General features: G+C 44.2%; 5 protein-coding genes across 11 annotated transcripts; 2 read left to right on the top strand and 3 right to left on the bottom strand.

Annotated features, from left to right (window-relative positions):
- Positions 1-923: 923 nt before the first annotated feature.
- Positions 924-35,913, bottom strand: MAP2K7 (mitogen-activated protein kinase kinase 7). Of its 2 annotated transcripts, XM_048488158.1 has the most exons (12): positions 35,157-35,913; positions 25,501-25,548; positions 10,035-10,179; positions 8,826-8,892; positions 8,337-8,450; positions 7,885-8,004; positions 7,667-7,774; positions 6,172-6,351; positions 5,650-5,730; positions 4,415-4,557; positions 3,292-3,337; positions 924-2,005 (listed from the first exon to the last, which is right to left on the bottom strand). In XM_048488158.1, exons 1-12 carry the CDS (start codon positions 35,443-35,445, stop codon positions 1,868-1,870), a joined length of 1,479 nt encoding a protein of 492 aa, XP_048344115.1. In that variant the 5' UTR covers positions 35,446-35,913; the 3' UTR covers positions 924-1,867. The 2 variants fall into 2 exon arrangements, with proteins under 2 accessions (XP_048344115.1, XP_048344116.1); XM_048488159.1 differs by lacking the exon at positions 25,501-25,548.
- A 3,517-nt stretch (positions 35,914-39,430) lies between these two features.
- On the bottom strand, positions 39,431-46,485 carry LOC125429392 (volume-regulated anion channel subunit LRRC8D-like). The gene is made up of 2 exons (XM_048490473.1): positions 46,341-46,485; positions 39,431-42,643 (listed from the first exon to the last, which is right to left on the bottom strand). The coding sequence occupies exon 2, from the start codon at positions 42,639-42,641 to the stop codon at positions 41,502-41,504; it is 1,140 nt and encodes a 379-aa protein (XP_048346430.1). The 5' UTR covers positions 42,642-42,643; positions 46,341-46,485; the 3' UTR covers positions 39,431-41,501.
- A 6,687-nt stretch (positions 46,486-53,172) lies between these two features.
- Positions 53,173-66,816, bottom strand: LOC125430312 (volume-regulated anion channel subunit LRRC8E-like). 3 transcript variants are annotated; one of them, XM_048492240.1, is made up of 3 exons: positions 66,605-66,816; positions 58,187-58,329; positions 53,173-55,808 (listed from the first exon to the last, which is right to left on the bottom strand). In XM_048492240.1, exons 2-3 carry the CDS (start codon positions 58,322-58,324, stop codon positions 53,556-53,558), a joined length of 2,391 nt encoding a protein of 796 aa, XP_048348197.1. In that variant the 5' UTR covers positions 58,325-58,329; positions 66,605-66,816; the 3' UTR covers positions 53,173-53,555. The 3 variants fall into 3 exon arrangements, with proteins under 3 accessions (XP_048348197.1, XP_048348196.1, XP_048348195.1); XM_048492239.1 differs by having other exon boundaries at positions 58,187-58,325; positions 65,743-66,816; XM_048492238.1 differs by having other exon boundaries at positions 65,743-66,816.
- A 29,672-nt stretch (positions 66,817-96,488) lies between these two features.
- LOC125430067 (CCN family member 1-like) lies at positions 96,489-106,032 on the top strand. Its single transcript, XM_048491765.1, has 5 exons — positions 96,489-96,704; positions 97,533-97,746; positions 101,013-101,339; positions 103,503-103,708; positions 104,293-106,032. Exons 1-5 carry the CDS (start codon positions 96,654-96,656, stop codon positions 104,599-104,601), a joined length of 1,107 nt encoding a protein of 368 aa, XP_048347722.1. The 5' UTR covers positions 96,489-96,653; the 3' UTR covers positions 104,602-106,032.
- An 11,673-nt stretch (positions 106,033-117,705) lies between these two features.
- PRR36 (proline rich 36) lies at positions 117,706-135,916 on the top strand. 4 transcript variants are annotated; one of them, XM_048489708.1, is made up of 7 exons: positions 117,706-117,906; positions 122,751-122,844; positions 123,516-123,990; positions 124,539-124,593; positions 127,130-127,287; positions 128,602-131,163; positions 132,980-135,916. In XM_048489708.1, exons 3-7 carry the CDS (start codon positions 123,600-123,602, stop codon positions 133,390-133,392), a joined length of 3,579 nt encoding a protein of 1,192 aa, XP_048345665.1. In that variant the 5' UTR covers positions 117,706-117,906; positions 122,751-122,844; positions 123,516-123,599; the 3' UTR covers positions 133,393-135,916. The 4 variants fall into 4 exon arrangements, with proteins under 4 accessions (XP_048345665.1, XP_048345667.1, XP_048345666.1 ...); XM_048489710.1 differs by having other exon boundaries at positions 123,516-123,864; XM_048489711.1 differs by having other exon boundaries at positions 117,708-117,906; positions 132,939-133,075.
- The last annotated feature ends 255 nt before the right edge of the window (positions 135,917-136,171 follow it).

Raw genomic sequence — 136,171 nt, forward strand, 5'->3', positions numbered from 1 at the left:
AAAGCTGATTTATATACATCTAGTGTCTTAATATGGCTTCTCTGTGTAATGTCTGAAAGCTCGAGGAACCATCAGAGTGAGGTACTGCCTTATGTGGCCCTTACCCATCTGTGCCATGAGGTACAACTCTAATCCTAATATCCAAAGGACTGGGACATGCTACCCAAAACCTTTGCAAGCAGGAGAAAGCAGAAATATGTCTCACCAGCAGGCTAACACACAGATCTTCTGTGCGAGCAATCCCAAAAAGTTGCAATTGTTATAGGAAGAGCAAAACCAGGGCTCGTTTCCCCCAAATCTCTGTGGGTGTCTCATTCTCAAAGCTGAGGGTGGCAATTGCTTCCCCCCGAGAATGGTTTCGAGGACCCAGATACCTGACCCCCCACAGGACACTTTTGCACATGCAGAATAATGCACTTTCAATCCACTTTCAATGGACTTTGCAGCTGGATTTTACTGTGCGAAACAGCAAAATCCACTTGCAAACCATTGTGAAAGTGGATTGAAAGTGCATTATTCTGCATGTGCAAAAGTGCCCACAGAATGTCCTTCTCAATTCAACAGGTACCTCTGAATCAGTACTATCTGGATCCCACCTCTCTTGCCTTCTGCCCTATGAAAACCGCCAGCAGAAAAATAGCCCGATTATGAAACAGAAGATGGTGCAGGAGGGATCTTATCCTCGTTTTCTGAGCCTCACAGTTCAAGCGTCCAGTCAGAACAGATTCTACTCCAGCAAGTTCTTCTACTACCCCTCAACTGGAAATACACTACGGCTACAGGTAAGAATCGGGCACCGGAAGACCATGAGAGGTCTGACAGGGCAAACATATGACCATCTAATTTCTGTTGTTTTAAAGAAGTCCCCAACATGAAGAAGTAAGGGATTATTTTGGGCTAAATCCTGTTTTGTTTTTTTAAAAAAATGGCTTTCTTGATGCCAGGATTATAGTGAAGTTCTGTTTTTCCCTTTCTTAAATACTGGAAGAAAATGAACAAGCATTTATCCTAGCACCAGACACGCTTTGGTAAATAAAATGCCATTGACAAAACTTTGTTCACGCTCAAAACAAAAGAATAGGAACCCCTGAGATCAAAAAGAATTGAAGAAAAAATCACTTAAACTGAGCTACTCTTGAATGAGAATAACCCTCAAACCTTCCCTTTCTGTCTCCCCCCACCCGCCACCCGCCCCACCAGCCCTAGGAAAAAAGGAAACCAATACAACAGCAATAGCTAAGCTCAGATTCTAAAGCAGCAGCTATTCCCAACCCTATTCCCCCTCAGCAAATACAATCCCAAAAACACAAATAAAAAAGGACATATAATAATGCAAGGATTGGCAAAGGGGTGCAGGAGGCAGCCCGCAGCGCCAGAAGTCCAAACTTAATAAATAAGTGGTAAAAAAAATATCTTTTTCTTTTTCCTTTTTGCATGTCTTGTGTCTGTTCACAGTGCATGAGCAACAGTCACTGTTGTGTGGCCTGGAGCCTCCAGTCATGGCGGAGAGAGAAGCAGGGAGCGCGCGCACACTTGTTGACAGCTCTTCATGGCAGGTGGTTGGTTAATCACAGGAAGAGACAAAGGCCCTTTTGCTTAAAGCTTCGTATCTTGGGCTGTCTGGTGCTGAGATGCAAAGAGGGGAAGCAAGACACCTGCATTAGAGACAGACCAGACAACTCCCCCAACTCTTCTGGGCAATACTGATGGAGAAGACAAAACAGACAAGGGTGACTGAGCCCATGTTGCTGAAGAGTTGCTCTGAAGAGAGTAGGTGCCTGTTGTGTTGTGGTGCTCTCTCCTGCCCCTCCTTGTGAGCGATGACTGCCAAGGAGGCCTTCTCTGGCGTGACAGCCACACTGCATGGCTACCTGGTGAAGAACGGCAGATGGTGCTGGCTGAGGATGCTGCTTGTGCGGGGTGACTCTGTCTTAGCCATGACATCTTTGAACCAGGATGCCACATCGACTTCCAGTGTCTCATAACGCTTGATGAAGTTGTGTTCCTGTAAAGGCACAGAAAGAAAAAATAACCTAACCAGGAATCTCACTATCTCCAAAAAGACTACAAAGGATTTATTGCCAGCTATGCCAAATGGAGTGAGATTCACTAAAGGACTGGTCGCTGACAGGAAGGAGAGGTCAAGAAATGAAATAAACACAAATCATGGACAAGGTAGCTGCTGTGCGATGGGGGCGAATGTTCGTCACAGCAAGATTTCTTGTATGAATCTATTTCCTGGAGTCCCACTTTCACTTTCCATTCTTTCTGCAGCAAGCGAGATCACTTCTAGTGCATCTTTTAACTTGCTTCGTTGCCAGAGTGGGCAGATTTGCCAGTGAATACAGCTTTGCCCGAGACATCTTTCCTTCCCTCGTGGCCAGCCTTCCCTCGTGGCTTCACCCTGCTGCCCATCCCTTCCCCCCATGTCCATCCTCCTTGTTGCTGGCTCCTTCCTCCTTCTCTATGTGCTCAATAGAGATATCAATGTATCAATATAATAACGAAGAAGTCTTTCCCTAGGCACAGTGCAAGCAGCAGCTGTTTTTGGCTCCACACCATCTCCCCACTCTCTACTTCCCAATGATCAGGAAGGCTTTTTAAAGAGCTTTATTTTACACAAGCCTCTATTTTAAACCAAGTCTCTCTCTTCCCCAGCAGCAGAGATGGAGAATGTGCACATGGGTGTGGTGGGGAGGAGGGGAGGCAAAGAGAATATCGACTGTAGCAAATTGTCCCCCTCTTCAGCAGAATGTTGTCCAGGGAACTGCTTGGCCTCTTTCATTGGGAGGGGGCGCGTTATTTTTGGGGAGGGCTACAATATCAATATAACTGTGATAATTGATATAGCAATTTAAAGGGCTTTCACAAAGACAGCAATCTTGAGATCTGTGCCTTTAAGGCTGATTTGGTGGATGGAGCTAAGAGAACTAAGGAAAGGAGAGGCTGGACCGACTTCAACAAGCAGCTGGGGGGAAGGCATTGGGCAGTCTCCTCACATGTAAACAGAGAAATGCGAGGAGACCACACTGCAGGTCCACTGCACAGCCAACAGCCTCAAGGTAAGCATTCCATGTATAATGGGCCAAAAGCAAGCAACCAGATTATCTAGTTTGGCTTTAAGAAACAAGGTGTAGGTAAAGAAGAATACCACAAGATTCATTCCAGCCTGCCTGCCAACGGTTACAGGCTAGTTCTGGTTACTTTCTGGAGCGAGCTCTTCAAACATTTGACAGAAGAACCACCCCTGAAATTTTTAATGTTAACAATAGAGTTCTCTCTAATACTCACAAGTAGCTTGTTGTACTTTGGTCTCTTCCTGTGATCTTTAGTAAGGCTGCAAAGACAGAAAATCTACAGTCAATTCTTTCTAGGGAGAGGAGTAAAAAAATTATGGATTCATAAGTATGTCTCCGTTACTTGGAACCCTTTTAACAGAACTTAGATAGTCTATTCTACCATTAGAAGTTCACTGTCCTGCCACAAAAAGCTACAGGGTCTGTCTCCTATGTGCCAAACCCTTCTATCCCATAACAACCTGCACCAACCAACCAGCGGCGGGAGTAAGACATATAAGCCTGAAGCTCTCTAGCATAAAATGATCAACCCCTGTAGAGTTGTTCTCACACCAGCTGATGGTACAGCAGTCTCCCTGATAACAAAAGTGGAAAAGGGAGAGAATGAAAGAACATGGCCAATTTCCATTTCCTCTGCTTCAAGCACCAGCTGTACCAACACTTGCTAGGGATGTTCTAGGCAGATCTTGCATTGAGCAGAGCGCTGGACTAGATGGCCTGCATGGTCCCTTCCCAATTCTATTACAGGCTTTTGGCTAGTTCAAGGACAACAAACAAAATTCCCTGCTCTTCTAGAGCCAGTAGAGAAGCAGGCTGGGATCTAAAGCTTAGTGGACAGAGAGGAGGCAAGGGTGAAGGGCCAACCATGTGCATCAAGCAGATTTAACTGAACATGTCCAGGATTAGCTGCCCAGGATGGGGGTTTGCTTTCTGGAAAAATGTTACCAATTTAGCAAAAACAAGCAGGAATTTTGTTGCACCTTGCGGCTAACAACATTTTACTTTGGCATAAGCTTTTGTGAACTAGAGTTCACATCTTCAGACTCTTGCTGTAACAGACTATCATAGCTATCCCTCTGGGATTGTTACCAATGTACGCTGAACTCAAATCTTTTGCAATGGTGTATTATCAGTTTTACCAAGCACAACTGTTCTAATTCCCTTCAGCACACTGTAAACAGAACCAGAGGCAGAGTTAAACACCAGATAGTGAGCAGGTGCTTAGCAAGGGTGGTAAAAAACCAGCACGGCTCCAGCAATCACAGGCCTAGCTGGCCAATTGCTGACTGACAGCCCTAATGGCAATAACAGCATATTTCACTTGACAGTTCGCTCACCAGTCTTTAACAAAGGACTGAAAGTCTATGGAAAATCCCATGTTGTTTGGGAGAAGTGGAGGATCTTCTTGCAACACCTTGGTGAGGACCTCAAAGTCCGTTTTACAGTTCTTGTAGGGAAACTGACCCGTAGCCAGCTCAACCTGCACAAGGGACACACATTGGGGAGACAGAGAGCAAGATGGAAACAATTGTTATGATTCAGCAGCAGCAGCACTTCATTCACTAATGGGAAGGTTTCCCCCCACTTCCATAAACTGCCTTGGATGTGGACCAGGGGTCTGCAACCTGTGGCTCTCCAGATGTTCATGAACTACAATTCCCATCAGCCCCTGCCAGCATGGCCAACTGTGGTTGTGGTTTTGTGGTTCATGGTTGTGGGAATTGTGGTTCATGAACATCTGAAGAGCCGCAGGTTGCAGACCCCTGATCTAGACTGTTTCCTTGGAGGCAAAGATTTCTGCTTGTGGAGTGTGATTTTCCTGCCTCTCCCTTCCCAAGACAGCCCAAAATACCCCTAGTGTAGAGATCGGGGTGGGGTATCTTCTCAATGAAAAGAATGGGATGTGTGTCTTCAGACTGCTGTGGGAAAAGGCAAAATCATGCTCCATGGGTAGAAATTCTTGTGTCCCTGGAAATGCTAGTCTGAATCTAACCTACTATCAAGTTGTGCTCTCAAAATGCACAATTCCCCATTGTAAGATAATACAAATAACCATAGGCATGCCTCCAGGTTTAAAATCAACATATTTATTTTGATAGGCTATTCCAGCAGCAGTAGATTAAGCTCTGACAAACTAAGTCAGAACTTTTTTCACCTGCAGTCATCTTCACAGAACTGCAAAATGTAATTGAAACCCAACATCAACACCTGAATCTCGACAGACCAGTAACTACCTCATCCCTACCTGGCAATACAGGCAGATCCAAAGAGCAGAAGTTCTTCACCTCCAAAATACAGATTGGGGAAGCCTTCAATAGTGGCACATTACAGAGAGGAAATGTAGAAAGGAGTTGTCATTTGACTTTGCTTAACTCAACAGCTGCAGTCCTCTCTGAATGTGATAGCTCCAGCTTTATTTTCACACCTCACTCTTTTTAAAAACAAACATAAAAGCATCACCTTTTCTACATCTGTTATGTATATTAAAAGCTGAGATATGATCCTAAAAGTTCCCCCCAAATCACAGAGCCAAATTATATTTCATTAAAGAAAGAAAAGAGGCTTCCCTTACCAGAGAAATGCCAAGGCTCCACACATCTGCCCGAATATCATAATCTGGTTTTGAAGGATCAGGGGGATCTATTCTCTCAGGCTAGAAACAGAAAGATTATTACAAATTTAGTCAAAACAGCATCTGACCGTTGCTCATTTCTTACCTGAACCTACCAAGATTCACCTAAGATTACAAAAAGGCAACTGTGTCACACAGGCAAAATGCAACAAGCTTTTCTGCTCAAACAGCAACTGCACAATCAGTTACAGCACAATATCCCAGAATTCAGGTCAAAATTAAATTACAATGTTCTATAACGAAACACAAGAGATGTTACTGTCAGGTTACTGTCAGGCCCAAAGAAGTTTAAAACAGGCCTGATCCAGACGTGCCAAAGAGCTCACCCGGCAACATTATATATAACCTACACTGAACAACCTGAAGGAAGAGCGGTATACTCAGGTAACAAAAGCTAAGAAAACTTTAATTCAGCAAGGCAACAGTGAGACACCTGGTGGCATTTTGCTACTTGCCCCTTACCGCCATATATGCTGCACAACCAGCACTCCGAGTTTTGGCTTTTGAGTCCACCAGTCTCCCACTGATACCAAAGTCACAGAGTTTGATTTGGCCCCTCTCATCTAACAAGATATTGGAAGGTTTCACATCTCTGTGGATGACGCCATGCTTTTCTTTCAGGTAGTAGAGTGCCTTGACAATCTGAAAGCAGTAGAGACACAAATGCTGAAGAAAAACAGGTGTTCTTGATAAACTATGTAACAGCATTAGCACAGCACTGATTACCAGCACTGCATGATAGAGGCATGCTTGAAAAAATGCCATTTTGTTCAGTTGGTTGGAGAACTAACTAAATAACTAAGGTTATTTACACTCTAGACTTTGACTTGGGTCCTCTGCATCACAAATGGAGCAGCGCTGAATCAACAATGACTTCCCTGCTTCCCCCAGGGTCAGTGGATCCCCAAGAAAATCAAGGGAGTCAAATTATAGGGCTGCAATGAAAAAGCACAACTGCCCGATGCACATTGAAAGGGTATGGAGAATCAACAACTTGGAATCCAGGATTTCATGACACTTGGAAAATGGAAAATGTTTTCGACTAAGCCAAATTTCATGTCATGAGCCAGCTTCAACAGCATTCTTTTGGCTCATACAAGTTACGCAACACTTTTAGGACTACAATTAGAGAGAGAAACAAAATATTGATAAAGCTGTGCTCTTACTGTTTCTTCTTGCAACCCTGAGAAGAAATCTACCATCCACTATACACCAGACAATGAATTATCCAACTTTCATCATTTTCAGTAGGATCTGCTATTTTTCAAATTATCCTGCTTTTATGCATGGAGGCTTGACTCCAGCTTACAGTAAAATTTAAAAACACAACAACAAAAATAACAATAAAAAATCAGGTAGGTAGCAGAGCTCCAAACCCAGATATGCCTCAAGGAACAGAAAACGTGTATGACCATCTGTTGAATTACCAATGGCAGTGAACTACACAGCAGGGCTCCTCCTGATTGCCCCTCTTTATGAAGCCCAGCCTACCACTTGGCCTTTGAGGTCAGGAGGGTTCCTAGACTTTCAGAATGTGCTTTCTAAGGTTTCGCAAAGGGTCCACAAAGACGAGAGGAGAATGGAAAGGCCTGATTCTATTAATTATTTCTACTTGCTATGTTCTGTCCCAATTCACTGAATATGGCTATGTGTGGGTACAGGATTCCTCAACATGGCACCTGTGGGTACCATAGTGACTGGTGTCCATTTGAGTTTCCCCCAAAGCAAGGAACCATGTCTGGTTTTCCTCCATCTCACTGCAGCAGGATGTACGTCACAAGAATCCAGGAGGTATCATCTTTGAGTCTGTGTGGGGCACTCGTCTTTAGTCTTTAATTTTTTTTTCTCCTTTGTATTCTTAATTGGATATATTATATTATTTTATACTTGTTTGTTAATTTTGTAAGTCAATTTCATTGCACTGTGTTCAAAGTGTGAAAATGCTTTGACTACTTACCGCTACAGTCATCTTTCCCAAAATCCTCTCAGGGATAGGTCCCTGAATGCGTTTTTTCAGCTTCTCAGCACATGTGCCCATCAGTTCCATGGCTATAAAAACATCCGTCTATATGTAGGAAAATAACAGAAGCAAAAGTTGTAGGTTATTTGGACAAGGCTGTTCAGTTTGCCTTCACACACAGAGAGGATGGATGTGACAGCACTGTTTTTACTTACATTTGTGATGAAAGTCCCAAAGCACTGAACTATGTAGGGACAGTCGTGACTCTTCAGCACTACATCCAAGTCCATCAGGATTCTCTTGTTCTCCTCTTTATTACCAGAACGGCGCATTTGCTAAGCAGAAGGAAATATCAGAGGGCCTATGTGAAGATTATGTACAAAAGTGACAAGATATTGCCTCACAGATCTTGAGGACTGTACTGAAAAGCTTCCTCCCATTCATTTCTCTACTACAGGTGTCAAACTCACAGCTCTCCAGATGTTATGGACTACAGTTCCCATCATCCTCTGCCAGCATGGAGTCCATAACATCTGGAGGGCCGCGAGTTTGACACCTGTGACAGCGCAAACAAATGCCAAACAGCCACCAGTGAATCCTTGTGCAACCCCATCGGCTTTCTTTGCCATTCATTTTGAAACTCCTGCGTTTGAAAGGCCTGTCTCACCTTCACTGCTATGATGTGCCCCGTCTTCTTGAAACGCATTTTCCACACTTGTCCACATGTCCCGCTGCCAATCTCACCCAGGTTTTCTAGGTCATTGATTTCTGCTTGATATCTCTGCAAAGAAACGAGACCATACCAGTTAGAGGGAAAGAGAAGATACCACTCAGCTGCTTACTGAAGATACAGGGACTGGATAACTTTTAGCGCAGTCAACACTTAAGCAGACTTCAAGTTGTTGTATTCCTCTTTTCTGCCTATTAACTTGCTTCATGATGTCATACTGGCATGCCAGCCTTTCCATCTGCAACAATCAAACAGGAATGAAAGGCAGAGATCTCCCAATACTCTATCCAACCTGCAACAAAGATTGCTATCTTATATCCACGTGTTATTACATTCACCACTAAACTCCACCGGTCCTAAGTAAATCAACAGAATCGCTGTGCCAACTGCACCATTGCCCTTATCTGCTAAACCAAGTCAACATACCTGTCCTCCAATGGTCAAATAACCCGTCTGCTTCATAATTTCTTGCAGTTTCTGATCGATCTCTATACTAAAGAGAGAGAAAATAATACTATAGAGAAGCTGCCATCTACAACATGGGACAATCAGCCCCAACTCTCTGCTGAAGCCACTATTGAAATCTAGATGATACTCTAAGCCAGGGGTGTCCAACATGGTGTCTGTGGGCACAACGGTGCCTGCCAGCAGCTTTCAAGGTGCCCACCAAGTGCTTTTAGAAAGTGGGTGAACACACGTGAGGCTTTTGACCAGAAAGGCTTCAGACTGGATGCAATTTTTTAAAATGCTGTTTTGGCAGCAGCTGCCACCACATCACAAGGATCTTTACTTTGTGTCTGAGGGTAAGCTTCCGTAACTTTTGGGGGGCTGGCTCTGCTCCCCACAGCAGCCATTGAGTGGCTGCACCCACCATTCTGTGTCAGAATTCTGAAGGCGCCTGCAGGCTCGAAAAGGTTGGGGACCCCGATCTACACACACAGGTTTTGAAGATGCCACGTGAATTCACAGATTGTAGCTTCAAAAGACAAAAGCTCTTCTTGATACAAGAATATCAAGTATTAACTGAGGTTAAGTAAAGTGCTCCTGTTACATTATGAATTTGAAGTAAGCAATAGTCTTTTGCCATCTGTCAGGGCTCTTATTACCAATATTCCCACTACTGTATACTTATATAAATGTTACAAATTGTTATTTAGTAGGCTAAATGGCATAGTTTATAAATAGAGTGTATAGTTCTGATGGTGAACAGTGATACCGTTAATGAGCATTTGAGAACCAAATATATGAATTTAAAATGGTATGAACCACAAGCCTATTTCCAAAGTCCTATTAATTACATCCAAAGAATGTGGGCCTCTTGGATTCAGGTATCAGAGAAGGCCACTCGTATCAAGTGGCAGATAAGGTACGGCAGCATTTTAAAGCAATCTGATCAAAGTGCCTAATGAGCATCTGGCCTTCAGCAAGCTAATGCTTATGTGGATTATGAGGGCTTTCCGGGTTGTTCACGGACCATTCACTATCACACATGCCAGGGCCACCAATTTAATAGCCCCCAAACAGAAAGGCAACAGAGGACTGTCTCTTGCCCAGCTATTCAGTAGGATGGAAGGTCTGGCAAAGGGGAATAAATTCAACAGTCACACCTGTCCAGTTCAGATGAACTCTGCTTACCTCTCCATGCTCCTGTGCATGAGGAAGGATGGCTGAGGCAGACCCAGCATGTTACGGGGGCGCGATGGATGAGTGGGATGCTGAGGTGAGCTCTCCAACGAGGAGGACCGACTGCTGCCATCATTGGCTAAGGGAAGCTGCAATGCTGAAAGAGAAGAAAAAAGGAAGTCCAACAGAGGCAGGAATTGCTTAGAGGTCTGGTTGGAAGCTTTTGCAGCCTAAATCCCCAGTGCCTGCAGGACTGAACATAGAGTTCTGCAGAACCTCACCACAAGTCTTAAGAAAAAGTCAACTGTATTTCTAACAGCCCATTAGCCTATCACGGTTGTTCTCCTAGCTGCCTTTGACTACCACTGCGTCTAGTTCTAAATACTTTATTTGTGCCTCAAAATGGTTACAATGAGGATACTACCACCAACCACCAAGAAAGGCACTAGTGCACATCTCTGTGTTTGCTCTTATAAGTCCCCTGTACAAGCACGGAGTCATTACTGACCCATGGGGTGACATCAAACTACAACATTTACTAGGCATATTTATGGGGTGGCTTGCCATTGCCTTCTCCAGTCATCTACAAGCTGGCTACTCATTTTACTGACCTCAGAAGGATGGAAGGCTGAGTCAACCTTGAGCCAGCTCCCTGCTCAGGTTGTGAGCAGAGCTTGGACTGCAGTACTGCAGTTTACACTCTGCACCAAGGGCCTCCACATATACTTTGCTCTTATACTTTAAGATTACAGACACTGACTTCCTGTGGGAGGCTCTCTGGAAACACTTCTGGGGATAGGTGGACAATTTAACATTCCTTTAATATCTCACCATGAAGAGATGTGGCCCATTTTAACTTTGGGGACTGACAGAAATTATTAATTCAGGGAACCACACAGCCACATCACAGTCAAACAGGAATCCAGTACTATACATGCAGCATTAACATGTAGGCATCACAGACAGGGTAGATGATGCATTATTGTACTGAATGCTGGATGGGTAGGCACCAGTGATTCAGTTTAGATATTAAGGAGGTTGACACAGATCCTGAATGGACCAAACGTTTACAGCAGGGGTGATGAATGTATTTGTTACAAGGGCGAGATATGATATAAATGTGACTTGGGCTGGGTCCTGCAGGGGGTGGCTGATGAGTCCTCAGCAGGCTTACCAGCCAAGATCAGCACTAGGGGTGGGTGGGGGTGACTACTTCAACTGGTATGCCGGCAGATCCAGCCCCTGAGCCGCATGTTTGACCCCTCTGGATTACAGGCTTTAAACTGATTCTAAACAGAACAAGAGATCAAGGAGGGAGAATGGTTTGGTTTAAAATTAAGCCCATTTAACCATCTCCTAAAAAGACTTCTAATCAAAAGCCTAAGGATGAAGCTGTATTTCCTGCCTACTTTATTGACCAAGACAGCATATTCTGGCAGGGGGCAATGCAAGAGCTCTTCAGGCCAGGGCCAGTAACACTCTTCCAACTTTGTCAGAAGTCTTCACACCTGAGGCCCAGCAGGAACAAACGCTGCAAGGACAACCAGTTACCTTAAAACTAGACATACATCTAAAATGGGAACCTTCAGGACTGGATTAAGAAGCCACATTACAATGGAAGCATTAAAGGCATGCCTAGCAGGAGGCCATGCTTTGTAGGTCTTAGTAACAATGGTTAGCAGCTGAATGGTTAGATCCAGCACAATACATGCAATGATTTCAAAATACTTTATATTTTATCTTTCCTGCTACCCTCTGACATGTTATCCAGGCTGCCCTAAGAAACCTTTAGCCTAAGAGCAGGAGGACGGGGAAAGCAATTGGCAGATGCAAGATGTTGACATGCCGGACTGCACAACTCTGAAGGCCATGTCTTAACCCTAGACAATACGTTCAAGCTAAATACAAACAACAGAGTTGCAGCTCATACTCCTGCCTGCCTGGATCATTTTCAAAATTTACAGCCGCCAAATGCCTCTGTAATCATTCAGTCTGGCAGGATTTGCCTGTATGTAAAACGAAGACACCCCACCCCCATTCTCCATAAACCACAGTAATGTTGAGAACTTGTGCCCATGGCTTCGTTATCATGACTGTTCCTCAATGTAAATCATCAACAAAATCTTTCTATCCCTTCAAAGTTACAGATAAATAATAGCAAATTGCAGCTACGTCATCACTCAGATTTCACACGGACGAAGGTGCCCCGATGCCTCTCCGAGCATCAATACCAGAACAATGCATTCATGTAGCAATCTCGATTCAAAACGGATTGCTCCAAATTTTGCACGGGATACTTAGCAAATGATCCCATTCTCCATGCTTACATCCCCCACCTTCTAACCTCACATGATCAGAAGAGTATGATTAGTTGTGGCAGCCATGCAAAACAGACTACAGTGGCATGCATCATGTGAGCTAAAACCCTGGGCACAGGTATGCTGCAGAGCTACAAGATGTTTGAACCAGCACAGTTGGATTTTTTTTTTTACTTTGAACAACTAATTCTCATGCAGTATTTACAGACCACTTCTGAAACCTCATGTTTAAAAACAGCTTGTCTTGTAGCAAAGGAAAGGGTGTGGTGAGTTCCTATTTGAAAAAGCAGTGTGGAAACTGGATTTTCACATTTAATTTCGCTGGATCCTGGCTGTGAATTTGAAGGAATAAAAAGATGTAAAAATCTGCAGCAAATGAAAAGGTACTGAAAAGCAAAAGCATGACTCCTCCCATTGGGCCAAATGTGGTTTGAACCTGAGCTCCTGAAGAGAAGAAATGTGGGTGCCTGAAACCATATGAGTTTCCAAATCCATTGCTCAGTGCAGGCCCAGAGCCCGGCCTGACGCACAGAGACAAAGTCGTAGTAACTCTGACAGGGGTCCCAATCTGGCACCTGCCAACTGTCTTTAGAAAGTAGATGGGAGTAGGTGAGGGTTTTCACCAGCAAGACTTCTGACTGGCTATGAAAGGTTTGATGGGCATGCAGATTTTAAAAAATGTTGCTTCCACAGCCAATGTCACCACAGCACCAGGATCTTTATCGCAAGACCAAAGGCTAGCCACAGCAGTCAATCTGTGACTGGCTCCACCTCTTCCAGCAGCCATTTTGTGGCTGAGCCCCACCATGCTGAGTCAAAATTTCAAAGGTGCCCGCAGGCTTGGAAAGGCTGGGAACCCCTGCTCTAAGAGATAAGACCCCCCACTTCTACCAAATGCTCCAAAAGCTCCATAGATCATCTATACATCTAATTCTCACATGTGCCCTCTGCCTGTGGATTCTGACATCCTGAGACGGAGGGCAAGCTCAGCCCAACAGGTTTTTCTGCAGACTTGGGCGATGCCCTAGATTTGCACAAAAATCTGAAGTTTGAAACAAACAAAAAAGAAGGGGGGAAGGATTTAAATCCAACTGACTTTTCTGTTGAAATTTTTCTATTTCTCAGTTGAAGTGGTGGGTGGCCACTGCCACAGAGAGTTGGGCTCAGCTGCCCAGACTATGTGGCTAGGCAAGCATTGTGAGGTGAGGGGACCATGAGCCCTCAGGCATCTGCATCAGGCACAGGCCCTGAAATGGCAGCTGTGGACTGGCCTGCCCGGTTCCCACAGCAATACAAGAACTGTGAAGGGAGGTGGCGGCGGCAGCCAGCTCATTCTCTCCAGCTGGTAGCTAATCAGCCTTGGAAAGCCATCAAGGGCTGGAGCATTCGGCCATCAAGGGCCCAGCATTATGGGGCAGGCATGAGGGAGGGAAGTCGGGCCTGTTCTGTCTTGGTCACTGACTGAGGGGCTCTGTCTTATATCTTCCTCCCCCCAGCGGCAGCTCCAACGATGGCGTTGGTGGCTTCCCCAATGCTGCCCCATCTGAGAACAGTGGATGTGGGGCACATTGCAATCAAGTTGAACATGGTGGTGCTGAAGGAACACATCACTTTCTGCAGTGCCAAGATCCAAGCTCTAAAGGAAGAGGTGTGTGTGGGTGTGTGGGGGGGAGGTGAGATTCTCTCTCCTATACAGCAGGACTGGGTGCTTCTAAGGGGTAAAGTGGGGAGATCATCAAGGGTGGGGAATGAGAGGAATGTCAAGAGACGGGACAGAAGGGAAATCAGTGTGGGTGAGAAGAGTGCCCAGAAAGAGGGGAGATGTGAGTTTGGGAAGAATGAGAGGAATGCCAAGGAAGAGGGAAGATTGGGAAATCAGCAAGGGTGGGGGTGAGAAGAGTGTCAAGGAAGGGGGAAGACTGGCGAGGGTGGCGGTGACAGGAATGCCAAGGGAGCGGGTAGGAAGGGAATCAGTAGTATTAATCCCCACATTACAGTTAGGGATTCGGCATGAGAAGTGGCCTACCCAAGACTGTACTAATATCTGAAGCAGGGATGGCTTCAGAAAGGGGAGAAGCAGATGGGATTAGAACCCCAACAGACTTTCAAATCCCACTGAAATCCATATTTCCAGTACCCAGAAGATACCAAGTGAGAAGATGACTGCATCTATTGGAAGTGTCCAAAAATGTCCATGCACAAGTCTAAAGGAAAACACGAAGATCACAACAGATAACAATGGAACATGCAACAGCTGATTTTAACCAACTCCAGAAAAAAGCTTTAGAAAATCTAAAAAGAAGCCATTAAGGAGAGCTGGTTATTTCTGGAGATAAACTAACTTCAGAAGCATAAGAACAGAAAGATTTTCAAAATACCAATGTAAAGTTCTGATAACTTGAAAAGGACCTGAAAGGAGGGGGAACACAAACATACAGGAAATTAACAGAAAAGAATGGAACCAGTGTTTATAAAAATGGTTAAAACAAGAAATGCTAGTAAGAAAACATAATTGATAGTATAAATATGGTGGAGTATGGGCCTTAATTTAAGATGTTATGTTGCAACGGTAAAAAAAACCCAATTCCCAAATGAAAACTATAAAAATATGCAGGATGGGTTGCCAGGCGAAGTTCAGTGGCTAATTCAGCAGGAAAGGATTTCTGTTAAATAATGGAACTGATATAAGTCCTGCCCAGCTAGAAGGGAATTTATTTTAGGAGTAACTGTAACCTAGCACTCATGAACCTAGATCTCATGATCAGGTAGAGAACCTGTGTTTAGGCTCCCATTTTTAACAGCATGCAGCTGCTTGTGTGGTGGAATGCTCCCTCACAAGAGGCTGGTTTTTTATGTTTTGTATGGTAGAGCATTCCAATTATTGGTCAAACTGGCCACTCAGTCATAATAAAGTTGTGGCAGTGATGATGGTCAAGAGAGTTCTGTCACCACTGAGTCAGAGCAATGAAATTCAGCAGATCTCTTCCAGGTTGTGAAGCAGCTCTTACCTCAGGCTCCCAAAAACGTAGATCTAGGAAACATTCAGGCACGCGATGAATCTCACAGATGAAACTCTTGCATCCACTATGACTTAGATTCCGCGGCTGGAGTAGTTCAACCTTGGGGTGTCACTGAAGCGCAGTTTTGTTCTAATTGTACGGATTACTTTCAGTCAGTGAGACCTGATGGACAAGCTGCTCAAAAGGGTGTGGCCCACTATATCTAGATTCAATCCTTGCCCATTCAGGCCACTGGTATTGAGCATGGTCCATGAGGCAATAAATGGTCTCTTTTTATGGCTTATGTTTTTTCGCTGTGCTGCGTCATCATGTAAAATAAAAATATTTTTACATATACCCACACAAACTGCCTCAGATAGATTCCTGGAAAGGTAGCATTTTTTAAAAAATCCAAATAAATCAATGAAGCTGCCCACACAACAAGGTTACATCAGCTGGTTGTGGTGGCCATGGTCTGGTGGATCTTGTTCCTAACGTTTTGCCTGCATCTGTAGCTGGCATCTTCAGAGGTGTATCACAGAGAAGCCACAGATGCAGGCGAAACGTTAGGAACAAGAACCCACCATAACCAGTTGAATCCGGCCATGAAAGCCTTCGACAATAAAAGGTTACATCAGTTTGCCAAAAGCTAGAGCTAATAAAATAACCTTTCAGCAAGATTTCCAACGTTCATCAGAAACATTTTATTTGCTCACTGAGTAAGTGCCTTACGGAGAAGCTCTAGTCTGGCACTATTTTCTTTGTAAGTAAATATATTTCATAGCATAGTTTTTAAGACTGAAAGGAGCTGCCATTGAATTCTAAAAAAGTTCTTCTAGCCATACAATCTTCCTTGTGATATTTTGGATGTTCCAGCCTGCGGAAGAACTCACTCAAGAACAATGCACTACAGTGAAATCCCATTTAGCTAAAAAGATATGATTTTTTCAAAATGTAGGACCAGTAATATACCTAATATTCCCACTGCTTTTAAAATTTTGCCATTTTTCCAACATGAGAGGGGGTGAGATAAAGGAAAAGTCAGTTGATTAGGCTTTACATTTATAATGTATCACTGCAATTAGAGTAATTCCCATTTTTAAAAAGCATTAGTAAAATGTGCACTTGTTTTTAAATCCATGAAGGATATCTGTGGTTGGCTATATAACATTTCACTAAATTCAGACACACTTTACAAGATCACTATTAGTCTGTTTTTGCATTTCAGTATAATAAAAATGAGTCAATTTCAGAGGGTAATTGTGTTGGTCGCAGGAGAACAGAAAGATTCCAGTAACACCTTAGGGACCAAGAAGATTTTTTGGGTATGAATTTTCAAGAATCAAAGCGCCTCTTCATCAGATGGGTCAATCTGATTGATTTGATTTTATAGAAAGGTACAACTTTGAAAGGTATAATTTTGAAATATATATATATATAAATGCCTACAAAACCATGACATAAAAGGCAGCTGGTACGAAACCAGAGATATTTTTCTTAGGTTTTCCGTATGTCAATATAATAGTCATACCATCTCCCCAGACTGATCTTATACAGATCAAAATTTTACCAGAACTTTATCTACAAAGTGAGCCTTAATACCAAAAACATTATTCTGGATGCACTTCAGAAAACGTGATTCCACTTAAAAAGTCCAGAGTTTTGATTCTTAGCTCTTACATGTCACTCTATAGACACACACTACCTAACTGTAGCAGCCTGAGTTGCCCACTATGGGGAGTTGTTTGATTTGCTAGTTTATGCTAGGGCAGACAGGGTTTTGTCTATGACGCAGCACAAGAAATGTCTCAGTTGCTTGAGAACCTCTAACACATCTCTAGAGTCAACAGGCCACTTAAGTGATATGTGTCAACTTCACTTTTAACTGGAGCTACTGCAAATGTTTACCAGCAAAACACACTGAAGGAAGTATTGGGCTCCCAGTGTGGTCTTGTGCACCTGCTTAAGGCACTCTCTTTCTCCATATATGTTCCTATAGAAATAGGAACATTCTTAGGAATAGTTGAAGACAACATGGTAGAACACTTGGTTAAGTAGAAGGACTCTATGAATAGCAACACTTACATAATTTAAAAATCTGTCCTGAAGTCCCTCAAGAACTTGTCACTGTTTTCTCCTACCATGCATTGCTCAGATGTAGACAGTATTTCTTTGAGATGCACTGTTTGAAGTGGGAATAGGATTAAAGGAGCTTTAGAAGGAGCAATTTATTCTGTCTGGAAAAGGTCAAGCTCTGACCTTCAATTGCCTCAATACATACAGGTACACCTAAGGCTGCCAAGCATTTTGTACTTCTATGCAAGGTTGTGGCTAAAGCAGATGACAGGGGCTACCTCCTTGTGGTTGTGCAGAAGATATCAAGGGTCCATAAGAAATGTCTCTGCTGGCTGAAGCAAGAAATTTAAGGTACCATAATTGCAGGATTGGTCTTATGTTACCAAGAGACAAAAAAGAAAAGGCATAACTCCACTTCTATTTTTTCGCTTCAGTTCCACTGTCATGCAGCTCTCAAAGATCTCCCAGAATTGCACAGTATGGCAGAATTGGGAGAATACATGACAACGACTTGCATTTCCCCTTGCAGCCTTCTTTATAACATATGAAACAGTTCTCAGAATCAAAAGCAGAGCCATGTCTTTGAATGGCAAGAAAGATTGCGTTGTGTGAGTATTCACCATTTCATCTGGTTTCACAAGCCTTAACTGAGCTCTGAATGTGCAATAAGTAGCCTCTAATGAGGCACTTCTTCATATACTTCATTTATACTCTGCTTTTCTCTCCAATATGGGTTACAATATTCTCCTCTCCTCCATTACATCCATAGAACCACCTGTGAGGTAAGTCAGGCTGAGAGTGTGTGACTGGTCCATGGTCACCCAGTGAGCCTGCACGGCAGAACGGAGACTCTTCAACCTGGAACTCCCAGATCCTAGTCTGACACTTTAGCCACTACATCAGGTCATGTGTTTTACAACCACAAAGTAGCTCAGATCATCTTTTTGGGTTGAAGCTTGTCCTTTCTTCATGAATCTTACCAGAATCAATGAACATAAGCTTAAAATCATTCCTATTTCTATGCACAGTTAAGCTATTGTATGAATCAGTATTTCAACTGGATTGCCCTGCACTGCATGGTTCCTTGGGTGAAGGCCTCTGGAGAGCAAAGAGGAAATCAGACACATATGCCCACTGTGAAAGCAGCAAATACCCCAAGCATGCTATGTAAACAACAGAAGGAGGGGAGGGTACTAAGCCTTCAATCTGAGACAATACAGAAATTTTAAAATTTGTGAAAACACTGCAGAGCATGTCTAGTGTAGATCCTCCTCACCAATTCCCTACTATCCACCTCTTCCTTCATATTCAAGAAGGATATTGATGTGTGAAGCATACTTGGTCACTCTGTAGCTCTTAGTCCAAAAAGCTTGCATGCTCCCCTACTCCTTGATCATGCAAACTACCAGCCTCTATCTGCAGAGATCCACAACTAAAGAGGCCAGTCACTTTAGCATAGAACTGAAACGGTTAAATTGGAGGAAAAAAATAATACAACGGATAAAAGGACAACAAAAAAGCAAAAACACAAGCCAAGAAAAGCCAAGCAGGAAGTTTCCATTAGCAGGCATAAGCAAGTACTGTACACATAATAGAAATACAGGGGGAAAATAGTTGGCAAAGCTGATGGCATTGGAGTTTCCCCCAGAAATATTCTCTATGAGTGAGCTTTGCTAGTTATTTGGCATACTTACTCCATTTACTTTGAACGACCAAGGACAAGTCTTCTGACAAACAGATCTGCACACTTTGTACCTTCATAGATCAGTTGAGATTATTGCGAAGGTTAATGGTAAAAATAAGAGAACTACCCAGTTCCAGCAGCTGGCACGCCCACACAAGGCTTCTCCTTAAACCAGTAACGTTTAATTAGACTTGAAGCAAGGTTTAATATATGAGTCATATTACTAGGAAAGGTAATGGCAAACCACCCTGTAAACATAATCTGCCTAATAAACATTATGTGACATCCCCCCATGGGTCAGTAATGACCTGGTGCTTGCACAGGGGACTACCTTTACCTTTTATATGTTAATTATTGTAAAAACAGAGTCGACTAGAGGCATCTTTTGCTGTACAGGACTAATTACAATATTATGAATTTAAGAGATGGGAATACTCACTCATCAAACTCAAAAAGCTGAAAGGGTTTATAGAACTAGCTGTTTGTAAGAAAAGCAGAGTGCACTGGAAATCCTGGAACTGTTTGGCATACTCCTGCCTCCTTCCATATAAACTTCCTATACTACAACTTCAAGCTCAGTGACACTAAGCTATTGTCTTGTCTACATGAAAGAAAATAGAAGAATTTCATGTGAAGGAATGATTTCAGAAAGATATACTAGACAGACAAGCACAAAATAAGAGGGTTAAAAATGACTAGAAAAAAAATCAATTCCATGTTGTTTCCAGAAAAAGAGCAACAAAATAAGTGTTGCCAGAATTCTATTGAATGAATAACGTCGGTCTATACAACAGCTGGAACAAAGTTTCAAGGAAATACTGAAATTACTGGGCACTGGATATTGGAAACTGCTGTTCTGCACAGAGACCGCTTAAATAGAATCAAAATCTATGGAATTTGATCAGTCTGTGAATAGGATTGCCTAATGATGCTAAGAGTCCTTAAAGATCTAAGGCCCGGGGCATAAGGATTTGAGGTGCTCAAAATGGATAGACCCTTTTAAAAGCTCTCAATTAAAAAAAGACTGGAAAAAAAGTTGAAAATATGGATAGCAAAAATTATTTCTTACTTCTAGAAGAACAAAGGGGCTCTGGACACAAATAAGATTATATATGAACAACAATATATTAAAATTTAGTACGACATTAGATCCTAAGCTCTGTCTGTTGACATATCTGAGAAAAATGCTTCCAACAAATAAAGGAATATTACCACTTAACATGTTAGTAACTGCTAAACCAGTCTGTGTCAAATACTGGATGACTAAGATAAGAGACAGCATTCAGTAATTTGTGTTTTAGACCCTTATTTTTATTTGGCTTGTTTTAATAAAAATTTTAAAAAGAGAGTGTCAGCACTGAAAGATTTTATGTATTCATTTGAAACACCCCCCCCCCTCCTTTCTTCAAGTTCAGGGCAGCACACACAGCCCTCTTCTCCCATTTATTTTGACATCACTGAGGTTCTCCCCTGCAAAAAAACTGAACCAAGCCCCTTTGGTCCAAGTTAGCCACTAATAATTGCTTCTCATTCTCCATTAGGATTCAGTAGGGGACTGAAAAGTGCCCTCCTACTCGCAAAAGCAGGACCCACAGTTTCCTCTTTAAGCTGCATCCTACCCTACTCCTGGTGGCCCACTGACCTTAAGGAGCAGCTTTTGCACAGGGGGCTACAAGAGAGGGAGGTAGGAAAGATGAGCCAGTCTGGTGTAGTGGTTAGAGTACAAGACTAGACCTGACAGACCCAGGTTCAAATTTTCACTCTGCTAGGCAAACTTCCTGGATAATTTTAGGCTAGTCAGACACCCACACCCTAACCTACTTACAGTGTTTTTGCAAAGATAAAAATGGAGGAGAGGACAATGCTTTAAGCTTCTTTAGGTCATCACTGGGGAGAAAGGTGCTGTATAAATGTAGTAAGTAAATAAGGAACAGTTCAATGAGAGAATTCTGCTTGAAGTTCTTTGGATCCAACCATGAGATTCAGCTGTGAAATATTCACGCTCTTTTTGAGCAAAACTAAAATGGGCAATAGAGACCCACAAAGAGTATTTCAGCAGTCAACTCAAACTGACAACTCTTTCAATCACTAGCCCTTGAGAATTCAATCGGGAGCCTGAAAATGCATGTATTTGCTGCTTTTTAAGGAATGCAATTTGGCAACATAAGCTTGCCGCCTAATCCTTCATGACACATACAATATTGCTATAGTGCCAGGAAAAGATGTCAGGCAGATAAATGTCCACTGCTTCATTTTTTATTGTTTTCCCAATTTTAAATATTCATTGTTTTATAAACAATGAAGGAATACTATTGGTTGATTCTGCACAGCATAACAAAAACAGGTTAAATCTTTTATTTTTGAATCCAGGTCTATTTTATTCCATTTTTGTCCTTCACATGGGTGCCCCTTTTCTGTGAAATAATCTGTTTTCTTTCAGGCCCTTTGAATGAACCCGCTATTTTTTTTTTTACAATGCAAATGTGCAGGCACGAACATCTTGTTTTTTTCTGCATTCTGATTGGCTGTTGCACCATCACAGTCTCTGTTGCACCCTCTGCTAAGGGAACTGGTGGAGAATCTACAGCAAACCCAGGAGCCCAAGCAGGACCCACCCACCCACCCACCCACCCCGCAAATTTCTCCAGCGTGGAAAAAGGTGTGGTGCTTTGAAACGACAAATGAAAATATGAAGCGTGTAACACCTCCCCACAACATTGTGATATACAAAATAATAAAATTTGTCCAAAAAGGGAGCAAAGAAATATGTCCCATCCACATCCAAAGGTGTGCATCTGACTACCTACGTGCTCTGAGCACTCAGAATACAAGAGAAAAGGAAACAAGGTCATTGCTCGAAACGGTACCGTTTGTTGTGAATCCACTGCTATACACATTTGGGTGAAATTGTGCTCACAGTCGATGCCAAGGGGAGAAAACTTACTTGGGGGATGTTTCTGAAATGGCTGGCTACCACACCAGTCAGGAGCTCAGGATAAATTAAACTGACATGATGTAAAGTGAGAGAAAGGGTGGCAGGGAAGGAAAAATAAAGCAATTTGGTGCCCACGCTGTTCCCACAGAAGCGGGTTCAACCTGGGATTTTTCAAAAAGATTGCGATTTTGGCGGTTTTTTAAAAACCCGAGTTGAGGGAAATATCACAGGTCAATCCTGCTTTGAGTAAGGGGCCCATGCGAAGTTCTTGCCCAAACCAGGATATTTCTCTTTGTCAACCTAACGTATTTGTACCATGCAGAATCAACCATTGTGAACACAATGTTAGGCAGGTTTCACAGTAGTAATTAATGTTTTCCAGGTTCACTAAGAATTAAGTGAGTTGGGGTATGTTTTACTGCTTTATAAACTGGGGGGTTATAAAATGCAACTACAAATACATACAATATCCAAATTTTAAAAATCACCTGAACTCACCGGATGGGCTTTGCAAAATCATAGCAAAACCTCTTATTAATGTCTCCTCTTGAACGACAGAAGAAATTTTGTTGTTACCAATTTGTTATAGAACTGATCAGTGATGAGGCGCTCCAATGGCCTCCGTAGATGAGTTAAATTTTGTTAAATTATGTCCATGCCATACTATATAGAGGTCTCTGGGAGGGCCAAAATTAATATAATGGCAGTTTTCTGTGGATCTGAGGTTTTCTCCCCTTGGAGGATATGTGCTTCCCTTATTATTTAAGCGTTTACAAGTATTATTCCACTAAAACAATTTCCAGTAAAGCTTTGAATTTGCTTGAATGTAACATTTAAGATATGCTTGATTAATTTTTTTCTCCTTATGAAATATAACAGTTCAAGTAATTGTTGCTATTGAAACTTCATAAATTTCCTTATTAAACACAAGTCAAAATAAACATACTAAATCAGTTTATGCTCTATTTAGGAATTTGATAATTTTCCAGAAAAAAAAATCAACCTTTATTTTTTTAGAAAATCTGTACAACTTATAACAACTAGTCCTGACAACAAAATTTTAAAAAGAGTAGAGTCAAAGAACATTCAAGAACCAGAACAAAGAGGCTACAGCTAGAGTTCATGTTCTCCTTTTATATTTCTTTTTGACCACTATTTTGAACTATTTCAAACCAGGGGGGAGATGAACACCAAAACAAGAGGAAGACAGTGTCTTATCTAAGGGTTACCCTTTCAATTTGTAATAACTGAAATAAAGACAATATGGAAATTCCTAAAACATCTGGGCCTCAGGTAACTTAGTATCTGGTTTACATCTCCCATTAGCAGCTATAGGTCTTTTATCTCAGCCAATAGCGTCTCATGGTATCACACCACAGAATACGGTGCTGGGGCACGCAATTTCTGCTCTGGGATGCTTTAGGTTGTTCCTGGGTTGAGCAGAAGTTGGATTAGATGGTCTGTATGGCCCTTACCACTAATGGTTCTGTTATTCTATCTTCCCATTCATTCAAAACCAGGGGAAACTAAAAGTAAGTTATGCAATGAAGAGCAAATGTATTGAACCTATGGGATTAAAAAAACTGGCCCCATCTGGTGCTCTCAAGCTACAGAACAATCTCCTCCATGAGCAGTTCTTTTACCATCACAGAGCTTGGAGCTTCAGTTTGCGGCACCAGGTGCATTTCAGATGGATGCACTAGCTTCAGAAAGTGAAGACCAAATATATATTCAAATCTTACAGTTGTTCAAACAGTTTCCTGCTTGTTTCCAGGGTAGCACTTAAAATGGACATGCTGACACCTTTCCTAACCTACTGTGGTATCTAATTTTTCAGGGCCTAGTTTGCACATTACCTGACTAATTCAGGACCAGTAGTGGAATGTTGTTAAGAACACAGACTCAATCTAATCAAAGAGATCAGGTGCAGTTCTCTGTAACAGAGAGGATTCTAGGACTTTGGGGGATAGGCACCAGTTTTTAATCTCTGCAGCAGAAACTAACAACAAAGACAAATATGGCACAAGATCTGCACTATGGTTCTTTTGCCAATTTTTAAATTAGAAATTCAACTCTAAGATAAAGCTAAAACTTCCTCAGCTGAAGTTTTTAATCTGCAAGAGCTTTAGGTAGCTATTAAGTTGTATTTCATGCATGAGCAAAAGCCAATAAACCATCGTTTTAAATCTTTAATTACAAAACTGCAGTTTAAGGTTGTTCCCAGCATTCCCAAGTTGTTACAGCCTCTTCCAAAGATTTGCTAATGTGAGAAATGGATGAATGTTGTCCTCTGCACCAGAACACACCAGTTTATTACTCCCTAGAAACGCATACAATAAAAGCACTAATGAGTGATATATGTTCAGAGAATTACCTGAAAGAGTCTCATTTAATTCTATCTCTGAAGCCAAGCAGGTTTCAGACCAAGTCATACCTAGATAGGAACCTGCCTGGAACTTTTAAGAATATTGCTCTGAGTTTGTATGAAGAAGACAGGTTAAGTAGCAAATACATATGAATTTGTTCACTGCTAAGATGATGTCTCTCCCTCCTTCCTCCCAAATGTTTTAACTGTTGTTTTTATCTTTTGTGCTTATTTTAAATGTTGGTTTCACTTCTTGTAATGACATATTTGTGAGTTGGCTTAATGGCTTTTAATGTGCACGTTTTAATTTGTTAGCTGCCTTGATGGGTTTAGAAAGGAGAATAAAAATCTTGTTAATAAATAAGAATACTCATATCAGATGCTGAAGATGGTTAATTTTACGATGGTCTACACCAACTCCCTCTATCGGAAACTCCACAGTAATTTGAGTTCTGCCTACTTCTAAGGAGAATGACTATACTTGTTAAAATTTCTGTAATGGCTAATACCATTAACTAAGATGACATTCTTGTTCTTCTGCCCTAAAATAAAAAGGAATTCAACAGCCTCAACTGTTTGCTATTGGATTCTATTTCAGAGGCAATTTCTCTTTACACGTAAGAGATATTACTTAGTTTTGTTATATGCAGTTCACTATTTCTAAATTGCCTTTCTGCCCAAAAGCATCTACTAAAACATACAGTATAAATAAGCTTCTTCAACATTCCACAAGAGACGTATGCACACAGTGGGGGGAGGATGCAGCTATTCAAGGTGCTACAGAAGCATGATCAATTCATGGTTACCGATCTTCATCAAGTGCTTTGACACAATCAGAAAAGAAAGGTGCTAAGCAACTACAGCAGCTGTGGACAATCAGAACATGTTCTGGTCATGCAAGGCCTTACATTCTGCATTACCTAGCCAGCCTTGTTGAGTTAGGCTAGATCAATAGTAAAGGAGAATACCAAGGTGGGAAAAGAAGCAAGGTCAGACACACACTTGGAGGAGAGCAATCAAGTGGCAGTGCTATGCAGTTGAAGGAAGCATTAAATAAATGATGCAAGAAATCCAAGCTGCGATGATAAAAAGTTCTGGTACCTGCACGTTGGGATGGAGCGGGAGCAGGGCTTAGAGTGATCACAATAACTGGATTGGGAAAAGGAAGAAAAAAACACACAATAAATCACAACAGAAGCAATCAAGTCATCAAAATGAAAATAAATCATATTCAAATCAATTCCAGGGCAAGGAGTGGAGGTGGTGAGAAACCAACAAAGGGGACAGACAAGGTGAAAATGAGATGCATCAAACAGTGGGATCAATTCCACAGAAGTCATGTCCTTACTGCGCCTAATGTGACAGATGCCACTGTGGCCCTCCTCTCCATGCAAATTCTAGGGAACCTGCTCCATTATGCTCTGGATGGAAAAATTCATGTGGATGGCAGTGCCAATTCTCTAGCACCTCACCAACACACTGGTTCACCACTTCATAGCCATAGTCAAGGACTAAAAACATTTAAAATACTTGGAGGCCAGTTCCAGTTTTTGGGAGTCAGCACCAAATTTTTAAGCACCCAGATTGTAGATTCCATATTTTACATTCTAACGTTCGATTTTATGCGCGCCGCTAATTTGCACAAAGACGAAGTAAGCATTTCCAAACTGGTGTCTAGGAAACCTGTTAGCTGCTGCGCTGATCTTCTTATGCAGTCTCCAACATAAAACTCATAGCCCGGACAGGCCATTCAGAACTTACTTAACAGCAATGTCAAAGAATTTATGCTCCATTTCAAAATGTTGTCTTAGGTTCCATATGCCTAACCACAGATTGCTCAGACCTGTGACACTCACCTAATAGCTTAAGACCCACATGTGACTGACATGCCACCTATGGCTTGTCTGAACACCACAAACATGGTGCCCACCCACATTTCAGGAAAGCAGGCAAGGTCACTGCCCAGTAAGGTTTGAAGTTTGCATCATGGAACAGCCATTGCTGTCGAAACAAGAAGATGAGTAAGTTGTGAGGCTCCTTGAGGGAAGGGTCTTGTGCCCACCCTTCCCTGCAGCCTCTGCACTCTCATCCCAACATCCCTAGGCATGCTGGCTACAGAGAAGACAAAATAAAACCACCATACAGGAAAAGAGCAAGATGGCCACAGTAGGGGGTAGTGGTTTTACTCTTGCTTATCCATGGCCAGCTGCCTCTCCTCATGGCACTTTGGCAATCTCATCCTTTTACCTGAGCTGCTGTGCCCCGTGCCAGCAAAAGAGCAACACAACAGAGGAAGTACAGGGTGCCTAGGTTCAGCAGTGGTATCACAAGATGCCACTGGGTTCTCAGGGTGCTATGGTGATTTAAAACATTAGTTACATATTGCGTATTAATGGTTATATTATGTGTGTGATTGGTGCGGCAGTGCACAGGACACACAGTATCATACAACTCTTTTGGTTGATGGCAATTATAAATGTGGCTCTCAGTGATCCACAGAATAGGCACCACTGGCTCAGACAGTTTTTCTCCTTCTCAAAAACTTATCCACATTTATCCAACTTCCAGTTAATCAACATTTCTACCTTTGTGGGGATCAATGCTTGTTACCCTAGGAAAGTGCTTGTTTGGGAATAATCTCTCCATTTGGGTGCTGTGTGGTTTCCAGGCTGTATGGCCGTGTTCTAGCAGCATTCTCTCCTGACGTTTCGCCTGCATCTGTGGCTGGCATCTTCAGAGGATCCTCTGAAGATGCCAGCCACAGACACAGGCGAAACGTCAGGCATGCTTTCACTAGAACTGCTCCTCCCCAACCCGGAGCTCTACAACTTCACCCAAGTGATTCCGGCCATGAAAGCCTTCGACAATACAATCTCTCCATTTTCTCTCTTTGAAAACCTCTCCATAAAACAGGCTTCTGACCCTTTAAGTCACGCTCATAACTCATTCTGTTGAATTTTCACACTGCCAAGTTCCTTTTGAAAACTGGTATCAACAATGGTTTAATCTACATATACTAATTTTCTGACTATTTTTAATTTACCCACCTAGCTTAAGCTTTCACAGAAGTATGAGTGAATGGCATGAAGGCAAACTGGCAAGATTACCGACCCCCAGAAACATCATACTCTGATACAGCGCTTGAGGGAAACGTTGCAAATGGCATGTCGTTCAGACCAGCATATCAGTAAAGCGCCAGTATCTCTTCAGAATAAGTCAGCATTGGGGGCATAATATTGCCAGTGAACCTGTGTGCAAGATCTTAGCCCACGGAACAGCCGGTTTTTTGAAAGTCCACTGCTATCACTAATTTTTCTCTTACCTGGTCCCCTGAGTGATCTATTTCCACTATCATTACACTCTTGTGATTTAAAACTACAACACATGGAGAACAGAGAGGAAAGAATCCCTTTAAACTAATGGTATTTTAATTTCACTAATATGGCTAACAGCAAAACTAGGAACAACAATTTTCTAAGCATTTTTTTCTCACGACATCATTTTATACACCAGTCATATCTTATTATCACTCTCCCCTTAATTGTCTTGGAAAGATGAACATGTTGCTATTTTTGAAGTTACCTCTGGTTATTTTCTGCCACCAGCCTATCACACTGGAACTTCTGTCATAACAAATTTATTTTAAAAAAAATGTAACTGATTTTGGTGCAACAAGCTTCCAAAAAAGTGTCCGCAGGCCCAGAATCTAGCATACTACTTAAGAATTCTAAAGCAACGAGACAATAAACAAAACAGATGTAGTAAAGCATGGAAATATGCAAGAAAATGGAAATCCTCACTCTTGAGGATTAAACAGAATCCCAAGAGACTAAGTAGTATCTTCTGTTAGGCAAGCCTTTTAAAGACGAGCTGTCTCTTATACACCAGCTTTACCTATTCCGTTTCTTTTGTTAGTGGGATCACTGTAGCTACCACATCCCAATAGAAGGCATAATCTAAAACACAACATTAATTCTTTGCCTTCATTCATTTTGTAACATTTGAAAAACTGACAAAGCAGGTGACAGTTTTATCTGATACACTTTTATGGACTATCAGAGCAGCTCACCAAAGCAGCTGCAAATCAGTGACCACCAATGTGGACTCATTTAAGGGAATCGGTTACAATGTTTCTTCTAGATGGATCCCTAAGAATATTAAGCTAGATTTTTGCCCCAACGCAAGAGGTCCTACCCTATTCTACCTTAGCACATGTATCTCAGTATGAAAAATAAAAATTAAAAATAGGCAACGCAACAATGCAGTAAACAAAAGGAAGTGTATTACTTGAACTTCTCAGGCAGTTGCCACAGAACTAGAGGCATGCTTGGACAGCCATTTTAAACTCCAGCACTGGAAACTGTACTATTAAATACTGCAACAGACATGATAGCAAACTTTTGGATAAGATTAGCAACATCTAAATAAACATATCCTTGAAAATATGTTGTGACTACTACTGTCTGTACAGAAATCATTACCTAAGAATATTGATCACTTTATGTGAAAATATTCATGCTATACATTCCAAGTAAAAACTGGTCTTGTAAGCATTTCTCTTATTCTAAAAAGGAACAAATTTCATGGGAGTTTTCAGTGCTTCCCAAAAGTTTTCAGTGCTTCCCATAAGATCCATCTTTTCCACTTAGTTTTTGCCATGTGAGAAATTTACAGAATTTGAGCCAATGAGAAATATCATTATCCTCATAATCAGCATGAAAAATTAGCATATCTTCTTGACAACTTCCCCTCTACCCCCACAAATAGAGTTTTCTCTCTTTATATACAGATTCAGCAATTACTGCCTCTGGTCAAATATGCTTTCTTGGAACCGGATTTCAGAATCTCTAAAATCTAAGCAATTCCATAGTGTTGTTCTCAAGGTGCCTAATTTTATTGGAAAATACTTTAAATGACTAGTTTTAAATGACTGGTTTAAGACTAATGAATACGTATCAATGTTAAACTTCTACTTGACTCACATTATTCATTATTAAAGTAGCTTTCATCATCATAACATTGACAGTGATGCTTTAGTAATAGAACTGTATAAGCTGTGAATTTCAACCAGACAATTCCACAAACATGACATTTTCATTTGCTTTTCCAAGATACACCCAGTACTGAGTGACAATTGCAGAAAAATACCATAAGGAGACAGTCAACAACACATTTAAACTCTTTTACAGCACTCTCTTAGTCAAGCAAATATCAGCTTTGTGATTGGATTCTTTTCTTCCTCCAAAAACTATCACTTGCCATGCAACTGCCAAAAGTAATTCCTCATCCCTTACATAGCTTTTAAAAGTAAAGAAATGGACCTCCAAAGTCATATTATCAACTTTCAGATGCTGGAAAGGAACACAAACGTGATGTGTGAGGGACACAGTGAGGACATAGGTGTTCTTTATCAACAGCTGCACAGTCAAGACAAATACACCACTGACATGTTACTTTAGGCACAATAAAGCAGGGATGTGCCTCTCCCATGCATCTCACTTGTCCACTACCCCTTCTCATTTGGAAAATACCAGACACACACAAATGCTGGTTACCACAAGAGCACATGGGAGAGCCAGAGGTGGTATTCAGCTCATAAAGCCAAATTCTAAACCGGGACTTAACCCAAGCTCAGAATCCCAGTGTGCAGGAAGAAACCTAACTCTTGATTAACCCATGTGCCTAAATTCATACATCATGGGGAATCAGAGTCTTTGCCCTGTTTTGCTAAAGCTAGCAATGGTGTGTTAGTTGGGTGCTGTGTGGTTTCCGGGCTGTATGGCCGTGTTCTAGCAGCATTCTCTCCTGACGTTTCGCCTGCATCTGTGGCTGGCATCTTCAGAGGATCTGAATTTGTGTTAGTTGTTTCCCTGGTAAATTATTAGAGAGCTGTACAGCAGCTCCAAGACAGAAAGATTGTCTAAACCTCTGGTTTAATTTGATACACAAAGGCCCAATATTTGAGGCTTGCCTTAATAACCATCCCAAAACTAAGGGAAGAAGTATTTAGAAACAAATACCTCCAAAGCACCAGTCCACCAGCTCCAAACTCAGGAAATGAGTGGGAGATGGAACTATCAATGTTGCTATTAGAGAGGCTGTCGGGGAAATGCCACTGAAGTTCTTGCCCCTTCTCCAGAGCCTGATGCCAGGAAAGAACAGCCACTTATGCCACTTTCATTTCTGTTGTATCTTTGCAGCTGCTACAGCTCCCTTCCCAGCCAGCAATGGTGATGAACACTCATCTGTCTCACTTACATTCTTCCCAACCAGCACCTTCTGGTAGTCAATGACAGAAATGTTCCTGTCTACCAGATGATGCTTCTGCTCTGATATGCCTGGGTTAGAAAGGGCAGAGGTACAGCTGGAGCAGAAAGGTGCTGGAAAGGAGATGAAAAGGTGGGAACCACAAACATGGGCATGCTTTTAGAAGTAGAAAGATCCATAGCATGGTGGGTTGATATGTTAACCTTTCATTATACCTATTTTAGGAATTATTTGGTTTTAATACAGTAGCATATATTTGTTGTCTAAAAAACACCTTTAGATTAAAAGGTATGTACAAATATGTGTATTGGGGGAAGAAATATGTTAGTGCTTCCGGTGATGTCTATGTAAAGAAAGCCCTTAGCAGAAATCTTACATAACTCTGGAATAGGGTATCATTAATATGCTGATAACACCCATCTCTGTATCTCGCTATCCAAATCTCCTGGAGATGCAGTAGAGATGCTGAACCACTGCCTGGTCACTATGATTAAATGGTTAAAGGAGACTTAATCTCGTAAACTTAATCTTGATACAGAAGCAATGCCAGCTGCAAAGACCTAAACAAACATTGTGTTTCCTATTTTTGAGGGAATTCAGCTGACCCTTGCTGATTTGCTTAAGAGTTATACTGGTTATATTGGAACAAGCACTACTGCTGTAGATGCAATTTAGGGCAGCTTCAAAAATGCTTTCTTCCAACTTTGTCAAGCCTGAAAGATAGCCTCTAGCTTTGACTCAACTGATTTAGCTACCAGGAATCTATACCATTTTAGCACAAAGATTAGATTATTGTAATGCGTTGTAATGTATCCTGACCTGGACAGCCTCAGGCTAACCTGAACTCATCAGATTTCAGAAGCTTAGCCGAATCAGCCCTGGTTAGAATTTGGATGGGCCTTCTCCAAGGAATACTAGGGTTGTAATATGGAGGAAGGCAATGGCAAGTCACCTCCAAATGTCTCTTGCCCTGAAAACCCTATGGGGTCACCCTAAGTCAGCTGTGATTTGGTGGCACACTCATACACATAATGCATTCTAAATGGGACTACCCTTGAAACGAACCCCAGTATCTCCAGCTGGTACAAAATGTCACAGCTTGGTTATTATCAGGAGCCAGATGGGACATGCACATTACAACCATTCCACTGGCTGCCCATCAATTCAATTCAGGATACTATCACGTTCAAAGCCCTGCATGGCATTAGACACTCAAGTTTTTTGCAGGGGCCACCCATGCAAACATGCAAGATTGACAACTGCACATAGCCCCCACCTAGTGCAATGGCCTTCCTGAGATGGTCAGGAAGATTCTAAGCCTTCTGCAAACTATGTTAAATGGAGTTGTTCAGGAGAGCTGTCCTATGAAGATAATAGAGCTAAACTTTATCAAAATGATTTAAAAATGTGCTTTGGAAAGGGGCTGTGGATTATGCCATAGTGTATAGAATAGGTTAACATATCACTGCACATATTAATCTGTTGTAATTCCATTATTTTCTACTGATGTAATAACATTTTTTCATTTTATCACACTCTATATCATGCCTAATAAGCTATTCAGATTCCATTCATCCTAATAAATTGCTCATTTGATGTCCCCTTATACTGCTTGTATTGACCAACACTGTGCTTATTAGACGTCTCTTTGTATAAACTGTTACTAATTTATGCTGTATAATCTGCTTCAGGTTTCAGAAAGGTGGATTATAAATACAGTTTTTAAAAAAGTAATTCCTGAATTTAAATTCCTACATATCCTTCGGTCAATGTGCAATAAGGATACAAGATTCCAGATTAGAAACAGGATCTAAAGATAAACAACACAAACAATTCTTTTAACCCAATAGTTTAGGACACTGGCTGTTTCAAAAGCACATTTTTCCTTACCTACCTGTGTACCCGTGTCAGCACCAAAACACTGAGCAACAAATATATAAAATATTAATATCACTGGCAGCACACTTTCATTTTGTAACCCGTGGTGCAATCTACACTGCAATTTCAACATCTGCCTCCCATACTCATAATCCAAAACAAGTTAACCAAAAACAAAACACAACCCAAAGTGAATCCAGAATACAGCACATCAACATATATACAACCCACCACTATGAGAGATTAATCTTACCTTTGCCCATGCTTATCTGAAACCATAAGAACTGAAACAGGCAGTGCAGAACCTGATCTTTGTTCTACACAAGTTACTCAGCATGAACTCAAATATCAACTTTACTGCATGTGAATGGCTTCTGAATAACCTGGTCCCACATCACACTGGTAATGTGTGTAAAGAAGACGAATGAGGACGCAAGGTGGTGTAGCTATTTACCAGTACACTGGAATAAGAAGCAAGCACTATCATCCCATCTACTTATATGGGTCCTATTGACATAAATTACTGGAAGAGTGTAGGGCCAAACTATGTTGAAATGTCTCCACGCTTCAGATGTCATGCCTCAATTATTATTATTTTTTAAACAGCAAGGAATTGATGAGCTGTATGTTTTCATTCTATTAGCTGCCACTAAGAATGAAACCTTCGCCTTTTCTGGTAATGTCACAGATCCCTCTAAATACCACCCTGGCAACACAGGTGTGCATACAAGCAGGATTTGCTTGTTCACATTAAAGGAATATACACAAGTAATAAGGTTCCCTTGACCCCAAAGTAAACAAGTAAACACTGTCTGCATAGAGTCCAGTGTGTATACAGAACTTTGTGTTGTGTCTAAATGCCAATTACCATAGTCTGAGATTTGTCATAACTGAAGAATTATGGTAAACTATAATCAACATGTCAGATTACTGATTTGTGAGAAAGTATGTCAATTTTAAATTCAGTTTTTATTTAAATAAATCACAATTCTATCCCCCATGAGTCCTGTAAATTACTGATCCACCACCACTTTGTTGACGTATGAGCAGTTACATCATCCCAAGGAATGCCTGAAGAACATACATGGATTACCTTACATGAGCTGCATTATAGCTAACAGGTGCATGGAAATCTCAGAAAACAATAAGTACAGGGGAGAAATGTATGCCAGGAGGCAGTGTCAGCTAGATTACCCTGCAGATGCAAGAAACATGTCAGCCCTTTGTTTTGAAAACAGGTCAAGAAAATAATTATTTTAAGCGTGCTGCAAATTCAATGACCAAAAAATAGTATTCTCAGTAAGAGGTTGCCTGATATGTGCACACAGTGGATCTTCCTTGTATTTAGGTTAGAAACTAGCTCACTGACAACCTCCACAAAATATACTATGCACCCTCTCCAAGGGTGACCAACCTATGGTGCTCCAGATGTTCATGGATTATTCATGATGTTCATGTTTGTTTATCTATTTATCTATCTATCTAGTTATTTATTTATGTATACATTATATTTATTAGCTGCCCTCCCCCAGAGGGTTTAAGGCAGCATACAGCACAGTAAGTACACAATTACAATAATACGATATTAAAACCCACAACAAAACAACAATACAACATTTTAATATTCCAATTGGCCATGCTGGCAGGGGCTGATGGGAATTGTAGTCCATGAACATCTGAAGCGCCATAGGTTGGCCACCCCTATGACTCTGATCCAAAGATGCATTTGGGGAAACTTCTAAGCACACAAGCAAGAATGCTCACACCTTTCCTCTCCACTTAATGACAACTACAACCCAAATGTGATGCAGAAGTAGAACAGTACACAATGGGGAAAAACGGCACACTTCAAGTTGCTGAACGTGGTGGGACTTACACTGGGAGAACAGTGCCAAATCCACCATTTCTTTAGTACAAATGCATCACAGCCATATTTGTATACAAACAAAGCTCCCCTTTCGCCTGCTAAAACATACAGCAACTATGAGCTAGATAATTCCGTCATTAAAAACAAAATAAACGCCACTCTCTCCAAGAATTTTAGAATGAGAAGCAGGGTCCAAGAATGTCATCAGTTTGTAATCTCAACACACGCAGTTTTTCAGGATAGTCCATACACAGTATCCCCAGGTTTTCAAGGTTCTTATGGCCGCGTCCTCTGTTGTACCCCATTCATTCCACACTCAATCTTTAAATCTCCTCGTAAAAACCTCAGACATCCTATTTCACTACTGATTGCAACTCATCCTATACCATTCTGTCTCCTACAAATCCTGCCTTTTCAACGTCTCCCTTGTTCCAACCTCTTTCCCTTCGGTGGTCTTTTTTTTTAACCTCTCTCGAGTCCTCTCCTTATACCAATGTACAGTCGCCAGCTTCCACTATTCTAGGACCCTTCCAAAACAAGCATTTCTTAATCCTCCTCCTGGAATTTCCTGCTCTCTATTATCAGCCCACCTCAACCCCTCACTTTCCTAGAAATGCTTCACTTTCCACCTTCTCGGCCCCTTCTACGGCATCTCCCCTCCCCCAAGCCCGCTGGTTTCAGGGCACCTTCCCAGACAGGCCCTTGTCATCCAAGCAGGAATCGCTTCCCCGTCACCCTCCCTTACTAGGTCGCGCCCGGGCTGGACTGATCTCCAAGTTGAGGTCGATGCGCCTCCGGGCCTCTCTGTTCTCCTGTTTCAGTTTGGCCTCCAAGCGGGATAGTTTCTGCTCCAACGAGGACGCCGCCATCTTCCCCCGCCCCCCCGGAGCCGCTGACGCCGCAGCGCAGCCAGAATACACAAACACTTCAGTGCGCAGGCGCTGCATGAACCGTTCAGGCCACCGTATTTCCTCCTCCGTCCTGTTTATCCAATATTGTACTTCTCTCGCCTCACCGCTTTTTCTCTCACGCATGCGCAGCGTTCTGCAACGTTGCCCTCGTAGGATCTACGCCGCAACTGTTCACTACTGCGAGTGCAGCCTGGAGTCTTATCAGTACGCATGCGCGTATTGCTGGCAAGCCGCGTCCTGAAGTGGTTCACATGAGTCTCTGCGCGGGGTTTGCAGCTGGGCTAGTCCCTGTCTCTGCCTGTGCCGGGAGGGAGATCGTTGTGCGCCACAGGTGGTGCGCGGGTTCCCTTGCGGCTCCAGACATTCACGCGGCACTCATTCATTCGAGCCCTTCCTTCCCCGCGGGTTTGGAGCAGGCAGATCGTTCTTTAGAGGCCAGATTAGGAGCGCCTTTTGCCAGCCTTGGGAAAGTTCTTTGTGCAGCCACTCATGGGAGGCGGCGAGCCCCGCCCCACCCGGCTGCGATTCCCTGGCACGGAGAGCTCGGGCTTTCCCACCAAGCGGAGGTTCTACAGCGTTGGCCTCGTAGGATCTACGCCGCAGCTGTTCACTACTGTGAACACAGCCTGGATTCTTACCAGTACGCATGCGCGCATTTACTAACGCGTGATAGGTGAGACGGTGGGGCGTGGCCGTGGTTAGCAGATACTGAAACTGAAATATTCCATAACGCCGGATAAACCTCTCAAGAGCGAATAAACCGGCTTGTCACGGGAGCCATCCAAAATGAATCCGCTTCCACGAAAGGAGCTAGTCGGCAGTCAAATCGTCTGAACGCTCCACCACGGCAGAAGAAGCCGAACTTTTTAAACCCTTTGTACAATTAAAACTGGACAGGTTGTTCAGCTCCTCCCCAATACACTTTATGGAAGGTGGAGCCAGAAAAAATATTTTATGGTGTAGATCAGTGTTTCCCAACCTTTTCGAGGTCAGGGTACCCTTGACCTCACTCTTCATATCTCACGGTACCCCTGCCACCACCCTCCACCTTCCCCTCCCATTGCCCCTGCTTGCCACACACCCCACCTTCCCCTCCCAGGGTGAAGGGTAGAACTGGGGGGGGGGGGGTGGCTGCTGACCTTGTGGCAGGCTTTGCCCCATGCTCCATGTCCTTGCTGGCACCGGTGGGAGACACCACAAAAATGAGGGGGGTGGTGGTAGTGTTGCCATGGTACCCCTGGGACATTCTCACGGCACCCCAGGGTACCAGGGAACCCTGGTTGAGAATGGCTGGTGTAGATGTTGTTTATTAATTATATGGATCGGAATTGTTGGCGTCAAGAATGTAGTAGATCCTTGGCTGAATTTTTGTGTAAGGTATCTGCCAATTTTCCTGGACTTTGTTTTTAATCTCTTAATAAAAGTTAAATAAATAACTTCAATTTTAAAACAAAATTCTCCACCTCTATATTGATCAATTCCAGATATGCCTACCTTCTAAAATGCTTGCTGCACTTTCAAATAACAGCAGAGTGTTTTCACACATTTGACAGATTTACAGAGCACCAAGTCACCTCAATTGACAGATAGAGAAATTCCCACCCCACCCCCACTGGGATTTCTCTGCAGCCTGAAGCTATTTATTTCGTCTTTCTCTTTAAACTACCCCACCCCCACTTTGCAGCTTGTAGGGGAATACTCGAAAAGGTACTCACACACCCCCTCCAACTGATAGTGGGAACGTGGGAATCAACCAGGGATAGTGAATTATCCTTGAGGTAGACAAGCAACTTTTTATTTGCTACCTGAGGAGTAGTCTGACTCAGCTGGAAAATCAGAGTTCAGTGTCTCAAACACTCAAAAATGAAAAGGTGTACAGTATAATGGTGAGAGCATGAGACCAGGTTTGAATTCAAATCATCACTTGGCCATGAAGCTCCTGCCTGTCTCACTAGGCTTTTATGAGAATGGAGTGCATTACAGACATTCAGTTCACACATACAAGGGGAGCCCAGCTCCTCCATTGTGGAAAGGTGCAGTCAGCAGCAACCTCCTTGCTTGGAAAGGATGCATTCTGGTTTGTCAAGAGCCGGCTTCACTGTTGCTCAGTTCTGTGCAGTTGGAGGAGTGTGGTGAGCAGGCTCAGTCCAAGAGATCTTGGAGTTAAAGGATGCAAAGGAAGACTTTGCCTGCCGGTCCTTCTGATCAGAAGGTGCTTTAGCACCCTCCTGCACTGCTTCTGGGTCCTTCTGGACTTTGGAGGCCCCCAGAAGCTGGCCTTGCGCTATTACTGCTGCAGAGAGCTGGGTCCAAATGAGGGATCCATCCCCCAGATGGAGAGGTGGCCCCTCCCCGGAGTTTCACAGGCCTCCAGTTGTTGCCTTGTCCACCTTCTGGGCCATGAAATTGTCTGCAAGGCAAGTGAGGAATTTGTTGGCCCCTATAGCCTTGGCAGAGCTTGACTTCCAACAAATATCAGACAATTAAAATCTCTCATTACTACTATATAAGAACATAAGAAAGAGCCTTGCTGGATCAGACCAGATTCCATCTAGTCCAGCACTCTGCCACTCACAGTGGCCCACCAGATGCCCCCCGGGAGCTCACATGCAGGATGTGAAAGCAATGGTCCTCTGCTGCTGCTGCTCCTGAGCACCTGGTCTGCTAAGGCATTTGCAATCTCAGATCAAGAAGGATCAAGATTGGTAGCCATAGATCTACTTCTCCTCCATAAATCTGTCCAAGTCCATTTTAAAGCTCACATCACTCCTTTGTGAAGGTTTGGTCATCTGTTCCAGGAAGGACCCTATGCTAAAAGAGTATAGAATGCTTACTAAGCCAATTCACTCAGCTCTGGCCCCTACCGTGGGAATGTTGTATCAGCAGCAGGGTTATACTTACATGGCATCAACCAGCACAATCTCAGTGTTACATCAGTGTACCTCCAAGGTACACCAAATAAGCAGTTACTTGCCATGTCACTAGCAGACCCTTAGGACTATGCTTCAACTATGATAACTTTTGATAAAATAGTCAATGACATCCTTTAGATCAGTGGTTCTCAACCTGGGGGGCGGGACCCCTTTGGGGGTCGAACAACCCTTTCACAGGGGTCGCCTAAGACTCTTTGCATCAGTGTTCTCCATCTGTAAAACGGATAAATATTAGGGTTGGGGGTCACCACAACATGAGGAACTGTATTTAAGGGTCGCGCATCAGGAAAGTTGAGAACCACTGCTTTAGATTATTGTAGGTACTTGGGACAAGACAGTCAGGCTGAACAAAAATCTCATAGCAACAGCAGCCAGATATATTAGAAAAGAACTTCAGTTATGCAGATACATGGAACTTTACCCATAAAAGTATTTCCAGTAATTAATCAGAATACAATCTGTATAGAGGAAGATCAGTTTTCCCAGTTTGAAGATGGCTGTAATGTTGCAGCCAGTCATGCAATACCTGTTACTGATGATGCTGATATAGTAATACATTTTAATGCTTTTTCTGCATCAGGCTGTAGGGAACCCCTGTAATGTATGCTTTAAAAAGAACCGGAAGGCCTCAGATTTCATGCATGTCATAAACCTCTCTAGGCTGTGTCTATATGGATGTGCCATTTACATGCACATGCATGATATATGCAGTCATAAAAAGCCAAGATGTATGCAGACATGAAGAAGAAGAAGGAGGAGGAGGAGGAGGAGGAGGAGGAGGAGGAGGGAGGAGTTTTGGTTACCCCCTTTCTCTCCTGCAGGAGGCTCAAGGGGCTTACAATCTCCTTGCCCTTCCCCCCTCACAACAAACACCCTGTGAGGTAGGTGGGGCTGAGAGAGCTCCGAGAAGCTGTGACTAACCCAAGGTCACCCAGCTGGCGTGTGTGGGAGTGTACAGGCTAATCCTGAATTCCTCACGCGGCAGAGCTGGGAATCAAACCTGGTTCCTCCAGATTAGATACAGGAGCTCTTAACCTCCTACGCTACGAGGTATCAGAGCATAAGAAGAGCCCCGCTACATCAGATCAGTGGTCCATATACTCCAGTATCTTGCTTAGCACAATGGCAAAGCAGTTGTCCTACAGGGCCAACAAACATACCATGGAGGCTATATCCTTCTCCTGGTGCAGCCTCCTGGCACTGGAATTGAGGTTTGCTGCCTCTGGAAGTTCTCTTTACTCACTAAGGTTAGTAGACATTTATATAGGAACATTTTTCAAATATTTCATTTGGTTTTTGAACATATTCTCCATGAACTGTCTAATCCCTTTGTAAAGCTATTTGTTCTTGTGGCCATCACTATATGCATTGGCAGTGAATTCTAACGTTTCATCACTCATTGAGTAAGGGAATGTTTTCTTATGTCTGGAACCTACTGCTCATCAACTTCAATAGGTTCCCCCAAGTTCTAGTATTAGGGGATAAAGAGAAAAAGGTCTCTCTTTTTACTTTCTTCATCCTATGAATAATTTTATAAACGTCTATAGTTCCCTTTAGTTGCCATTTTTCTTTTTAAAAACTGTTAATAATTTTATAATTCCATCACATAACCATACATTAACAAAGTATAATAGGGAAAAAATCAACTAAAACCTCATGGGTAAAAAACAAACCTCTGGGTATGGGTGAATAATCATTTTAAAAACATACAACTTTATCCTCTGGGACAGTGGGCAGGTGAAGCTATTTAACTTTGAACTCGTTATTGAATTCTTACATATGCAGCCTAGGAACGTTTTTCAAATGTTTTGTTTGGGTTTGAAAAGTGGATTATTTTGATGTGTTTCCAGTACTTGAAGAGCTACCTGAGATCCAAAGATGAAAGGGCAAAGATCTGGCAGTTTTTAACTGAAAACTTGGCCTGGAGAAAATGTTATATTTTACATCATTTTATTGGTAAATTGCTTGTGTATATACTTTGAAAAGGGGGCAAAAAAAGTTAAGTTATTGGTTGATATTTCTGCTAAACCATAGTCACAATCACAATCTGTTAGCTGAAGTTTGAAGCGGGACCCCAATGGTTATATTAGCTTCTGTGCCGTATACAAAATGGCAGTCTTTTACAGCTAAGGCTGCAAACTCTGGGTTGAGACATTCCTGGAGGTTTGATGGGGAGGAGGGGATTGAGGAAGAGAGGGACGTCAGCAGGGTAGAATTCTATGGAGTCCACCCTCCAAAGCAGCCATTTTCTCCAGAGAAACTAACCTTAATTGTAATCTAGAAATGAATTGTAAATTCAAGGACATCCCCAAGCCTCACCTGGAGGCAGACAACCTTACAGCTCATGTGATTTGCAAATGAGTCTCTAAGATACATGATTAAAATGTCTCAGTGTCTCAGTTACTCTGTCTCCTAGTGAGAGAAGTGAAAGTTTTACACACAGCTGACATCAGAGGGAATGTTTTTCATGTGAGATGGCTGTGTGTATAACAGTCTTCTCAGCAATTAGTCTACTCATCTTCAATAGAGTGCACAGGCCTTTTCTGTAAGAGGGGAGGGGGACCTGTTGGTTTTCTTGTGCCCCAGACAGATGAATCGAAGTCTTGATTACTGGTGGAACAGCAATCTAACAATTGCCCTTAGCAACAAGAGTTTTTCTCCAATCAATCAAGGATCTGTGGAGTGAGCCACAGGTGCTATTGTTTTGCTCACAGAACCACATAGACACTTTAATTGTCCAGATGGTAGAGGGATAAAGTACAGGAAATTAAGATGCGGATAGGGATTTTATAATTTCCTTAAGGTGAAAAAAGCATTGAGAAGGATTTGCATCTTGCTGTGAAATAAAAGAGGACCTAAGGACCAAGTCAGCTGATTATCTCCTCAGGACTCAGTGCTGTGCTAGAAATTTGGTGACTTCATTTTGATCTGAGACTGCCAGTTCTAAAAGCATCAAGAATCTTGTCTAAGGGGCTGAAGACTACTATTTGTGCAGGATCTCTGGTCTTTCATCTTGCAGGAGTTGCCAGAGAGATTCAGCTAGTAATGTTAGAAAATGTGATATGGCACATACTGGACCCTTTTCTGAAAGCATAGCTGGTTAATAGGCTCCACCTTGACCAATGAACATTGCTAAAGGTGTTGCTTAGTTAGTGCTCTCATATCACTGGTAGCTTTCATTCTGGGATCATTTCAAGCTTCGATACTTCTACTTTCAGAAGAAGCTCTCTTACCATAGAGGTACAACTATGTCTGCTGCTGCAACTTATCGTCAAGACTACAATTCAGCAGGCCACTCTCTCTTATAGCAGAGAGAAAGATAGTAAACCGCCATGAATACAATTGGTCACACTGATCAGCCATATGAAGCAAGAAAGCAAAATCATTATACACATCTGGAATGTTACAAATATCTCTCTTCTCTTGCACTTGTTTAAAGGAATACTTCTGCAGTGGCTGCAACATTAGCCACAAAAGTGGGCAAGTTCCCACCACTCCATAGAGGACTACCAAGAATAGGTAAGTAGCCATCAGCTTTTGCAGAATAAAAGCCAAGCTGTGGGTACAGAGAAAAGTAGAGTAGCCAGTGAGGTTTTCTGTTTCTGGCCAGCAAATATGCTTGAATGAGACGGCACCTACAAAGATGGAGGTATAGCACAGCACAGTTAGGATCTCTGCAACTTTGAAAATTGTCTGTCCAGTATAGACCATGTAAATCAAGTTAGCACTTTCAGTATGTGTCCTAAATCTGCATATTTTTTCAAAGAGTGCCCGTGCCTGTTCTCTGTCCTTCCAGTCTAGAATAGGAGAGAATGAAGGAGAAATGAATTGTTCTTGACACATCCCAATATCAAAGGGTTTCGACAGGCCAAGGAATTGCTGGCTGGCCATTTCTGAGAGAGCTTTAGTAGTCCAAGGTGACTCAAAGCATTTCCTGAGGATGGACAAGAAGTGTTCAATCTTTGATGAGGTTTTAGGATACCTGAACCAGAAGTTATTACTTGCCATTAAGAGCAGTGAGTTGATAAGTGTCAGGTAAGGAAAATACTTGGAGAACCAAGGCAATGCTTTCTGATAGCAGATATGACTAATGTACAAATACTGCTGGTAGTCAAGGTTGACTGAGCGGCCACTGTTTACGGCAGAAAATTCACCACTGGTAGCATGATCTGTAGTTTCAGGGATAGTCAGAGGAGCGATGGTTTCATTTGGCTTGTTATTCAGTGGCAAGCAGGTCATCTGATCAACAGATATTAACAGAGTGCCTGAGAGAAGAGAGACCATCAACATCAGTAGCACAAAGAAGTCCATTAGGACATCCCACCAAGGCTTTAGAGTCTGGAACCGGCTGACATTGAAGAAGGTCACTTCTGTCAAGGTAAACATAGCTAGGAAAAAAAGAAAAAATAGAGGTCAGTAAAATCATTGGCTGTTGCATGGTGAAGCTAATGGAATAATTGGTGGTTCTACCTTTGAACCTGAGAGTTGTTCAGAGAGAGAGGTCTGCAGCAAATAAAAAACCAGAATTCTAAAACATTGTTCAGAGTCTTAGGAATAAGTTGAGCAGATACTAGAAAGGCGTTTTTTCCCCTCAACTTTCTCGTTACAAATGAATACATGCTCCATTCTTTCAGGAGAATAGTTGAGGAAAATAGATGAAGAGGAACAGGAGAGATCCACTTTCTTATTCATACGCAAAGGCTCATTCAGGAGGTCTGACTGTTGGTTGTGTAGTCATGACCGCGAGGTCAGCGCAAGAACGAGACGAGACGCGGTGATAACATCTGGTGGAGAGCGCCAGCAGCGGGAGCGCGGGTGTCCGTGTTCCTAGCGACTCTGCCGCGTGCTGGTTCCTGGCACCTTTTATTATGATTCTAGCGGGGGCGTGTAGAAGGGCGGAACGGGGGGGAAATCCGGGAGAGCGGGAGACTGAGAGATCATCATGTGATGCATGATCTCACCTGGCTGCTACGTGCGGAGAGGAGCATCAGCGTCTGGGCCTAATCCTCACCTGGGGGCAAGACCATTGTCCCTTTGTCTGGGACGCCCGGTGGTTGTGAGCCAGGTGGTTCATGACCCGTGACTCATCGGGGGGTGAGGAGTGGGGGAGCGGCGCGACCAGAAGACCGTAGGAGCACCGGTGTGCCAGCGCTCTACTTACGGCGCTGCTGGGTCAGCAGCTCATCCCTACAGGTTGTCCAACAGAAAACCTGTCCCATCCAGTTTTGGGAGAACAAGTGTCATTTCCAGCTTTTGTTATCACAGAATGAGGATACAGAATATCTTTATTCACTGAGCTGCAAGGTTCTATTTATTTGGATAGGGTTGTCATGGAATCTAATGAAAATCAGGCAGAGTATGTAGAATGTATGCATTGTTATAGGTCTTGTTTCCTTATTTTACATAAATCAGCTTGCATTAGTTATGTCATATTAAGTCTCCTTATAATTTTCTGCAACAAATCCAGTCAGGCGTTTTTCCATCTCACTCTCCTAATTTGCAGTTAGTGTCCTTGAGAAATGTATTCAGCTAGCATAAACTCAAAGATACACAAGTCACACTGGCATATGTAAAAACTATTTTCTAAACTGAAATCTGAACAAACTATTACTGTCAATCCTTGACCTGTTCCAGAATTTTGTCTGTGTGATGGACATTGCATGCAGTTTTGCTCCATTCTAAGCTTATTGATTTTAGTGGGTTTTGACAGGAGAAAATCCAGCGTAAGCTTTTGTGAACGGAAGCCCACTTAGGTAAAGCAAACATTCAGTCTATAGACTCAAAATGGATTGATGTAATTGTGTGAAGAAGCCATATCTGAAGAGGGGGCAGTTTGTTCCTCCAATTCTATTTATATCATGCTCCCAGGGTCCCCAATACATCTAAAACGTATTTGTCCAGTTAGCAATAGAAAGACAAAATATACTTTAAAAGTTGTACTTCTGTCTTAAAGTTACATCACAGAGATGCTAACCAAGTCCAAGTTGATCAGGACATGTATATTTGTCTCAATGGAGCAAACAACATTTAATAAGGGCCATTGCAGATCAGGGAAAGAGCAAAGTTCTTGTGCAACAGTTATGATCCAATTGGGGCTTTGCATAACTTTTTAAAAATTTGCAAGGAGCTCATTCAAAAATTCCCAGTTTCTGGAGTATTTTATTCTTGTGCTAGGAGTGTTTAGATGACTATAAAAACACTCCCATATCTCATAGGCTTTTCTTATAAGATCCCTATAGTGAAAGGAGGCAGAGAGATAAAAAATGGCCCAGTTCCAGATCGAACATAATATACTGGGGCAGATATAAACTGAGAGTGGGGAAAAGTCTTGTTGCCATGAGCTTCCACTGAGTAGATAAATGCCCAGATGAACAGTGGAGAAATGGATAGATTAAGTTATTTGTTCCTCCTTCCTGTTATGAGAGGAGTTGAATCCCAGTCATTGTAATGGCAGCCTAAAGCTTTAGTCCCAGTTCTCTTTCTGCCATGGCCAACTTCAGAACACAAGTCTAACTCAGCTACTGGTATATAAGTAGAGATATGCTTTTTTCCCTTGTTTGCCATCAACTAGCTCAGTGGTGGGATTCAGCAGTGTAGTCGTACCCACGAGGTCCCAGGGAAGAGACAACACGCGGAGATTTCATCTGGTGGAGAGAGCCAGCGAGCAGGAAGTGTGGGATCCCGTGATCCTGGCAACTCTGCCGTGCGCTCGCCCCTCACACCTTTTATTAGGGTTTCAACGGGGGCGTGTAAAGGGGTCGGGCAGGCGGGAGAACGGGAGGTCGGGAGATCAGGAGATCATCATGTGATGCATGATCTCATCGGGCTGCTACGTGCGGGAGGAAGCATCCGTGTCTGGGTCTAATCTTCACCTGAGGGCAGGAGCCCTTTTGTCCTTTTGTATGGGACACCTGGTGACCGCGAGTCAGGCAGTTCATGACCCGTGACTCATGGGGGAGCGGGGGTTGGGGGAGCGTATGCGCCCGGAAGGCCGTAGCTGGCACCGGCATGCCTGGCGCTCCTTCTACGGTTCTGCCGGGTTCGCGGGCTCACCCCTACAAGCAGGTTCGCACCACTTCGGCAGAACTGGTTGTTAAAATGGTGCTTGTAAACAACCAGTTGTTAAATTATTTGAATCCCACCACTGAACTAGCCCACAGGTTATTATTTATTTATTTATTAGATTTCTATGTCACCTTCCCCTTTTCGGATTCAGGATGGCTTCCATCAGATAAGTATAACAACAATTCACAAAATTCTACATAAACACGGTTTCCATAATTTAAAACTTTAAAACAATGACATATAAAATTCCCAAACAAATGGCAATACCAATTCCCAGTGGTGGGATTCATATAATTTAACAACTGGTTCCACTGGTGGGATTCAAATAATTTAACAACTGGTTGTTTACAAGCACCATTTTAACAACCGGTTCTGCCGGAGTGGTGCGGACCTGCTGAATCCCACCACTGCCAATTCCCAATGGAGACGTTAATTGTGGCAGAGGAGGGGGAAAGGGCAAGAGTGAGGCCAAAACATTTTACAGCTCTTGCCTCTGCCTCAAGCTAGAACAACCCCATCTTGCAGGCCCTGAGGAATTGCATCAAATCCAGCAGGGCACTGACAGAGCATTGCACCAGGCTTGGACCAGGGCCGGAAATGCCCTGGGTGCGGCTAATTGGACCTCTTTCAGGCTATGGATCACCAGTAAGTTACTACTCGCAGATCGAAGTGCTCTTTGGGGGGTGTAATGGGAGAAATAGTCCCTCAGAATCTGTTGCTACAGTCATCCCTTTGCCAGAAAGCAGAAGTAGAAAGAAACACTTTTCTCAGCCAAGTAATGCTGCTGTTTGCTAATGAATTAATCTGCTTCACTTGGTAATTGTTCTGAGACAAAACTGATCTCTCCCACACTTCACCCTATTCTTAAATATTCATTAGAAGGAAGGAAAGGATGTACTGTTGCACAACTCGGTTTTGATGAGATTAAATGGCTTGGGCCTAGTTTGTGCACCAGGCCAGCTTCCTTCCCGGACATTTCTTCCCCCTCCCCCATATCATGCTTTATCTCTCATACGTCACCTCTGATATCCTCTTTTTTTTGTAGTCTCTCTGTTCTGCTGTCGATAGTCTATAAAGATCCTTCTCTCTCAGGCTGTTTCTCCTTTGGTTGTGCTTTGAGTCTGCAAACAACTCTTCCTACAGTTTTCAAAGCAAGTGGCTTTGTCCCATCTCCATGGCAGCCGAATGCTGGAGAAAAGGATTGGAGTAAAAAACAACGCTAGTTGTCCAAGACACTAAGTCATTTCCTTACAAAATTCCTTTCTTACAGTACCAAATACATTTTACTCCCCCTCTTCAATTGCCTGATCCATAATGCACATAGGATATATGAAGTTAGAAAGGAAAGAGATTGACTAAAATCAATAAACAAACAGAGTTATTATGAAAACATTTACTTTACTTTTTAATTTCCAAAGGGCTCAAGCAGCATATATAGTTCCCTACCCACCCCTAATTTTGTTTTTAATGTCTATATTGCTTTATAATTAAACTCTAAAACTGATCATAACACAGTAATAAAAAACATCATAAAACAAATAATTTTAAAATCACAATCAGCAGCAAAAAGAAATAAACAGAAAAATCCAGTTTAAATTTTACTCTCCAATGTGAGATGTCAAATGCTCAGCATAAAAAAAACTATTGGCTCCACCTGTTCAAGGAGGAGGCAAGTAAGGGGCACAAATGAACATCTCAGGAGACAATGCTCCATTTCTAGTAGATACTAATTTTGCATCCACTTAAGATAGAATCTTGAGCAGAGCTTCATTTATTTTAAAAAACGGGATTTATATAGAAGAAAGATATATTCATTTGGCTTTGAGCTTATAGAAGGGAAAGAGAATACTATTATATACATCCTTTGAAGCTACACTCCCTGATTAAGATCATGTGAAACATGTAGGGAATTAGAGACAATCAATACATTCCCTCAAGAACCCCCCCCCCCCCCCGCCTTCTCTTCTGATTGTGACCATCAGGAAATTGGCAGCAACATTTTGACCAGGTGAAGTTTCCAGACAGTTTCAAAGGCAGCCTTTTGTGGAGTATATTACAACCTAATTCAGTCTCTAGAGGATACCAACTCATGAATGACAGTGATGGGATCAGTTGTGTTTTGATTGGCCTAAACTGGTAAAAGATTATTCCAGTCACAACTGTTATCTGGGGTTGCAGAAGCAAAGCCCATTAAAAGAAGAACCTACAGACTGTGAGCCATACCTTTTGAGAAGGTTGTAATACCATCTGAAATAGCCATTTCCCCAACTAACTGATTTTCTGCTGTACAGTCCTAAATATATATACCAACTCCCAGTAATAGGTGTGCTTAACATTACAGTCTAAGCTTGTTAATTTCAAAGGATTTCAGCTGGAGCAACTCCTTTTAGGATTGCTCTTAGGAATCTATTATTGATATAGGTTAGGGTTGGATCCTAAAAGCATAGGTCATAGGAGATATAATGGAAGCTGAATGGATGAGTTGCATAGAGAAGAATAGTCTTTCAGCCCCACCATATGGGATCTTTCCCAGAGGAAGGATTAGAAATACTTTTAAGTAGCATGTCTGTGGTGGTCATGTGGACCCACCTATGAGAGGGTATTACTTTAAAGATCTGCATGGATATTAAAACTTTTTGCTTTAATTAAAGCAATGTGTTAACCACTAAATAACAGTGCTGCTTTATAACTGAATTCTCTCTTAAAACACTGTTTACTGGGCAATGAGGTTTGTTTATTTGTTTATCACAGGCTCAAATTACTGCGGTTTGTTTGTTTATTCCAGGTTCAAATTAAAATCCTGTATTTCCCAACCAAAAAAAGTGAATATATTAATAATACTTTTATTTACAAATAATATGATAATTCAAGATCTGATTAAACATTATTAAATAGAAACAGAGAATACTGGCAAACTCCACAGAACTCAATCCTATATAAGTATACATATCATTCCTAGTCTACCTAAATTGACTGTAAGAAACAAGATTACCCAGAGCTTTGCCAAAAAAGGGTTAGGCAGATTTAACTGAATTCTAAATCTGAGAAATTTAAAGATGTGTCCAGTGTGTGTGTCCAGTATATATAGATGGTATTGTATAGGCAACACATAGCTATACTAAATGTTCTGATATATGCCTTCTATAGGCAAAAGGCACCTCAAAGCATCTCAAAGAATAATTGTTGCCAACTCTGTCCCACTTGTGGGATTTATTTTGGTCATAAAACCATTTATTCATGAATTATCCTTTAAGGCTGAAAACTATAAATTAGCTGGAACAGTGAAAAATGCATCTTTTAGATTTATGTAACAACCTACAAGCAAAGTCTCTGGCCTACAGTGTCAAAACAATGTCCATAAGGATATCATGGCTGATGGTATTAAAAGCCACTTTAAAAATCCAGGCAGAATTATACTCTCCTGCCCCGCTTCTGGTGGTGGTGGTGGTGGTGGTGGAGGAGGAGGAGTTTGGATTTATATCCCCCCTTTATCTCCTGTAGGAGACTCAAAGGGGCTTACAATCTCCTTACCCATCCCCCCTCACAACAAACACCCTGTGAGGTGGGTGGGGCTGAGAGAACTCCGAAAAGCTGTGACTAGCCCAAAGTCACCCAGCTGGCATGTGCGGGAGTGCACAGATAAACCTCCACAGCTCAGGCGGCAGAGCAGGGAATCAAACCCCCGTTCCTCCAGATTAGAATGCACCTGCTCTAAACCACTACGCCACTGCTGCTCCTTAAACATATTGTGTGCGGCTAGGAGCTCCTAGTTGCCCATTTTCAATATGCAGAGTTTTTTCTTCTTTAGATCAGTTTTGGGGTTGTGTCCTGACCTTTTGGAGGTCTAGCCAAACCATTCATATGTGGCAGCTTTTTAGGCCAACCATTACATTATTTAACAGTTAATTTTTAAAAAATCTTTGTACTTGTTCCATTCTTTTACATTGTTTCAATAAACTAGCTAAAAGCTAAACAGCTCAGTGTCAGTCATCCCATAACAACTTGTCTGGACACATACTAATGAACATGACTGGTTGTGGCCCAAAAAAGTACATGTTATGGAAAGCACTTCCACATTTTCTAACCTATTTATTTAATTTATTAGATGGTGGTAGCTGAAGACTGAACCTCAACTATGCATGGACTGTCTTCACTGAGGTTTGAATAGCTGTGCTACACATGGAAATCTTTGCTTTTTGCAATACTCGTATCCCACCTCAAACAATTTAGTTTTTATTACAGAATTTTTCTTTTAATTTTTCATATAGTGCCCACCACTAGGTGGCAATAGGATGCAATAAATTAGGTATCCAAATAGACCTTGGCATGAAATAGTAGGATTCTATCAGCTACATAATCATCATGCCTTTCACCCAAGGAAGTAATATAAGAGGATTCTCCTCTCCCCATTTTATCCAGAGACATAGGGACCATCCCAAGCTTACTTAGGTAGCTTCATGGCAGAATGGGGATTTTAACTTAGCTTTTCCAGTCTGATATTCTAAATCCTACACCATGTGAACTCTCCATTATGTTTGAGGAGAACACAAGAAGAACCCATTTTGGCTGCCCACTTCTCTCAGCCAAAGACATAAATCCCTATCCACCCAGTACTGGAAGCACCACCCACAGGGACAAAAGATCCAGTCAATTCCGTGTATTTCCCTTTTCCTACCTGTAGATCAATGTCTGATCCTTTTGTATTGTCAAAGGCTTTCACAGCCAGAATCAACTACATGTAGTGGGTTTTTCGAGCTGTAAGAGAAACTCATCTTACCATGGCATGTCTCTGAAGATGTCAGCCATAGGTGCAGGAGAAACATTAGGAACAAAAACTACCAGACAACTGCCACATAGCCAGAAAAAAAAGTATGATCCTTTTATTCCTTTGCCAATGGCAAGGGGCATGGATGCCCACACAATAGATACTTACTACCATCATGCAACACTGTTGTGCAATGCCTTAATTTCATATTGGAGAGCTTCAAGAACTGCCACCAGCCTCTTATTGGACATAGGCATTCCTTTGTATTTGGAAATTGCAATAAATTGTGTCCTTTTCACAAACCTTTTAAATAAAATAGTTTCTATCCTTCTCTCTTCACCAAAGGCACTCATGAAAACAAATTGCCCATAACTATTTAAGAGCATGGGTTACAGCATCAGTCGTTTCATCTGCTAGCCCAAGGTTCAAGACTCTGGCAGGCGTTTTCTCTCTTCCCAAGCAGGCGCATGCACAAGCCTTGTCACTTTTTTCTCATGGTGGGGCCATGGCTTAGTGACAGCATGTATGGCCATGGTGGTGAACCTATGGCACCCCAGCTGTTAATGGACTACAATTCCCATCAGCCCCTGCCATCATAGCCAACTGGCCATGCTGGCAAGCGCTGATGGGAATTGTAGTTCATGAACAGCTGGAGTGCCATAGGTTCGCCACCACTGATGTATGGTTTGCATTCAGACGTTCTCCAGTTCAGACCCTGGCATTTCCAATGAAAGGATTTCAGGTCACCAGTGCTGGGAAAGATCTCAGGCTGAGAGCCTGGAGAGCCACTATCAGTTAGATTGAAAAGCACTGAATTACTTGTAACAACAGTCTGGTCAGACATCATCATGTATTCACGTGTGTGTTTCTGTGTCTGGTCACATAAACAGATATTAATGGTGATATGCAGAGGCAGAGCGAGGGGGAACTGCCCCCCGGGCACACTTGTGCCCTGCGCCCCTGCTGCAGCACCGTCTGCCCCCACCCAGGAATGCCACACCACGCCCCCTCCGTGGCCCAGCCACACCCCGTTCACTGCTCTGCCTGGGGCTTTGCGCCCCATCCGGCCCCGTTGGCACTACACCACTGGTGACATGCTTTCAATAATGCTCATGCATATTAGGACTATATCACATAATCTCATCACAGAGAAAGCTCTCCTAATGTTTTGGCATTGGAAATAGTCCAAAAGTTACTGTTTCAGTTCTTTCCCCTCTGTGACTCATATGGCAGGCTTTCTTTCCTAACCACATCTTCTTGATCCCAGTTAGCTGCTCCGAAAACCAGAACATGAGGGGGTAAGGCATATTGAGCAGTAATGAAGCATTTGCTGGCTGCCCGAATTAATGTGGGACTCACACTGGCGTAATGCCCATTGGGCAAGGTGGGCAGCTGCCCAGGGCATCACCTTGTGGGGGCATCAAAATGCTGGGTTTGTTTTTGGGTATTTTAGTGGTTTTCCATTTTTGGCCTGCAGGGGGAGCAGTTTTGGGGCTAGCTGCACCAAAATTTCAGCGTATCATCAGGAGACTGTCCTTATGCTATCCCCCAAGTTTGGTGAGGTTTGGTTCAGGGAGTCCAAAGTTATGGACTCCCAAAGGGGGGGGCCCTATCCCCCATTGTTTCCAATGGGAGCTAATAGGAGATGGGGGCTACAGTTTTGAGGGTACATAACTTTGGCCCCCCTGAACTGCACCAAACTTGGGGGTATCATTAGGGCAGTCTCATGATGAGACCCTGAAAGTTTTGAGACTGTGCCTTCAGAAATGTCCCCCCCCCCCCCACAGCCTGCAACCCCCATTGACAGCAATGCAGAAAACTCAATGCAGAACAAAGATTCTTGGGCAAATTTCTAGGATGTTCCTGCAGGGGGTGCATTTTTTGGATATGCTCGGCACCAAGAATTTCAGGAGTATCATCTGGAGATGATAGCACCCCAAAGATTTGGTGCGAAGTTTGGTTCCAGGGGCCAAAAGTTATGGGCCCTCAAAACTGTAGCCCCCATCTCCTATTAGCTCCCATTGGAAACAATGGGGGATGGGGCACCCCCTTTGGGAGTCCATAACTTTGGACTCCTTGAACCACATTTCACCAAACTTGGGGAGTAGCATAAGGACAGTCTCCTGATGATATGCTGAAATTTTTGTGCTGATATGTCTAAAAATGCACCCTCTGCAGGCACCAATGTCCTGGTGCAAAAAAAAAATTGGTCATGGTGGAGTGGCTGCCCATTGGGGGGGGGGGGGCATCCAACTCAGGTTTTGCCCAGGGCTACAGTTTGCCCAGGGCTGCCTCGTTACGCCCCTGGGGACTCATGTTGCTTCTTTTAGACTTAAAGCTTAGTTGTAGAGTTCCAGATAATGCTGGCAAAATGAGCACAGCCAGGCACCTCTTACAATTTTTTAAAAAAACTTTACCTATGGAAGTTACACAAAATGCATACAACAAATGTCTGCAGTAACAGGATTGTGAGGCATGGGGGGCAGGCAGGGGGCACAACATCTCAAGCTGATTTCCATCAGTCTGAGCTAGAAATAGAGGTAGATATTTCATGGCTAGGGGTGAAGATGGGGGTCAACAGTTCAGCACTTGTCTCCAAATGTGGAGAGCAATGAGATTATATGGAAGGAAAGAACTGAGGAAATGAATGTTGAGGAAGCACATAGTAATAGAGACTGTAGGTGTATTCCCCTAGTTGGTGGGGATGAAAAGGAAAGGCCATAGAGTTTAGCACTTACAATGAAGCAGGTCTGCCATGTCACCCTGATTATAATATGCCACAAAGAGGAATTGAGGAATGACCCACATACATCATGCTAGCAGTGCTTATAAGCCTCCAGCATAGGATGATTTTATGCCTCAGTTCTCCAGTACCGGGAGGAACCCAACTCTTCTTATAGAAGTTAAAATCACCAGGGAATGCAGCTAGGCTACCCCCCGCCCTTCAAGGCTTATCTGATTACCCCATCTGTAGATAGATAATAAGCACCCAAAAATCACTTCTTAAACGCAAAAGGTGACATGCGAAAGCCAGAGCATCAGTTAGTTGGACAGAAGAGAGAAACAGGTTCACAAAGTCTCAGGCTGTTTTACAAATACACTCACACATTTATTATTTAAAAAATCTAGTGAAGGTTTGGTCTGGCACAACCATTTCTTTCTCATGAGTAATTCCTGCTATTTATTAGTTCTTAAAAATTATTTTTCAAACGAGTCAATTTGTCTTTTGTTATGTCTCTGCTGCACTAATTGTTGATATTTCCTTACAAAGATGGAAGTGATCCGTTCCTTTCCTCTTACCAGCCTAATACTGAAGTCTGCTTGCCTTGCTTTGCCGGATCTGCCCCACAGATAGCATGGGAGAGGAGAGCAAGAGAGGAAAAAAATCCAAACAGTATGGAGAGTGCAGCAAAATTCCTATTCACTCCATATCTGTGTGGCGAAACCCACCAATTCTTTCACTCTTCCCATCATTCCTCCTCCAACTTCTCTCTGATTTCTAAAGGCAATGACTCGTAGACTGTGCTTTCTATCTCCAGACCAGAACGTTTGAGGGCACGGCACATGCCAATTTCCCGGGGCAGGAATTCAAGTTGGTTCCCTTTCAGCTCTAGTGTGGTCAGCAAAACCAGACTGCCCACACGTTGAGAGAGGCGGTGCAGTTTGTTGTATCCTGCTTTGAGAGTCTTGAGTTTCTTGCAGAAAAAGAGTTCATCAGGCAGTGCCTCCAAGGAATTGTGAGAAATGGCAAAATGCTGAAGGTTATATAGGGCTCCCATCCCAGGAGGGATGACCCGGATGTTATTGTTGGAAAGATCCAGATAACGCAGTTTATTGCACTGGAATAGTTGGTTAGGGAGGTTCTCAATGTTGTTATGGCTGAGGTCAAGGCGCTCTAAAGTCTTGAGTTTGCGAATATGATCAGGGATGGTGGTGATGTGGTTGCACCAAAGTTTGAGAGATGTTAGCTTGCGGCAGTGCTGGAAACTGATGATCTCCTCAATGGAATGTAGTTGGTTGTCTTTAAGATCCAACTCCTGCAGATTCACTAGGCTGAAGACGGCATGGGGGATGCGTTCCAGATTGCAGTTGATCAGCTGTACTTCTTGCACAGAGAAGAGCTTCTTCAGATTATTGAGAGTCACTAGTTTAGTCCCATCATTACGGATTATTAGCTTCTGCAGATGACTGGCAACATCAGTCACACTGGGGGGCAATTTTGAAATGTTGCTATGCAGCATTAGAGTCTTCAGGTTCTTTAGCTCACGCAGGTTTTCCAGAGTTCCTGTCCGGCCTAGCTCCTGGCTGAAAAGCCCTGAGATGTGTAACTCTTCCAGACTTCTCAAGTTGTAAGTCCACAGTGGTATATCTTTGATCTCATCAAACTTTACATTCATAACCTTCAACTGTTCACGGAGGAATATAAGACCAGTAAAAGGCAGTTTCACAGGACAGTTGATCAGTGAAAGCTCTTGAAGATTGACCAACTGAGTTACTGATGTTGGGAATGTAACATCTTTGAGGAGCTCCAGTTTCAGAGACTCCACCTCTGTCAGTTCAAAGACAGTGTCAGGTAACCCAGGTAGCATGAAGAGGTGAAGTTCCAACCGGCCATGAGGATTCTTCTGCAACTTCTGCCGTAGTTTCTCTACCATCCACTCATGGTTGAGGTTGAGCTGTGTGAGCTTGCATTCGCTGACTTCTGAGAGGAAAACAGCAAACCGCTTGGAGTAAAGGGAATCATACTGGTCTATAAGATGGAGCATGAAAGCAAAGTCATTCTTGACATCAGGAATGTCACTGATGCCAGTCTCCTCACGTGCATACTTGAAGGAATACTCTTTAAGTGGCCGATGGAACAGCCAGTAAAGAGTATAGAGACAGGTCATGCCATATAATCCAAGAAAGCAGATGTAGCAGATGGCTAGCTTAGAGAACAGATGTGCTTTGGTGTGATTACAGCAGAAATGGTCATAGCCTGTCATGTCTTCCATCTTGATACTGCATGGCACTATAAAGCTAATATTGTGAACTAGTGCAGCATTGTAGGCAGTGATGATTAAGAACTTGCAGACTTTGAGAATGGTTTGGCGAATGTACATGGTATAAAGGATGTCTCCCTTTTCCACATGGAGCCGGAACTTCTTCACTTTTTCAAAGAGAGCCTTGGCCTGTTCCCCTTCCTTTTTATCCAGGAGGCTAATGGGAGTGGAGGACTCTGCAACCTTCTTATCTATAATGGATCCCGATACGGGGTTAAACTCAACAGATTCACTGGGAGCACTACTTTTCCTTCTCCGATCCCTCTTTGCTGGGCTTGCACTGTCCTGGTTTTCCACAGAGACTTCTGAGATGGCCCTAGTAGTCCAAGGTGAATCAAAGCACTTGCTCAGGATGGAGATGAAGTGTTCAATCTTGGAACTGGTACCAGGAAATTTGAACCAAAAAGAAGCACACACCATAAAGATGAGGGTGTGGATGACGACCAGGTAGGGAAAGTATTTGGCATACCAATGGAGGGCTGTCTCATAGCACATCTGATTGATGTAGTTATATTGTTGTAGGTCCAGGTTGTTTTGTAATCCACTCATTTCCTTATAGGTGGGGGACTCAGTTGTCTCGGAAGCGTTTATTATCTTGGTGAAATCTTCACAAGTGGCATCAGCAAAGGGTGTACCACTAGGGACATGGTTTGGAAGACAAATAATCTTGTCTTGTGTTACCTGTCATATGTGGGAGAAGAGAAGAGAGAGAGCATGATACATCCCAGAATACAAGACAGCAAAGTAATTTACATAAGTCTGACTTCCAGTTTGCTTTAAACTAACTACACCTGAGCAGAATGTGGTGGGGATGACACAGAAGCCAGGCTGGCCCTAGACCAAATGGTGCCTTCGGCAAGGAATGTTTTTAAAGTCCTCCTTCCTTTTGATCGCATTCTAAATAGCTTGTTTTTATTGCATTAGAAGCCCACTTTGTGACTCTAATATGTGATTTGAGTACATGATTTTTCCCTGTCATATAAGTAAACAGATTTGCACCTTAGCATCTATAAATCTGTACTAATTCATGCCACGATACAAGTACAAATAGTGCCACGATACAAACAAGTAGTGGACCTGCATGGACTTGTGGGGCATCTAACTTTCCTTTCCACCTTTTCCTGCTTTCTTCTCTCCTTCCCACCTACCATCAACCTATTTTATGTGCCCTATCTTCAGTATTCCCTCATCTCTTTGTCAACAGCTTGTACTCAGGAAAACTGTGGCTAAGTTGCATGGTGGCAGCTGCCAGGCAGGCCCAGTTATAGAGTAGGGAAGCTGCAAGGACTTGCTGGGAGAATCTCACTGTATCCCCCTCCAGACACTATTTCTTTCTATCTGGCAGTCACCATGCCCTTCCTTTTCCCTGCTTCCTTCTCACTGTTCTAACCATAAACCATCCTACCTTTTATCTGCTCCCAATCTCCAAAAATATTATTACATGATTCATATTACACCTTCATCTACAATGGGGACCCAAAGCATTTTATATAATTCTTTCCTCAATTTTATCCTCACAACAATTCTATGAAGTAGGTTTGGTTGGAAATGTGTGAGCTTTCACAACAGAGTGATTATTCAAACCTGATTCTTTCAGTTCCCAGTGTTAAATTTTGACCACTGCAGCACACTGGCTTTTGTAAGGTAGCTACTGTTGAACTGTAGCAAGCAGCTGGACCTAGGTGAGTCATGCTAGTTGTATAGTATCAAGTTGTCTGGTGGTTGATGGCAGGCTTGGCTCCAGCAAGTTTTTGACTGAAAGGCCACAAAAGCCCTGGAATGGCCCCCGCCCCATCCGTCCATATTTTACTGACAGAAACCAGTGCTTGAAGGCTGGCAATATTGTGTGGTTGTCTAGCAACAACCACTGAGGATACTCTTTTCTTAAAACTACAGGTTTTCTTAAAACTACTGCTTCATTTCCTTTCTTAAAACTACTGCTTCTATTATTTTGGAAATGATTAATTCACTGTTGTTGTTATAGTGTTTTGGTTTTTTTAGGAATTCAGTTTGTTTTTCAAACTTGGGGCTTTCTTCAGGTTTGTAGAAAGATCTAACTTGTCTGTTCATGGATCCAATCTGTGGAAATATATAGAGTTTTCTTTAACTTAAAGAATAAGTTTAGTTGTAAAGAATAACTGAAATGTACTAACATTGGAGATTTGTTCAGGGTGCCAGCCCTGGTTGAACTAATATTATCCCCAACTATAATAAACACTGTAATGAACTGTTTGTAGTATTTGTTTCAGCTTTCAGTAGATAACGGAGTAGGACGCTTCCCCTAATGCTGGCACTTCAGATAATGGAGTTGTGGCTCCTACAGTGGCTGTTCTGCAGTGTTGTTCTAATCTATTTTCTATTACTCATTTACAGATGGGAGGAAAGTCTTGTTGCTAAGAGACAAGTGACCGGCCAGGTTCTTCCACGTGGGAGACCAAACTCTCTCCAGCTAAACCTGAGAGACCCAGTAACTATGTTGTGGTAAGGAATCCCATCTCCCCCACCTTGACTGAGAAGAATTTCCCTCAGCTGGTCATCCCTGCAAAGAGCCAACAGTATGCATGTTATTAAATAGCTCCAGCAAAGTACACGGTGTTTTTCAGAGTACAAGTCCCTGCCTCCAGGATCTTACAGTTCAGAATTTAACATAAGGGGACAACAAAGGAAACGAAGGGGATAGTTGTTCTCCCACTGGAAGAATATGCATTAATTCCCCCTACACTTACGTGAGCTTCATTTCAATGAAGTTTTGTGGAAGAGGTGGATTTTGAGGAGGGATCTGAAGGAACTGAGAGGGGTGGCATCATGCAGATATTCTGAAATATACATCCAGGCTTAAGGAACAGCAAGGAAGAAAGGGCAGCACTGTTTTAGGGAGCAGGTGGCCTTTGGATGGCTGGGGATGGTGGAGGAGTAAAAGTTATGTGCATGGTTTTCCCCACACTTGCCCAGCATGTCCCCAACTTTGGCTACCAATAAAAATTAGTGCAGTATAACTCCAGAGTGTCATTAACAATGCAGTCCTCTTGAGGTCTTGTGTAGTGTTCTCCCATACTCACTTGCAGAGTACAGCCAAAAACACCTATCATCAGCATGGCAATTGTGATGTATTCAGCCAGAACATCCCACCAGGGCTTGAGAACTTTGAAAGCAGGCTGCTGGTCTGTGAATTGCTTGAATTCAGCTACCGGGATCATGCTGCCTGCCAAAAAATAGTGAGGGATTAGAATAGCATGACTCTCTCTGCCCAGTCCATCCCCTTTAACAATGCCCATTTTAATCTGTTGGCTCATGATAGGCTCTGTGGCCAGTGATGTGTGCTTTGTCTTGTATATTCCCTGCCGTTACACAATTTTACTGTAGAAAAATGACAGCCAAGAGCTCACTCAGCAATTAAGGGAAACTGCTTCTAAGATGAGTGGCACACTACGAGGCACAGGAATTCCCAAAGTCACCACGACTCACTGAGTCAAACCAGATAAGAAGGTGGAAAATCTGTGGATGGATTTTATGTGTAATTTTACCGGTAAATAGCAACAGGGAAGCAGTCAATTCAAACTGGTGCTATGGTGCAGGAGGAGGGAGGTTTTCCAACTTCAAATGATCTCTCAGAACTGCTATTTGTAAGACTGGGGAAAATATACAAGTTGTGGCCCTGATCCAGATCACTTCCCTCCAATATGGCTGCTGTTCTGCCCCCCAAGTGAATCTGTTTTTGGTGCCCTGTACTGGGCTTGGACAGAGTGCGGTCTTTGTCTGGTTCTAATTGCTGCTAACCTTAACTTATGCTCTATGGACCACCAAATACTACTATGGACCACCATATATGTCACAAATATTCCAGTCTCCAGCTACCCTTGGCACCTTGCTCTGACTGACTGGCAAGAGCTAAAACAGGGGATTGCTGGGTAAAGAAGGAAACTGCCTTTTGGGAAATGTCTTAAAGGGGCAGGGGTTAACTAAATTCCCTCCCTTAGAAGACTTAACAGTGAACTAAACCCATGCTAATTATGGGGAAACTGAAGCTTAATGGTTAAATAACAAAAGCCTCTGTGGGGGCATGACAGCTGCTTTTTGTAACAATGCTGAGGAGATGACCTGTTCACAGATCTTCAACTTGTACAGCCTGCAGAAAAGAAGGAGGCTACCGTTTGGCCACCATATTACCTATTATGAAAGCCAGTGTGGTTTAGTGGTTAAGGTATCGGACTAAAACCTGGGAGACCCAGGTTCAAATCTCAATGAGACATAGAAGCTTGCTGGATGACCTTGGGCCAGATATGCACTCTCAGCCCTGACCCTAGAATTTGGATGGAAGACCTCCGTGTGAAGGCATGTCTATTTTTAAAAATTTCTTCCTGCCCACGTGTAGCTACGCAGGCATGCACAAATGAACCCCCCACAGCCATGCTGATGTCTAATGGTGGGATTCAGCAGGTTCACACTTCTTCAACAAAACTGGTTGTTAAAATGGTGCTTGTAAACAACCAGTTGTTAAATTATTTGAATCCCACCACTGTTGATGTCCCATGATACGACCATCTGCACCTGTGAAGCTACGCAGATGCAAGTTGCAGAAAAAAATTTTTTGAAAAGGGAGGCAAATAAAGTGCCTCCTGCCCAGCTGTTTGTTCACGAGCAGCTGCAACCCGGGATTTTTGAAAAGACTTGCTTGAATTTCAAAATTTCAAAAAACCCGGGTTGGGGGAAATAACATGGGGCAGACTTGTATTGCGGGTGGGATCTGTGCAAAACTCTCCCCAACAATGGGTTTTTTAATGTCCTACACCCTTGGCATGTGTGGAAGGGGCCCTACAGAGTCACTATAAGTCAGCTGTGACTTTACAGCAAACAAACAAAAAAAATAGCTAATATAGGGAGTCCCATCTTGTTAAATTTGAGGATTAAAAAAAGTTAAATGGGAAAACAAAGGTAAAATGATTTATGCTTTTCAGTGTTTTCTGGCTATCCCAGGAATCCCAGGCTATCCAAGAATCTTCTAGGTAACCTCCTGCTGACACTTGCTAACAATTTTTTTCACTGACTGAGCTTGCCAGGTCAGTTCAGGACCGAGGGGGATGGAGTTTGTCTCAACTGGCTCGCAGGCCTGATAAGCCCTCTCAAGCCCCACTCCCACTGCAGGCTCGCCAGTCCAAGCACCCCCACCCAGTGCCATTCTGGGGCCAGTCAAAGTAGCCCCCCTCCCTCCCCCCCCCGGCAAGCCCTGCCCAACCAAATCACATTTATGTCATAGCCAGCCCTCATTACAATTGAGTTCAACATTCCTGATCTGGTACCTGTGCTGATGCTATTAGCAGCACAGTGAAGGCTGTAGCCAGAGTGGGGGTGCACATGCACAATGGACTGTTGATTTACTTCATTTGCTGATATGGCCATCCCTCCTAGCAGGGCTGGCTATTGCTCTGAGCCTCAGGAATGGTGGTTTTTAAGTGGGAAACTTTCTGCTGCTGTTGGTTCCAAGGACAATTGGGGGGGGGGGGCTGTTGCCTCTTCTCTCTCTTGCCTCAGAAGCGCTGTAGCCAGGATGACGCCAGTTGGTTGCCACCACCAAGGATGGTAGCTGTCTACATTCCTGAATCTAATAACTGACAGTGTAGCATCACAGCGTAAGGTGAAGATTATCATAACGGAGCTATCAGTGAACTTGCAACAATATTAAATTCTATATTAGATTAGATTCTCACATAGCCCCAGATGCACACCAATAACTTCTTTGTCTTCACTCACCCGAATAGTGAACTCATGGCCAAAGTGGATCTGACTTCCAACCCCAGCAGAAAATCTAATCTTTTGATGGACTAAAGTAAATATTTTTGTTTTGCTTGGTATAGCATATGCAGAGTTCCCTTGTCCTGCTCTTTTTGCCCAGGATGGGATGTTAGAGAGCCTGAGGCAAGAATGACATGTGCATCTGAGCCTGGAAGGAAGATTTCTTCAGAGATCCCAACAGAACCAACCCTGCATAATGTCACAGCTCTATTACTGCCTAAGGCCTACCTAGCCTCTGCCACCATGGAACAGAGTGGTTTTTGAGATTCTGGTTGCCATAGTAGCAAGGCTCTCACACCATTAGCCTGCCTACACATATCAGAAGCTGGCTTGGAGCGTACCACAAGTAATCAAGGAGGTGGGAGTTCTGTGTACCCCCCTAACATTCAACATTAGTTTAGCCCAGCAATCCAGGAGGAAACTTTCTGAGTAGTATTATCAGATCTTTCTTTCTTCTCCTCTTTAAAAAAAAATAAGATCAAGTGGAACAAACAGAACAAAAATTAAAAATAGAATATAATCAAATCTAAATTCAGTTATCTAGCACTGAGGGAAAGCATAAGGTTTTATATTACCTTGAAATCTGACATTTCCAAGCCCATCTTTCAATATAGTGTTACACTGAGAATTATAATTTGGATATCAGTGTGATCTCAAAAGGATAAAATCTCATTTCATCCTTCTTTCTGATGACTGATTTTCAAACACCAGAGGGCAGTATTGTAGCAGACTGAACAAGAGAATCTGGTCCTTAATTTTTCTGCTTTAGGGCAGCTTTGTACATTTCAGTGCACATACACTGCATGCAGATGTGCTGGGGAACTCTAAATTATCAGTTTCTTATCATATTTATAAGTTCACATGTATGTGAGATCAGCCTATGTAATTATGCACATCTGTTGTTTATGAAAAAAATTATGTGTGAAATTGTGTTAATGTAGTCCTGGTAAGGAAATTTTATTTCGCAAAAAACATGCCTGGATAACGAGAACAGTTACTGTCTCTACAGAGTTACAGTTTGTGTGACCATCAAATCAGTTAATAAGTAGTAGTAATAAAATTTATTTACGGTCTTTGACCAAAGCATTTGTCAGGCCATTTCAATCCCCAAGGTCTTTTTCCTTGAATATTGTGGGATAATTTTCAATCTAGGTGGCTTAAATCAATCAGTTAATAATTATTTCCCTGCATTACCAAACACAGGAATCAAGCAAAAAGGAAGGAAAACATCAAGGTACTTTGCATTCATTTCCATAATACAGCTGTTGACTGGATTGTAAGATTTTTTTTTAATCTAGATTTTAAATTTCCACAGGAGCATCTCTCCAGAATAGTTGTCCTAGCAACCAGTTTCTTTATTCTAAACTAAACCCAGTCACTCCTTCTGGGGCAAGGGAGAAAGCAAGGCTTGTTCATTCCCAGCCTGCCTTGCCACCTATGCTGTTCCTGGACATTACTTTCCTTCCAAAAAGGATAGCTAAATGAGGAATTTTCTGTCTTACCATATCCATTGCCTCCACTTCCCTCCTCTCTTTTAAAACCTGGGAATTCAGGGATCATGGCAATAGATCATAGATCACACTGACCATATGGACCATGTGTATGGAGGCAACATAAGAGGTTTCAAACTGGTCATTTCCATAAAGGAGTGCAAAGCAGCAAAGAGCCTGCTGCTACCCACCCCCTCTCCTCCCCAAGTCATATCTGCACAAACCCACAAAGGTGATGGAAACTATTTGGGACCCCTGTTGCCTGGAAGGTGGCCTTTCCCCCAAGCCATGCTGTAATATTACAGGTTTGCAACCTGGCATCATTTTGAAACTGAAGTTTAATTCTACCCAATCCCCGTAGGAACAGTGAAGGACAGTCAATGGATTGACACTCACTCCACAACAACTCCCTTTCAACCAGACAGAAAAAGGGTTTGGGTTTTTTCCCACTGTAAACAGGAAGGCCCCAGAGACACCATAAGTAGTACTCAGAAGAATCACAATGCTATGTGAACATTTCCCTTTAATCTGGGGGCTTTCTATGAAGGAAAAAAATCTCCATGTGGAGGGTGGCAGCATCTTCTCCCACATCCCAAACTTGAACAAGGACTTGGGATTTTTATTCTTGCTTTAAGACTTAACTATCTTAGCAAAAGGTGAAATTCTCCACGCATTGTAGGTTTTGACTAGCTTAGCATAGCTGCTGAATGCAAGGAGAGGAAGGGGATGAGTTTTTAAGGTGCTTTGAAACTCCTAACAGTTGAGAAAACTGGGGTATAAATCCAAACTTTTCTCCTTCTGTGTTTTTCTTGATTAGCTCTGAATTTTTCGTAATAATATTTCACACTGTACTTCCTGCATTTTGTGGCCTCTTGACTCTGCTATTTTAATACCTTTTACATAAAAGATCAGTTTAGTGGGGAGCCACTCACTGTATTTGAAGAAGTGGGCCAGTCCCGCTCTCCAAGCCTAACCTAGGTCACAGGGTTGTGAAGATAAAATGAAGGAGGGGAGAATTATATGCCAAGCAGCTTCAGGGATAAATGCAGGATAGAAACATCTAAACAAATATACAATAATGCTGGAATGAAATTATAGTCTTTAAAGGGCCCAAGGGGCCTGTTTGTTTTGGCTGCAACAGACTAGTATGGCCCCCTTTCTGAAGCTACTGTTATCAAGTATCCGCCCTGGCGCTTGCAGGCAGAAAAGTTCTGGTCTCTGCCAGAAGATACAGGTAGTTATTTGTATAAGGAAGGGAAGGAAAAAGGGAGAAAAGTACTCCGCGGATTGCTTCCTGTTGCTGGTCCCCAGCAAATGATATTGCTCCGCTTCCTGCTCCTGGGCTCTTTCCTGGCCTCCTGTCAGAAACAAAGCCCCGCCCCCTCAGCCAGGAGTCTCGCGTCTTTCGGCTGAGTGGGATGCCGTGCAAACAACGAAGCTTCTCCCACAGATTAAGCGTGGTCTCTCCCCTGGAGGGGGCGGGGAGGAGGCGAAAAAAAGCCACACCCAAATCCATTCATAATATAGCTCTCATGACTTAGAAGTTACAGCTGTACATATGAAGGGGGGTCGGTGGGCGGGAATCCACCTCCAAACAGGAGGAATTCTGCAACCCAGTACAACATGCATCTCTGGAACTCCTCCACTCAGGGAAACATGTTCGCAGCGGGTGGGGGGTGGGGGGTCGCTCCCGGAAGTCATTACTTTGATACAGACAGTACAGGAGTCTGCAGGCAGAGTGGAGACAAGGGAATTACAGTGCCTTGTGAGGAAGGGCAATTCTTAACCAAGATTTTGATATAAAGGTGTTTATCGCTTTATCTTGGTCCGCCTTTGGAGTGTGGCTTTATTCCACGTTTTGCATCCTATTTCCCCCTAGCGGTTGTTCCATTTGTGTTCTTTATTCACATAGAAACAAAAGCAAAGATAAATCAATTTGTGACCGAAGTACCTGGCAATATTCATCACTTTAAAAAGGGGGGGGGCGAGAGTTGGTTGCCAAGCTCTACCCGTTGAGAACGCTCAAGGCTCCCTCCCAAAAGCAGGCAAAAAACGCTGGAGGGCTGGTATGCAGAGAGGGAAGCAGCCGGCGCCACTGGCCATCTTTTTCGTCCCCCCTTTTGTTTGTTTCTGCTTCTGTTGCAGCTGGGCGGCTAATTCCCCCTGCTCCCCCCTTCCCAATTCTTACGGAAATTTAGCAGCTCGGCTAAATAAACGGCGGAGGAAGCAAAGCAGTCAAGCGCCTTGCACGTTTGCCACCATCCTTTCCCGCTCCCTGGGAGTCTTCCGAATTCCAGCTTCTTTCTCTGCATCTTTCACCGCAGTTCTACTGCAATGATTTTAATCACATACTTTTATAATGTATATATTTGTCGCTCCCCCCTGCTGAAGAGACTTCTCTTTTCAGAATTCCCTCCCCCCTCAAGTCATAGCTGATTTATGGCGACGCCCCAGGGTTTCCAAAGCAAGAGACGATCAGAGCAGAGGTGGTTTGGCCATTGTATGCCTCCGCATGAAGCCCCTGGTATTAATTGGCAATCTTCCATCCACATGCTAGCCGGCTTAGCTTCTGAGATCTGACCGTATCAGGCTAGCCTGGGGCTATCCAGGTCAGGATAGGTTATCTATCTTCAGATAGATGAGTAAATTCCGATATCTAATGTAGATCATGGTGACCAACAGATCTCTGGTCTAGGAGTCACTCGGGGGTGGATCAGCACAGAACTTCCGGATAATGGTAATTTGGAGGCAATCTGCTTAATACAGGCACTGGCAGGAATTCACACACATGCACGCTCTCCACTATTTTCTTGAAACTGTGGGAACCCCCTTCTCCTGCCACGATTTAAGAACCTTGAAACTCATTTGGTTTCCCTGGCTCACGACACCTTACCAGCCTGGACACTGATAAAACATTATCCAGTCTTTTCTCAAGAATCCATGTACACATCAGGCATTACATTTAATTTCAATCTTCCATTCACCCAGATACTGGTTCCCGATTTCGTTTTTAAAGTGAATACACGTGCTATGGCACTTCCCTTTAAACAGAAGTGAGTAGGTAAATAATGTAGGACATGTGCCCTCCACAGTAACGTGTATTCGGGTTAGCGCATCAAAACAAGTATCTTGGAAGGTAAAATTTCAATCCCCACGGTGCCATAAAGCTCAATTGGGTGACCTTGAGTTAGTTTCTGTCTTTGCCTAACCTAATTTACAAGGGTGTGAAGAGAACATGAGGAAGGGAGAATGACGTACGACGCCCTGAGCTCCCTGAAGCAAGGAAAGGCGAAATAAAAAACTTTCCAAACAGTTAAATAATGGTTCCCCCTTACCCCGAGGCAGGTGCCACCATCCGCCAAGGCTGCTGAGCGTGTTTTCGCGTGAAGCAAGATTAAGACGGGCCACTGTGAGCATGCGCAGACCGCTGGTCCTGCTCCAGGGAGTAATCCCCACAAGACTCAATTTATTGTTGGCGTTGGGCTTCTCAAGTCCGGGGGAACAAAACCTGTGCAAATTGGCGGAAACGGTCGAAAAAAATCTGACTGACAAGTTTCCCCTGTATTCCTCTTTCCTTCACGTCCCTTCCCTGCTCTTCTCTCACAGAGGCATGGTCTCCCTAACCCAAACCGGCATTAAGAAAACTCCCAAGTAGATCATCAACTTCTTCAGTTTACTCGGGGGGCGGGGGCGGGGGCGGGGGCGGGGGCGGGGAGAGAACACAGGCCAATGCAACATGGTCTCTCTGGCAGCACTTCTTGATTTGGCTCCCTGATTCAAACCCATCGGCTGGGATAAGAACTTAGCCCCAGACGTTCACCACACCTGTTGGGGATGAGGTCCCTGCCGGCAGAGACCCCCTGCCCCCCCCCCCCCTTTAGATCCGACCAAGGGAGAATGACTGTGAGCGCAACGACAAAGTGAAGCGCCGGTCCCAAACATCCCGTCTAGGAAAAAGTAAATCCGTGGGAGTCTGGTTTCCCAGGGACCGCGCTGGATCAGGCCGCCAACCCGGAGCGCTCCTCTACGTCCCTCCCCATTGCCAGTTTCCTCCTAAAAAGTAAGCCGAGGTTCCTCCTTTCTTTCTCCCTTTTCGGAAGAATGAGGATTTGCTCCAGAAGTGACGCCCCCTCGAGGAGGAAGAGGAGGCAGGCGTCCTCCCCAGCGCGGCTTGCTGCTGCCCGGATGCTTGCTTGCCTGTGGTTTCTGGACTCCGGCCGAAGGTCCCAGCCGGATTGTGGCACCCAGTCCGGCTCTCCTCCTTCCGCCTCCTCGGCTGGGCGACCGCCCTCGCTGGCTCCCCCGGTGTTGCCCTGTGCAAGTCGCCGCGCCCTCCTCCAGTGGAGCGCCTCTCTCTCCCGCCTTCCTTCCCATTGCCCTGAAGGGGCTTTGGAAAGGGAGGAAGTCAAACGCAGGGCGCTGCCGCCGACGAGCGACTGAGAAGAATCCGCCCCGACGACGGCCCACGCAAGGCAGAGCTGCCCGAGACGGGGAACCACCTCCTGGAGAGCTTCCATCTCCAGCCCAGCTCCTGCTGCGGATTGCCACACAATCGCCGGGCAGGCGCCTCTGATGCACACCAATAATATGTGTGTGTTGGCGTGTATAGCATTCCCATGACCGGTGGAGGCCTGGCAGGTGAAACCACTACCAGATGCTGACCACTGGTGTGTGAGCTGATTCAAACCTTACAGTCAAACAGCCAGAGAACTTCTTAGCAACTTTTGTCCATATGTCAAACAAATCCAAGGAGCACTTGTCGACCTTTTCACAGCAATTCGTCAGCTATTTATCGGAAACTGCCTTAAAAAGAGATTGAAACAATATACAGTCTTCAGTGTCCCATTGCTGTGTCCGTCTTCCACTTTCTAGGCCCAAGGGACTCAGAGCAACATAACTTCTCCCCTTCCTTGGGGTATCCTTGTAACAACCTTGTAAGGCAGGTTAGGTTGGGGATGACTGACACAAAAAAGATTCATTACTAAATGGGAATTTATCATAGAATCATAAAGTTGGAACAAACTACAAGGGCCATCCAGTCCAACCTCCTGTCCTGCAGGAACACACAATCAAAGTACACCTGACAGATGGCCATCCAGCCTCTGTTTAAAAACCTCCAAGGAAGAAGACTCCACCACCCTTCACGGCAGCATATTCCAGTGTTGAATAGCCCTTACTGTCAAGACGTTCTTCCTAATGTTTAAGTGGAATCTCTTTTCTCGTAGTTTGAATCCATTACACCTTGTCCTAGTCTCTGGAGCAGCAGAATACAAGCTTGCACACTCAAATATTTAAGCTATCTTGCCACCCCTTAGCCTTCTCTTCTCCAGATTAAATTTACCTAGCTCCCTAAGTCTCTCCTCATATGACATGGATTCTAGATCTTTTACTATCTTGGTCACCCTCCGCTGGATCTGTTCCAGCTTGTCAATATCCTTTTGAATTGTGGTGTCCAGAACTGGGCACAGTATTCCAGGGGAGATCTAACCAATGCAGAATAGAGAGGTACAATGACATCCCTCAATCTCAATATAGTATCTGTATTCCTATTGCTGTGATGCTGGAATCCACCCCCAAACAGCATCACTTTCAATGGTGTTTAAACTAGCGAGCCCAGATTCTCTTTTTAAATGCACCTTAAAGGGTGCGGATTTAAAAGGAGAATCTGGGGAAATTTGGGGGGTGCCTGCTGTCAAGGGTGCAATTGTTAAGCTAGCAGCACCAAAGTTTCAGGATATCTTTAGGAGACTCTCCTGATGATACCATCTCAGTTTGGTGAATTTTGGTTCAGGGGGTCCAATGTTATGGACCCTCAAAGGTGTAGCACCCATCTCCTATTAGCTCCCATTGGAAACCATGGGGGATGGGGGCACCCCCTTTGGGAATCCATATCTTTGGACCCTCTGAACTAAGCCTCACCTAACTTGGGTGGTATCATCAGGAGAGTCTCCTGAAAAATCCCTGAAATTTTGGTGCTGCTAGCCTAAAAACGGTGCTTCGCTAGTCACTTCTCTCCCAGATGAAGATGATGAGCACTGGTGAGCACCCTTTGGGTTCAATTGGTCAAGCAATTACAAATCCATTTAACAGCAGTATTTTATAGCCCAGATTTTAGTAACTTTTTTTGTAAGAATATCATGTGGGACCTTGTCAAAGACCTAACTGAAATCAAGGTATGCTACATCCACAGCATTCCCTTCATCTACCAAGTTTGTAACTCTGTTAAAAAAAGAGATAAGATTGGACTGGCCAATTGTTAGGCCTACCAATGTGTGTCAGCCAGTTAGAAATGCATAGCGAACTTGGCCTCCAAAGGCTAGAAACCAAAGCATGGCTCTCGACCTTTAAATGCTGGCTGAAAATTCACTTCAGATCTGGGGAGGACAGCTTAATGCTATATCTATTGGGGAATACTTATTACTCCACCTGACTGCAAGATATTTTTTACAGACTCAGCCAACTAGGCCTAAATCTTGAATCCCTCTGGATGTGCACCGAGTACATGTTCTATGCAATTAAAACCAGATTGGAAGATGTCAAGAGACAAGGCCTCTAGACCCAGAGCCTGCTCGCCACAAATGTTTGGCATTCATACGTTCTATAAACAACACTCCGCATATCTTTATATGCTAGACTCGCCATCATGCAGAAGAGCGTTCATGTTGGTGAGACTAAACATGTTCCCCTCAAATGTTTTGTCAGGAAGATTTGCAGACAATCCCTCCCATGAGCAACTTTGCCCTTGTGGACCTAGCTCTGACTCCGTGTCCCACATTATTTTGGAATGTTCGATATTTAATCATTTTCATAAACACCTTCTCCACTGAATAAATGTCAAGGGGAAGAATCATCTGAGTAATTCCATGTTGACTCGACTCCTTTCAAGAAACCAAGACCCCCACTTTACTGTGGTGGTAGCAATTCTTCTTGCTAAAACCTTAAGACAGAGAATCAACTGAAACTTGGATGTGATGGTCTTTTATTATATTTTTTGCATGTGGCCTTTTATCCAATTTTATCTATGTAAAGCTGAAAAAACTCCATTAAAGATCATTTGAATTTGATCAGTCTGGCATGATTTGTTTTTGCGAAACCCATATTTACTTTTAGTGATCATGGTTTTCCCTTTTAAGTGCTTACAGACTATTTGTTTAATGATCTGCTCTAGAATCTTTCCTAGTATTGTTTTCATGCTGACTGGGCAGTAATTGTTTGAGACTTCTTTTGTTTCTTTTTGAAGATGGGTACAACATTTGCCCTCCAGTCTGCTGGGATATATTGAATAGCACTGGGCCCAAGACAGAGCCCTGTAGCACCCAACTAGTCAGTTCTCTTCAGAATGAAGATGAGCCATTGGTGAGCACCCTTTGGGTTTGGTCAGTCAACCAATTACAAATCCATCTAACAGTAGTATTGTCTAGTCCACATTTTACTAGATTGCAAGAATATTATGGAGTTTCTTGTCAAAGAACTTGCTAAAATAAAGTTATGCTACATCCACAGCAATCCTACAGATAAGATTAGTCTGCTATGACTTATTTTTGAGAAACCCATGTTGACTTTTAGTATTCACTTTTAAGTGCTTACAGACTGTTTGTTTAATTATCTGCTCTGGAATCTTTCCTAATATTATTGTCAGGCTGACTGAGCAGTAATTGTTTGAGATGTCTTTTGTCCCTTTTTAAAAGATGGGTACAACATTTGTCCTCCAGTCTGCTGGGCCTTCTGTTCTTCAGGAATTCTTGAGGATTATTGCCAGTGGTTCTGAGATTATTGCTGCCAGTTCTTTTAATCCCTGAGGATATAGTTCCTCAGACCCTGGAGACTTGAATTTATTTAAAGTTAGCAGATATTCAAGTGTTACTTCTTTATCTATTCTGTGCTGGATTTCCCCTACTGCATCATCTGCTCCTTCCCCCAGGTGGAGCACTTTCTTTTGGGAGAATACTGAGACAAAGAAGGTGTTGAGTAGTTCTGCCATTGCTTTGTCTCCTGTTAGCATTCTGCCATTTTCCCCACACAGTGATCCTACCATTTCCTTGTTCTACCTTTTGATACAGACATAACCAAAAAGTCATTTTAATGGTTTTTACTTCTCTAGCATGCTGAGCTCATTCTGCGCTTCAGCTTTAAAAAATTTCTCCCTATAAGTGCTGGCTATTTGTTTGAGTTCCACTTTGGTGATTTCCCTCTTTTTCCATTTCTTGTACATGTCCCTTTTAAATCTTAATTCAGTTGAAAGTTCTTTTGACATCCGTCCCAGTTTCTTTAGACAGCTCCTGTTTTCTCTCCTCACTGCAACTGTTTGAAATTGCGCCTTCAATATCTAATTTTTAAGAAACTCCCATCCATCATGTACTTCCTCCTAAGGATCCCACCCCTTCCACCCTAAGCAGATTGTCACTATTGGTTAGGATCATATCTAAAATAGCTGGTCTCCTTGTTGCCTCTTCCACCTTCTAGACAATGAAACTGTCCTTTTAAATCTTAACTCAGTTGAAAGTTCTTTTGACAGCCATCCCAGTTTTCTTTAGACAGCTCCTGCTTTCTCTCCTCACTGAAGTAAGGAATTTGTTGGTCTTTACAGCCTTGGTAGAGTGTCATGGGTTTGGAGTCAGCCAGTCAGGAGCCCTCAATGAGGAACACTAACAGGACGACCCAACTGTGTTGGAACCCCAGTCGACTGGGCCTCAAGCATAGCCAGAAACCTCACAGGATGCAGACAGAGCTGGCCCAAGTCGAGAGCTGGAAGTCAGAGTGCTTGCAGAAGCACCCCCAGGCTCCAGTCACTAGCAGTCCACCCAGCTCACCTGAGTCTGTGAGGCAGCTGAGAATTTGTACCCTGCAGGAACTGCACTCTAAAAGGTGCAATGCATGCTTGGAAAGCCCTAAGGCATCACAGAGGATGCTGTGAGTCAGCTCAGGATCAAGATTGAGCCACAACACAGACATACAAGAAACAGCTCTGGGAAGTGGAAGTTGCAGGAGCAATGTTGTTGAAAGCCTGGCAGCTTTCTGCTGCACCACTTGCAGACTGATTTGGACTGGATTGCATGACCTGACCTACCTTGACTGCCTCTTCCTACACCTGCTTGGAACTTGTTCCTCTGGACTCAGGGTAAGATTGCTGTCTCCCTTGAATGGTCTGTATAACGTTTGACCTATGATGGCTTGTTCCTGTGTAAAACATCACTTGAGCAAGTGATGACTTTGCAGCCTGATCCTTTGCATGTTTACTTGAAAGTATAACTTACTGGATTTTGTGGGGCTGATTCTCAGATAACAGCACACACAAGATTGCAGCCTAAATTTCAGTTTCCCTCTGCAGCATAGTTTTCCAGTCACCTTGTGGTGTTTCATACAGAACTGGGTCATATGAAAATTTGAATAAGCATTTCCTTGGATTCTCCAGCTACAACAGCTGCCTCGTGCTAGTGTTGCAAAATCAGGACAATTTGGACACAGGGGTGACTTATCAGATGTTTCCTATGATATTTCTATTATGTGATGTAGCAGCTGATGTAGATGTGAGAGACCTGGATTTGAATCCTCACTCAATCATAAATCTCACTGGGGGCCTGTCATAATCTAGTCTACTTCACAAGATAGTTTTGAGAATAAAATGGGGTGTGAAGAACCAAGTATGCTTGGAGGAAAGGAGGAATAAAATTGTAGGTATGATAGAGGTAGTAAATCTAGAGCTTTACTTTTCTAGAAATAAAACTTTTTGGGGAGAAGATTGTTTTAAAAATATAGTAAATAAAACAAAACTAGAGGTGTTCAAGTGCAACCCATTCCTGCTGGTCTGAAAGCACTGCCTACTAACAATTGGTGGGAGTGGATGGACTGAGATTACTCTGATGTATTGAACATGATTTCCATGCATAGATGGAATCTAATCACTCCAAACCAAGGGAAATTCTTCCACTGAAAGCAAGTTCTTGAGCAGTTATATAAAGTCCAGGGAAGTTAGCTGGAAAGTGTAGGGAGAGGCCTCTGAATAGTTCCACTGATATTTCTTCAGCTAGTTAGTGTAGGCAAATTTGCTTTATAGGTGGAGTATCCATTCTGATAACTGCCCGTCTACTCCCATCATTAGCTTTACACTTACGTATCATGGATTGAGAAAAAAACAGTTGTTGGGGGCACTTTTCCATGTTGCTTCCATGTTAAATCTATTCCATGATGTCTATACCCATGATCTGGATGAATCACTTAGCAATAAAGGCCCATGTGGACATTGCAGCTGCCAAAGGTTGATTAGTCACAGGCAGACACAAGTTTTGCAAGTCTCCACAACCTGTTCTAGACCAATTACTTGCTGGCCCAAATGATGTTAAAAATCACTTTCTTGGTAGACAAATGTTGAGTGAATCCTGTTTCAGTTTCTCATTAGTGACTGCAGAGTCTGACATTACACCGCTCTGGAAAATATCCAAAACATCAGCGATTACTGTTTTGCCATTTTGTTCAGATTGTAAGCACTTAAAGCCAGCCTTTGAAATCTCTCAGTAACTCCTAGCTCCAGGTTGAATATGGCTTTACATACCTGTGATGAGAAGGATCTCTGTCTTCTATCTCTAGCACTTCTGAGCAATGACAAAGACTTTTTCATTCAGATCCTTGTTCTCTGTAATAGGATGCATGCCCTTTGCTCTCGTGTATCTTGCCATCAACCATCTAATGCATCTGTGATTCATTCTGGGCACAATTAGAGATCGCTCAGCAGTGAAATGCAACTGCCTCTAGGACTGAGCTTCACTACTGCCAAGTACTGCTAAGCACAGAGTAAAAGCAGATGAAAATAATCCCATATCCAGCCATTACGTAAATTGTTTGTGGCAAGTTTATAGACAAACCTTGTGTTAAATTCCAAGTTTGGTGACTGGAGGAAAACGACCTCTAAAAGGCGCTTATTATGTTCCCAAGAAAGCTGATTCTTAAGTACTATGAATGGGCTCAAAGCCTTTCATTGTCTGAAGGAAATTCAACCAACCCTGAGCTACCTTTAAACAGGTTGGGTGTATGTTTTGCTATTTCAGTTGGAATAGGAAATTCTTTTTTACCCCTTGACAGTACTATGTGTGAGGGCTAGGGAACTGGGCTCTGTGGTACTGCCAACTTTCCTCCCACAAGAATCTAAACAGTGCTGCTGTGTGAAGGCCTGCCTTGGTCCCGAAGCCTGAAAGCAACTGAGGAAGGACAACCAACCTTCCACCACCACAGCTCTGAGAGATGTGGCAGCTGCTGCCTTTTTTCTTTCTCTGACTTTGGTATTCCCTCATATCTTGTTTTATGCCAATAGTTTTCCCAGACAAAGAAATTTACTTCTTGCACATTCCTAGCAAACTCATACTGAAAGTTTTTACAGACCTGGCATATATTGGTTGCCCTGTATTTAGGATGAGTAGCATACCGCCCCACTTCCCAGCACACATATTTATTTCGAAGTAAATTTCAAGTTGCTCTGTAGTCCCAAATTAAGAGTGCAAGTTTGGGTCTTTAGCCTTATTTCTAACCAGGAGAAGCAGCTAACAAATTATCAGCAAAACATTGTATTGGAACTCGGCAGAGTATTCCAAGGTAAAAGGAGTTCATGTTATAGTTAGAAGCTCCTTTACAGCCCAATCCAGAGGGCTGTGGCAGCTGGGCGTGCCACCGCCTCTAGAAAGGATTCAGGCAGTGCAGGAAGGCAGTGAAAGGAAAAACCCCAGCTGCTAGGGAATCTCTCATAGCCCAAAATGGACTTATGCCACAAGTTCGGGTGGAGCAAGTTGGACTCCTGTGCTGGCAGCGTCCCTGGGCCGAAAGCCTGGTAGAAGCTGGCTGAGGTCAGTTTCACCTCTGGGAATGCCCTCAGATCACCTCCAGCCATGTCAGCATGTTTTCCTGCACCAGAAGCTTGGTAATGGTGACTACTTCTGGACACATTTGCCACTTGCCCTGGCAGGTGGGCACCCATGTCAGCGCAAGCCAGGGACATAGGTATAGATTTTTTTATGGGGGGGGCCACACCCCCACCCACCCCTAGGGAATGGCCCCGCCTCCCCAAGCCCCGTCCCCGGCCTAGCGCTTATAAAAGCAGCTCTCCAAGGCCGAAGACGGCAGACTCCCCCATCCTGCCCTCCCCTGCCCCCCACCAGCTGGGCTCCCAGCTGGCAGTTCCTTCTGCCTCCCTCCTGGGCAGAGGCATAGATGGAAAATGGAGCCCAATGCAAAATCTGAGTTTTGCGCCCCTGCCCCTACCCTGGGCAGCTGCTGTGATGCTGGAATTCACACCCAAACAGCATCACTTTCAATGGTGTTTAAACTAGAGAGCCCAAATTCTCCTTTTAAATCCACCTTAAAGGGAGAATCTGGGGTCCCTAGTTAAACAACATTGAAAGTGATGCTGTTTTGGGGTGGATTATCCCCCACTGTGAAACAGCATCACTTTCAATGTGGCATAGTGGTTAAGAGCAGGTGCATTCTAATGTGGAGGAACCGGGTTTGATTCTCTGCTCTGCCGCTTGAGCTGTGGAGGCTTATCTGGGGAATTCAGATTAGCCTATGCACTCCCACACACACCAACTGGGTGACCTTGAGCTAGTCACAGCTTTTCAGAGCTCTCTCAGCCCCACCCACCTCACAGGGTTTTTGTTGTGAGAGGGGGAAGTTCAATGAGATTGTAAGCCCCTTTGAGTCTCCTACAGGAGAGAAAGGGGGGATATAAATCCAAACTCTTCTTCTTCTTCTAAACTGAGGACCTCAGATTTTCCCTTTAAATCCATGCCGAAGGGGGTGGATTTAAAAGGAGAATCTGGGGAAATTTGGGGGGTGCCTGCTGTCAGGGGTGCAATTGTTAAGCTAGCAGCACCAAACTTTTAAGGTATCTTTAGGAGACTCTCCTAATGATACCACCCAGGTTTGGTGAAGTTTGGTTCAGGGGGTCCAAAGTTATGGACCCTCAAAGGTGTAGCCCCATCTCCTATTACCTCCCATTGGAAACATGAGATGGGGGGTTGAACCCGAGAACCCCCCCTTACCTACGTCCTGGGTGCAAGCCTGTGCCAATTCCAGAAGTCCCTTTGCCTGTTGCCCTCCCCCTCCCAGCCCGATTGGGCTGTTAGCTTTTTGGTGATTGTTACACACACGGAGCAACATATCGGTGGAGGGGACCAAAGAACATCATTACAGACATCATAATTAGTGGAGTTAATGTCAATAAAATATGATGCTCTGGTGCCAAGAACAGTGTGGATGAAAATGGATGGCTCATATTAGGCAAGCATAAATTATGTCAATATGGGACAGTATAAATATGGGACACTTGCCAGATGTACATTTTCTGCTGTTCATTTTAGTGAAAATAACATGCCTCTGTCAAGATCTGTCATCATCATCATCAGTGTGATTATTCTCTTAAAGGACTACCGGGTGAGGGGTGTATGCAAAGATTCTGCAGCTAACCATAATTAGCCTGTACACACCTTACTGCAAATAGCAGAGAACTGAAACAGCAAACAAGTAAAACTAGGGAGGAAAGAAAAAGAAATAACAATAGCTGGAGAAAGGACAGCACAACTCCCACCAAACCCCCCAAGAAGTGTAGAAACAAAGGAAATAAAGACATGATTAAGGCAGAGGTGTAGCTCCAAGGGGACCGGGGGCATGATGATGCACAGGGCACGTGCCCCTGTGGGGGTGTGGTGAGGGCGTTCTGGGGGCATGGCGGGGGCGTTCCGGGGCGGCGGCAGAGGACACACTGGTGCACCAGGTGCTTTCCCCCCTTGCTACACCTCTGGATTAAGGAACTGAGCAAAGCAAAAAAGAAGGAAAGTGATGGAAGGTGCACGCATGCACATAGACATAAATAAGGAAACTCCTAGTTTTCATAAGCGAACCTGAAAATTAACAAAAGGCATAATGTGGTGTGTCAAACAAAGATGCAGTTCTTTTCTCATTACAAAAATATATTAAAGTTCTCTAATATTAAAATTAATATGTCTTTATCCATCAACCCTGCTAAATCTAAGGTGGTTGTATTTGCTAAAATTTATAAACCCAGTAGATGGATGTTAGATGGTGCATTGGTTGAAAAAGTCAAATTCTGCAAATATTTAGGAATCGTTTTCCATCATAAAGCCTGTTGGTATAAACACAGAGACCTAGCCATGACAGCTTGTAGGGCTACTGTGGTGGGTGTGGAGAACTTTTTCTTTACGAAAGGCAATAGGTTTATCCCTGCCGCAGTTAGAGTCTTTAACATGAAAGTGATTCCTCAATTGCTCTATGGAATCCCCTTGTGGATTAATGCTTGGAGCCAAAAAGTTGAAAGGATTCAGTCAGCCTTCTTATACAAAATATTCGGAGTGCCACATTGCATTCCTTATGCTGCACTCTGTTTGGAAGCAGGACAACATCTGCTGGTTACGAAAGCTTGGCTGGCCACCCTTAAGTTCTGGGTTTGCCTGTGCTTTAATTCGGACACTGGTAGCCTTATCAATCATATCCTCCCCCAGCTCCATGGATCTAAGTGGTGGCGGGCAGTTGAAATTAAAATACTTTCCCTGGGATTCTCCTGGGAGTCTTTGCAAATGCTACCTCCTTCCGAACTCTTTTTTCAACTAAAAAGGCGACTCCTTGACCAGGAGCTACAAGTTCTACAAGACCAGGCGCAAAGTAACTGTTCCCCCTTCTTTTTCAACATCAAATTCAAAACCAATCTGATGGCAGACTATCTGAGTATACTCCAAGAGCCCAAGCTTAGATGGATATACACAAGGGCTCATTGTAATTCCTTCCCTTGTTCTGTACTCCAAGGGAGGTTTCTTAAAATTGACTCGCAAGAGCGGAAATGCCCCCACTGTACTATAGTGGTGCAATCCATGGAACATACAATGCTTAACTGCCCCAAATACAAAGAAGCTAGGACCAGGCTTTTGACTCTTCTTCCTGCTAAGTTTAAGGAATACTTTGTTGCTGGGAAGGTTGCATTCCTACTAAACAACTCTTCTTCTGTGATTTTAAATTCTGTAGCTAGGTTCCTTTTAGGAACTTTGGAATAATACCTGTGGTGGTTTTATGTATGGAACATCTGTCTGGATAATGCTGGTTGTTATATTGGTTTTATGGCTAGTAAAGGTTTTATGTATGTATGTATGTCTTGTTATAAAATAAATTTGGCATATAAATAAAATAAATGGATGTGATTTATATTGGTTTCAGTTGGAAAGACATTTCTGGATACAGCACTCTTCCAGTTGGCATGAAAGTTTTAAGGATTATACTGCTCACTTGAAGAATCCTCCAATTCAAATGTCAGTCAGATGGGACACAGTGTCTCCCTTCTGCAGGTGATTAATCAGTTTAGGACTCTCACTCCTGCAATGTCAGGCTAATGCAACTGTTGGAATCCTACAGTCTGTAAGCAGAGAAAAGCCATTTTATAAACAAACCCTGAGGATCTGAGAACACAGAAACTGTACTGGAGCTCATAGTGACATCATCAACAACAACAACAACAGGATGCTGACAAAGCCCCCCATTTTACCTGTATATGTTTGTGTTAAGTGCCATTACATTGCTTTCAACTCATGGCAACCGTATGAATCAATGTCCTCCCAAATGTCCTATTGTTAACAGCCTTGCTCAGATCCTGCAAAGGGATGACTGTGGCTTCCCTTAATCCATCTCATTCTGGGTCTTCCTCTTTTCCTGCTGCTTTCAACCTTTGTAGCATTATTGTCTTTAATAGGACAGCCTCAGTTGAGTCATTTTAGCTTCTATGGACAATTCAGCTTGATTTGCTCTAGAACCAACTTATTTGGGGAGGGGGTTTGGTAATCCATGGAATCCATAACACCACATTTCAGAGGAATCTACTTTCTCCCTGTCAGCTTTCTTCTTTGTTCAGCTTTTATGCACAAACATATTAATAGGGAATGCTATGACCTGAATTGGTTTCCAGTGACATATCCTTACACCTCAGAATCCTTTCTAGCTCCTTCATGGCTGCCCTTCATAGTATTAGTCTCCTTCTGATTTGTTGATTGCAGTCTCCCTTTTGGTTGATGGTGGAACCAAGAATTTAAAAGTCTTAAATAATTTCAAATTTCTTTTTGTCTTCGCTAAGGCTAAGTATTCTTCAGTAGTCATTACTTTTGTCTTCTTGATGTTCATCTATAGTCCTGTTCAGCACTTTCTCCTTTAACTTTCAGCAGGAGTCATTTCAAGTCTTTGCTATTTTCTGCCAGTAATATAGTATCATCAGCACAGTAGTGGAGCTGCAAGGGGATGGGGGGGTGCGCTGCACACTGGGTGCATGCCTGGGGGCAGAAAATTGCCCCCACCCATCCCCCACCCACCCACCCCTTACCTTAGTTCAGCCTGAAAAAGTTCAGGCAGGAAAAGTGGCTTGTTCACTTCAGGCTGAAAAATGGTCTGGTGGACACTACACTTTCCAGGAGACCTTGTGAGCCCCAAGGTCTTCTGGGGAATATCGTTCCCACCAGGCTGTTTTTCAGTCTGAAGTGAACAGGCCGGTTTTCCAGCCTGAGCTTTTTCAGGCTGAATTAAGGTAAGTGGGGGGGGGGGAGCAGCAGGTGGGGACACCGCAGGGGGGTGGGGGCAGGGCGCCATGGGGCCCACAGGGGGGTGGAAAACACAGAGTGCGCACCGGGTGCAGTGTGGTCCAGCTACATCTCTGCATCGGCATATTGCAAATTGTTAAATGTTTCTTCCCTCAATTTTCATACCACCTTCATCTAAATCTAATCTAGTTTTCCTTATATGTTCTGCATATAGATTGAAGAGATAGAGAGATAAAATGTATCATTTTCTAACATCTTTGCTAATTGGAAACCATTCTCTTTCTCCATATTCTGTCCCGCAAGTAGTCTTTTGTCCAGAGTACAAATTGCACATCAAAACAGTCAGATGCTGTGGTACATCCATTTCCTTTAAAACCAGCCACAACTTTTCATGATCCACACAGTCAAAAACTTTGATTATTTGTTGCAGTCTATGAAACACAAGCTGATTTTGTTTTGAATTTCTCTCATAAGCTCCAATAACCAACGTGAATTTGCAATATGATCTCTAGTGCAGAAGCGTAGCTGGGCAGGAGTGTACCCGGGGTGCACTCTGTTTCCTCCCCCTGCAGCCCCTCCCCCTCCCCCACAGCCCCTCCCACCGTGCTCCCCCACTTACCTTTCCCAGCTGGCAGAAAACAGCTTTCTGCCGGCTGAAAATGGGCCAGTCTGGTGAGGAGGGGCGAGGGGGGAAGGGGGCAGGGGCGGGTGATTTTCGCACCCCTAGGCGTGTGCCTGGTACAGCATGCACCCCCCATCCCCTTGTAGCTCCACCACTGCTCTACTGCCTCTTCCTTTTCTGAATCTAGCTTGAACATTAGGCATTTCTCTTTCCATATATGGTAATAGACTTTTTTGTGAAATTTTGAGCATCATTTTACTCATGTAAGAAATTAATACAATGGTCTGATAATTGCTGAAATCTTAGGCATCTCGTTTGGGGGGTAATTAGAATGAAAATTGAGGATTTTCAATCCATGGGCCATTGTTTTCCATATTTGTTGGCATGTTCTTATCAAGATTTTTGATGGATTCCATTTCGTGGCTTTGGATAGATCTATTGCTATCCCATCGACTCCTGGTGATTTCACTTTCTGAAACTGTAGGTTCTTCAACAGATTCTTCCATTAGCCTTGGAATCAAAACATGTCAGGAGAGCTTTCAGAATGGCATAAGGTGCTGTTATTCTGGGCATGCCTGAGGTTGTGGATTGAAGCCCAGCCTATGGCTAGCTGTCAGAGGAATGCCAGGCCCAAATGAGACTTCACACCATCAGATCCAGTCACTGGAAATGAGTTATTCATACTGATTGACTGCACCAGACTTCAGTTGTTTTACTTAGCACCACCCACCTTCTAAAACACAGTTGTGCAACAATAAAGACATTTATTGAACAGGACTAAGAATGGAGTTCTAAACAGGGATTGACTTCTCTCTTGGCCTGTCTTGCTCCTTTGTCTTAGAAAAGTGCACAGACAGGGTGTTTACTGCTGCACATATGACTGCCGTACTGTGGACTTTACTTAGAGTCCACCATTTCAGTCATTGTCTTAGCATGATTCCAGGGCAGACAAAAAATCTGACTGGAATAAATCTGGAAAATGTTCAGGCCTCAGGAAATCAGGAAAATGTTCAGGCCTCACCCTATCACCACAGCACATGCTTTTCTTTCTACTTGTTTCTTGCTAGTTCCAAAAGCATGCGCTCTACTGGCATTGCAGGTTAAGCAGGCCTATTTGGTCTTTCCTATTGGTATAAAACAGGGGTAGGGAACCTGCGGCTCGAGAGCCGCATGCAGCTCTTCTGCCCTTGCACTGCGGCTCCACGAGCCGAGCCGCTGGCCCCATCCTTGCCCGCCCTGCAGGCAGCAGGGCGGGCGCACCAATTGCCCGCAGCCGGCTGGGCCGCCCCGCGGGCTTCCCCTCTCGCCTGACCCGTTGGAGCGGGGCGGGCGCTTTCCCAGCGGCCGGCAAGGCCGAGCCGCTGGCCCTATCCTTGCCCACCCTGCAGGCAGCAGGGTGGACGCATCCATGCGCTTCTCAGAATGAGCGGAGTAAAAGGTAAAAAACCCCAATATATACAGTGTTATCTTTATTTTAAATGTCAAAAATTATTTGCAGCTCTAAGTGTTTTCTTTTCCCATGGAAAACGGGTTCAAATGGCTCTTTGAGTGTTAAAGGTTCCCTACCCCTGGTATAAAATGTTGGAAGCTGGACATGCTGCTCTAGACGGTCAGGTGACTTGCAAGGCCTAGTGATAGACCTATTCTACTGACATCAGTTTCATATATCTAATTCTAAACTTGGCCCCACAAGATGGGGCCAGGTACAGAAAGACCAGATTTTTGTACAAACCTGGGAGGGAGCCTCAGATCACCATCAGCCAATGGGGTTGCCTTGTAACCCTGTACAATGGGGCATTTTTTTAAAGGAGGGTTTTTCAAGGGGTGGCCAAGAGGAAAGCAAGAAAGCAGCAGCAGGTGAGAGGGTGGCAGCGGCAGTTGGGGGCAAAGAAGAGGAGGCAGTGGTAGAGTGGGCGGTGAGGAAGTACTGGCAAGGCAAGCAAGCAGAGAGCAAAAGGCACTACTGGGGAAGCCTGGGGTTTCCACTGTCCTGTGAGTTTTTTGTGGGTCCTCCACTTGTCTATAGCTATTTACACACACTTAATATAGACAGAGAAGCAGTGTTCCTAACTTTAAGTGTCAACCATGGTTTGACCTTCAATTTGCCTCCTGAATTCTGTTTATTTCCTCCTACTCTTGAGTAAGTTACCTGGAATAAACAGATTGTGCCAAGCACACTTGCTGCACCTAAATATTATCATTCTGTTTTTGGTGTGCGGACTCCAGCCTTGCAATCAGTGTCATTCCATCATAACGAATTATTATGTTATATTATCTATTTGTCTGCTGCACTGGATTCTAGAGTTATGTGTCTTTAAAATTTCCTGAGAAAATTAGTAAATTAAAAACAGCAGATTTACTGCCTCCACTTAAAGCTTCTCATAGTGGATGCGTAAGAACATATTATCAGGCAAATAAAGTCTTTAAGGGAACAGACCTAACAGTCACACTTTTGAATCAGAAGTCAAGGGGGTTTAGGAGGATGTAACTCTGTTTAGGATTGCACTGAAAGTCGTTTAGCTAACGTCTTAATGAAGTATCCACTCCCCCTGCTGGTGGCAATGTGAATACCTTGGATTAATAAAACGGTTGTGTTCTCCAGTGTTTAATTTCTCAAATGAAAATAGGTCGACGGCGACGCCTCACTGAAAGTCATACCCTGTGACTCAGATTCATGTTCGTTTATTTAGTAGTGACGGGAAAATTCTTTAAGAAGAGACTCAAAGATGCTTATTTACTATAATGTTCCAGGACGGATCCAGTCTTTAATTCTTTTGCATATATCAGTTGATTCAAATGAGTGCAGAGCAGACTAGAACTTTCCCATTACTTAGCACAAGGGATTATTTTGTTGTTGTTGTTTTAAATGCCAGTACTCATATTTAAGATGGTGCTGATTTCCATTCATTCTCCCCTCAGGACTTGGGAGAGCCCTGAAAAACTGCTAGTACTCAGAACTGGTTAGTGTTATCATACACAGACACACACACCCCTTTGCCTAACACAGTATTAAATGGAGTTTTAAAAAAAGAAAGCCATCCTGTGCCAAAAAATATTGAAGAGTGATTAACTGAAAACTAAATAGTTGGGACATTCCAAGAACCAATTCTAATGTCCAACCACTTGGTACAGTCCTTTCATGAATCCAAGTGAAGGATAGGTTTTTGAAAGCATCCGTAAAATTATCAAAGTTTCTCAGTCCACAGAGAAAGCTTACCTATCAAGAAAATGACTAAGGGTGGCTTGTCATCATGATACTGCTGGCACTGGGAGGCTACAAGGGAATGCCTCTGCATAGTGACTGCTGCCCTTGGTGAGCAGGTTCATGTGCAGATCCAATTCCCACTACGCACATGGTGAGCTGAAGGCCTGGTACTGTTCCCAGTATGTGTTCTCATATTGCCATAAACTGATGTGGATCAGACCACAGGACAAGCCAGTGTACACTCATTGGATTGCCATGTAGAGTGGCTGCCACACAGAACCGCATTCAGGGAAATAGCCAGACCTTGGCCCAAAGGAAAAGATCCCACAAAAACAGCTCCAACCCAATAGAGAAAGCCAGATCTTTATTACCGTAGGTGTTCTATAACAAGGAGCTGCTAAAAGCTTCATCACAAATAATACCAACGACAAAGCGGGGGGGGGGGGTGTATCTATAGAAGCTAAGGCAGCTGTATTTAAAAAAGCCAAGTGAGAAGTATCTTAGATGTGCAGGAACAGTGTTAGGAAAGCTAAAGTTCAAAATGAGCAGAGGATGACAAGGGATGCAAAGAATAACAAACGGGGGCCTCTCAGATATGTTTGAAACAAGAAAAAGGAATTGATAGACAGGCCGGCTGCTCAGTAAGGATGGTGAATCGTTACAAGTGACAAAGAGGAAGCCCTCATATTTTGCCTCCTACAGAAAGGAGACTGTTCAACTTAGCAAAAGTGGTATGATGGGTAAGAGACAGGAGGCAGCTCACAACTACTAAGAAATTGGTTGGGGAATACTCAGTTATCTTAAACGAGTTCTTGTCATATGGGCTGGATGAATTGCACCCATGTCTGCTAAAGGAACTTGCTGATGTACTGCCTGAGTGTCTGGCTGCCATCTCTGAGAAACTGTGGAGGACCATTGAGATATTAGGGGTGTCAACGGCCCAGAGAAAAAAAAAATCCTACCCCTTGAATAGAGGTTCAATGGGGTGTTACTTACCTCCATGTCATGAAAAGCATCCACTGCCCATTTCCACAGAATAAGGGTCTGTTCAAGAACAAGAAATGTTTTATAGGCAGTCGGCAACCATAGTAAGTGCCACAAGACTGGTATTTGGCAAATGTCCCAATCTTTTAAATGTCATCAACAAATCCTGTCAGAATATGTTTATTGTGCTTTTTGACCAAGTTAGGGAATCATAGGAATAGTGTACATATAAAAACCTAACCTCAGGAATATTATGGAAGTGACATACCTTGATTTCAATAAGTAATTTGTCAAAATCCCCCATGATATTTTGGTTAGCAGACTGATTAGGGCTAGATCACAGGTGTCACACTCGCGGCCCTCCAGATGTTATGGACTACAGTTCCCATGCAGGTTATTGTGTTACTTCACTTGAGAGTTGTGCATGTGAAAAGAATCTTGGGATCACAAATGGAATATGATTCATCAGTGTGATAGGCTGTTTTAATAGAAGCATAACCTACAAGAAACAATAGCTCCAGTCTGTTTTGTCCTAGCAAGGCCTAATCAGTATCCCATTTGAGGTGCCAGATGTGGAGAAATTGCTATAGTCTCAGAGGAATGCAGTGAAGACTCAGGATCTGGGAAACAAATCCTACAAGGAAAAGTTGAAAGAACTGGGTATGTTCATCCTGCAAAGAAGACTGAGGGTGGACGTATCTTATCACGGTTTTTTTCTCTCATGTGTGTTGTATAGCCCGTTGCAAATTTTCTTTTGTTCTTCTTTTTTCCTTTGATCTAACTGGAAATTAGGATAAGGTCTGGGAAGATGCTTCACGCTGAAGCCTGCCTCCCCGCTAATTAAACATCCTCCTTGAGTTCCTATGTAATGCCCCAGATCTTTCTGAGATCAATCAAACGTTTAGCAGAATCCTTTGCATTTCACCAGAAATCTCTCTTAGCACCTAGTTATGTAGGTGCCCATACCTCCATCATCTGCTTTTTCATTGCTAAACAGGAGCAGCCACAAGGTGGTGTCCATAGATCAGACTGTTCTGTGTGCAGGCAAAGGAAGCAAATTATGTCCTCAGACTTCCCCTTGCTCCATGCTCAGAAGTTCTAGTGCAGCAGGCTGACCCTTACAATTGTATCGATGTGGATTCATCTCTTTTTGACGCATCTCTGTTCCTCATCAAGATTTCTGGCTTTGAGTCCCAATTTTTTCAGGAGCGTGAAACCTGAGAACCAGATCACCAAGTTCCAGGGCCGGAGTGAGGGGGAACTGCACCCAGGGCATGTGTGCGCCCTGCACCCCCACTATGCCCGGAAACGCCCACATCACACCCTTGCCACACCCCCGCACTGGCACATGCCCGGTGCGTTACCCCCCCTTCCCGCATCCTTGTCCCCTTGGCGCTACACCACTGCCAAGTCCAGGAGAACAGCAATAGTTCGTGGTAAATGCTCACAGGAGCTAGGATATAGTATTTCTGGGAGGAAAGGGTGCTGGGGACCAAATAGTGTGAACAGTGTTGTCATGAGTGCTGTGCTGTTATTAATAGGCAGTGTGTTTACCAAGACTGCTTTTGCAGGTAGAGATCGGGTGACCAGGCTGTGCTGACTTGCTGTTTGATGCCAAGGAGCTGGTAATTAGATCCTTGGGCCAAGCTCCCAATATGCCCCATTTATCCTGTTCTTAGGAAACCCCCAGACACAAACACTGTGCGGACTTTGTTTATAATGGATACTGGAACTCAAACCTTTAAAACCAGACAAGGAATTGTGCTTACACGTTCAGCAATTGATGCCTCTAAATGTTCCTTTTCAGGGAGCTCTCTTGTCCATTCAGTAGGCTACATCTTCTTACTGACCCCATAGCTCTCTACTTTTCTGCCGTCTTTTTTCTTTGGGCATTTTACACTTGCTGTCCAAAATCAAAGTCACATGCCTACTCATTTTTGCAGGTATATAAGAGTGGATCCAGATTAAATTTTCTTCTAATGGAAAGAATGGGGTGATTTCAATAACCCCTTCCCGCTGCCGACCCCTGATTTCCATCTCATAGTGTCCCCGAGAGTGCCCTACCCTGCAAGAGCAGCATTTCAAGGAAATCAATAGGCTGCAGCTGGAGGGGTGAGGCAGGAACATTCTGATCTACTTATATAGAAGTGCCCTGCATGAGCGGAAAATTTAATCTGGATGCGATCCCTAAAGAGGTGGGGTCGGAGGGGAAAAAATGGGGCACTTTCTGAAAAGTGCTTGCAAGTGCATCACTTGGCTCAGAACCCTGCCTGGACTCCAGCCTTGCCTGCTGCAGCCTTCAGCTATCCCAGCCGAGCTCTTTCTGCTCCCCTTCAACCCCAGCCCAAAGCCACCCCCCAGCTCTCCCTGGTGTGGGAGCCTTGACCAGCACTGCAGATGCACTTCAGCCCTGGGCTCCCAGCCTACCCCGAACAGCAATCTTCTGCTGACACCCGGCCCCTTCCTTTCCCCAGGAGTGATGTTGTTTGCACACCCTCCTCAGAGGAGGTGCCAGTGGCCGGCAGGGGTGGTGGAAAAGGAGCTCCTCGCACACAGGCTCCTTTGTCCAACAGGGGATTTTGCCACAGAGGAAGCTGCCTGAGGGTTCTGCAGGCATCCCAGGAATCCCACAGCACACACGAGCTGATGGATGTTAAGGTGTGTGTGTCTGCATATAAGAGAGAATCTATATGCCTTTTTTTTTTTGGTATACCAGTTCAATTTTTCCAGTAAGGCATCCTAAAAGACTCAGCCTTTTCACCATCTAATGTGTAACTCCAGTACAGGAGTGAACATAGATATATAACCTAACAGTCGCTGCGTGCCGTGGCATTCTTTTTTGAAAGACTGTAAGCCCAGTTGATCAGCACTGAACTCAGAGTTCACACTTGCATTCTCGCACCCATCGATAGCAGAAGAGCCCTGACCCTGTCTGCCCCCCTGACGAACAGATTTTCTGGGAGCCCTTCTTCAGTCTCTCCAGACTCCCAGATTCCCCCAGAAATATTCTGGAACTTGCTGACTTCTGTCGTATCCAAAGGCCCAGCATTTGCTTGTTCAGCACAGGGTAGCGACATCCAGTGCTCAGTTTGAATTGGAATACACTAAACACATCAATTGGTTGATCAGACAGAAGAAAGCCTTGGAGATGTGCACTAGGTAAAGTTACCCGATTGCTGTTGATTTTATGCCTAGCACACTACTTAAAATGATCAAAGGCATAGCAATAGGGAAAAGCGACCAGTCCGTCCTCCACCCTCCATCCCGCCCTGTCCTGCTCCCACCACACCCCTGGAATGCCCCACCACACCCCTGGAACTCCCTCACCACACCCCCACAGGGTGTGCGCCCGGTGAATCGCAACTCCCCCCTTATCCCCTTGGAGCTACGCCTCTGAAAATTAGTCTCCAGTTTTGCTCATAGATGGACTGCCACAATTTTCTTTACTGACCCGCTCTGCCTTGCAAGGAACCTGTGTGTTCTGATTAGTGCTAAAGAGATCTCTGAATAAATGCCAGCACTTATATTTTCAAAGGGAAACCACCACCTTTGTCCCATTAGGCTTTGAGGAAACCTGAGATCTTTTAGCAGCAAGCACTGTTGAAACTAATTAACAGTGCAATCTGACACTTTTGTTGTTGGTGGTAGAAAGTGCTGTCAAGTCACAACCAATTTATGGTGATTCAGTAGGGTTTTCAAGGAAAGAGACGTTCAGAGATGGTCTGCCATTGCTTGCTTCTACATCATGACCCTGGACTTCCTTGGTGGTCTGCTATCCAGATACTAACTAGAGCTGACACTTCTTAACTTCAGAGATCTGACGAGATTGAGCTTGCCTGGGCTATCCAGATCAGGGCAAAACTGAATCACACCCTTTCAAGTCCATTGAAGAAACTGGGCTCTGGAGGGTATAACTGTGTTTCAGATTGCACTACAAATCTCCATAACGGTACTTCTGTTTTTAAGATAATGTAAACAACAGATCTGGGCTTTTCATCATGCTCCCTGCCAGAAGGGAAGCTGAATGGATGTGAATAAGTCACCTTGAACGATTATCCCGATTTAAACTGGAGAATTAATTATAATCTGAAGAAGAATTTATCGAAAACGGTTACAATAGCACAACCCGTTTATTTTTGGAAATTGAATTGACGGACTTGGCTCAGACCGGTCCGCATTGCCGCCCAGGCATATTTGATTGACTGGAATGCAGTACATGCAGTCATTTATAAGCGACTAACTATCTACAAAGAAGAGGTCCCATCCTAATATCTGTACGGACAAAGTTATAGGACCAAGTAAAGAAGAAGACATCATTGAGTCACTTTGTACATATTGTATGGTGATGTTACATGTGTAGCATTGTAAGAGTTTAGGCTCTGATGCTGTTTGCACTTTTCACTGGTTGCACTTTATGTATTGCACTTTATATGTGGGCTAAATGCAATTGATAAAATAGCGGTTGATGCAGCATGCTAGTTGTCTGTGTAGGAAGACACGCAGGCCCATCACCTAGAGGTGATTGTGAGCAAAAAAACATGGCTGCAGCCATGCAACAGTCTGTCCCATCACTGAGTGTGCTGACCTTGTGTGTCACTAGTGACCAGGATCAAAAAATTGATTCAGTTGAGGTGTGATTGGGGAGCAGGGTTTTATGGCTACTCTAAGCTAAGAGGAAGACTCAACAAGACATGGATTGAGTGAATAAAGAAGGCCTCCATCTTCAAGATTTGAACAAGGCTGTTACCAGTAGGATGTTTTTCATGGGGGTCACCATAAGTCAGAAGCAACTGGACAGCACTTCACACATACAGGCCAATTACCCACAGCGGGCTCTGCCCACCCTTGCCCCGCTCTGGTGCAAAGGTTGCTCTTGCTTTCCATGGGGAAAGGACAAGCACCGGTGGGGCAAGAGGAACTGCGTCGGGATAAGAAATCTTGCTCCAACATTCTTCCTCTCTTGGCGCATCGCAGGAAGAAAGGGCGTCTGAACAAGATTTTTGCCGCAACTTGCTTCCGCTCCCTGTGGGCGCAAGGGAGAAAGCACATTGGGACAAGATTTCTTGTCCAACACACTCCAGCTGCCAACGTGCAGCAGCTTCCCCCTAGGAAATTGGCCATAGACTGTTAAGGGTGCAACTGTTTAGGATTGCGCTGTTATCAATGTCCTAATCACTACTCTGTGTAACACTCTTCCTTATCCAGCAACCATCTTTTGAGACTGAGGTAATCCTGGGCCATGGAGGGGATTGATACGCTTCTTGCTATATCCCCAGAGATTATTAAGGACAGGGAACAGAGGCTTTTAAAGGGTCATTGGGATGCAAGAGGAGTCTGCTCACCCAACTGCTTGGGTCTGGCAGGAAGGGGATGATGTTGTGCTGTCTGGCGAAGGCTTTCCTCTAAGATGGAGAGATCAAGCCTGTGGGAGGTGGAGACTGGGCTGACTCCTCAACTGTGGGCCCTAAGATGGGGTGGATTTAAGGATGTACAGAGGAGCTTGGTGTTGCAGGCTAGTGAGGAAAAGGTGTGAGAGTGGAACAGCTGGCACAAGCAAGGATGCAGCTGAGGAAAGGGAGTGATATGAACTCTGAAGACCTTGGCTGATACAGGACTCAAACAAAGAGGTTAAAACCACAGCACTCTTGATGTGAATGATTGTGGGGCAAGGGCATAGATGGGCGCCCATGAGAAAGCTCACAACAGGGTTTCAGATGACTTGGGTGGGCTTGGAACACAACCCCGACATGACAGTTCCCATGAAAGCAACTAAATAACAGCCGCACCCACATGTGTACAAATTCACACACAAGTCTTAATTATTCATACATGCCTCTAGGCATTTGGGGATGCGTCATTTCCTTATACAATTCAAATAGTATCTGTTTCCTAGCAGCATGAATATAGCAGGGTGTTAGAGAATGGAAAGGCTTTGAGGATTTAAATACACAGAAACATTAAGGCTATAAAATAAAAATTAGGTTTATTAGGACATCAGAAATCCCCTGGTATTCAAAGAATTAACTGGCTAAGAAGCAGAAGTATTTGTTCCAGGATGGTAGGGAGCATGAAGCCCAAACATGGTGGGAAGTTATAGGAATTAAAATTCATTTCCCAAGACTGGGTTCCAAAGAACAAGATGCTTGAGCACCCCCATAACCTCCCAACATTTGTTTATTTAAATTGAATTAGATTTCCTAGATAAACTTGGGGAGTTCTTGATTTTTTACCAAAAAACCTGTAACCTATTTTGAAATGGCCTTTGGCTCTAGCCATCAAATTGAACAGAAGAGGTGGCTTATAATATTTATTAAAACAAATACAGAAAAATTAAATCATAATAGCAATAAATTCATAAATCAGAAACAAAAGCAGCAGTAAAAGCTGATAAAAAGATAAACGTAGTCACTATTCCAACTGTAAAATCAGCAATTATAACTAAAACTAGCCGAGAGAAATCATATCCCAGATAACAACCAATGATAAAATATTCAAGGCAATTGCCAGGAATAAATAACAAGTCTTGAGAAAATAAAAACATCTTTGCTTGGCGCCTTAAGGAAAACAGATTTGACGCCAGGCAAGTTTATGTGACGAGGTTCGTTCCAGAGACTCTGAGCCACAACAGAAAAGGCTGGTCCTTGGTGCTCACCCAGCTTGCTTCTGAAAGTGGGGACACACTGCACAAGATTTCTGAAGCTGATCTTAATAGCAGGTTTTTATGGAAGTAGGGGTTCTTCAAGTATTCAGCCCTAGATCACATAAAGTGTTATTATTTTCAGTTGCGTTCCAGTGAAGTAAAATGGCCACCTGGTAAGATCTTCTTTAAACTGATGAGAGGTAATATGTATAACTCACACATACAAGCAGTCTTGCTTTTGCCTTTTTGAACTAAATGAAATTTCTCAGTAGCTTCCCTGAAATAACAACTGAGGCACCATTATACCAGGTTACAATAGTATCTTACAATCTGGGTTTATTTTATCCCAGTTTCTCCCTTCGCATGGCTGCCCGTTACTGTGAAGGAATCAAGTGAAGGCTGGGAGGAAATACTCCAGTTTGTTTCGCACAAGCCCAGGCCTTGGGTCACTATCCACTCACCATAAGCCGCGGGGTCACCTCTTTAAAAGCCACGGGGGTCCTGGACGCTCCCCACATCTCCGGCGCTCACTGCGCGGCTGCCAGGGATTTACCTCTCTCCCGCCTCCTGGCTGCAAGCGGCAATTAGCTCCGCTAAAAAGAGCAACTTTTTAAAAAAAACGCCGCGGGTGCTTTCTGCGGGGTTGTGAGGAACCTCGGCTGTTCTTGGCGGCTGATTGGCTGTGGCAGCGCAGCTCACGGCCAATCAAGGAACAGGGGCGCCATCTTGTTAAGTGGGGTGTGTCTAAAGTGCGTAGTGATGGCGTAGACCGTGTAAAATCCAGTGATCCACGTCTTCACGTCTCAACTTGTTCAAAGCCCGTGCCGAGCAAATGGAAAATGTCGGCGCCGAGCGAATGAGGAAGTACAAGAGCTGGCTTCTGCTTTCACTTCCAAACACTGCTGATGACGTGTCTCCACAGAAAGCGCAGCCAACGATTTACTGCTGACGTCAGCATGTGCCGACGTCTTAATAGAAGGCTGTTAGCGCCTCTTTGATGACGTTCGCACTCACGCTCGTGCGAACCTATGATAAACAACCTCTTCCCAGCCAATCACACTGGAGACCCGCCCTCGGCTGGCCGCCACTTTCTCGTAACTCATGGCGCTGCGTTGGCCCGGCCAATCGGAGCACTCCATTCCCCTCATTGCAACGGAACTCCCGCTCTTTGCTGCCCGCGTTATTTCAAGAATTGCAAACGTGTGGGGAACAAATGTCTCCGTGGTCAGAAGCCACGGAGGCTTTTCATTGCGGGGTCGCAGCGGCGTTGCAGTTTAGTGAGGTAAGTGGGTAGTGGCCCCTTCTGTATTTACACCGCAGGCATATCCACGCATGTGCAAACATCCCCGATGTCCCGCGTTCTGATTGGCTGTTGTTTTTGGGTGGCAGATTGAATGTACATCTTTGCCCAGCCTTTAGAATTGCTGGCACCCACCTTTACACTTGCTTTACACATCACATTCCCACTCACATTCTCATATTTTTGTAGAAAATGAGAGAGACCCCCCCCCCCGGTGATGTGCCCACTAACATTCCGCCCAAAGTGCACATCTCCCTAGCTATGCACTCTGAGCAACCAGTACATGTACAGAAAAGAGAACGGGGACATTTTGGGACTCCACTCCTGATTAACCCAGGCAAAATGGCACCCGGTGGATACCATGAGCAGAGAACGTGCTTAGGGGAACATTTCAGGAACGGCGAGTTGCAACCGTCGGCAGCTCAGCAGAGTTGAAAACTGACATGACGTCAGGTGGGGAGATCAGGTGGTTGGACAGGAAAAAATAAACTGGTTCTACTCCCTTGATGTTTGCACGGTAGCGGTTTGAACGTGGGATTTTTGAAAAGAATTGCCAAACTGGTGATTTTTGAAAATCCCGGAATGAGGGAAATATCATGGGACAAACCTGCTTTAGGACCGGAAACTATGTGAACTTCTTGACCAACAGACCAAGCAGAAATGATCTGATTTCCAGACTACAGAGATCTGTTCATCTAGAGAAAATGGTTGCTTTGGATGGTGAACCATGATATCATGCCCCACTGAGAACCAGGAGATTCAAGAGGGTTACACTTTCTCTCTTCCTGAGAAAGTAAACTGTTGGGACAGCCAAGGCAGATTCAACTGGTTTTGGAAGTGAATTGAAAATGGCTTTCCTTCCCTTCTCCTTCTTTCCACCGCTTTCTCCTGTTTGATTTCCCACTCTGCCACTTGAGCTGTGGAGGCTTATCTGGGGAGCTAGATTAGCCTGTGCATTCCCACACACACCAGCTGGGCTAGTCACAGCTCTACGGAGCTCTCTCAGCTCACAGGGTGTTTGTTGTGGGCGGGAGGGAAGGGAAAGGAGATTGTAAGCCCCTTTGAGTTTCCTACAGGAGAGAAAGGGGGGTATAAATCCAGACGACGACGACGACGACGACGACGACGACGACGACTACTACTACTACTACTACTACTACTACTACTACTACTACTACTACTCTTCTTTTTCTTTTTCTTCTTCTTTTTTAAAAACTCTGGTGAATAAAAGAGCCACACAACATTCCCTAAAAGTGTTCAAGAACACTGCTCCCCAAAGCTACTTGGGGAGCACACTTTATAAAGTAGAAGCAATCACAGAAAAACCACAGGGCTTCATCAGTGCAAGATGGGCCACATTTAGTGATGGAAGAATGTGAAAGCAGCAGTCTGAAGAGTGAAGACCACATTTGGCACGCAGGGTGGTACAGGGAGAGACAGTCCTTTAGGAACACAGGCCCCAGGCCAAGAAGACTTTAGAAGTCATAACCAGCATCTTGAATTGAACTCTGAAATAAACTGGTAGCCAATGAAGCCATTCAAAAGAGGCAACATATGATTCCAATGGCCATCCCCAAACAACAAGTTGGCTGTTGCATTTTGAAACATCTGCAATTTCCATGTTGACCTCAGAGGCAGACCAAGACAGATGTATAATAATCCAGCAGCAAGTTTAGAAAAGCATGGATCAGCTTGGCTAGGTTGATTGAGCAGAAAGGAGATATTATCTTCTAAGTAATGGGTGATAATGGGTGAAGGAAAGGAATGATACTATTAGAGCGGTAAACACCTATTGCAAAATGGTTTTAAAAAATAGCATAATACTTTTCCAGCTTATATATTTAGTTGTAAGTCATCAGGTAACCCAGTGGTTGCACAGGAGACTAACTTTACCTTTAATTCATTAAATGCTGATTAAGTAACTGATGAGAATGAAGTGCTGCACACATATGCATTAACTGTTCCTCAGAAACTGAAGGTAAAATAGATAATGTATCTTGCGCCAATCTCTATGCCATAGTTGGAGCCCTGTGCTATGGCTATTCTTGTTCTTTCGGAACTGGACTGGTCCCAAGTTTAATTACTGTAACTAGTTGAGGAATAGTGCACCCCTAAGTAGAGCTACACCCTTCTAAGGCCATTTACTTCAGTGGATTTAGATAGGTATAATTCTGTTTAGGATTGCACTGGAAGATGCAAAGCTTAGACTCGCCCAACCCAGGCCTTCTTGGGTAGGGTCCTCAAAGCTGCCAATCTTTTCTATTCTAATTCTAGTCTGCCCTTTGCAGAGATATTAATGGACCCGAGTTCCTATGTGTAAGGAAAATTAGGTCAAAGGGGTGAGGGAGGGAAAAGATGCTTGTTGTTTGAGGTAACTGAAGCTGGGGAATAAGAGCTAGGATATGTGGGTTGTTATCATCCCAACAGTTATTGTGTATGGCATAATAGTGGATTCTGCTGAAGACGATTTCCTTCTGGAAACTGCTATGCTAACACATCTTCAGGGCATCTAGAAAAGGTCAGCTTTGAACCTATTGATACAAATGATCTAAGGAACTATAGCAAGGGAACCATCAAGAAACTCTGATGAATTAATGCTCAGCATGAATAATACGTCTACATTTGGAATCTGGGACCATTAATTTCCACAGAGGATTGCTAATTTATGAAGGTTAGGAAGTCCTGTACTGTGTGTCAATGCAGTGGTTTCAATGCAGTGAAGTTGATTTACCTGAAATGGTGACTGAACCACCAAATCATATCACATTATATGATATTAAAGGTAAAGCCTTAGTCTTTGATGTCATCTCATGATATAGCGAAATAATGGGTTTGAATTAGAAAAGTTCAGTTTTTAAAATTACACTTCTATCCCATCATTAGGAATATGTAATGGTATGGTATTGTCTGATGTTGGAAGCTTAAGTAGGGTCACTACTTGGATGGGAGACCACAAGGAAGACTTTGTAGAGAAAGGCAATGGCAAACCACCTCTGTTTCTCACTCGCCTTGAAAGCCCCTTGCTGTAGCCACCATAAGTCAGCTTTGACTTGATAGCACATACATAAATCTCCCATAATTCTTTCAAGAAACATATGGTTCCCTTTTCATTCCCGTAACAACTTTGGAAGTTAGGCAAGCATAGTGACCAGCCCTGTTTACTCTGAAGTTAAGCAGGGAGATGAAGCCTGGGTTTTCTGGTTGAATTCCAGCATTTTAACCGCAACCAGGCTGTTTATGGTGGAGTTGGTGGAGGAGGGAATGCTAATGCCGTTCTTGTTTTGGGTTTAATGTGTGGTGGTGGGGTTTGGGGTCCCACTGAGTCCTGTGTAGGTGGTTTATTATATGGCCTGATTAAGAATTTCTGCATTCTAGTTCTGTTTCACTTCAGAAGGATTTATCCCAAATTCCTGTGCATATAGGCAGGGCTGTAGTCTTAGCTGATTGTAATTCCTCCTTTAAAGCCATCATTAACAAATGAAATTAATATTTCAGCTTTGCAGATTCTTAAACATTGCTCTCAAATAGTACAAAGAAATGAAATAAATAATGCTAATCCATTAATTGCATAGCAATGGCTTTGGCACAATTGAATGGTACTGAATGGATTCGTTGCTTTTGGCTCTAGCACCTATACATCTTTTTTTTTTTTGCCATCAAGTCACAGTTAACTTATGGTGACTCCTTAGGGTTTTCAAGACAAGAGACATCCAAAGGTGGCTTGCCAGTGCCTGTTTCCAGATCACAAACCTGGCATTCAGAATTAACACTCAATGGTTTACCCCCAGTAGACAGCAAGTCACAACTTTAGCTGTGTTTTGGTTCCACAGAGGGGTGGCCTGACCATTTACTTTACCTATCAAAAATGTGCAGTCTTGAGCGCGCACGCGCACGCACACAAACACACACCCCGCATGGTGAGGTTGGCAAAAGAAGCAGGGCTGCACCTACCTTCCCCCTGGTGTAGTCAGCAAGGAGGAATATGGACATTGTGCTGCTTAGCCTCACCTTGCCAGCCAGCCTGTGTCTGGTGCAATCAGTGAAGGAAGAGGAGGAGGACAGTGGGACCAGTGGAGTTTGCCTGAGCTCTGGCTGGAAAGATAGAGCTTGGGCCCAGTGGTAGCCTCCAGTTTCACCTAGTGCGGGCTCAGACCTAGTGTGACCAGCAAGGATGTGCCTCCTTTATCTCCAGCTGGCTCTTCTACCCTCCAAACCCACCATTGCACATAACAACCCTATGCTTTTGTCGCTCTGCATGGCCTTTGATCTGCCCAAAGGTCTGATCAAAGTTTGTACTGGCATTCTTGCAAAGAAAATGAGGGCCTCGTTCTGTTTATTTTCCTTCTTCCGTATTTTCCCCTCCTTTGCCCTAACTTGTTTTTTTGGACGACAGCAACGGCTGTGGCTCTTCACACTGGTGTGCCTATGCACTGATGTGCCCTATGGGAGCAGGAACCTTATTCAGCAGGCTTCATAAAAGCGCTAGTCTACTAGAACGACATCATGGCCCGCGCGAGACTAGGCGCGCACAGCCTCGGAATTCGCTGGCCTTCTAATTTTATGAATGACTCTATTCATTCGGCCCCTCCCACCTTTCCAAAGCCCCTCCCCTGGAATGTTTGGAAGTGCGCCATCGTTGCTATTGGCCAACGAGGAGGTTCCTATTGGCTCCCAGCCCGGTAGGTGGGAGGGGCCCCGGGGAAATATAAATACTGAAACAACGTAGTTGCTTTATAGGTAGTGAAAGTGCGCAAAAAAGGGGTTCGCGGATGTACCGATCAGTTTGTAAAAGCGAAAAATCGCAGGGACGGTTTGGCAGCGGCTGTGAGATCAGATCCCACGAGAGCCAAGTTTCTGGAGGTCGTTTAAACGAGTGCATTCATTTTTATCCTATTTTCTGGCCGTCTTTTCTCATCAAACAGTCATGGGGCTGCCTGCCCTGGCCAGCGTTGCTTTCCTGCTGTGCCTCTCTCTGGTGAGTATTTTCCAGCCTGCTTTCTCTGCTCCGCGTCAGTCAGTGACCGGTGGCTTCCTGGTGGACAAAGGCAGCAGGTATCAGCCGGAACTCATCATAGGATTGGATCGAAGCTTGGAAGACGCTCCCTAAACTCCAGAGTCGGGGCTCTGGCTGGCGTGACCCTTCTGCTGTCTGCGCGGTTCAGGGGAACTGGCTGAGCAAATTTCTCCACAAAAGCCTGAGCGGAACCCGGACGCACGTGTGCCTAAAGTGGGTGCCTCACGCCGGTGCTTAAGTGAGCCCGGGCGCTTTCTGGATGCCGCCCAGCACGGCTGAGCGGTCCAGAGTCAGAGCAGATTGTAATGTTCGTCTAAATCCGGCGGAGTTATTCCATACCGGAGGAGATCAGAAATAGAGCAACCCCACCGACTGCAAGGTGAGGGTGTTTATTTTCCGATTCCCGGGGCTACAGCGCTTCGGACGCTTTGGACCTGGTGCCACGGCGGCGGACGCTTTGATCCTGGCCAGGATTTGATTACTGAGATTTATTTGGGATGGAGGGCCGGGAGGGGGAGAATGCGAAGACTCTGTGGCACGCAGCGCCATCTAGGAAACTATTTTGGTGTCGCCTATTTAAAACGAACTTAAACAGCGGGGTGGGAGCAGGTCAGTCAAGATCCCTCTGGCGAGGGGGTCGGTGTTTTCGCTCCCCGTGTGGAGGGGAAGCTGGAGGGACCGTGTTGGTTCGCATAACAACTCTTCTTGCTCCTGCGTGGTCGTATTTTCTAGGGCCCAGCAACTGACCCTACTGCCCCGGCCACCAACTCCTTCTCTCTGTCTCTGCAGGTATCTTGCCACTGCCCCTCCAGGTGCCGTTGCCCCCCAGGCCCGCCTCGCTGTCCCCCCGGAGTCAGTCTGGTGCTGGACGACTGCGGCTGCTGTCAGGTGTGTGCTCGGCAGCTCAACGAGGACTGTGACAAGCTGGCACCCTGTGATCCCCACAAAGGCCTGGAGTGTAACTTTGGGGCTGACCCCTTAGCGAACAGGGGCATCTGTTGGGGTAAGGGGGGCTATGTAATCGAGGGGAGGGAGGGAGAGGGGCATTGAGGGCAGCTGTCATCTTGGTGGTATCTTTGGCACCCACCCAAGTGCATCGATAACTGCCTCCAGAAATTGGGGCAGAGGATTGGTGTGGTTTTTGCAATGTTCATATTGCATTGCTAGTTAACTTCACTTGGTACATTTAATGAGGGTGTATCCAGGATAGTTGTTCAGCAAACTTTGTAATTAAACGCTCTGCAAGAATTATGTCTCTTAAATCAAATATGGTATAATGAGACAATCCGAAAGATATAGTGCTAGAAGAATGATAGGGTGTTTTTGAGGTCACTAATTCATAGGGTTGCATAAGTCAGAAGTGATTTGACAACCTTTAACACCCACACACATCCAATAATTATTTTTGAAATAAGATTCTAAAGCTTTTCCTTATGGAACTGTAAAGTGATTTCTGGCATGTTCTCACTGTCCTAATGGTGACAATTAGATCTGTTGTGATTTGTCTTGTCCAGGCACCCTTTAGCTGTGTGTTAGGAAGTGCTTGGAAATAGATTTAGTGTTTTTTTTAGCATCAAGGGTTGCCCAGTATTGTACAGATGCTGATGTGGTCCCTGAGGCCTTACAATACAAGAGACAGCAGCATGGTATACAACATCTAATGACAAACCAAATGCTTATTTTGTGAACAAGGATTTAGGGATTAGGGAACAATTTCCTGCTGTAGTTAAGTGTAACTGTAGTTATTAGACTTCGGCAGTCAGTCTGGAGGTGACCAGTGACTCAGTGTTTTGTTTTTGAATTGGAGGAGGAGGGGAGGGTATTAAAGAGGAGTCAGACAGCCAACATTTTGTGTCTTTTGATGGCAGCTTTCTCCATTGGGCAACAGCTCTGGAACTCATCATCCTATCCTACATTTCCACTAATGAGCTATTCTCTTAGGATTAATGGAAGCAGAAAAGTGAAGTGGCACAAATCTTAGGGACATAGGAGAAGAGAACCAGTAATCCACAGGAATGTGGGGAGCAGTGTAGAAGAGTGGTACACAAATGCTCTAAGGACAATGGAGCACTTACAGGACTCTCTTGTGACTTCCTTTGAATGTGGAAGAGACGTGTTGCATGCAATCATCTCTTCAAGATGTGTCAGGGGGTTTTGCAGGACAAACCACTCCCTGTTTCCCAGGGGGCAGAAAACCAGTTTGCAGACTCAGGAAAGGCAGAGCTCCTAGCCAATCCAGAGCAGATTAGCTTTCTTCATAGGATGTTTTGTTGTAGAACTTGCCTTCTTCAAGGTGTTCAAGCCATATATCTAACAGTACACATTCCTTTAAACATATAATTCCTTGTGAGTCTGGAAGAACTTCCAGCCCACTGCTCTGTCACCAACAGAGATCAGTATCATAAAAGAAGTACAATTGACATTCACACAGCCCTCCTAAGTGTGAGTAGCTATATCTATCTTCCAAGTGGAGGGCATCTGTGTGGCCTTAGGCACCAGTTAGAATTCTGTATTTGACCACAAAATGAGTGTATACCTTTTGAATTTATTTTTTAAAAATTGGATTTGGTATACCACCCAATCCCCAAAGGGCTCTGAGCAGTGAACAATAAAACAACAGCAACAGAGTAATATACAACAAATCCAACAGTACAATAAATAGTAGATTATAAAATCCCATTAAAACAGCAACAACATCATAACCGACATAAAACCCACTATTATGGGAGGCGTCCGGACCCCAACTCCCCTACTCTCAGCAGGAGTGGACAGGCTGAAGATGGTAACATAGATGGTATACGGGGCATTAAGAGGAGGCGGCAGACAGTCCATGGCCAGCCTCCCCAAGGGCCTGAATGTTACAGGCAACTTCAACAGCTTTCTGTCTTGTATTGACCCTGGACATTATTCAAATGGCTCAGATAGCAGATGGGAAGTTTGTAACCAGCTTGCAGAACTTTCTAATTGCTTTGTATGGTATGATATGATGTCCAAATGTATGCTGTCATGAATGTTCTTTTACAAAAAGGCTTGATTTACCATCATATAATTATACTGACTATAACGTTATACATGACAAAGTCTGTCTGCCCCAAGGTGTGTAGGAGAAGAAAGGATGGCACTCTCACCTGCCTCTTCTGTCCCAGTGAATAGCCTTGGAGAGGCAGTTCTGTTTGTCACAGGCGTGCCCATTAACAACAAGCAATAAACCAGCCCTCTTTCTAATGGACTTTCCATATTTCTGGTGCCTGCTTTATTCTGTAAACATGTCAAATTCTTGAATCGGAGGTCATTTCTGAATCTTTAATCTCTGCTTGCTTCTTATGCTAAAGAACAGTTCCTTATTTAGTACTGAAATGAAGAACTCATTTAAACTGGAACTGCAGATTTAATATATTTAATTTAATATATTACCCGGTTGCTTTATTCTGTTGAATGTTGATGCTCTGATTCACTGAAGACGTCATTTTCTTAGAATCTCACAGTGTGATCCTTGTTTTGAAGCACTTGTGATGACAACCCTACTTTCACCACATTGGAACGTGTGAGAAGCCTGATCATAGCTCCACATGAAAACATGCGCTAAGGTGACAGTCTGAGGAAAACAGACTGAAGAGGAAGATGAAGGCCAGGTCTTATTGGACCTCAGTCACACTGAGTTGCCGCTGGGTTCTGCTACCAGCAGAAGTCTGCCCAGTTCCAGCCTGGACCTAGACTGCTGCAATCTGATCCCAGCCCATGAGACCTCTTCACATCCTGTTTTCACATAGCTATTTAAAGTCAAAACACACCACTCTGGTTAATGTGGCCCTTAACACCTAACTCTGCCAATGATGAGTGCCTTACTTCTACTTTGTGCTGGGGCCTAACGCCTGATCCACATTGGCAGTCTCTATGAAGCTTTGTTGGTGTAGATTCCTCTTGGGTTAGCCTGAGGTTTTGTCTTAGAGGAGCAGTAAGAACTGACATCACATCTTCTGTGATCTCTTTGATTATTGTTGCTTTCTTGTAACCATGAAAGTCATGCAGTGAGAGGATGGAGGACCACTGGTCTGGCCTTCAGAACATTTAGGCCATTCGCCGTGCAGCCATTTCAAGAGACTCTTGTGTGTTAGTTTTATCTAACCGCTAACCCATGATGTTTGGAAACAATCCATATACCTTGAGTTTTGGCTCCTCATGTCTGAGTGCCTAGATATATTGTTTATGTGACTCCTAAGACAGACTAACATACATCCATACATCTTTTTTTCCCTTCCTACTTCTTAGCCAAACAAGAAGGCCGAACCTGTGAATACAATGGCCGTATCTACCAAAACGGAGAGAATTTTCAGCCTAACTGCAAACATCAGTGCACCTGCATTGATGGGGCTGTGGGTTGCCAGCCTCTCTGCCCCTTAGAGCTACCTTTGACTTCGCTAGGTTGCTCCAGTCCTCGGCTCCTTAAGGTACCCGGTCAGTGCTGCAAGAAGTTTGTGTGCAGCAAAGGCCTCAAGAAGTATGGAGGGGTCATCTTTAAGTACAACTCACATGGAGAGGCCAATGGCAATGAGCTCATCTATGTGGGCAAAGATGAACACTGGAAAAACCTGCCAGGTAAGTGGGCTGGGAGGAGGGATGCAAAGTAGTTTTGTCTGGGGGGGCGGGGCTACTGAAATTCTGTCAATACCAGTAGGATGCCTTCAATCTCCTCCACTGCGTTACAAGAACAAGTCTCAGAGACTGTATTTGAAAACCTTTTGAAGAAAATCATACAGTCAGGTTTTTATACTCATATTTTGGAAAGCTGTGGTTACTTAGCTAAAGAACCTTACAGGATGTCTGTTTTGGTGGATTCTTTGCTGTTTAAGCATGGTGTAGTGGTTAAGAGCAGGTGCACTCTAATCTGGAGAACGAAGCTTGATTCCCCACTCCTCCACCTGAGTGGCAGAGGCTTATCTGGTGAACCATATGTGTTTCCGCACTCCTACATTCCTGCTGGGTGACCTTGGGCTAGTCGCAGTTCTTTGGAACTTTCTCAGGCCCACCCACCTCACAAGGTATCTGTTGTGGGAAGAGGAAGAGAAAGGAGTTTGTAAGCCACCTTGAGTCTCCTTACAGGCAAGAAAGGTGAGGTATAAATCCAGACTCTTATTCTTTTACTTCTCTTGATCCCAACCTCCAAAAAAACTCCTCTAGATGCATTGTATAGTAGAGAGTTGCATGAGGAATCTGCCCTGTGGAAATCTGAATAATAAGAAAATAACAGCTTGCACTTGCTACTAGGGAAAAAAACAATGTGCCACGTTAGTATGTTTGGATGTTCATAAATCAGTCCTATCAGAAGGCTTTAAAGGCTTCTGCTTACCATGTGACAGTACAGTTTGACAATGGTCTACTCCTTAATCTGCTTTGTTGCAACATTTAATTCAGGAGACACTGATGAAGTTTTAATTCTGTATTTCACTTAAGTTAGGTATGCATTGGTGATGTTGGGGAGGAGAAGCAGCAGCCATGTCACCCAAATGGCCTATGTATATTTCCCGGTGGATGGTGTGAGGTCAGAAGTATCAACAGGTGTCCTTCAGATTAGGCAACCGGGCTACCACTGACCTGCTGCAATGGGTAGTTCTGGCATCTATCTTTTCCTATCAGTGGCTGCCTGGGCGGCCTGCATCTGATTACTTGCCAGGTTGTTACTAGACTCTTGACATTTTCCTTTCCCATCTACCCTCTTGGTAGACCTGATGGTACCTTGCACCACCTGCACCTGCTTTGATCCTGCCCATGCCACTCTGTTGCTTTGAGAAGATGTACATGAGAAGAGGTTAAAAGCAGTTTTGCTTCAATGGCAGGAAGTAAAGAGTTGGCAGCTTAGTGGGAGGGGGACAGTGAACAAAAATAGGGGTAAGAGTGGGAGTAGCCCTTTGCCCTTTTGAGAGCTAAATCTGATGCTCCTAAGGGGCCTGAAATGTGATAGTTCACTTGCATGTGTTTTGGTTCTCCAGCTGTTATTTCTGCCAAGCATGATTGTAGCTATAATGGAAGACAAACATTCTTATAAGAAGGAGATTCTCCTGACCTCTAGGCCTGTGTTGGTTCCAATCTCAAGGAATTGCAAAGGAAGTTTTACTGTTACACCTGCATCTTGTTTAGTGGTTACATTGCAAAGTTTGGCAGCAGAAGTTTTCTTCCCTAGAGGCAGATTTTTCCCACCAAGCAAATGTGCTTGATGATGTCCTCAATATTCCTGCCACAGCCACGCTGTTGTTCAGCCTACTGGGCACCCTTCTTTTCTGTGCTGCTTCCTCAACCCACTCCCCACACACCTTCTTTTCAGATTCAGACCTACCATATGGTTTTGTCTTCACATCTTCCTGCCACTATTCTTTTGAATGGTGTCGCTAACATGGAGACAGAGGGGTAGGCCCATGTTATACGAAGAGACTTGCTAGATTAGACCAAAGGTCAGCCTAGTCTTGCATTCTGTTTCCAACAGTGATCAGACAGATGCCTCTAGGAGGTACGCAGCAAGACACAAAGGCAGTTGTCTCCTCCGTTTGCCTTCATTATCTGATATTCAGAAGCATTCTGTCTGCAGACATGAAGGCTTTGTTTAGGATGAATTGCTAGTGAAGCTTCTGCATCCACCTATTCCTTTGTTTTGCTCCTTTCCCAAGCTCATTGTCATTTCACACAGGTGGCAGAAGTACTTAAATTTGCTCATTGTTTCCTCATGCATACAGCAGTGACATAATAGGGTTTTCCTTCTCTCCGCAGTGTGGAGGCCACTCTTCCAGGCTCATGTGTCAAAACAGCAGCACAAGTGCTTGGCCCAGACTACAGACTGGTCACCGTGCTCCAAGAACTGCGGATTTGGCATCTCCACCCGTGTCACTAGTGACAATCCCCGGTGCAAACTGATCAAAGAGACCCGACTGTGTCAGATCCGGCCCTGTGGGCAACCTGATTTTACCAAGCTAAAGGTGAAGTGGAAAGAGTGTAGGGACAGCCTGTCTTACAACCTGGGGTTGCCAACCTCCTGGTGAGGCCTGGAGCACTTCCAGAATTATAGCTGAGCTACAGACTACAGGGAACGGTTCCTCTGGAGAGAATGACAGCTTAGGATGGTAGACTCTACGACAAGATTTCCCTGATGAGCTTCCTTCCTAAGCTCTGCCCTCCCCAGGCTGTGCCCCCAAATCTCCAGGAATTTCCCAAACCTGGAGTTAGCAAATGTATTACAGGCACAGTTAAGCTCATGGGAATGGGGGTCTGTGCTTGCATGCATGCCATCACAAATATCTACAGATATAAGTTAGCTACCGTCTGGAAAAACAGGCAAGATGAGAGCTAAGACTATGAGTGTTCTACCCTGTGCTTTGTGATCATGAATAAGATCTGTGGGGTTAGGCAAGATAACAACTGGGAAAAGTCATGTCCTCCCAACCCAGCTTGTACAATTCAGCGTGCTTTTCAGCTTCAGATTTACCTTCAGCTAGTTTACCTTTTTTTCAGATATAGGAGACCACATGTGCTATCCTAAATGCTTCCCCCTCTTTTCTTTCAGAAAGGCAAGAAGTGCCTGAGGACACACAAGGTACAGGAACCAGTGAGGTTCAGCTATGCTGGCTGCAAGAGCCCCCGCCGGTATCGGCCCAGTTTTTGTGGAACATGTCTGGATGGACGCTGTTGTGTGCCTTTGCGCACTCGCACACTGAACGTACCCTTCCGTTGCCCAGATGGAAGCGTCTTCTCCAAGAATGTCATGATGATCCACACCTGCCAGTGTGGCTCAGCTCATTGCCAGCTGCTCAGTGAAGCTGCTATGGGCCCCCGGTACCAGCTCCATGGGGACATGCACAAATTCCTGGATTGACAGAGTGTGCTGACCCCTCTGCCCGTGAGCCAAGCTGGGCTCTGAAATGACTTTGATCCTCCCCATGGACTTGATGCCCCTATGCTATGGAACTGGGATACCCTATAGCCACCCCGCTACCATGAATACAAATATTACTAAAATATTGGATTTTGGAGATGCACAAATTCCCCCATGTTTGGGGAATGCACTATTTGGTGCTGGGAGCCTGGATATTTAACTATGTGGAGAATTGACCTCCTGGTACTGGGTTCAGTCTCACCATTTAGTCCAGACAGGCTCAGGCTGGAACTGGGCCTGGGGCAACCAAAGAGAGGTAACCAAAGAATTGTTTCCCTGGCAGATTCCATGTTCTTTGTCCCATGGTGCTGGGGAGCAGAAGGAAGCACAGCTCTAGGATGACTAGATTGGTCTGCCAAACCGCCAGCTAGTCAGAGCTCTGATACCTTTAGGACACTATGGCAGAAAAGAGCAAAGTTCAGCACCAGACAAACCGATCTCAACTGAACTGGAAATAAGTGTCCTATGATGCCTCCAAGGGAACTGTAGTTCTCCCTGGACTGGGATTTGAACAGTCCCATGGACACTAATGCATGGTTCACTCATAGAAGAGATGGCAGTGAAGGGAGGGGTAGTGGAATGGCCTTGAGGTAGTGGAATGGCCTATAGGGCATGAGATCACAAGGGAGGGTTACAGCTGTGAATGCTTCATATTAAAAAAACCATGTGAATAGAGAGAGCGCACTGAATTGAGGAAGGTTCTGTCTCCTCTCTTCATTTGCTATGCTGGTTTTCTGTTTACAGGAAGTATTTAAACACAGGGGAACATTCCAAAATGTGACACACACACACCCTACCTGCAGTGTCAAGTAGTACAGTCTAATCTACCACCATAATTCTCTGTCATCTTGTTTCCAAGCCATTCTTGTGCATGGGTGGGCCAGGCCTAAGGCAGGAAGCATTACTGGGTTGTTTTTTTTAAATCCTGTGATCTTCTAAGGGATTAAAGTGGCCAAAAAAAGGTTGACTGGGACCTACACCCCCTTACCTGCCTCTGGTTTGCATCTTTGTCTATGACCACCATTTTGTCCTTGACCTGAGACCTTGCATCCCAGTCTGATCCCATTCACACCAGAGAGTGGCCTCAGTCCCTGCTCACAATACATCTGAGTTTCCCGGAGAGACCGTTTGTGATTGTCCATCAGGGGTAAATATATGCAGAACTGATATTGTGTATCCATGCTCTGCTTCTTCCTTGAGCTGATGCTTCAACAGGTCACCTGTCAACCATGCTCAGAGTTTGCAAACTTTAAAAACAAAAACTTGAAAGTGGAAAAGGTACAAAAGGAAGATAAATCTGAGTACACAGACACACTAGAACAGGCGGTATGCGAACCAATTTGGTGCCCTAGATGTTAAACTTCGTGGGACTACAATCTCTACTCCATCAGTCATATTAGTAGGGTATATAGGGGAACTCCACGCACCAGATAAAGTTCAGCATTCTATCAGTTTCTACCAAGTACGGGTCAAATCAATATGTTAGTAGTCTGCGTTTTCCAGATGTTCAGGTTCTGAATTTCCATCAGTTTTCACCAGCATGGCCAATTGGCCGTGCTGACAGAGGCTGATGGGAATTGTAGTTCCTGAACATCTGGAGAGCCGCAGGTTCCCTACCCATGCTGACAGAGGCTGATGGGGATTGTAGTTCCTGAACATCTGGAGAGCCGCAGGTTCCCTACCCCTGCAGTAGGGGCTAATGAGAATTGTAGTTCATGAACATCTGGGGCACCAGAGTTGGACACCCCTGCACTAGAAACTGGTGTGAGAGACCTTTAAAAAAGGATAAGATTTGAAAGTGAGCTAGAAGGAAGATCATTGCTCATGGTGTGTGCCTTCAGCCTACTTCCTCTGTTTGTTTTGAAATGTGTTTGTCCGGAAGTGATGACCGCTCAGAAGAAATGCATGTTTCTCAAAGCACTTTCAGCCTTCTTAAAAAAAACCATGGCCTATCTTCAGGCTAACACACTGTAGCTGAAGCACCCGTAATTTGCAAAAGGGAAACTACATCTGGGTGAGATACTCTGCTTTCTATCGCATCAACTGTATCACAATGGAGCCAAAAAGCACTCCTTCTCTATAATTATTAAGCACTTTTTATGTCATCCTGTTCCCTATATGTTCCTGGAGAGCAGTAAAAGGGATGGCCAGAAGAACAGGATGAAATTGTTGGAAAGGATTTGAAGCAGTTAGTCATTCTTGTCTTGTTGGGAAAGCCTGTATTTATGTGTGCAGCACAGTAGCCTTAGCTACAAAGATGGATGTTTTGTTTTATGTACTTTCTGGTTTTTTGCATAAAGGAAAGCTCTACAACACTGGTTTGGACTGATGGCTATTTAGCTTCATCATGAAGCCCTTGCTTTGCATCACATAAGCAGAGTTTTAACTCTACCCTACCAAATTAAGATCTTGATGTTGCTAGAATGAATCATGAAATGTTTGCACCTCTTTTTGTGTTTGTATTACTGTCTGTCTGTTTGCAGCGTCTGCATGATGCCTTCTTTCCAGAAAAGCTGACATATTGAGAGGAATGGGTTTAATATAATCCTGATCTGCCTGAGGCGGGTAGTGGAGAAGCAAACAGTGGAGCTTCCGGACCTCCATTACTGTTCATTCCTAGGTCCATGACCCTTGAACTCAGGGAGGAAGAACATCCACGTGGCATGGAGAAGGGCCCAGGTTCAATCCATAGCATTTTCAGTTGAAAAGATCAGGCAGTAGTCGACGTGAAAGACCTCTGCTTAAAACTCTAGCGAGCTGCCGCCAATCTGACTAGACCAGGAGTCCCAGTCCTTTGAGCCTGTGGGCACCTTTGGAATACTGACACAGGGTGGTAGGTGCAATCACAAAATGGCTGCTGCAGGAGGCGGACCCAACTCCAAAATGTCAGGGAGTGATACTGAAGAGAACTGTAATAGTAACTATTCAAAATTTCAGGCAGAAGCTTTGTTTAACATGGTGACTTTTAAAATTAATATATTGTTTTAAAATATTTTCTTGCATACACACAGCTTGTCTTTACTCACATACTCCGTGAAGTTACTTATGCTGTGGTGGCAGCTGCTTTCAAAGTAATCTTTTAAAAACATCTGTCCAGCCAATCAAAAGCCTTGCAAACAAAAGCCCTGTGTATCCCCATCCAGTTTCTATAAAGACTTGGCAGGTGCTAGCTAAGGTGTATCGGGCACCATGTTGAGAAACCCCTGGAGTAGCAGGCTGCTGACATTGATGGCCAATGAGCTGATTCAATAAGGCAGCGTAATGCTTTCCTGTGAACTTGGCAATGCTGTTAAACCTTATTACAGTATTAGAAGCTGGCACTGTTTTCTGTGTTAAAACTGAGTTACTCCTGTTTCTGCCTCTTGTTTTGGAACAGAATTTGAACTCTTTCCTTCACTTTTACAAGGGAATAGATTTGGAAAAACTATCACAATGTGATCTTGGAAAGTTTGGTCAGTTCCTTCCCTTATTCCTAACATGGTTACCAGCTCTCTCAATTAAGATATTGGGTTAGATCCAGAATAATTTTCTGCTCCTGCCGGGCACTGCTGTCAATGGAACCCAACTTTCTGCCTTCCTCACTCCCACTTCAACCCACTGAATCTTCCTGAAATGCTACTTCTGAGAACAGGGAATCTCATGAAAAAACACAAGAGATAAATCAGAAGTCTGCAGAAAAAATACAGAATTGGCAGAACCCCTCCCCTTCCATTAGTGGAAAATTTGCTCTGAATCCAATCTATTAAGGCTATGCACAGTTACTTGAGAGCAAGCCCTACTGAACTTACTTTCAACGTAGGTAAGATATTCGCTACCATATTTATACAACTGCCATCACTAGCAGGCAGAATGTTGTTCTCCAGAGATGTTGAAGAGAAGGCAACCTTTGGCAGGACTGAGTGACAATGTTGCTGATGTGACTTTTGCTGCTGCAGAAACTGGACTAGGTGATACTGGGTATTCTTTTCAATTGTAGACAAAAGCTTGAAAATGTTACAGTAGATGGGACCAGAAGGAAATTAAACAGCATTATGTTGTATTGTCGAAGGCTTACACAGATGGTGCAAAAAGAATCTGCAATTGGTAGATAATGAAAACAGAATCTGTGAACCCCACTTCCTTCAAGATGAACTGAATCATCTAAACTAGGCTCTACAGGCTAATGATTACTCTACTGCAGACATCAGAGGAGCTGCAAGACCAAGAACAAGCCACAGGAATAAAGATAAACAGCCACCTAGAGGGAAAGTGTTCTTAAGGGAATCACTGAGCATATAGGGAAACTGATGAAGAAACATGCTGGACATTCCACAGTTATATATACTCCAGAGGTGTAGCTACAAGGGGACCGGGTGGTGCGCGTTGCATCAGACACGTGCCTGGGAGGGGGGGGGGGGTTGGGCAGCAAAAATTTCAGTTTTTTATTTTTTTGTGTGTTTTAGTTTTGGCTTGCATGGGGCACAGTTTTTAGGCTAGCAGCACCAAAATTTCAGGGAGTTTTCGGGGGGCTCTTCTGATGATACCATCCAAGTTAGGTGAGGCTTGATTCAGGGGGTCCAACGTTATGGACTCCCAAAGGGGGTGCCCCCAGGAGATGGGGCCTACATCTTTGAGAGTACATAACTTTGGACTCCCTGAACTAATCTTCACCAAACCTGGCTGGTATCATCAGGATAGTCTCCTAAAGATACCCTGAAAATTTGATGCTGCTAGCCTAAAAACTGCGCCCCCTGCAGGCCTAAAACTTAAAAAACATTAAAAATACAAAAAGCACAAACGAACATGGGAGGCAGCAAAACTCAGATTTTGCACCAGGCTTCATTTTCCCTAGCTACAGCTCTGATATAGTCCACTTGCTTTACTACCATCAGATCCTCTGAAGATGCCAGCCACAGATGCAGGCGAAATGTCAGGAGAAAATGCTACTAGAACACGGTCATACAGTCTGAAAACCACTCAACTCCCCCAGCATTATGTTGTATTATGATTCGGGGTTTCCAAGGATATATTTGCATAGGCAGGCTATACTATCTCATTTTGAATGGGTTTGTGTACTTACATTAAGCCTGAAAATCTAGATAGCAACACAGTTATTTTGAACACAACACCTGTAATGCGGTCAAAAGAGAAAAATCTGACAAGAAAACTCGTGGAGTGGCCATGTTGGTTTGTTGCAACAGAAACAAACAGTAGTCATAGAATCATAGAGTTCGAAGAGATCCCAAGGGCCATCAAGTCCAACCCCCTGTAATGCTGGAACACACAATCAAAGCACAACTGATAGATGGCCATCGAGCTCTGTTTAAAAACCTCCAAAGAAGGAGGCTCCACCACACTCCGAGGTAGTGCATTCCACTGTCTAACATCTTAAAGATAAACGAGCTTTTTTTTCTTGCACAAGCTTTGCTTCATCAGATACACACAAGCCATGAAATGCAAAGGCAATAAAACTGAAATATAGTTAAGTAAAATGTAATGAAAAAAGTTCAAAGACCATTCACAATAGCATTAGTTGAGGACAATATAATCTCCCTAGTTTTGGTAAGCTAGCTAGATCAAGAGATGGTATTGGTAAATTCTAATTCAGCAGTTTCATACTGGAGGCTTCCTGTGAAGATTTTGTTGTGGTTGAATGGTGACTTTTAGTTCAGTGAAAGTGTGTAGTGCTGTGACATTAAAAGTTTCCTCTGCTGATTTCTGAACATTTGTCATTTTGAACTGTGACTTTACTGCCACCCAGAGGTTGGCTTGAATGTAATAGCAATGGCTACATATACCCATGCATAAAATATGTTTTCTAGGGTTAGTGACCAAAACATTTTGTTTTTGAAGAGAGGAAGGCATCATTATTAAGTTTCAAATACTTCCGCTGTCCTACTACTGCCACCTAATTCAAGTGTTCTAAAAATGTTAAGCCCTGGGTCTTCAACCTTTATTCAGAATTGTCACTATTTTGTTACATTATTTGATAAATGTTTTATTTCTCTTTTGCTGTAAAATATGGCTATTAGAAAGAGCAAGATCTTGCAGCTGGCGTCAGAATTTACAACATCCATTTAAAAACAAGGCTCTTAAAGCTAGATAAATCATGCTTAGAAATAAGCCTGTTATAAAAAATTACAAAGCGTGAGTGCATTTAAATCTGCAATGTGGCCATTTCATTGACTTGTACGGTATGATCTCTGTGCCTTTTGCTGTCTTGAAAATACAAGGGAGGGAATCTTTTGGTAGGACACAGTTACAAATTATGCCAAATATTGAAAAGCATGTTCACGTTTGGAAATATAATTTTGACATAAAGGAAAGAATTTGGAGCTGTTCCAGGGTGGTGTGTGGCAGTAAAGCAGTCCTGTAGCAAGCTCAGTTAAGGGCCTGCTGGAGGGCTGAGAACTTCACAAGGGTCACTCAGCTCAAACCTGAGCCATGGTGACAAGGATCAGACTGGTGGGCTATCTTGATAGGCCGCAGGCGAGCCTACAGACCCACAGACATCATTGCCATCTGTGACCAGCCCTTTCTTGAAACTGAGAGGACCCACACAGTCCATCTAATGAATCTGCATGGTTTTGTAATACAAGTCTTTCCTCCCAGTTACAAGATATTCTTTGGGTCATTGCTGTGAGGTAAGTTTTATATTGAGCCTAAAGAGTACAGAGATCATTGAAACAGGAAGTTTAATTAAACAACAACAAAATATTTACTTACATACAGGTTATGTGGTGTTTTTTCTTTGAAGCTTGAACTTACCAGGTCTGCTGATCACTGCAGATAGGCCAACAACTCTTATTCTCTCCCAGAGGTTGAATTAAACCACTCTGCTGCGCTACCCAAGCAGAGCTACGCATGAAATTCACCACTACCCCTGCTGAGATAATTTCCCTCTTCTGCCTGCACTCTCCTGAGGACAGTCCATAACTCTTTGTCCTGCCTTTTTAAACCTTCCATCCCCTCACCCAAAGGCGACTGAATGCTGGAGCAGCACTCCCACATGTTCAGGTGTGAAAAAGTTGAGTAACTGTTTCACTTTGCAGGGTTAGGCCTCCTCTCCTCCATTGCCCTGCCAACACGGCAGGTCAGCGGCCACTTGACTCAGCTTGCTCCAGGCTGCTAAGAGCCTTTCAGGATAGCAGCCCACCAGGAACTTTCCCAGTCAAAGGGCCATTCTGCTGCAGAGCACTTCTGTACTGTAAAGATCTATAATGAGTACTCCGGTGAGGCCAGTCTGAGTGGAAATAGGAGCCTGCTCCTTGATTCCTTCTATTGGGAGTGTGAAAGCTGCTGGAGAAGAGGAAGAGGGAATCTACTTCCAGTGCTCAGGGGACAGAAGAAATCATTGGCTCTGACTGTGCTGATATGGGGGTGGGGGGAGAGACTCTGTCCAGCATTCCCTTCCCTATAAACAGGTAACAATGTTCCTCAGGTATGGATCAATGGTGACCATTTTTGTTCTTTGCTCACACAACTAATGAGTTTTATTTGGAAGAGACCTAGGTGTTCAAATAAAAGTTAAGCTGTTTTATATTTTGAAGAGACATGCAAGTCTGTGAGATCCTTTGTGTTTATTTTTGTATAAAATAAAACAATTATTACAGAGAATTCTTATACTGGCAAGGTTTGGGAAAGGAAATGAAGAGTTTACAGAATGAATAAAATAGCCCCCTTCCCTTTCCTTCCCCACACATATGGGAGGCACAAGATGTGGCGGTTAATGAGTGATCACTGCTGCTTTAGGATTGCCTCCTTCACAGTCATTCTTGGTAAACTGGCAAATGCCTGGTAAGGCACTTAAAAGGAGATTACTTGGCACTTGGCAAGGCAGAATTGCAGAGCAGTTTGAAACAGGACACCGATTCAGGTTTCTTCAGGTGCATATTTTGAAGCAGCGAATAGGGTCAAGCACTTGGAATTTTGTTTCTTCTTTTTTGCACATAAAAGTCATTGAATCAGGTGCTTTGCAGTCCACTGAGGAAGAGGTCAGTGTGTCCACAGAGACTAAAGGAGCCAGTGTGGTGTAGTGGTTAGAGTGTCAAACTAGGACCCACTCTTCCATGGAAGCTCAGTGGGTGACCTTGGGTCAGCCATGCGCTATCAACCCATAATACTACCTTCATGTTGTGAGGAGAAAAATGGAGGAGTGGAGAATGACACGAGATGCTTTAGGTTCCCAATGGAGTGAAAGCCAGGATATCAATGAAGAAAAAAAAAGATTAATGGGCAAATTTCTTTTTCTTGGGCAAAAGTGAGAATATTGGGGGGGGGGGGGGGGGCCTGAGCTGAGTTTGTCCCCAAGCAAGACAAAAATTGTCTCAGGCAGAAAATACCTGGCAGATAACACTTTCTTGCCTTCAACTTCCATCTCTGTGTGATATTTTGATTTCAGATGAGAAAAGGTTGAATCCCAGTGCTTTACTCTTTTTCACAAAAAGATGACAGTAAATTTGTATATTAATCCGCCATTTCCTGGAACTTCTTTGTAGTAGAATGCTCCATGAGAATCCTAGTGCTTATATAGGGGTGGGAGAGAAGAGGTATCTCTGAGCTATTACTTTTAAGGTTTTGCGCTGACTGGGGCCCTCGTATCTTCAGAACCACATCTCCTCATATCACCCGAGGAGGACACTTCATTCCTTCAATAGTAATCTTTTGGTGGTCCCTGGCCCCAAGGACATTAGGTTGGCCTCAACCAGAGCCAGCACCCTGTTGGCCCTGGCTCCGGCCTGGAGGAACTCTCTGTCAGTTGACACCAGGGTTCTGGGGGACCTTAAACAGTTTCACAGAGCTTGTAGTATGAAGATATTCCATCAAGTTTTTGGTTGAGGCCTATCACTGTCCTTATTCCATCTCACTGGCCTCACAATCACCATGTATTATTTATTGATTATTGACACTAACCTCTTCTAGTTTTTGTAAAGGTAAATGTATATTGTTGCTCATCGCCATCAAGGGTTTTGTGGTTTTACTTATAACCATATTCTATTGTTGTATTCTTGTGTTTTAACTCTTGTAATCTTGGTTAGGAAAGGGTGGGATATAAATCCATTAAAACTGTATTGCTTTATTAGCATCTAATATGAAAATATGAAACTTATATGAAGTATAAATATTTTAGGGTGTTGTGGGTTTTCCGGGTTGTAGCAGTAGCATTTTCTCCTGACGTTTTGCCTGCATTTGTGGTGGCATCTTCAGAGGGTCTTCAGAAGATGCCAGTCACAGGTGCAGGCAAAACGTGAGGAGAAAATGCTACCCGAACACGGCCATTCAACCTGGAAAACCTACAACACCCTAATGATTCCGGCCATGAAAGCCTTCGACAATACATATACATATTTTAGTTTTCATACAGTCATATAGGGCTACCAGCATATTTGCATACTGCGTTGATAACATTAAAAACTATTCAATACTGTATTATCAGTGTCAGATTCATGCGCACCATGGCAGAAGCCTCAGATAGAGAATCTGCAGAAGAGGAGGCTGTAGCTGGGCCATCAGGAACCCACAGCATGGCAGAAGCCTCTGATATGAAGTTTGGAGTAGAGTAGGCTGTGGTTGGGCCATCAGAGGTCCGGCCAACTGCAGCAGACTTAGAGTCTGAGCCTCCAGTAGTGGGCACAGGATCAGGGCCAGGGGCTCAGGCAACACCTGAGGAAACAGCCCCTGAAATAGAAACTGCTACCCCAAAGCTATTGCCAGATCCCAGTTCTGTCTTTCCCCAATACCCAGTTGTTCAATCAGGGGACAGCCCATCAGCTTGTGCACCTCCAGGGTCATCTGAACCCCGGGAACAAAGACAAAGGCAGCTGTGGAGCCACCTACAGGAGCGGACGCGCAGCAGCAGGTTGGCAGCCTTAGAGCAAGCAAGGAGAAACAGGGAGTCCTTGCAGGAGCACAGCTGCAGGAAGTTGGCAACTAGTGGGAAGGCCATTCTGTATATAAGGCTGCAGGAATAGGGCTCCAGCATGGCAGCAACGTTGTTTTTGGATGAGTGAGCCTTGCTTGCGTTGATCCTTGGTCTGACTAAGACTCCAATAAACAGTGAAGTACTGGACTGCTGTCTTAACTTCTGCTTGGCAGGTTGGTCCATGACAATCAGGCAGGTTAAAGCAGTTTCATTGTAAACAAAATCATGGTGGAAAGTGGTTTAAAAGTAAACTAACTAAATTAAAAATACATGCTTGAAAAATTTGTCTGCTGCATACACAGCAATCATCATTCACTAAAGTTGTATGTTGTCTAACACAAACAAATCAAAACCTTGTCTTAGCTTGCTTCACACCAACTTACAACAGATTTTATTTGAGCTTTTGATGACCTGGGTTTTTTTTCTGAAAGGTCATTCCAAAAGCATTGAACTTGGGGGGGTGGGTGGGAAGGTATGTATTTCTGCTGCTCCCCACACACATCATTTCAAATATAATCAATAGCAATGTAATTGTTATGGTGTTAAAATGCTGTAATGATATACCTACTACCAACTTTTAAAAAATGCAAAAATTCCACTGAAGGTGGAGGAGGAGATTCAATTTCTGCTACAAACAAGGCATTTGCAGTGGCAATCAAAGCCTTCGAAAGCATTTCACTCATTCCAAAAGGGAAATTATTTCATATGAGTTTTTTTCTCTCAGAGCACCCAAAGTGTTTCAACTTTTCATTGGAAAAACTGGAGGAAAGCCATAAAAGCCCCCCCCCCCCCACACACACACACACACTTTCCACATTTCACTCCTGGGCCTTCACATCTTCACTATCACTTTTGAGTTGTGAGTGACAAGAAATTACATCTCGTCTCAGTCTCTTCTTGGTTAGGCTTCTCCTGAGTATCAGTTAACCTGCTTCACTGGGTGAGTACTGTAGTTTAAGAATTCTTGATTTAAATCATTCAGGTGTGAATCCCTGGATGAGGAACTACAAATGAAATTGTATTGAATGCTTTTGCCGAACACCATGGACCATGTACTAGAAATGTGTCTACAAATAGCAGTAGTTGGTGGGTTCTGTCACAAACTGCTCCTTATATCTTTACTTTATTGGTGCATGGCACTGCATCTTCCTTAGCTCCTGCCTCTCAAAAGTTTTTGCTACCTGAGAAATTGAATTTTTATCATCAGGATCCAAAGGATGAAATTCCTGCAGAACTGATTCCAGGATTTCAAGCTGCACCACCATCACCTGAAGCTAGAGCAGTCAACTCAACTGGTTCATCATCTGGACATTAAGCAATACTTTTTGTATTTTACATATTTCTACTGTACCTATGTGAGTGATACATGCATATACATACGCATTTGTCAACTGCAGTTCAATTTCATGCTTCATTGTCCACAAATGTTTTTGTGTGTAAAGTGCCATGAAGTCAACTTGCTCCACACAGGGCTACCCTTGGACCTGTTCTGGAAGCTCCGGCTCATGCAAAATGCAGTCGTGTAGGTCCTTGCTGGGTGGGTGTACATTCAGCTGGTGGTCTGCCAGCTGCACTCTGGCTCCAGGTGAAGTACCGAATCTGGTTCAAGGTACTGGTGCCTTAAACAGTCTGGGGTCTTTGTACCTGTAGGATTTTCTTTTGCAGTATGTCCCCCAAGGGGGTGCAGCCTGCGTTCCGCAAATAACAATCTGCTGCTGATCCCTGGTCCAAAAGATGTCTTGTTAGTCTCAACCTGGTGGAACAGTTCTGTTTTATAGGCCCTGTGGAATTGCACCAAGTCCCACAGGGCCCGGGTCTCACTGGACAGAGCATTCCACCGGATTGGGGCCAGGGTGTTCTGTGCCCTGGCCCCAACCCGGTGGAACGCTCTGTCCAGTGAGACCCGGGCCCTGTGGGACTTGGTGCAATTCCACAGGGCCTATAAAACAGAACTGTTCCACCAGGTTTATGGTTGAGGCAGCTACAGTTCTAACACTCCAATGGCATCCATCTTTTCCCCTCCTTTTTTTGTATTTCCTGGATGTTATTAAGTATAGGAAATTAGGGTATCTAAGATGGATTGTTTTGGTTACCATCTGTGATTTTAAATTGTTTTGTTAATTCTATGGTTTTACTGTATTTGCCAAATGTTGGAAGCCGCGCTGATCCTGCAACGGGAAGGGCGGCATACAAATTGAATAAATACAGCCATACAGCTGCTTTATGGCAACGGAGTAGGGTGTTCAAGGCAAGAGATTAACAGAGGTGGTTTGCTACTGCCTTCCTTTGCACAGCGACCCTGGTATTCCTTGGTGGACTCTCAACCAAGTTCTAGCCAGGACCAACCATTATTAGCTTCTGAGATCTGATGAAATCAGGCTAGCTGGGGCCACTCAGGTGAGAGCCCACAAATGCTTCTGCCACTATACATCCAGTTGTCTTTAATGTGCCACAAGACTTGTTGTTTTTGTAGCATCAGGTAACACAACTATCCCTATTACCAAATGCATGTAACTGAATTCACTCCTTAGTAAACATAAAAAGGATCATGATGCTCAGTGAGCCGATTCACTCATCCATAATCATCACTGCCTTATACCAAGTGATCTCTGGTTTGGATCTTACAGATTAATCCATATCCCTGTTATATCCATTCCTATAAAAATAAGAATAGGAAATCTTGTGGCACCTTTAACGAGTTTTTAATTCAGCATAATCCTTTCCTGGACGGAATTCGACAGGCAAAACATGCAAGTCTCCCGTCGCCAATCCAAACACCGTCCTTCTCGGCGGAGCTAGCGGTTCACACATTCATTCAGGAGTGATGTACAACCACGTGTGAACCGAAGTGTTTTCCTTTGTACGTGACATTAATAGCAAGCGAGCACGTACACTCCGGCAGGGGGAAGGTGCACGCAGCCCTTCCCCCTCGGCATCGATCTATTAACCAGCTGCCATGTTAGGAGGGGCGGGGGTAGGGGTGTGGGTGTGTGTGTGTGTGTGTGGGGGGGGGGTAACACAATTGATCAGCTCCGCTCCTGCTTTTCCGCGATAGTGACATCATCTCTTCCAAATCCCATCCGGCGCTGCCATTGGCTGGGTGGGTAATTGAGATGGGCATTTCTGCTCTCGCCCGCCCCGTCCTCCCCCAATGCCTACTTTGTGTCTGTGGCGCTGCGCTCGCTTCACACACACCAGCCCCCCGCCAGCCGCAGGCGCGCCCCTAGTAGCACTTAGCAGCAGCAGCAGCAGCAGCAACAGCCGTGCAGGCCGGCCTCCTGCCCACTCCGAGCCGGCGCGGGCTGCCCTCGGAAGGAACGGTTGGTTCGGCTGGCTGGAGCGAGGTAACAGCCGTCGTGAGCAGGCGCCGGGCTAGGGGGCGCCCGGGGCGGCTGCAGCAGGCGGCGGTGGCCTCTAGCTGGAGCCTGTGGAGCGGCACGCCTCGGGGGGCGGAGAGGCTGAGCGGGGTCCTCGTCCCCCCGACGCCGTGCCGGGGAGGGGGGCAATGCGCTGCTCGGCCGCTGCACTTGGAGCCGGCTGGCCCGGCAGGTGCAGAAAGATCCCCGCCGGATCCCTCGGCGTGTTTGATGGAGGAGGGTGGGGCGGGGTGTTGGCTTTGTGATCCAGGATCCTTCCGGCCAAAGGGAAGCTGAGGACCGGATTCGGAGTTGCTTGGCAGCCTCCTTTCTTCCGAAGGCGGCGCATCTGCTGGGAGCCCCCTGCCCGGGCAGCGCCTCTCCCCTCCCGCCCCCGGGACGCCTCTGAACGTGCAAATCCCTTCGGGGGCTGTTTTGTTGTTGTCTTCGGGTCGGACTGGGCGGTTTCTGAAAAAAGGGATTAAAAGGGGTTCAGGCTGCCTCGCGGGTTGAATGAGGCCAGCGAAGCCTACAAGTGCAGCTGAGGGCCTGGGCGGGGACAGGGAAGGGAAGAGGAGGTGGGATTTGGCGGGGGGACGACGACTCGCTGGTCCTGCTGCCAGGCTCAAAGTGGGGCGGAGGAGCTCCGTCGTGATCCCTTTCTTTGTTCAGGGAGGGGTCTGCGATGGTGATGGGCGACCATTTATTGTGCTGTACACAGCCCCACCCTATGCTGCTTTGTAACTGCGAGTGGAGCCTTTTCTGGTCTTCAAGGGCGTGTCTGCCTACACCTGTCAGTATCAGACGGTACTTCTACAGTAATGAGAACCCCGATTAACTCCTATCTAGTAGGAATCTGTTCTTGTACTATTTCCTAGGGTCTCAATGGACAAAGAGGTTGCTTTCCCTTTCTTTTGCTGCCTACAGAGAAACCATAAAGAGGACTCTGGTCTGAAGTGGGGAGAAAAGAGATTCTTGTATTCTGCACAAATGGTTCTGGTACCCTCCCTCCCTCTATTGTTCAGTGATAAGTAAATCTGAGGAAAATCTTTGAGGAAGATCATATGGAAAGTAGACCTTGATTAAAAGAGGGAGTCCAGATGAGAAACTAGCAGCTTCCTGTAGTGATATGGACAGGGAAAGAGAGGCTCTTGAGGGGCTGGGATGAATACATAACAGTTTTTTTTGGTGGGGGGAAACATACTGAAACCTTTCATTGGAGTGCAAAGACTAGACTTGGGAAGGCTTTGAAGAAATAGTGTGTGCCCTTGAGTGATTTGTGCCAAGCACCAATGAGTTTAAACTAGCAATGTTCTCTTTAGGTGCATTCAAATAAGATAAACTTGGTCCAGGATTTCAGTATCAGCTATAGGTGATCACAGAAGTGCATACAGAACAAGAGTTAGGGTTTCAGATTATGGGGATTCCAGAGCTACTGTTCAGATGAGCTGAGCCTTTCATGTTTAATTGAATGCTTGTTCAGTAAGTTTATTATTCAATTTGACAGTGGGAAAAGTGGGGTGGGGAGAAGAGGAAGACACGTCCTTGTGCAGAGATCCTTCAGGGTCCCTACCACTGGTGGCTATCTTTGAGAGATGAAAAAATAAAGCCTCAATGGAGGGCCGTAGCACCCACCATATAAATAAGCCAGTTGGTAAAGTAGCTTTTCCTCCTGAGAATATATTGAAAACAAGACAGATGAGTTGTTGCTGTTAAAATAGTGCATCTGAGTTGCTTTTGACTCTCTCCTTTTGGGAGCTGGGAAGGATAGGGTGGCGGATGAGGGAGCAGTGATGTGTTCAGCATAATTCCACTTTGAATAAATGGGAAGAATGCAGAAATAGCTTTCCACAACATGGCTGAGAAAGCAGAGGGTTGTATCATGGAGCATCATACAGAAAGAAAAACAAGGGTTCCCAGGAGTCTGTCATGCTCTCAGCACGCTGATACTTATGATATGGTCTGGAGCAAATACTTAATTTTTGGGAGAGCTATTGCAGATGCTTGAAAATGTTTTTGAACAGTTCACCCCTGTTAGTCTACTGCAGCCAAAATAAGCCTTGTGGCAAAAGCCTTAATGAGCCGGAACCCCACTTTTATTGTTGCACTGAGCTCTAAGCAACCAAATAAAATGTTTGTAACTACTAGGGAGACCATTTAAGAATATCACTACAATGATAGTTGTATGTGTTGAAGGAAACACCTTAGTAGCAAGAAAGGGCCTGCCAAATTGGTAACTTTAATCTATATCCCATGTTGTCCTTTTTGCCAAAAATGTTGCCTAGAAAACACAATGATTGCATTGTCTTTGATGCTGATTATGACCTGTTAAATAAAAGCCAAGTGATGAGGTAGTAGAATGGACTGGTTCACTTTAGACGGCAGGTGAGGAATTATTTCTGAAGTTTCCCATGCAAATAATTCCCTAGAAATAAAAACTAGGACATCATGTAAAGGGCCGAGCTTCAAAATTTTCTCTTAAATGTGGTACCTCTTTTATTTGCACGGTGTGTGTGTGTGTGGGGTGGGGTGGGGTGGGGTAAATGGGAAGCATTACACATGTGGAAGCCCACTCACCTGTCTCCTACTACCTCAGAATTCAGCCACCTCATTCTACTGCATGTGTAGGCCAGGCCCAACTACATGTAGGTCACAAGAAGAAGGAATAGGCACATTTGAGAAGGGAATGTTAAATGGAACTTGGTGGTAGATCTCAGATGCCTGGCTGTGGTCTTAAGGGGGGATGACAGGAAAACACCATGCATCTGCATTGTGTTGGAGAGGTACAGGAGAGGGAATGGCTGCCAGTTGCCTGGAGAAGTTGTAGAAGTTATTGCATGGTTTTAAAGAGCAACTATCAGTGTAGACTGTAGCTTCAGTTGGCCCCGTAAAATCTTTGCTGAATGTTTTGAACAGATACTTTACTCATCTAACCTGAAAATATAAATTCTGTTTTTGTATGAGTCCTCAGACCACTTTTGCTATACACTTTTGCTTCCTCAGATTACTTTTGCTATACACTCCAGGGCAGGAAGTGAATCAGATGGACCACAGAAGCTCTTCTAAATGATTGAGTCACACTTTTAAAATGATCGTTTGAGTAGATAAAGCTGAGTGGAAGACTAGTTCTGTAGTCCCTTCATGGCGGTTCGTTCTCTCTGTTAAACTGGCTGGACGGGATGAAATGTATCTTTGACTGCTTTAAGGGAGCAGGTGATTTCTCACCCAGGCTGTAATCTTGGCTTGCTGTAAAGTGGAGCTATTGATGATTGTAACATCTGAGCTGTCTATTGAAATGAAACTTCTGTGTCATGGTTTTTAGTTTCTTTGGCCATTGTGTGTGTGGAACAGAATGAAAATGCTGCAAGCTCCTTTTAAACCTTGGTCTTCTAACCATGCATGCTACAGTTTTCAGCAGTTGCTTAAAAATCTGTAAGGAGCTTATCTCAAAAGTTGGTTCATAGCAACTCTAGGCACATCTAATTGTGGTATCTCTTGCATCCAAGCTACCATGTGGTGGTGGTATTTTTGTTCAGCTGTGACTGGGGAAATGGATCAAAAATTAAGAGAAAAAGAGAGGTTTCACTTTCACCTGGGTGGGGTTTGTCACCCTGAAAGCATTGGGTGGTACAGTAACTGGTAAGGTGTATGACCCTTTGCTCAGGGCAAAAGTCTTGATCTGGGATAGCCCAATTAATAGGGAAAGGGTAACAAATTTGAGTTCGTCTTTCAAAACCTTGGTCCTGAAGCTTATGAGTGACTCTGAGAATATACCAAGTTCCTACCCATTAATGCTGATAAATGACAACCAGCCTGAAAATAATTGGAATTAAATGGCTTCAGGTTAGTGAAGAGCACAGGTTTGAATTCTGACTGCATTTAGCAATCCCATTTTGTGAGGCAAGAATGTCCTGAGACATTCTCCAAGTGCATGGAGGCTTCCCAAAGCCACGTGGTTGTTAACTTTGTTGACAGCTGACCTAGAGTAGGCTTCTGCACCATATTAGGTTTTGTACAGGTGGACTTGGCTAGGTTGCTTCTGCCCTCTTCACTGCAGATAACCCTTGTTATAACAAAGGCTGTGACAAGAATCACCACACCTCTGCGTTGGTGTTAAAGTGCCACTGCTGGAAGTTGTTTGTAAGAGCAATATGACTAAAGCTGGCCATGCTAACCACATTGGGGCACTTGAGTTGTAATATATAGAGAGGGAGACCTGACTGTTCAGCATATGGGTGTTGCGTCGGGTCTTCAGCCTCCTCGAACCTGGTCTACATATCAACCCTAAATGCATCACTGTGGAGGCCATCATTTCAGATTGCATTGGAAGGAATCCAGATGCATGTATTCAGAACTAAATCAAAGCCCACCTAATCCTGTGTAGCACAATGACTGGGCATGGCCCAGCCTCACTTCCTCCACAGAGGTTTGCAGCCCTGAGCCCAGCAAGAAAACAGCCAACCTCCTCTGATTGCAGCAAAAAGTCCCTATGAAGCCCAATGGGCAGCACCACCCGTATTGCTGGCACACCACAAAAAAGGGTGCATTCCCAGACTGACAGGGCTCTGGGGACTGACTGAAGTTAGTTCCACCCCTGGGAATGTTCCCATTGACATAGGTTCCTATGCCAGTGGGACACTGGGGCCACAGCAACATTGGCATTTGGACAGTGTAGCCATGCGGCTCCCCAGGGCTGCTGTAAGTGCCCCTGCACCAGTGTAGATCCACTGATGACAACTTTAGGTGGCATTTATACTGCTGCCGGGGTCACACACCCCTCATCCCCGGATAGTACTGTTCGTTTAATAGCTTCTGCTCTTTTTTTACCGCAGGATCTCTGGCGTCTCTGTGCAGTTTTGAACCTGCTTTTCCTCACTTTGATCATTACATTTTTAAAAAAGGAAGCCAGTCTGGCAAAATCCAAAGGTAGGTTTTAGATGGAGCATTATCAGATAGCATGGCAATATGAAGCTCACTTTTAAGGTGTAGCATTGTCTGCGTAATGTTGATTTCAGACCAAGTGACATATTGGGAACACTTAGCGACATGAGCTGAATAAAATTAGTTGTGGTGATAACGGTAAGCTTCTCCACCCCCAGTTCTAGTGATCTTACTAGGACATTGCCTTTGCTCCCTCTCAGCTGAGGTGGGTTCTGACAGTTGAGTTTGATATGATCAAAGGCCTGCAAGAATCCTAACCAAAGCAGCTGTAACTGCGAACCTTGTCTTCCTAGAAGAGGACCATAGGGTTTGGGGTTTTGTTTTGGCTATCTGTTGGATTTCTACGGAGGACCTACAGAACACATAAATCCACCATTTACAGTCTTGTGACTATCAGCTTAAAATGGTTTCATATCAGCAGATGATAGCAATTCTGCTACCTCCCCCCCATTTTTGTATTGCCAATAGTACTTTAGAATAAATCACTGCAGGTCCATGTACTTTACATCCAAAGCTCCCAGTTTTAATCCCCTGCATCCTTGGGCTTTTCCTTCTATTTACACTTAACATCTGGTAATTCCTAAAGTGTCTCTAATTGAGCTTTCTTAAAAAGTACCGGTAATATCACAGCAGTCTCTCTCTCTTTCTCTCTTCAGGCCAAAGTTGAAATCGGAGGGTTGTATCTTGCCTGCCAGGTCAGGGATATACAGACAGGCTGCCTAGGGCTTGTGGGTGTGAAGATGGATGGCAGAGCAGCTGCAGATGGAGGCTCTGCTCCACGGGAGAATGGTGTGACAGCCACCAGTGAAGCGGCACCAGCTGCTCGTCTGCCTTCAGCAAAACGAAAACCCAGCAAGACCACTCAGCCAGCAGCTGTCGCATCTCGCCCTCCCACAGCTCCTGGTGGTGTTTCCAAGACACTCAACAATGGCCCAGCTAAGAAACCGAATGTCTCTCAGACCAAGCCCCTGGTCCCTAAGAACAGTGCCATTAACAACACATCTGGTAGGGTGGCAGTGAAAAAGGCAGTGGGGGAGAAACCCAATGGGTTGATGGCTTTGGAAAAAGTGGTCCAGAAAAAGGAGGTACAACAAAAACCAGCAAAAGGGGCATCACAGCCTACAGTGTCTGGTATGTCCTTGCTGACTGAAACCCCTCCCCTCCCCAGCATGTTCTTAATGCTAGGCTAATGTGATGGAGGCCTCCTTGGGACCTGTCTTGATCTTTTATCATATGTTGGTTGGAGGAAACCAGATATCAAGGAGAGTTGTTCCCCAGCCATAGCTTAGCTAGACTTATCAGCTTCTATGCTTAGTGCCTTTCCAGCTCTTGCATGGAAAATGAAGGGCACAGAGCTCTGCAGATGATTGATATTTCCTACCTGAACCATTAATGTTGCATGGTTTGTATCCAGAAATTTTACCAGCTACTGTTGAGATTCCATGCTTGCAAGGTACTGCTGCTATGGGTGTGCAAAATATAACCCCTGTCTCTGGCAACCATTTTATTCTCAAATCCCCAACAGAGGATTCCAGCTGCCTTATCTAGTTCCAACTGCTGCCACTAGATAGCCACTCTGTTCTTGCCTGCAGACTTGTCCGATGAGGGTTTTGACAGTTTGCTAAGTATTTTGTTAAGAGTGTTGACTAAGGTGAACATCTTTTTGTTATTTTCCCTAGCCCCAAAGTCAACTGCCACAAAGTCCAAGAAAGCTGAACAGCCGAAGCCCACCAGGTATGACGTTAGGCACTTGGTTGCTTTTCTCATACAGCTGCCTATCTCAGCAGCCTTTTATTCATCCAAACTATGTCAAATTTCAGAGCACGAGATTGGCAGAGCCATGTAAGGGAGCCTGTTTGTGTAATTGAGAAGGTACATTTTACCATTATCAACTGACTTGTTAACTATAATCATAAAGTTTCTACCTTTATTAGGAAGTGGTCAACAAAAGCTATCCCAATAAGTAATAAATATACACAGGAGCACCCTGTATGGTTGTTTTAGTGGTCCAGCATAAAGAAGAGAAGAAGAAGAGGAAGAGTTTGGATTTATATCCCCCCTTTCTCTCCAGTAAGGAGACTCAAAGGGGCTTACAATCTCCTTGCCCTTCCCCCCTCACAACAAACACCCTGTGAGGTAGGTGGGGCTGAGAGAGCTCCGAGAAGCTGTGACTAGCCCAAGGTCACCCAGCTGGCGTGTGTGGGAGCGTACAGGCTAATCTGAATTCCCCAGAAAAGCCTCCACAGCTCAGGCGGCAGAGCAGGGAATCAAACCCAGTTCCTCCAGATTAGATACACGAGCTCTTAACCTCCTATGCCACTGCTGCTCCCTGCACATGGTTCGCACTACTGGCAACTATTTACCTCTACCATTACCCTGTCTGTGAAGCATCTCTAAGAAGCTTTTTGGGTCACATAAAAGCCTTTGCCTGCCATTCCTTTCACATACTGATTAGTTATTTTATCATCTGAACTATGCCCCCTGAATATATTACCTTAATGCTTGTATGTTCTTTTTGGTTCCATACGAAGTCATATTTAGTTCTGGAGTCCTTAATTATAGACCCCTGCATACATTCCTGTGAATTTAGTTTTATTTGTTTTTTAATCCTTGCTGTTAATATCAAGCAGGAGTGACTTAACATGTGCTGTTGCAAGGTGATCAAGCACACATTTTCATGTTTTGTAGTTGGAGGAGATACATCTAGCAGCTGAGATGTCTCATTCTTTTTGATTGAGAAGACCAGAGTTGACTAAGTCCACAAGGTTTCCCACATTGAGGCACCACAGGAAAGCAAGTTGTGCTGGCTAATATAAATTGTTCCTGGAGCACATTTTATTTTGGGTGCTTCAGTTCATCTAGATAATGTTTAGTGTCAACATTTGAGTTTTATGTGAGGGGATCTTTCTGAGTAAATTTTTTCCCCTCAGGAGAAAGGGAAACAATTTTAAGGATTGAACTACAAGATACAGTTTCTTTTCATCTTCTCCAGGTCCCGGCAATCGGATGTGAGTTCTGTGCTTTGAACTCAATTTCCATGTGCATGGAGGTGATTTGGGTTGAGACCTGGAGGAGGAGGGAATTAAGCCTCCCTGCCCCCCCTCCCCCCATGCCATCATCCTGATCTGAAATGGCGGCGCGGGGGGGGGGGTGCCCTTCAAGGGAAACCACGCATATTGATAGGTTGCATGTAAGTTTCCACAGTAGGGCCATTTCCAGTTGGGGAAAATGGCATGGGGCAGGAGTCTCAAATCCTTCCTCCCATGGTCCAGATCCAAATTATCCGCATGCAACTGGGGCCTGAGTTTTGAACATAGAACCTGCAAGACGCATCTGACTGCAAGGACCTTGGAAGGCTATAAAGAAAATGTAACATATACTTAGACTCCAGGTTTCAACAGACAAAAAATCCAGGGCAACCTGTATCTTGCCCATTTGACTGCTCTCTTGGAGGGAAGGTGAATATTTATTCAAATTCTGGTACCTGAATTTTGAACTAAGGGCAAAAAACCCTGTTCTGATTCTTTCCTATTTTTCAAGAGACTTCCAATTTGTGGAAATGATTGAAAGGGTGAAAGAAGACTGGACTTAGAGAGACAAATGAACAGTAAAGGAATGGGGACAGGCCGGTGTCCCCAGCACTTTTGAGCCTGCAGGCATCTTTGAAATGCAGACATTGTGGTGGGTGCAGCCACAAAATGGCTGTCATCGCTTACCATCAGTCGCACAATGAAGATTCTTGTGCTGTGGTGACCGCCAAAGGAAAGTTTTTGAAAATCAGCACAGCCACATCAGAAACCTTGCTGGGCAAAAGCCTTGCCCACTTTCTGAAAGCACATTGTAGGCATCAGGAAAGGTTTTAGCGGGTGTCATGGCACCCACAAGCACCCCATTGGGGACCCTGAGTTAGAATGTGCATCGGCTAGAATTGGGATATGTTAAATGAGCAGGGGAAAGAAGGACAAATCACTTATTTTCCCCACGTTTACAAGTTTCGGAACCAACTCCCATGAAATGGATGAGTGGCTGGAATGGTTGCAAATGAAGCTGATTTGATCATATGCCCTAAATGGTTGCTGTCCCCTAGCTGTAGCCTCCTTGTAGCTTTTGGACTGGCAATTGTCAGAGCCTTCCAGGGTTGCCAAGATCGCTTCAGAACAGTGAGGCCAGCTAACTACCAAAGCTTTCAAGTACAAGCACTTGTGCTTCTGCCAGCTTTCTGGTGCAGCAGCACAGCCCCTGTATTCTAATACTTTGCTCTCAATTTCAGGACTTGGTTGCCAGGGACTAAGAATGCAACTTCTTCATCAGCCCTGAGCAGAGCACCGGTCAATGACAAAGGCATAGGCAAACCTAAGCACACAGTACCACCTGCTGGTCAGGCTGCAGCAGTGCAGCAGCCAAAAACCACCCTGACCACAACAAGAGGTAAGTCTCTATTCTATGTGATACATTAGAAGCTGGATGTGTACATAGGAGTACATCCAGGAGTCTGCCTGCAACTGGGGATTCCAGAGAGAGTAGCTGGGCTAGTTTTTTATAATATCATACCATATGATATTAAGAGTTCTTGCTACAATGAAAACCTGTTAGTCTTTAAAAAGTCATAAGACTCCTCCCACTCACCCAAAAAGAATTTTGAAATGCATATAGGGACATGGCTTGACAATAATAATTGAAATTATATAACTTCACTGGGTTGGATTCATCAGGGGGTATCCAGATGCAGAATGTGACTTCATGCTTCCTGCTACAGTTCAAAACACACATATATCACCCCACTGTTCCTGAGGGAGTGGGCATTTCCAGGAATAGCATGGGGGGAGGAAACTGTTAGAAATTGCTCCCCTTCCCCGTTCCATCTGTTAGATCCCTTTTGTAGACTGGAATGCGGGGCAACCTATAGAAAACCATCCAGCATCTGATCACCTTACTGCAGAGGCATGCATTTATTTATATTCTGCTTTTCTTCCTGCTGGGACTTAAAACAACTTAGAAACGTCATTCTTTCCTCCTGCGTGCTTTCACAACTACTGAGTTTGATCAGGCTGAGAATATTTGACAGGTCCAAGGTTACATAGCATGTGGGAATTCGAACTCAGGCCTACCAAGATCTTAGTCTGACACTCTATCCATTATGCCATGCTGCCTCCCAAGATACTAATTAGCTATGGCATGCTGTACTACCTGGTACAAAGATTTGTGCTGCTACCTTTCCTAGAGGGCAGCAATACATTTCTTAATGGCCTGTTGTAAGCTAATGGTTGACAAATGTCCAGTGGTGATTTTGTGAGGAGGAAAAAATACATTGAACATATGCTGAAGCATTACTTCTGTACTGTGGTGACCACTGGCGTGGTACTGTGGTTGAAGCGTCATACCAGCTCCAGGGAGTTCTGAGTTCAGATCCCGCCTGGTCTCAAAGTTTACAGGGTGACCTTGGGCCAATCACCATCTTTCCTCGTTCTCCCTTTGCCATTTTATCCTATATGTGCTCCTCTGAGCTCTTTAGAGAAAAAAAAACATGGGATGGTTCCTATGCTGCTTGTCTGGGAGGTCAGCAAGTAGAGTACGCAACTCAGTAACCAAGTGGGAATGTTAGTGGACATATAAACATCATCACACTTTTAAAACCTTCTGAACAAAATGCTTCTCTAGCATTCTGCATTCTTGTCCAGGTCCTGCATGAAGCCATACTTCTCCCACCAGGCCAAAGGGCTTAAGGTCTCGTTTATCTTGCAGATCCTACCAGAGCCACTACCATGCCAAAGGCCAAGCTTTCAAGCACTAACCCCGCTGTGAAAAAGTTACCTGCCACCAAACCTCTCAAATCTGCAAACTCCAAATTGCAATCTGAGCCAAGCCTTGGACAGAAGAATGTAACCATGCCTAAGAATCCCAGGCTTTTGGAGAAGAAGCTTTTGGAGGCACCTAAGCCCAGAACTCCTATCAAGACAACTGCTGGAAGCACCCGTCCAGCAACACCATACAAAACTCCTGTGCCCAAGGTACTGGCTGCAGGCAGCAGTCCAGGCAAGAAGCTTCTCAAGAAAGATAGCCTTCCAAGCAAAGATCAAGCTGCTGCTCCAAAAAAGCTTCAGAAGGCAACTGATCAAAGGAATGCCAAGCCAGCCATTGGTGAAAAAAGTTTGCCTATTGAGGATACAAAGCCTATGGAACTGCAGCCTACAACCGAGGTAGAGACTGATGCCCAGCTTCTCTTAAAAGAATCTGTTGCCAGCAGGCTAGAAGCTCAAGAGACCGAGCAAAGTGTGCCAACGGACGAGGGAGGGAGGGAGGATAGGGTTGGGTGCCTGGGCACCATGGTTCCACAAATGTCAACTCCAATACTGGAGGAAGTACCTCTGGTCTTTCCTAGTCCACAACATGTGAAGGTCTCTTCTCCCCGTGGAAGGCCTAACTTGCCTGTCCCTGAGATCTCAGAGCTACCAGAAGAAACACCAAATTTGCACTCAGAACTACTCTGCCAACTACCTTCTCTTACTCATTTGGCACCTGATTCCCAGACTCCACCATTGGAATCTGTGCAGCCTTGTGGAGAAAGCACAGACTTCCAGGACTTGAAGGAACAAGCACTTCCACACTCAGATATTCCAGTTCCCCCTGAGCAGCTATACCCATTGCTTGAAACTGCACTATCTTGTGAAGATGTCTGCCACCTATCCATCTCCTCCTTAGATGAAGACTCCCAGATACTGGTTAAAGAGGAGCTTCCTGTGCCAAGCTGTGTGGGAGGACTTCCTTCTCCTGCCTCCTTGGTCGTGTTTGCTGAAGAAGTCCAACCTGTGACACTGGCAGGAATGCAGGAAGAGACTGCCTTCCAGGTGAAACAGTCTCCCTCAGCCAGCCTGGTAGATTCTCCTCTGAGAATTATGGTTGAGCCTCAGACAGCTGAGGATGGTGAAGGACATGGTGGCTTTGACAAAATGGCTAAGGCATCCGCCCAGCCTCTGTATGAAGAGGAAGAGTGGCAGAGGAAAGTGTTTCCTGTGGAGGATGAGACGTTAAGGATGAGCTGCACAGACTTTGAAGGAAAAGTATATTTGAATACTGAAGGTGCTCAGGAGTTAGCCACTCCTCAGACAGAAGAGCTGAATAGAGCTGTCGTTCTTGCTGAAGATGGGATAGTGGAAGCTCAACCTCTAGAAAAGCATCCAGATACCAGTCAGGGTGTCGTGGACAAGTCTTCTCTCTCTTTCCCTGTGGATGCTGTGGCCTTGCTCCCTGCAGAGTCAATGGGAGATGCTGATGCCGGTCATGGTGGTGTGTCCGGCTCTGTGGGTGAATGTTCTTGCATTGGAGGCCCTGGGGGTGATGCTGTGGCTGAGGTGTGTCTTGGTAGCCTGAAACCAGAGGATGCTCCCAAATGCGAAGAACCAGATCCTTTGCCCCGTCTTTCAGGGGAGGTGTCACCTGGTAGCGGCATTGGCCAGCTGTCGATGCCCAAACCTCAGACTCTGCCCTTGAAGAGCCTAGAGCTTTTGCAGGAGCCACCTACTCAGCTTCCTGAAGCCCCTGAACTCCTGTTGAGTTGCTCAGTGCTGAACGGCCACTCCCCTGAAAGAGGAGGCTCCTCCTCCAAGTCCAGCACCTTAAGCGGTCCTGATCTGGCTGGCAAGAGCAGCAGTGAGACCAGCACCCCAGAGGAGCTGCGGGACTATGACAGTAGCTCGGGAGTGGAGTCCAAATCTGATGAGAAACTGGAGCAGACCTGCCACCAGCTGCTGAGCCCCCTGGAGGACCTTCCTGGTGAGCTAGACCTGGGCATCCACATGGAGAAAGGAGATGATGAGGCGGAGACTCTGCCAGCTGACGAAATCCTTGGCGACCCACCTACTGAACCTACGGTGTCCTCAGAGGAGGAAGTGGACCTGGACGCAGACCTCCTGAAGGACCCGGCCTTCACAGAAACGGTGTGTCTGTCCAGGTCTCCACCTGGCAAGCCCTCCTTGGCCCACTCAGTGGAGGAGTCTGACGAGCCAGGCTCTGGTGATGCCGGCACAGAGACCCCTGCTTCTACCAATTCAGCGGCTTCTTGTGATGTCTTTGGTGCTTTCCACCTCCATTCCACTGACAGCTGTGGCAAGAGTCCTGGCCTTTCTTCCCTGGAGAGCGAAGAGCATTCCACAGAGGGCAGCAAGGAACCACTCCCTAAAGAGTCCCATAGCAAGACGCCCGTGGATTGGGAGCACCCGGCACCGGCCACACCAGCCTCCCAGAAGACCAGAGTGCAGGATGAAGAGGCATCCCTGCCTTTCGCTGCCACTCATAATCTGGCTGCAGGTAATGTATAGAGGAAAACCTGCTTTGTCTATGTCAGTGCTAACCTGTGGTATCTCACTGTGCAATAGTACCTTGTAGGGAAGGGAGATGGGGGCCCCCTCCCTCCATGTGTATTTGTTCCATTTGTGTCTCTAGCCAAACAGGCATACTTCTGTCTCTGTGTTTTTGAGAACTTTCCCTTAACCCTTTACAGACTTCCTCAGGGGAAGCTGTGTGTATTTTAGTGTTCTTCTGAGAAGGGTAAACTTCTTAGTCTTTTGACATATTAAATAAAGCATCACTTTGTCTATCTGATGACTTAGCCTGTCTTGTTTTTCCAGGAGACACGTCCCTACCTTCTGTTCACTGAACTTGGAAAGAAGGGATTGGTAGGGGATGGTGGAGGGGGCAGTGCTCAAACTTTTTAGCTGGCTCCTGAGATGCTGGGAGACTAGTCTTCAACTGCTCAAGTGGTAGGAACCAGAACTCTGCTTGCAGCCCTCGAGGGTGGGGGTTTGAGGCTTCTGTGCCATCTCTGGCTCATGCCATCTCATACAAATGGCAGAAATTCAGTGAATCTGCCCAGCAAGGTAGTCAAGTAGACTTGCAGGACTCTGATCGATAAGCAGTGGCAACACCTTCCTTGTTTAAATGCCCAGCTTAGTGGTAGCTGCTTTTAGCTGCTCCCTGCCTTAACTTCTAGTCCTCATCCTTGGCCAAAGCTGCCAATTGGAGTTCTGAGAGAAAGCGAGGCTTCGTTGTGCTTGCACAGGGCGTGATCCAGAGCATAAGGAGCTATGTGGTGTGCAAGTATGCCACAGTGCCGCCAACATGCTATAATCCATTGAGCTGTTCACAGGCAGCCTCGTTGTCTGGACCAGCCTCTCCTAAATGTGGTGAGTGGGCAGGGGCAAGACAAATGGGTACCATCTGACTTTACTAGTCTGAACTTTGCAGTCCTGCTTTCATGTAGTGGGGTTTTGAATGTGTAGTAAGTGATTACCTTAAATTTGAGAAATTCAAAAAGCTAGGATGGATGAACATGTAGGTTAATAGCAGCCCACAAACTCTTGTAGTCAACTAAAAAGATGGATTCCAGTTGGAGCTTTAACGGCCAACAAGTTGCCATGTTGTGGGGAGGGACACACAAGTTTGCAGTAGCAGTAGTTCTTGAATCTGAGCAGGTTGTCTTGGGACCCCCTCAGGCAATGTAAACTATTGCTTGCTCTAGCTTTGTTGCTGGAGCCATTTGCTTTGTGCTTGCTGGAGCTGACTTGAAGTGAAACTTGCCAAGCAAGAACTCTTAGGTTACTAGGGGCTTCAGAGCAAGCAGCTCTGATAGGATGAAGTTCACATTTCTGCCTGTTGAGACCTAAATATATTTCCCTTTGTCCCTCTTTCTTTGAGAAAAATGAGTGGCTGACATGGGCTCACATATTTGCAGAGATCTGCTTTGTTTTAACAATACACCAAGTGGTACGTTCCAAAAAGCCACCCTTTCTTTAGGTCATCCTCTACTATAAGAATCAGACAGTGTGGCAGGAAGGGCTGACATTTCGTGGGGCAACAAAAGGGCCCACTCCAGAATCCTTGCTGGAGAGCCCTTCTACGTAGCATCAGTAGCCCCAAAACTTTGACACTGGCTTTAGTAGATCAGCACAGTCCTGAAATCTGGGGATTTCGTTCTTGCAAGATGGAGAAGCAACTTAAAAACAAAACCTTGGCCTCTTTCCCACTCTCCTGTTTGTTCTCGTTTGTCACTTCCTCTCCTTGTTTGTCAACCCTCACCCACCAAGGGCTGCTCTTTCCAACCCAAGCCTCCTTGCCCTGTTTGTAGGTGACAATGGAGCTGGTTTGCCCTTCCCCTGGGGCCCATGTCCATCAGAGATCCTCTCCACTATCTATGAAGTAGAGGGTGGTGCTGAGACGCCTGGCCTGGACGACGAAGACGGGAGTTGCTGCTCGTGTGCTGCCTCTCAAGAGCAGGGCCTTCACCTGGGAAGCATCCAGGCTACAGTTGTGCAGCAGCTAATCAGCCGGACGCTGCTTTTCTCAGCAGAGGCACCTTCTGGTGCTGTTGGTGGGAAGGGGCCTGTGAACACCGAAGCTGAGATTAGCAAATGGACGGAACTGATATCCCCTCTGGACGAATCACGGGCCAGCATCACTTCAGTGACGAGCTTCTCCCCTGAGGACATGTCATCCCCCCATGGGGACTGGACTGTGGTAGAGGTAGAGACCTTTCACTGACTTCTCCCTAGTTTTAATCTTGCAGCCATTTTTTTTTTTTGGTTATTGGGTCCTTTATGCATCCTTTTTTATATTCTGACTGGGCATTTTGATGGTGCCTTAGACTCTGAACATTATATGACTGAAGATATCCTTTTCTTCTCCCCTTTTTGGGCAGCTAATGTCAGTTGCTAAAGTTGAGGTGATTTGTGCTGTGTGCTGTGGGTGCAGTTGAGCATACCAGAGTAATTCCTGTTCATCCCTTGCAAAAACATGCAAATTCACTTTTGAGCTGCTATTGGCTTACTGGGTTATTCAGCCTTTTTATGCTACTTTAGGTCTTCAGTTATATGCAATAGGTTCTCTTCAGTACAGGAGACCAGTCGTGAGTATAATTGCCTGATTAAAATGTGCAAACTCAAGGATGGCCCATTCTCTCACTAGAGGCTGCAATAGTGCAGAAACGGGCCACTAACTTGACACCACTGCTGCTGGCCCTGAGGTTTATACTACTGGCCAGGGCAAACAGATTGGCATCTTGCTCTTTTAATTCACAGAGGGAATCAATCAGTAAAAATGCCTTCCTTCCCATATTTGACTACAGCTGTCAAGGACCTTTATAGACCAGGAAGAGAGATTATTTCACCATCCTGTCTGAGGGCAACATCTTGTATTTGTGTCCAGTTATAGGTAAGGTTTTGTCCACTGAAGGGATGTAGCAGACTTTGTGGATAAAGAAATGTTTTCTCCTATAAACAGTGACTTTGGAACAAATTTAATACACCATCTTTTCAAGAGCTGATCACTGCCAACAGCTAAGGAGGCGGTCGGCAATAGGACCTTGAGGTACAGATGGAGATCTGCACCCTGCACGATAAGGGGAGAAGAGAAATACGGCTCACTCTGATATTCCGTTTTAGAGCGAGTTTTGGAAAACCTGAACTTGGAGTTGGGAAGGAGTCTTGTTGATATAAATATACAATTCAGCACCTTATAATGAAGCTGGACCAAGCATCAAAGTTAACACGTTCATTTGACTCTTTGTACCAGCAGATAGTTCAGGCAGGTTTCATAAACTCAGCAGGGTTGGCCTCACAGATATTTAGATATGTCCAAGGAATATAAGGGTTGTGATGCAGAGGAAGGCCATTGCAAACCATCTCTGAACATCTCTTGCCTTGAAAAACCCCCAGGGGCCACCATGTCAGATGTGACTTAACAGCAAAACAAAAGCACTTCCCTCTTGCCAACTATAACTGTCCAGCCAGAGGGATCACCTGCCTTGGCTATGACCAAAGGTAGTTCACCCTGATGAAGCTTTCTATATTAACGGTACCTTGTAGTAAGAACCTCTGCCACTTATGCTCTATAAAGGGACTTCTAAGAGTGAAAACTGACAAAATACTATTCAGTCTATACTTTGTGTTAACTAGGAGATGAACTAATTATTGATTCTATAGTGGTTTCTTGAAAAGGGCAGAGAAACTCTTCAGCTGCTTTATGGCTGTGGAAGCAAATTGTAGTGGGGTGAGGGGATATCTTGCTTCAGTCACTATTTTCTTCCTATTAAGTGTAGGAGGAAGTACAGCTATTAGCAATCCAAACGAGTTATTTCAGATCGGAATGGTTATGCCTGTCCTTCTCCATCAGACTGTGCCTGGAAATAGTGACTGTTGCTAGATGACCACTGGGTTAGAGGATGAGTTTCACATCAGTAATGTTTATCAGATGGAAAAGTTTGCCTTCTATCTTCCCTTCACCTGAACCCACCATTAACCTCCCAAGTGATGCTTCTGGAACCTACCAAATCGCAGACTTGTGACAAGAAGTATTACGGCATCAATCATATCGCAAGAGCAGCCTTATGTCTGTCAGATCCTCTCCATGTGTACCAAGAGGCGTGGAGATGCCTTCCTTTTCTGAACTCAGCAATATCAGCAGGTAATTTCCCCACCTCCAAAACTGTTTTCCAGCCTACTTTGTAGAAACATGGATTTATTTATTTTTTTAAATTAAAAATGCATGCACCAAGATTAGGGGACTCTATAACCACTCCTCCCTTAAGATGCTAACCCACCTGGTTCCTAGCTGAAGGGAAGCGGTCAACATTAGCCCTATCCAGTAGCCTTGAATGCCCGCCCCCCCCTCCAGGAGGTGGGCAGAAAAATGGTGCACCAACTTTTAAAATAGATTATTCGAGCGAAGGCGACTGCTATCCTATCAGTTGCCATGTGTTTAAACCTTTGCTGAGGGTACATGGTCTTCCCTCCTGGTCTGTGATGTAGGGATATTTTTCAGAAGGCTTCCATCTGGGTAACACCAGCCTAGTTCTGCATTTGCCATGCACGTAGGCAAGCTGCTGCTTCCTCCCGTGGTCTGAGCAGCCAAGGTAATACCTTTAGGAACAGAGCCTCATTACCTGTAGCAACATGTGGACCTGGGTAACAATTTTCCCTATTTCATGTTTGTTACTCCTTTTGTAATGTAGCAAACTGTAAGTGATAGATTTACTTAGTTTTTTAAAATAAAAATGAATTTGAGTTTCTGTGGTTGTCAATGTTTAAACGTGGGGAGGGGCAAAAATGTAATACAGGTTCAGACTGCAAGCACATTTTGAATTGGATGTTAGAGGATTGAACTTTTACTATTACTCAATTGCTGTTAAGGATTGGGTCACTTCAGGTAAAGCAAAGCACAAATAATTGGTAGTTTTAGCTCAGCATCAGTTCCTAGGTGACAATAGTGTATAATCCTGCCTCTCAGCTAGGATTGTTCTTAACTTTCTAGCTGTCAGCCAACC

The sequence above is a fragment of the Sphaerodactylus townsendi genome, linkage group LG03 (genome assembly GCF_021028975.2).
Source record: "Sphaerodactylus townsendi isolate TG3544 linkage group LG03, MPM_Stown_v2.3, whole genome shotgun sequence".
NCBI classification, from domain to species: Eukaryota; Metazoa; Chordata; class Lepidosauria; order Squamata; family Sphaerodactylidae; genus Sphaerodactylus; species Sphaerodactylus townsendi.

What these genes read in the sequence shown, in the direction of transcription:
- MAP2K7 (XM_048488158.1), bottom strand. Translation starts at nt 35,445, where the DNA reads ATGCGTGAGAGAAAAAGCGGTGAGGCGAGAGAAGTACAATATTGGATA. An exon ending in GGCACATCATAGCAGTGAAG is followed by an intron (nt 8,005 to 8,336) that starts GTGAGACAGGCC and finishes CCTTCTGCTTAG; the next exon opens with CAAATGCGCCGTTCTGGTAA. An exon ending in GGAGCCTTGGCATTTCTCTG is followed by an intron (nt 4,558 to 5,649) that starts GTAAGGGAAGCC and finishes TCCCTTGTGCAG; the next exon opens with GTTGAGCTGGCTACGGGTCA.
- LOC125429392 (XM_048490473.1), bottom strand. Translation starts at nt 42,641, where the DNA reads ATGTTTACCTTGACAGAAGTGACCTTCTTCAATGTCAGCCGGTTCCAG.
- LOC125430312 (XM_048492238.1), bottom strand. Translation starts at nt 65,824, where the DNA reads ATGCTCACAGTGGCCCGTCTTAATCTTGCTTCACGCGAAAACACGCTC. An exon ending in ATGGTGGCACCTGCCTCGGG is followed by an intron (nt 58,330 to 65,742) that starts GTAAGGGGGAAC and finishes ATTTTTTGGCAG; the next exon opens with GCAGCATGATCCCGGTAGCT. An exon ending in TTTTTGGCTGTACTCTGCAA is followed by an intron (nt 55,809 to 58,186) that starts GTGAGTATGGGA and finishes CACATATGACAG; the next exon opens with GTAACACAAGACAAGATTAT.
- LOC125430067 (XM_048491765.1), top strand. Translation starts at nt 96,654, where the DNA reads ATGGGGCTGCCTGCCCTGGCCAGCGTTGCTTTCCTGCTGTGCCTCTCT. An exon ending in TCCTGCTGTGCCTCTCTCTG is followed by an intron (nt 96,705 to 97,532) that starts GTGAGTATTTTC and finishes CTGTCTCTGCAG; the next exon opens with GTATCTTGCCACTGCCCCTC. An exon ending in CTGATTTTACCAAGCTAAAG is followed by an intron (nt 103,709 to 104,292) that starts GTGAAGTGGAAA and finishes CTTTTCTTTCAG; the next exon opens with AAAGGCAAGAAGTGCCTGAG.
- PRR36 (XM_048489708.1), top strand. Translation starts at nt 123,600, where the DNA reads ATGGATGGCAGAGCAGCTGCAGATGGAGGCTCTGCTCCACGGGAGAAT. An exon ending in ATCACAGCCTACAGTGTCTG is followed by an intron (nt 123,991 to 124,538) that starts GTATGTCCTTGC and finishes TATTTTCCCTAG; the next exon opens with CCCCAAAGTCAACTGCCACA. An exon ending in GAACAGCCGAAGCCCACCAG is followed by an intron (nt 124,594 to 127,129) that starts GTATGACGTTAG and finishes TCTCAATTTCAG; the next exon opens with GACTTGGTTGCCAGGGACTA.